At 34.6% G+C, this 144,179-nt stretch overlaps 7 protein-coding genes across 12 annotated transcripts; 3 read left to right on the forward strand and 4 right to left on the reverse strand.

Annotated features, from left to right (window-relative positions):
- Positions 1-993: 993 nt before the first annotated feature.
- LOC129003829 (trimethylguanosine synthase-like) lies at positions 994-28,140 on the forward strand. Of its 2 annotated transcripts, none has more exons than XM_054432149.1 (11): positions 994-1,423; positions 4,663-4,813; positions 13,797-13,939; positions 14,513-15,210; positions 17,311-17,488; positions 18,111-18,488; positions 19,551-19,788; positions 20,289-20,649; positions 21,970-22,101; positions 23,921-24,216; positions 26,446-28,140. In XM_054432149.1, the coding sequence occupies exons 1-11, from the start codon at positions 1,308-1,310 to the stop codon at positions 26,557-26,559; spliced, it is 2,805 nt and encodes a 934-aa protein (XP_054288124.1). In that variant the 5' UTR covers positions 994-1,307; the 3' UTR covers positions 26,560-28,140. The 2 variants fall into 2 exon arrangements, with proteins under 2 accessions (XP_054288124.1, XP_054288125.1); XM_054432150.1 differs by having other exon boundaries at positions 13,800-13,939.
- A 4,024-nt stretch (positions 28,141-32,164) lies between these two features.
- Positions 32,165-45,875, reverse strand: LOC129003032 (39S ribosomal protein L52, mitochondrial-like). Of its 2 annotated transcripts, XM_054431235.1 has the most exons (4): positions 45,520-45,875; positions 34,300-34,384; positions 33,733-33,871; positions 32,165-32,453 (listed from the first exon to the last, which is right to left on the reverse strand). In XM_054431235.1, exons 1-4 carry the CDS (start codon positions 45,560-45,562, stop codon positions 32,298-32,300), a joined length of 423 nt encoding a protein of 140 aa, XP_054287210.1. In that variant the 5' UTR covers positions 45,563-45,875; the 3' UTR covers positions 32,165-32,297. The 2 variants fall into 2 exon arrangements, with proteins under 2 accessions (XP_054287210.1, XP_054287209.1); XM_054431234.1 differs by lacking the exons at positions 32,165-32,453; positions 33,733-33,871; positions 34,300-34,384 and adding an exon at positions 42,446-43,211.
- Positions 45,876-49,960: 4,085 nt separating this feature from the next.
- Positions 49,961-84,316, forward strand: LOC129004509 (uncharacterized). Of its 2 annotated transcripts, none has more exons than XM_054433121.1 (13): positions 49,961-50,190; positions 60,472-60,765; positions 61,983-62,108; positions 62,535-62,646; positions 63,086-63,199; positions 64,758-65,012; positions 65,737-65,909; positions 67,903-68,013; positions 68,484-68,545; positions 76,259-76,318; positions 81,478-81,720; positions 82,095-82,191; positions 83,014-84,316. In XM_054433121.1, coding segments are annotated over exons 1-13 (2,175 nt in total). In that variant the 5' UTR covers positions 49,961-50,188; the 3' UTR covers positions 83,540-84,316. The 2 variants fall into 2 exon arrangements, with proteins under 2 accessions (XP_054289096.1, XP_054289095.1); XM_054433120.1 differs by lacking the exon at positions 49,961-50,190 and adding an exon at positions 50,628-50,662.
- Positions 84,317-86,864: 2,548 nt separating this feature from the next.
- On the forward strand, positions 86,865-105,708 carry LOC129002390 (putative inositol monophosphatase 3). Of its 2 annotated transcripts, XM_054430144.1 has the most exons (6): positions 86,865-86,977; positions 92,122-92,381; positions 96,111-96,282; positions 98,097-98,251; positions 99,844-99,955; positions 100,148-105,708. In XM_054430144.1, exons 2-6 carry the CDS (start codon positions 92,130-92,132, stop codon positions 100,405-100,407), a joined length of 951 nt encoding a protein of 316 aa, XP_054286119.1. In that variant the 5' UTR covers positions 86,865-86,977; positions 92,122-92,129; the 3' UTR covers positions 100,408-105,708. The 2 variants fall into 2 exon arrangements, with proteins under 2 accessions (XP_054286119.1, XP_054286118.1); XM_054430143.1 differs by lacking the exon at positions 86,865-86,977 and having other exon boundaries at positions 91,702-92,381.
- On the reverse strand, positions 87,399-90,396 carry LOC129002392 (mpv17-like protein 2). The gene has a single exon (XM_054430145.1). The coding sequence runs from the start codon at positions 90,089-90,091 to the stop codon at positions 89,456-89,458; it is 636 nt and encodes a 211-aa protein (XP_054286120.1). The 5' UTR covers positions 90,092-90,396; the 3' UTR covers positions 87,399-89,455.
- A 6,444-nt stretch (positions 105,709-112,152) lies between the features above and the next one.
- On the reverse strand, positions 112,153-117,632 carry LOC129004367 (disks large-associated protein 5-like). Its single transcript, XM_054432935.1, has 5 exons — positions 117,390-117,632; positions 115,734-115,870; positions 113,193-113,246; positions 112,725-112,812; positions 112,153-112,252 (listed from the first exon to the last, which is right to left on the reverse strand). Exons 1-4 carry the CDS (start codon positions 117,538-117,540, stop codon positions 112,738-112,740), a joined length of 417 nt encoding a protein of 138 aa, XP_054288910.1. The 5' UTR covers positions 117,541-117,632; the 3' UTR covers positions 112,153-112,252; positions 112,725-112,737.
- A 3,970-nt stretch (positions 117,633-121,602) lies between these two features.
- On the reverse strand, positions 121,603-132,201 carry LOC129002492 (inositol hexakisphosphate kinase 1-like). Of its 2 annotated transcripts, none has more exons than XM_054430337.1 (8): positions 131,944-132,201; positions 128,736-128,983; positions 127,616-127,782; positions 125,731-125,906; positions 124,701-124,945; positions 123,549-123,704; positions 122,988-123,075; positions 121,603-122,087 (listed from the first exon to the last, which is right to left on the reverse strand). In XM_054430337.1, the coding sequence occupies exons 1-8, from the start codon at positions 131,980-131,982 to the stop codon at positions 121,992-121,994; spliced, it is 1,215 nt and encodes a 404-aa protein (XP_054286312.1). In that variant the 5' UTR covers positions 131,983-132,201; the 3' UTR covers positions 121,603-121,991. The 2 variants fall into 2 exon arrangements, with proteins under 2 accessions (XP_054286312.1, XP_054286311.1); XM_054430336.1 differs by having other exon boundaries at positions 121,608-122,087; positions 122,988-123,081; positions 131,944-132,197.
- Positions 132,202-144,179: the final 11,978 nt, after the last annotated feature.

Raw genomic sequence — 144,179 nt, forward strand, 5'->3', positions numbered from 1 at the left:
TGTAACAGCTGTTTTGTTTGGAAGCAGCTAATAGTATTTGTGTAGTATTTACGAAAGATTGGTTACTGGACTATGACAATATTGATTCCTCTTAAAATGTACAGATATAGATTTTTAATTATTATTGTTTCGATTTTCAATTCTGTATGTTTTATTTTCAATATTTTAATAAATTTATGTTCACAAATTTAAATTGAAATCTATTAAGTACGAATTAACGAGCTTGTGTCACCTGTCTGTCATGTTATCTTATGGGACGTCTGTCACTGTCACTAAACAACACCACTTGTGACGTTGCCAATTCTACCAGGGCACGGCCTGTAGTTAAAGGTTGCCGTGAATTATCACAGCTAAAACATGTTTTATCTATGGCTCCTTTCCTTCTACCATGGGCTCCACTAGTATTCTTCCAAATACTATTTACTATGTGGTGGTCTAGCGTAAGGGAAAAATTAATTGCAAAAGACTCAGGGGAAGTCTTTAATTACGTGGCACCGGCTCAGAGGACTACTATCCAGCTGATGGTACTCCTCAGCCTGTGAACCTATAAGAACAATAGTTTCATGTCTTGTAAAGGATACAACATTGCATTTAGGAACATTGAGATACATTAAATTCTCCTTGTACCAAGACTCGATGCTAGAGTAAGGGTCCTCTGCAGAGATTCACCATGACTCAAATTACTAATAGTTATAAATAATTTTACATCATTGGCAAATTAAAGGTATTCAGACTAGATTACTTCCCGTGTATAAGAAATGTTATATAGGCAAGGCCATTTAACAGTTCATCATTTTCGCCTATTTGGTGTGTCGGCCATCTGGGAGCCCATGGTGGGTAAATGTTAGAACCATGTTTTTTGTCGTGGTCTTTGATCTTGGTTGCGCTGCGCCTGGACTGCGGCTGTTGGTTTTGGTTGGCTGCGGGCCTGCGGCTGCGGCTACGTTCCGGCTGTCTTGGATTGGATATTTTGATATTATATTGTTTGTATTGTAGGTTTGTCTGCTAAGTACTGTTAGATGAATTTACCTTACAAATTCCGAAATAAAAATACAGTATCAAAATTTCGATCAGTTCATTGATTTGAATGATTTATATTGTGGTTAAGTTTGAGTTCAGAGCATCAATTGTAAATTATATTTCCTCAAGAGAAAATTTAACTGCAGAGCCTAACTTAGGCACCTTGGACTAACTTATTGAACACGGTGTTTGTGTTAGCCTAAGTTTAAAGTTTATTTTTACTTTTTAGTTAGCATTAGCCTATTTAAAGTGGAAAAAGCTTCTTCACTCACTGTATTATATTGACAATGTTTGAAGATAATGCTTATGAACCTATTGCAGAAATTTATTTAACGCTGAGTAGCCAACCAAGCTATGATGACATTTACTGTTTGTGCAGTCGAGTTTTCGTGGAGGGTGTGAAGTAAGTAGCCTAGGCTAATTTAGTATAACGTGATTTAGTCTCAGTAGGTACAGGTCAAGTTCAGGGCCTCAATAGTAGCTCAAGAAGGTAAGCCCATTGCCCAGGGGCGCCAGTTGTTTTAGGTTTTTTGGGTACCTAAGGGAGAGAAGAATTCCCTCACAAGTACGGTAGTGATGGGAACTATCCGATAGAAACAGTCAGTTTATCTGGTTGTTCCACGCCAACTGGTTCAACCGATGTGTGCTTTAATTTTCATCTGGATGAACAATCCATTCTATTAAATATGTGAGCAGCTGAATTATCTCTATCCATCTATATGCAAAACCAACCTTTCCTCGTTTTCATTCAATTGTTAAACTAACTTATCCGTTCTCCATTTTCATTTCTTTGAACTACAAATTAGTTACCGTATTGGACTAACATAAAACTGCCCTTTATTGAATGGTGAAATTAATATACAGTAGGAACCCCTCATAAACTTAGGTAATTACCTATCCGATCATGACGGGATCGGGCCATGGTCGGAACGGCTAAAAGGTTGGATGGTACTTTTGTATTATACGGAGGCCACCCTTAAGTTACCGGTATAGGCTACAGCATGCTACGGCGGTCAAGTTAGGTTAGGTTGGGTTAAGTATCTTAAATCTTTTATGACTAATCTGGTATCATCCAATTCATAATGAAACAAGGAAAGTCCTACAAACATATTTATGATAACCCAACCTAACTGCCGCAGCGCGCTGTAAAATAAGTGGCCTGAGCTGCATAATAAAAAAGTACAGGTTGGATATTGGGAGGAGGAGCTTAGCATGCAATCTCGGTGACGCCGGTAATCATCTCCGGCAACTGCGGCCACCCGTGTGTAAGTTTCAGTCCTTGCGGCTTCGGGACCTGGGGTTATCGTCTCCTGCGACCGTGGCAACACTCGTGAACATAACTTACAATATACGCGACTTCGGTAATCATCTCCCGCAACACCCGCGATTGGCCTTTTGGCCGATAATAGCCTAAATTCCGAGCTGATAATAATCCAGAGGAGTCGATTATTCCGAGTTTGGACATGAGGGGCTCTACTACATAGGCCTATCCGTGTACCCTAATAAGTTAGTATTTGGCCTTATTTAATTACATACACAAATGTTTTGGGTAATAAATAGGTTAAACTTATTTAACTTATCCATGTTGGTTGGCTGATTGGTTTTGTAAAGTGCTCGTCTGACAATCAAAAGGTCGCTGGTTCGATCCTGAGAAAAGTCAGTAGTTTTTTAATGTTTCGTAACTGGACCCAGCTTTCCCTGATCATTAGGCTTAAAATAAATGATCCTGACTAATGAAACAGCTGATCTTAGTCAGTAACAAAGCTACACAGATCGTCTCACAACATTCTACAGTCATCCTTCACTGATATTTAGGGGTTTCCGTGTAGCCTACATGTTTTGTCTATTCTAAATGGCACTAAGGTAGGCTAAAGGTATCTCGTTAGTCTTAGAAATAAAGGCGGTGGACAGTATGAATTTAGCAAGTAAAATCGCTGGACCTTGACTCAAACAGCCCTTTATCATAATTTCCAATTAGGCTAATGATATTTTTTATGCAGTCTTTCGGCATTCATTCGAGTTTCATTGGTTATGCCTTTTCATTTCTTGTATTTAGGATTACGAAGCTGTCAAGTTTAAGACCCACATGGTGTCAATCCAGACCCTTCCTTAAAGGATTTTAGGAAATTCATCAAGTGGACTCAGAATAGCGCATTTTTGCAGATGTCACTGTTATTACTGTTTAAAGTTCCGTATGTGGCCCGCGAGCTGTAGGTTAGAGACCCCTGCTGTGGAGTAACAAACGATAAATTACAATTTAGAGAAGATCTCAATATAGTGAAAATTAATCTCATGCAATGTTTGCATGAAACTAATTTAAAGAAAGTACTGTGCGGTAGTGACTCAATTGATATATACTGGAATAATAACAAGGTAGGTATCTACTAACAATCTAATCTTATGGTTTAACACATAAGCTGATGATTAACACATTCACTGTGCATGACGAGTAATCTCGTCACCGCTAGCGCTCTCCAGTGGCGTGCGAAGAGTATATTTGCCAAAGCGCAGTTTACAAACTATTGTTCCAATGCGAGAATAGCCACTGCTGTGAGAAGTTGTTTCGCTTGCCGCTTATTGTGCCAGTGTTATACTTCAATCCCTGTTATAATTAGTTTTTTGATCCGACTATTTTGTTGGCGGTAGGGACGGTTACAAATTTATTGTAGTGTGGGGTTTAGGCTTGGATCTAATGACATGCAATAGAATAACGTTAATGAATGTACTGTAGCATTGTGGAAGTAACCTAACCCTAAAATTGTGATTGACCACTTTTTTGCAGCATTTTTTGATGCTGTATCCGGGTAATTCACACCTGCTTTCTCCCTCCATTTGACAATACTTAGGGTTGGGTAGCAGTATTGTTTAATGCTGCTATCTGTTGGGTTCTTGTAAAACTACGTCCACAAAAACTGGGATGCACTTATGGCTCTCATTTGGATGAAACTAAATTTAAACGTTTTCGCGCACTCGCCCACGCAGCGCATTAGATATTTGTGACACTGCTGGCCATTGCGCAGCCACATTGAACGTCTTAATTAAATTAATAGTAACACATATGTATACACTACAACCTCGTTAAGTCAAACCAGTCCAGATCAATCAGACCTAACGAATTAATTTTCTTTATCATGGGAAAACCCCTTTAAAATATCTCTAGATTGCAATAAAACAAAATCAATGACTCACCACAAGGGCATGCAGCAGTATATTTAGTAATCTGATGTTCCGCTACCGCAAACCAACTCGGTTGTGTGAAATTGTTAAACACGATCACTGATCTATTACAACCTCTTACAAACCAATAGTGCTATTCAGTCCTAGTCCGGTTATTCAGAGGTTTGACTTAACGTTGTTGTACTGTATTTCTTTCAAGTGTTATTTTGAAAGAGGGTACCACACGGTTGTAGGCCCTCAGCCTGTCCAGTCCTACACTGATCCTTTTTTTTTCCAATGGTATTGTAATATTATTATTTGTCCCTTAACAAATTAAACCTTCACAGTAGGCATGTACATATCTATGTTATCCAACTGTAGCCTATTGTATCGTAATATAATTTTCAATTCTAACTAAACTAACTCCAACAGTACATGTTCACAAAGTACTCAATTGTATTTTAATATCAATCATACCTTCATCAGTGGTGTCGAGGAAGAAGCTCAAGATTGTCCTGGCGTAGAAGCAGCTACTCTGATAGAAACAAGCAAACCTGAACTGTTGGGAGAAAGTACGGTTAGGTTCTACAACTCCTCTGCTGAGTCCCATACTGTCCACACGCCCAGAAAAAGTCATGTAAGGAACTTTGAGTACCTATTGACGTATATTTTTTTCTTTTGCCCAGAAACTCCTTTTTACGTGTGCCACAGTGCATGAACATCATTACAACTATTATAAACTAAGATGGCATTATTCAAATGGTAGAAATAGTTCTCTCTTTGTTATGGCATTGTTGTAGACCTAAATTATTTAACTACTAGCTGTAACCCGCGGGCTTTGCCTCGTTTAACTTCTTAATTTTCAAGATTATCTCGTTCGCATGGCTCAATCACGTCCTGGTTGAAGTTTGTTCGCTACGCTCACTCACCTTTAGGTTGGAGCTCGTTCGCTGCGCTCACTTGCCTTCAGGTTAGCTCGTTCGCTACGCTAACTCGCCTCCAGGTTGAAGTTCGTTCGCTACGCTCACTCACCTTTTGGTTGCAAATTAGCTGTTGTCATAAATGTAAAAGAAATAATAGTGCTGCACCCTGTTGGCAAATCCTTGTAACTTTAATGCTATTGAACATCATAGAACAGAACCAACTTGTTTAATTGAAACAGCTGTTAAGATTCAATAATTCCATTTCTCATAAGGTTAACATGGGAAACTCCAGAGCCACTGGGGCGGAGCCCGAAAGGATTTTTGAAATAATAATATGCCTATATGTTAATCGGGAATGTGAGCTATCATCATGCCAAATTTCAGCCCAATCCGACCAGTATTTTTCGCGCTCACTTGTCACAAACATACATCCATACATCCATACATCCAAACTTTCTCATTTATAATATTAGTAGGATTTGTTCCCATTTTTTCTTAAGTTTAACATTTGGATTTGGTATGTTAACACTGCATGTATATTTCAATGCATGGTTACAAATGTTTATCTTGTTCCTTCAATTGTTTTAAATAATAAATTGTAGATAAATTGAAACAGTGTTGAGAATGATAGTTATTTTATAACAATTTGTGTAATGTTTATTTTTATTAAAGGATATAAAGTTTTAAACATTAAGAATGTAATATTTGGAGAATTTTATTGAAAACAGGTTTTAGTTTTAATCTATATTATTAAAGAAATTTTTTGTGCAGCAAATCGACCCCTAAATATTAATTTTCATAGGCATATTGGGTATCAATTTAAAGCTCTTATCCTCTAGATGTGCCTTTTGCGGGTTTGGATGATATCCCGTGAAAGCCCTTTGTCCTAATGTCAAAGTCAAAGCTTTATTTTCCAATAGACATTACAAATGCATGTGGAATGGTCAATGAAGGTATTATGTTGGTAAACATTTGTCAAGGAAGAGTACAATAGATGTAGAGTACAAGGTCAAATCAAAATATACAAAGATAATATAAAATACATGCAGATGAGGATAACTATAAGAGAAAAAAAAGTACAATCATTACTCAATATTTAATGGTTTAGGAAATTCTAAAAAATCGTTAAGTTTGTAGAATGGATTCTTTACTAGCCACATATGAATTTTAGCTTTAAAAACTTTGTAAGGAAGTGATAGCAATTTGTTGGGCAATTTATTTAGACATTTTAGGCCCAGAATTTTATGACTTTTCTTTGTTTTGCTCAGTCTAACATGGGGTATATCAAATTGATGTCTGTTTCTAGTTTGAAAATCATGAAAATCACTCCTTATGGCATGTGATTCCATTTCCTTAAAACTAGTTAACATGATATTAAATATATATAAATTAATAACGGTTAAAATATTAAATTCAATAAAAATGGGGCGACAATGTTCCTCAGGATCAACCCTAGCCATTATGCGCAGGACCTTTTTTTGTAATATTAAGACATCGGAGACATGAGAACTATGGGTCCGCGGAATTGGCTAACTCTGGAACTCGCTAACCCCATGTTAAATGCCCTATCTTAAAATTTGGTCGATGAGAGGAACTCGCTAACTTGTTCGGTTTCGGAATTGGCTAACTCCGGAACCCGCTAACCCGCTCTAGAGCCGGGTTAGTGACTTCCGTACTAGGACAGAATTCGCTAACTCGGTCCCTCGGCGGAACTCGCTAACTTCCAATCAGAAGCGTCGCGCGCCGGCCAATAGGAGCAAAGCACGAAGATTGTTGGCCAGTGTTGCCGAAAGTGTAGTACCTACGATCGTATCGGTACCATAATATCGTATCCAATGAATAATTCGCAGTAAGAGCAATGTGGTTGATGTTAAATAAAAGTATATTGAGAAGTAGGCTATGTTTATTATTATTGTTATGATTATTATTAGCGTGTAAAATGCGTTATTATATTCTAATTTAATTGTTGTTTATTCGTTTGTAAAAAGATAGTTCGTTCGGTTCTTTTGTTGATGAAATATTTATTTTCATAGGCCGTAATTTGCTCCTTTTTCAAATAAATTGCATTAAATATATGAAATGCTGTAAATAAAATTATCAAGTTCGTATTTGGTAGACCGGGTTTGTAGCCGTAAATGATTTTCCTTGATAGGCTATAATATGACTCTTTAAAGGTATAGTTTATGTCTGTCGTGCGGGTTATGATTTTTATTCATTTGAATAACTTATCATTTTGTTTCAATGTTCTTACATTCGTTCTCTCACTCCCCTCATGAAGCAGAACAAGACAGTCCGTCCTGTTTACACCCACAGTTGCACAATGGGTCATAAAAGAAGAATGGACCATTTTCAATAATCACTCTAGGGTTGGCAGTATAGGCCTATCAGATACTGTACGGTAGTACGAGGTTTTCACCAAGAAGGACATTATTCTCAGACGTTTGAACAAATATGTGAAAAAAAACTATTATAGGAAACATTAAACATGAATACTATAGTATGAAACAGTAAACATATCAAAACAGGCAATGCAAAAAGACTACAAAACAAAAAAGTCGTACCCCCATACATTTCTTATGGACGTTTCGTAGTTTGAACATGTTTGTAGACAATTTTTCTTATATCTCCAGTTTTTACAGCTTGCCGTTTGTTCTAGCCTTAAAATATTCTGTGATAAAAGGGTTTACATTTGAGCTATTGATCATTATAATGGTATGATTTAGAAACGAGCTACCAACCCTGCCACATTATTAAATTTAGCTTTTTAGATATAAGTTTTTATTAAAAGATGTATCTCGGGTTGTTAATATGTCACCAAGTTCATTCTGACTCATTCAAGATTCATGACTTATTTTGAATTTGCCAGATTTTATTAAGTGATACATAAAGTTAAAGCCAAACATCCACTGAGTAGTAATTTGAAACAAGAATGAACTTGGTGACATATTAGCAACCCGAGATATACATCTTTTAATAAAACCTTATTTCTAAAAAGTTAAATTTAATATTGTGTTAGGGTTTGTAGCTCGCCTATAACACGTCCGATTTTAATTATCAATAGCTCAAATGAAAAAACTGTTATCACTTCAATGGCTTATGAAGCAATTTTGCCCAGGTCAAATCATAATTTTACTAGACTATTAACAAACTTATCTTTGCCACCGTGCTGTATTTTTTATTTGAGGATTATTTTTACCAAGTGTCATTTTTGAGGCTTCTGATTGGCTATGGGACATCGGCATCGGTGGTCTAGTGGATAGCGTGTCGGGCTGATAATCTGAAGGTGCCGGGTTCGCATCCCGCTGGTAGTACTAATTTTTTGGCCTTGCAAACTAACAACACGTCTCCTCAATTTTCTGTCACCTGCCTCTTCTAATGCACATTATTCATTAAATTACCAAGATCATTTTATAAATTGTGTTTCTTTCTATAGTCTAATGTGTTGAAATGCATTGTATATTCATTTAAGGTAATTCTGAGCAATTACTTGGTCAACCCCAATTTTTTTCATATTTTACTACGGTCATCAGGAGGTTCTCAGAAAGCAAGAAACATATAATTCAAGCCCCGCAAGGTTAAGTTAGGTTAGGTTAGGTTAGGTTAAGTTAGGTTAAGTTAGGTTATTAATTAACCTAACCTAACCCAACCTAACGTAACGGTACTGTTACAATTGGCCTTAGAGATGTATTTGAGACAAAAAAAAAACATAATAAGTTAGGTTAGGTTAGGTTAGGTTAGGTTAAGTTAGGTTATTAATTACCTCAGTAATCGCCGGGTTCAACGTCCTCATCCGAGTCAGCGGCAACTGGACAACTGGCCTTCCGCGCGTCTCCCGCAAGCCACTGTTATCGCTTGGACTTTGAACCTTCTTACCGCTCGGCAACCTGTACGATGGCCTTGCGGGCTTTGAATTATATGTTTCTTGCTTTCTGAGAACCTCCTGATGACCGTAGTAAAATATGAAAAAAATTGGGGTTGACCAAGTAATTGCTCAGAATTACCTTATTTAATTTTACTAGGGTTTTACCATTATTTACATGCATTAGGTTCTCACATTATTGTTTTTGAAACGTCACAATTTATTTGACAAACATAAAATGGAAGCATAACAAAGAATCGGCTGATAGCTTCAAGGTCAATGAGTAAAACTTGCGCAGCCTCATAAAAAAAGGTCAATTGAATTTGATTTATATATAATTTACTCATTGACCTCATTCAAGGTCAATGAGTAAATTATACAGCAAACCTACACCCTATTATACCCCTCAAATTTTCGGTTCTGATGTTTACTTAGCGATTTCCATTTTGTCTGATTTTATTTCGAGTAAAATTGATGAATTTAAAGGATGTTGCCTCTTGTTATTATTTGTTATTAGTTGTTATTTTAAACGTTACAGTTTTTATTACTGAACTAAGATGTTAATGACAACCTAATATTATTGAGCAATAATACTGTAGTTGTAACTTACTTTGACTATGCGAAAAGCAAATTAATAATCACAATAATGTACATTTAGTACATTATACAGTACATTATTTATGTACATCATACAGTTAGTACTATTATGAGGTTTTATGATCTTTTATGGGCAAAATCCTTTCGTCAAGGGGGGGGGGGTGACCCCAAACCCCACCCCTTGCCACTGCAGCAGAATATTTAAGACGGTTGTAGAGATATTTGATCTTTAATAAATGTAATCAGATGATGTTGTGATAGTTGTACTAGATGATTGAGTACTAGCGTTGACTAGATAAAGTCTAACACCTGCTTTCCCTTTGTCGACCGACGGGACTAAGTCCCAGCATTGCTTTTTCAGAACAGCTGCTGCCAATTAGGCCATTCTAGGGTTGCTATTGGTTGTAGCTGTTGCCTAGCAACAGTTTCAGCATGTCCTTGTAGTTCAAACTTAGTCCACCAGGCTGCAGCACATACTGGACTCCATAGGGTACTAGCCCTTTGTCGACCGACGGGACTCTTTAAGTCCCCCAACGGGACCCTCAAGTCCCAAATAACATTTTTTTCTGTTACAAGTAACCATGGAGATATTTAATAACTTAATTTGATCCATAAAAACATCTTCCAGCAAATATTTTCTTATTTTTCCAATTTTTCAGTGGTTGGGCAATAAAGGGTTAACATAATAATAATAAATGCAAATAATTGCATTAATTAATGTTTGTTAACTTAAGCAAAGATTTAGTAGTTGAACATTTTTAGGGGAAAAACTAATTAGGCATTTACAAATGTATCATACAGTAATAACATTACTACATGTAATTGTAATTAATGAATCTATATTAAAATAATAGTCTCCTCTCCAACTCCAGAAAAACAATTCAACTACTTGATGTCATAACAGAATATAGTATCAAAAATATTTTTTCACCACACTATGATGTTTTTGGCTGTACTACATACGTTAATTCGTGGCTGAAAGTTACGTTTTGCTGGCCATGCCAGCTGTCATCGTAATCTGGGGACCGAGCAGGTTTTTACAGGCCGGGGCCGCAAAATCAGCTGTCCGCTTACTTACTTTAAACATGAATGCATCTTAAATACACAATCAAAATCCATAGCATTGCAATAGAATTGTGTTATTGTCACCGTTGCCTAGCAACTATTTATTTTTATTTTTGGTGATTCCTCAGATTATTTCTTCACATAACCTTAAATTTGTAGTTGTGTTGACTATCAGTGTGCATTATTATAGTGGTGAATAGTGGTAATAGGATATAGTGTGGTGAAAAATAGCGTTCGTACCACGGACCGAAATGGTTTTGCAGCTCTCGATCGATTTAAAAACTATCTCGAGCCGGCAAAACCTCATTTTCGGCTCTAGGTACGAAATATACTATAAGTATTGCGACCATTGCAACTGTCGGCTGTTATTTGACCGCTTGAAAACACATTGTGTCAATAAACAAATAGCTCAGAGGTGAGGTAAGAGGCTCACGACACGTAGATATCAGGTTCGAAACCCATTTGGAGAAGATTTGTTTTTCATCATTTGATTTCATATAAATAGATAGGCATACTTTTGTAAACAACTTGTAAAGTTAACATTTTTGCGACACTTAGAAACCCTCTGTAAACCACATTAAAAGTTACTCAAAATAATAACGACGGATACTATTTAAAAAAATACACAGTTGTTGACATCTACAAAACTGAAACCCTAAACTAAAATGACCTTGACTTAACCTTTCTTAAATCTATCCTTCTTCCAACACCAAATCATATAACAAAATTAATAATAAATTAAACAAATCTTAGGATTAGGCTAAAAAAAACTAGCTTTTTGCATGTAGGCCTAGGTTTACATTGCTTTAGTTGTCAATTGCCTAGGTTTAGCCTACAATTATTCTATTAACTGTTATGAAACGTATGTAATATTTTTACACATAAGTTTGACGAGTCAACAACGAACCTTTAATTTGAAGAATTACTTATAAAACACGGTTAAAGGCTTTATTAGACAAGGGTCAATTACATCACGATTAAATTTTGTATCCGTGTTTGAGAGCTCACTTACATTTACAATCTCTTCGTGGTTTTGTTGGTAGGTCTACTATTCTCACTAATTTTCATGTATCGCTATTTTCCTATAACACTGGCATTCATTTTAGATGTAAATCATATAACACAATTTCATTGGACGTGTAACAGCAAAATACAAAACCATATAACCTCTTAGAATTTATGTGGCATTCCCAGTTTCAAGAACAAAGGATTTATTATGTTGGTTTACCTTATGATTGCCATGTTCTTGGATAAAACTTTCAATAAAACTCTACAATCATCAAGAAACAATCACAAGGTGAACCAACATAATAAATAACTTCTTAATGATGTTATAATTGCATTTTAATTGCTTTGAGCTACGTAGCTATTATATTCCCCCTAATGGATTTGATAATAGAAATAAATACCGTAACAATTATCTTTATTGACACTGACGTTTTGAATTACGGCAAATTACGACTATTTCGTCGTGCAAGGTTGGCAACGCTCCGTGCAGTGGGCGCGGCCGGGTTAGCGACTTCCAGAGTTAGCGAATTCCGCCGCGGGACAAAATCGAGTTAGCGGGTTCCGGAGTTAGCCAATTCCTGACTGGGACGGTTAGCCAGTTCCAGAGTTAGCCAGTTCCGACACACGACCGAGTTAGCGAGTTCCAGAGTTAGCCAATTCCTACGTCTCAGAACTATTACCCCAAAAAATGATACCATAGTTCAAGGCAGACTGAAATAAAGCAAAGTAAACTGATCTTAAATAACTAATAGGAACTAAATCATTAAGCTTACGAAAAAGGCACATCATTCTACTTAACCTAGTACAGAGTTGCGTTATATGATCAGACCAAGTCAGTTGTTTGTCAATATAGACACCTAGAAACTTTACCACATTGGACAGTTCAGCTTCAAGTGGGCCTATATCATGTAGAGGTCTAAGGCAAAATATGACTGATTGTGTTTTGTCTTTATTCAAAAGAAAACTATTAGCTGAAAACCACTCAGCAGCAGTATTGACTGTGTTTCTGACAGTTGACTTAAGATGCAAAAGGTCACTGTGACAAGATAGCAAGGTAGTATCATCCGCATAGAGATAGGAATTGCAACTAAGATTCATAGGCAGATCATTTATAGCAATTAAAAACAGAAGGGGGCCCAAGACGGAGCCTTGAGGTATCCCACAGTTGCTGAGGGCGATGGAGGACCATTCACCATCAGCGTATACCGCCTGTCTACGATTTGCTAAATAAGACCACAAAAGATTTAGAGCACTGTTTCTGATTCCATAAAACTCCAACCAATGCTTTTAACATTTCATAGTTTGTGCAGAACTCTGTTGTCAATCATCTGAATTTTTTAAAGTTCACATTTAAAGTGCACATCAAAACAGATGGCCAAGATACAATTTGTTTACATCCAAGGCCGTCCCTAGGGTTGGCGGCGCTCAGGGGAAACGTGGTCGCAGCACCCCCTCCCCCCAGTAGTAGTCGCATTCGCATATGTTAATACTTAGGTTAATATAAATAGCCGCGGCACTGCTCCCCTTCAGCTGCGGCGTTCCCTCAGTAGCAGCACCATCTGTAGTTGGTGATGTTTGAATTGAAGTAAAATTTTGTTAGGTTATTTGTATAAAATGTAAACAAGAAAATGACTTAAGTTATTCATTGTGTTGTGAGAGGATTTTGTGTTTTCATAGTATGTTTTATTGATGTTTTAGGGATTTCAAGTAAAATATTGTAATGTTATTTGTGTAAAATGTAAAGAAATGACTTACGTTAGATTTTGTGTTTTCATTGTACGTTTTATTAGTAGCCTATTTGTAATTTTTCTAAGATGCCTCAAAATGATTGCTTACGCAATGAAAATAATAGGGCTGGCAATGCAAATAATAGGGGATGTGATAAGACATAATGGTTTTCACCCTTATCAAGTACATATCAAATATATAACGGATTTTGAAGTCACGAAGTGACACAGGCTTTTAGTTATTAAAATACTTGTTTCAAACAGTCTACCCTTCTTTCTCACTACCTGTGGTTTTAATAGGAAATGACCTACTGGAAAATTTTCTTTTTAGTTTTGTAATTCCCTTGGAGGCTTATTTAACCACACACCAACACAGCGGCCTTGTCTTAGAGGAGGCTATGAACGCTCCATAAGCCAATATAAGTACGCTATTGGTTACAGCAGGAGGAAGCAGTGAGCTGTTACTGCAGTGCTTCTCACTACTCAACAGACGAACACGACAGTCTGAGGGACAACAGTGGACTGCAACACAGCGACAGTGGAGCAGATCTGTCGGAGAGCTCCAGGGATCCGGACTGGGACAGGTAGACAACAAAATTGTATACCAGGTTTAAGATAATTTCCGCTTTCTATATACTCTTATTCCAAAATTTCTTCTATCTTTGTCCTAAAAAATTTTGCACAAATATGCTAGTTCTAATCCAACATTATTGAGAAACAACATTGGTTTTAGTATTCATTTTATATGTGTTCACAGTAGTTTACTGGTTAATACTTGCCTATAATCTAAGCCCCCAACAATTATTTGAATTAAAAAATTTGTCCAATATAGAATACTTTAAGTTGGGTTATGAATTTAATCATTGTATTAATGTATTTATTTTTCCAATTAAATGTTATCTTTGACTATTTCCATTTTTTTTTTCTCTTCTCCTTCTGTGATCCTTTTTTATTTTTCTATGAATACCATGGATTTACAACTGTTCTATACTTTAATACTTTTCAAACATAGTGTAGTATTGCACCTGATAATTGAGGGCTTCAAATGTATGATAACTAAATCTTTCTAACATTGCCGTTCTACAATTATGGTTCTATATTGTGTATTTAGAAAGTCATGATTATTTATTTCAAGTACAGTAAAATTTGTTTTCCAGGTATTGGACGCTTCACGGAGAACGTCTAATCTGGGAAAGTTGGATATCCAAGTACGGCTCGTTCATAGATCCTAGTTATTTACAGCAGAGTACTGTAGACACGACCCAGAGTCCAGCCGAAGGTGATGAAACTTCCTTCTGTGTTCAGAGTGAGAAAACTTGTGATCCCAATAGAAAAACTTCATTCAGTGGTTTATTACCGAATGTCAAAACTGCAAAATTCAGTGCAGAATATCAAAGTTCCATAGACGGGGAGAAAGTTGACGAGGCGCCGCTGATTTTAGTGGACATTGTTAAAACCGAAGACGATTTTCTGTCGCGTAGGCTTTCCGATATTTCCGAAACAGCAAAGTCGCTCTCCGGAAAGAGTGAAGACTCAAATTTAGACGATACAGATAGATTGCGTTTGAGTGTGGTGAGTAGATGTTCAGGCAGTAGTGCGCCATTGTCCGCTACGACAGACTCTATGACCAATGTGACTCGGATCACACTGTCATCGTCAGACTCTAGTTACGGCTTGGACGACTCGTCAGGCAAGAGCAGCTCTCTGCTGTCGTCCTCGGACTCGAACAACTCAGTGGATCAGCAGTGGCAGCACCTGTGGGCGGAACACTTTAACCAGCAATACTATTACCACTACAACAAGTTCACCCAGCGGTACAAGAAAAAGGACTGCGAAGAGGCAAAGACTGATTCAGGTACTCATAAACTAAGGTCGTGTTTTCTAGATAGTACAAGTCCTATTTCTAAAAAGTTTATTTATAAAGTTTTCTATTAGTAATTTCATTAGAAAAACACAAAACTTGCTCAACTATTTTTAGTACTGTATGTTCAATATGTATTTAAAGGTTACTTTTAAGGCTGTTCGGGCACGGTGGAGTTAAATCGTTCAATGCGCTTAATAGTTCTCCAAGTTACCGTGTCTGCCACTTTCAGCTCACAGTTATTAGTGAGGAGTAAAGCAGGCCAGCTTAGGCCTATTCAGCCATGGAAGGCAATTTCCAAAAATAAAGGTACAAATCTACTGGTCAAAGGAAACAAGATATAACTGGAAAAACATTGCAACAAGTAAATCGTTATTACTTTGTTAGAAAATAACGTACCTATTTTAAATGAGCTTAAGTCTAAAATGAATTGTGTCATAGTATTTTTTATTTAATTGGAAAGCGACAAGTATGTTATTGTTTTTTTTTTATTTCTGGATGAAATTACAATCTATCTTCTTGAGCTTGATTTATAAGTGATACCATAGTAAAAAAAGTCCCACACATTAGCCTATTAGTCAGAATCATTTAACGGCTATACAGGGTGTCCCAGAACTCTCTACCAATATTTTAGGGCATTGATCCTGGGTAAGAAACGTACCTAAATATCATATTTAAATTTTCCGGAAGTCCTTAATTACTCACACAGCCGCCATTTTGTTTTTTCAGTTATTAATCTTTTTCTAGAGAATGGTTAAACGTAAGAAATGGAAACATTGCACAAGCATTTATGACAACTAGACAAAGCTACGAAAAAATTATGAAGATTTTTCAAATTCATAAAACAAAATGGCGGCCATGAATTTGAAAAATCGTGATAATTTTTTGGTAGCTTTGTCTAGTTGTCATAAATGTTTGTGCAAAGTTTTTATTTCGTATGTTTAACCATTCTTTAGAAAAAAATTAATAACTGAAAAAACAAAATGGCGGCTGTGTGAGTAGCTAAGGACTTCCGGACAGTTTAAATATGATATTTAGTTATGTTTCTTACCCTGGAGCAATGCCCAAAAATATTGGTAGAGAGTTCCGGGACACCCTGTATATTTTAATTTCTTATTTAAATAATAAAAATTAAGTTCGTTTATGACATTTTATTTTCATTGGATTAGGTGTTAACACCAATATCCCGCTAATTGACAAATGACAAATGACAATTCTTTATTGCACATAACATCTGTTAAAGTTATTACAAATGTAATACACAGACAGGTACATTGTCAAGGTTTCTAATAAATAAGGAAATCTAAATAGGTATATAAAAAACCTAGGATTTAGCCAGTAAGTTACCCCTACAAAGCTACAGCATGGTGGAACTGTTTATGTTAGGAGAGGTTGATGAGAGATTGGGTGTCTGTTACCAGGAGTCGTTGAAAAATTCCTCAAGAGTGTAATATGCTTTTTCTACTAAAACTGTTTTGATTTTGTCTGTAAATTTTGCTAAGTTTAATTGCTTTAAGGAGTTTGGAATTTTATTGTAAATTTTTAACCCCATATAGAGAGGACTTGTTAGATAATGTGTATTTCTGCAAGTGATAACTGGTTGTGATACTGGCTTCTGCTTTAATATTGAACATTAAAATAATTTTAATCCTTTCATCTTTGGTAAACATTCTTAACTACCACAGGCTTAAAAAACAACATTACCCTCATAACAGAAATAATATCGTCCACACTTGTGATTGATGCATGGTGTATTCGGGACTAAGATGCCATTTGTTGAACCATCAATTTTTTTTTGTCCTAGGACGCTAGGCACGAGCCTGGGATTGTTTATCACATTACTTCAGGCTAGACCTAGGGGTTGCGGCATTATCACTTAGATAAAGTCCATTGGTGATTTGGCGGGGATCAAACCCGGGACCTCAAGGACTGAAGTCCCACGCTCTAACCACTACGCCAGCTCGCTCCCCCACTTTGAACCATCAATTAATGATACTATATAACAAAAGGTCGATGTTAGATCACCTACCAAAGCACACCATGTAAAAAACATTTAAAACAATTATTTACGATTATTTTCATTAATATTTTCAGGATTTATCGTAGAAGACAGCCGAGTATCTCAGCAAACTCACCACCAAGAGTCTATTGACGACGTTGTGAGCATAGAGACACAAGACAGCGTTAGTGAGGGTGAACATTCAAAACCTCCGTCTGTCAGCAGCAAGTCTAGCAGCAAAAGCGACCAGTCCAAAAGGAACAAAGAGAAAAGGTAAGCTGCAGGTCAGAAGAATATCTAGGCATATACATTACTAACACATCTGTTGTGTGACATCTTAATGTAAATGTGAACTAAAAGAGTTTATGTGACGTCAAGGATGAGACATAAAAATTGGTAGAAATTGATTAGAAAATAGTTTTGAGTGTAATACACTTGTTGTCACTATTCAAGGTAGCCTACCTGTAAACTGTACTAAATGAGTAAAGATTGAAATTGGAATTAAAACACAAGGTCTAGGTTTTGAGGGACGAGGCTTGTTAAGGTAGCAGGTTTACCTCAATGGAAAGAGTTCGCCATGGCTCAAGAAACCCAAAATCGTAACTCTACACAAAACTGTTAGAATATTTCAGCATTTTCAACCTTAATGTTTGAAGACATCTCTCTTCTCATGCCTTGTTTAACCTTAAACTCCTACGGAATTATTATTGAATATCTAGTCCCCATTGCTTGCTTGGTTTGTGTAATGGTTAACGTTTTATTTTGATGGTGTAGGATTGCCAATAGTATCTACTTAACCAAGTAATATTTTTGACAAAAAAATCTTTAGCTTGTTAAATCCAAACCAATAAAATTAATATTTTAGTTTTACAATTGACCTCACTGTACATTCTAGGTCTAGGTTGCTGCCTGTCCCAGTCGGCTACATACTACAGCAGTTGAAGGCAATGTCTGTAGAGCCGAGCGAAGGAATACAAGAGGAAGACGAGAGTGTGTCCCTGTCTAGACCTTCAACTTTGGAGAGTGTTGCGCATTTGGAACGTCAAGAAACGGAGTGTGTAAATGATGATAGCACTGCAGTAGAAGATAACGAGAATGAAGCTATTGTGAACTGTCAAAGTGTGAGTGTTGATAGAAAAACTGTGGAGACTCCCGAAGAAAACTGTAAACAAGACGGTTTGAGTGACAATGAGGCTTGTGAAAACGATCAAGACGAAGCTATGGAGAGGAATTGTGATAACGACTGTAACATCAGGCACGGAGTTAAAAGGAGGTGAGTTTAACATTTAGTCTTGCATTTGTATATCTGTAACAGTTTAATCTGTTAAATTATTATTGTTTTTTTATCCAATTTATTTAAAGAAACTCATTGGAAGAGTAACGTCAAGCTGTTCCCTGTTCTTGAAAGAGTAGTAGGTTGGCCGTCAAGTTTGGTTTACATTGATTAAGTACAGATGATAAACTTTAAGTTAAATCGGCCATGTACATTTTTGAACTTTTATCTGATATACAATTGGGACAGCCATATGTAGGAAACTACTTGAGTAAGTAGCAAGAAAAGTTACTAAATTGATTTTACGATGAAAATTAATCCTCAGACAAACAGTTAAGTTATTGATAGCTCATGCAAATTTGTCCTAAAGAGTAACACTCTAGTAAGATCTTAAAAAAAATCACAAGCAGCCTTACTTACTTGAGGTTATTACACGGACTGTCGTCCTTCTTTCCATTGTACTCCTGCTGCTACTGAACTTACGACATCATCATCGAATTTTCATGAAAAATCCAAAAATCCACACAGATTAGCATTAGAAGGTAAATAGATAAAAATTTAAGGTACTAAAAAAACTGGTGAAGGACACAATTATTTCCATTTTGGCTTATATCGTACTTTTGTTAAACATAAACAAACGGCGTTGAATCAACATAATTTTAAAATACAAAATGTCAAGGGGCGTTGAATCAACATAATTTTAAAATACAAATTGTCAAGGGAACCATTAAACGTTCCCACATAAAAGTGTTAAACTGTGATAACTATATTCCTACAAAAGCTCCTACGATGCTTGCTCTTGTCCATTTGGGGCCTAAATTCATTTTTGTCTGTTTGTTGAATATCTGCATCAAAACTTTATTTTTATATTTTACTCAAATAGTGTGATAATATTAATATACTAATTTGATGAAAAGATGAATTCTACAATACGAACATGAAATGTTCAAGAGTGGAAATTAATTCACTGTGCAACTACCTCATTGTGTTGTTAGCGTAATAATTATGTTAAATTTACTAAAACTTTTCTCGAATTTACCTACTACTTACTTTTCCATCTAGCCATGAAAATGAAGCCAACGGATCCTGTGCAGAAAAAGTCAAGAGCGCTTACCAGCTGATGGGTTTTATGTTTGACATGGAGAAAACGAAGAAGATAAGAAAAGCGTCTGTTTGGTACAAGAAACGTTTCAACCAGATAAGGTTCCAGAATCGCATATTACGGCTGCACAAACCTATGCCCAACAAGAAAATTTATTTTGATGACGAAGGAGAAGTGGTCAATGAAACTTTGCCAAAGGTAATTTTTCCATAAAATATATATTTAATTGTTGGTAAGTAAGTTTTGGTAGAGTAATTTTTAAATTACATTTATCAAAAATTAATTGTTGAATTCTGATTGTACTTTACTCTTTTTTGTAAAATTCTCATTGCAATAAATTCCTATGTTATTAATTAAATTTATCTGTCCTTGCCATTATTTTGTGAGTGAAACTGTAAAACTTAAATAAAGTTAACGTTTTTGCTAGAAAAGGTTCATTCTGTTACTTTTCTCCACCACCTATTGATAGGCCTATTTGTATTTTTAGTTATGTTGAATCAGTCTCCCTGTTACCAACGTAGTTTAAACTTGAAATTATAGTTGAAAAGGACACTAAAATTTTTGCTTTTCTTAGATTTGTTGACTAGCTTTCTAAGGTTTTTGATTTTTCACCTAAATAACATATACATTATATTCAAAGTTCATATTTATATATTGTTTACTAATGATGGGAATCTAAACAAGAGTGAAATTTCCAGCCAAGGACTACAGAAGATGTAGACAATCCAGAGTGTTTTGCCGATGCTTTGGATACTTCTGAACTTCATCCCGATCATGAGTCTCATGAATTGAAGAAAATGGAAGATTTCTCAGAAAAAGACGACTCTTCCGATGATGGTCAAGAAGTGTTCTTCTCTGCTGAAGAAGACTATGTAGACGGCGGACAGGAGAGACGGGAATACAAGTCAAAAAATGTACAAAAGAGGAAGAAAAAGAAGCAGTTTAAAAAGAAGTCTGCCATTCCAGATGTGGTGATTGCTAATCCAAAGATACAAAAGTTCTGGCGAAGAAGATACCATCTGTTCTCAAAGTATGATGAAGGAATAAAATTGGACGAAGGTATTATATTTTCATTGATTATATTTTTTAAGTGTACAACATTTTCAAATATTTAGTTGTAAGGGTTCCAGTTTTGTTTAACACTCTTTCTGAAAGTTAAAATGTTGTACAAATTTGTGCTTTAGTAGTGAATGTAGTGTTATTGGGTGTACAACGGATTTCTTATCCTTATTTGTAGATCTGCACTAAATTTGACTAAATTAGTAGTGGGCCACGGCCACCTTTAACTCCAGGCCGTGGCCTGTTAGAATTGGCAACGTCGCAAATAGGGTTGTTTAGTGTCAGACGTCCGATCAGATAACATGGCAGACAGGTGACATCAGCTCATTAATTCACACTTTATTGATTTAAATTTATGAACATAATGTATTAAAATATTGGAAATAAAACATACATAATCGAAAACCAAAACAATATGAATTGAAAATCTTTATCTGTACATTTAAAGCGGAGTCAATATTTTCATAGTCCAGTAACCAAGCTTTTGTAAATAAATACACAAATACCATTAGCTGCTTCCAAACAAAACAGCTGTTACAACCCTACTTGCGACAATGCCACTTCGAAGGCCCCGGCCTGGAGTTAAAGGGGGTTGTGAGTGAATGAATACTAAACAGCTGCAAAATGTAATTAGCCTCTGTCATATGCATTATTGCATTTGTCTATTTCATTTGGAAAATCACTTGAGAATTGCAACTACCGTATGACTTTACTCTGTGAACACCTAACAAATCCTCTTTATATTTCTACTAGCTTTCACAGTGTCGGTCCTGACGGTGTTAGTTAAAAGTCACAATGTATTTAAGGTCTCCTATTTTACTGTTAACTCACAAAGGTTATTTGTCTTGATGATTAAATCTCACTTCATGATGTGAATTATTTTGTGGTAATTTTAGGTGCTGTACTCACTTAAACATATTAGAATAAGAAATCATTAGTTATCTTATTTATTCTTTTATAGTTTTAATTGAGTATATTCACTCATTGTTGTGGTTTGCCCCTGAGCTGGTAACAAATACAAATATTAATAGTGGTTTATTTACCTTGTACTTTTCAATTAGATTCCATACAACTTTTTTGAGCTGGGGCGAAAATACAAGGTGAATAAACTACTATTAATATGAGTATATTCAGTTAAATTGGAAGTTAGACTAGTTATGAAATGAGTAAACAATTTGTATCCTTTTGAAAAATAAGATGAATTACTGGAAAATGATTTTTTTTTACTTCAGTACAGACTTGGCCTGGATAGTTCAATGAAACTTCAATGTGACTGTTACTGATTTTACTTTGATTCTCATCTTGCAAATGATTTGTCAGAGAGCTGGTATTCCGTGACGCCAGAGCCCATTGCTACTTTCATCGCTGAACGGTGCCGCTGCGACCTGGTTGTGGATGCATTCTGTGGAGCCGGTGGAAACGCGATACAGCTGGCCTTCACGTGTGAAAGAGGTTAGAAATTTTAGCTGGTTGTTGGTTCATGACACTAGTAATTATGAATCAAAACATAAAATTATTTAACACGATCAAGGCTGCATTTATCAAGACACTCATTGAGGCTCCTTCCTAGAAAAGAGGTGATGAAATCCGAGTTTGACGAGTTGGGTCAAATCTTTACTAGAGCCAAAAGGTGGCTATCTCATATTTCTCCTGAATCAAAAAACAATTCATGCAATGACAGCAGTCAACCTCACTCAATAATTTGGAAGTCAAAGCGCCATCAAGACCGGTCCGAGCGTTCATCGTCATGGTAATTTTTACACTCCTAAACCCATTTCTGTATGTTACCCTCATTCTGTTATATGCACGAACGCCCTTACTTAAAAAAACGCTCCTCGTTTTAATCATTCTCAAACTCCTCCCCCCCCCCAACCTTAAATTACAATGATTCCATTGAGGTATAACCAACATTCAATATCTGCGACTCTTATAATTAATAATGTGATTTAGGGTGTAGCATAGAGCACAAGGGCCTAGATTTTTTAGGATTTTTTGACAGGATAGCAGGCTTACCTGAATGGGAAAGAGTCCAAACTGGCACAGGATAGACAAAATAAAACTTTACACTATATACACAAAACATTAGAATATTTCATTGTCACTGACAGCATTTTCAACTAAGGAAGAGAGAGTTTTCTAGATGTCCAAAATGGTGGCCAGTGAGTTGTTGAGTCAGTGTTGCCAATAGTATGAATTCAAAAAACACAGTTTCAGTTTATCTTATATGCACTATATATATATGAGAATAAATATGTAAGCCTGCTAGTTGGGTTGGATGTTGAAGTGGAGTGGGTTAGATGAAAGGTATTATCTCAGGTTTAGGTTTGGGGGTTGTCTAGACTTAGTAAACCATTGATAAGACAATTCCCATCTTCTCAGTTGTGACTGGTTACATTGAGGAGGCAGTGATTTGACTATTTTGGTCGTAAAGCAGTCATTGAAACTAGGGTTGTTGTGGCTCTGGGCATGTTGTACAACTGGTTTGTCTTTGTATCCAGTAGATACATCTTGTCTCTGGCCATTCATCCTGGTTCTGAGGCTATTGGTGGATAGGCCTACATACTGTGCCTCACATTTGTTACATTGTAGTTGGTAGATAATGTTCTTCGTTTCACAAGTGTTGAAGCCTCGGATGTTGTAGTTTTCTTTGGTTGTGGAACTGGAAAATGTTTGGCTGGGTAGATTTATTTCACATGTTTTACATCTCTTGTTATCACAGGGATATGAACCCTGTGTGCGTTGTTTGGGTTGTTGTTGGCCGGGTCAGGAACTTTTGGGTGGACTAGTATTTTTCGGAGATTGGGTGGTTGTCTAAAAACAATGTTTGGTGGATCTTTCAAAAAATTGATGGTGTGGTTGAAAGATTTTTTGAAAGATCCGCATATAAGATAAACTGAAACTGTGTTTTTTGAATTCATACTATTGGCAACACTGACTCAACAACTCACTGGCCACCATTTTGGACATCTAGAAAACTCTCTCTTCCTTAGTTGAAAATGCTGTCAGTGACAGTGAAATATTCTAATGTTTTGTGTATATAGTGTAAAGTTTTGTTTTGTGTATCCTGTGCCAGTTTGGACTCTTTCCCATTCAGGTAAGCCTGCTATCCTCTCAAAAAATCCTAATAATGTGATTTGCTAGATTTCCCAAAAATCCTAACCCTTTCTGATTAAAAAATAAAATTCACCCTTGTTTTTATGTATCTCACACTGAAGGTACCAGCATATCTGTCTTTTGTTCTAACTTTGAAAACTCTTTTGTCTTTTTACAGTAATCGCGATTGACATAGACCCTCACAAAATTGAGCTGGCTCGCAACAACGCCCGAGTGTACGGCGTGGAGGATCGGATAGAGTTCATCACCGGTGACTTCCTACAGCTCGCTCCTCATCTCACTGCGGACGTGGTGTTCCTCTCGCCGCCGTGGGGAGGTCCTGACTATGTGAGGAGGTCTGTCTACCCATTCTCGTCTCTGTTGCCCGTGGGAGGCCGGGAGCTGTACCAGCTGGCCTCTGGGATCACTGAAAACATTGTGTTCTACCTGCCCAAGAATGTCAACACCCAGGAGGTAGGATGAGGTTATATATCTGTGTGTGTGTAAGACTCATGTAATGTTTTGCTAAGGATAGATTTACTTTTGAATTGAAATGTTCCCATTTCTTCCCTTTTACAAAAACAGAATCCTGTGTAACTTTTATTTTCACAATATCTACCGCCATTGACTTTCGGGTGACACTCTAGTATATATCCCATCCATATGAACCAGCTGTAGCCAATTTTTATTTAAAAAATGTAGATTCATGCATTTACGGAGTACGCTATTTCTGAATTTTTTTTATCTGTATCAAAATCAAAATATGCTTTGTTAAAAAAAATAATAACAGTAGAAAATATAAAAATACACTTCCAGTGAAACAAACATCTTACTTACTATTGCATAAAATAAAATAATAATACAAATACATATAGGCTAAACTTGATATTAATGATAAGAATAAGAAGGTTTCATAGAAAGCGATGTTAAATAAACATTTAGGAAATAAGCCTAATTTGTAAAGTACCGGCAATGATTCTGAAGCTAAATGAGTGAAATGGGCAATTAGAGGGAATGAGACAAGGCAGAGGGCATGGACATAAATGTAGTTAATTATGGTATGCTCAATGTTAGTAGGCCTAATTAAGTAATGATTACAGGGGAATAAAGTAGGGTCAAGTCTGCCTATTCTCTGCTTTGATAAGGTATTCTGATTTTTCTACACCCCATTCTATCAACCAGCCAGTGATGCATTTTTTGAAAATAGTAATTGATGGAGAATGAAACAATTGATAAGAATTACAATGGGTGATAATATTACTATATAAAACTTCTGAAATGTAAGAGGAATCGGTTATTGAGTACGACTTTGATAAATGGGAGGTAGTTATTCCAACATTCTGTGCATATCAGGTATAAGATTATAAGAATGTGATGTTTAAGTGTGATGATTAAAAATAGAATCTAAGTTCTTGAAAACATGAATTAAAAGCAATTTGATGAATAACTGTCTTACACTGAGTAAGGATAATTCATGAAAAATCTGTTTGTGGGGTATCGAATTGGCTTATTGAAACAAACTTTGACCAACAACTTCTGAAGGGCAAAGAGAGGTTCTAAAACAGTGGAAAAAGCTCCGGCCCATACGATAATGCCAAATGAAAGTAATGACTGGACATATGCGTAATATGCTAGCTTGATTTCCTGAGTTGTTAATATATCACAATTGTATGTAACGTAAAAAAATATAACTATGTACATGGTATAAAAATATATGACAGGCCTTTGAAAACACCTATTAAAAAAGACATTAATATCAACATTTAGATTTTTACATCAACAAAATACAATATTGCGCTATCAAGACATGTTCAACCCTGGTTCAGTTGAGGCTGTTTGGAATTAACGAAAATTAACATTGCTCTTATAGTGGGCAAAACCAAGATGACTGTTAGTGTTAACTTTCATGGACTCCCTTGGAGAACAATTCAAAACTGCAAAGAACATTTCTAATCTCACAGTTTACTAGATATTTAAATTACAGTAGAACCCCGAACCCTGGTTAACCGAAACGGTTCCATAAAGTAATACATGGGTAAATTTTAAGTAATATGATATGTAAAATGCTTCAGTAACTTCAGTAGTTTAGTTTAAAGCATTATCTAACCCATTTCAACATTTCTGTAGCGGAAATAAAACACTGTATTATATAGACATTGTTAATTTTTCCTACACACTGTGGTAGTAAATAGACTATTTTTAGCATATGACGGGTTAACCAAAAAATTGGTTATTTGAAACGGCTCTCCCCCCTTTATTTTGGTTAACCCGGGTTCTACTGTATAATCATTTTGGTGTTTGAAAAAATATTTTTGGATTATAAATAACCCAGCAGCTGTTTGAAACCATCCAAGATGGCCGCTAGCCTCCAAGGGTTCTTAACAAAACTTTTGCGTATCACTGTTCAGCAATAAATCATGTAAAGAACAAAACAAAGTCTAGTGCCAGTACTGCTATAGACAGGCAACCGGTAAATTATGCTGTTTAAGAATAGAGCCTACTGCATATCAATGGACCAAAATAGTTCAAGATACAATGCATTATTACAACTTTTTAAATGTTTATGTTATTTTTCTTGGATGATGAGGTTATGTAAGGTAATTTCAAAGATATTTAAGTGACCACGGTTGATTCGCCCCTATTAATCGAGCTTCTACTGTATTTCCTGTTGGTAAGTTATTGATGATTTGAACATGTTGCCAGGTCGTGGAGTGTGCAGGGCCTGGAGGCTCTGTAGAGTTGGCACAGAACTTCCATGACAGAGAACTGGTCGCTATCACAGCTTACTTCGGCGAACTCGTCAACGTCAATGAATAAACACATTCCACTTCGCTACCAGTACGCTCAACAAGCTTCCCTGTTAGTTTAAGTTTTGTTTTGTATGTTTTTACATTTTTTGACGTTAGAGTTTTAAATGTCAGTTGTATTCTCGTACCTTACCAAAGATAGGTATTGTACTTAGATTTTATTTCATAGAAACTTCTCAAGACTATTCTGTGATTAATAATAGTCTCATTCAGATTCCTGATTCGAGTAGGTCTTAAGTTACTTTTGAGCCAATGTTCAATATTATGTAAGGTTTTGTGTTGTCAATTTATGTATTTTTTATATAATTGAAATTTGTTACATAATGTATATGTACAATATGTGTTAGATTTGTTGTTTGTTTTTCATATTTAGTGCAATACGTTCTCTTAAATCCTGATTGCTAAATAGATCTTGCAACTTTGAAATCTATTGTAGTTTTTCAAAACTCAACAATTTTATTTATTTTTATTCGCACTATACAAAAAAGTGATCATATCTTCCCCTTACTTCCACTCCATTTTTTACATCCCTGATCCTCTGTGCACAGCAGTTAATTAAGGAGAGATTTTGCATCCAGTTTATTAGTTTTCTTTCTGTGCTATTATATTGTTTTCAACTATAGATGTAGTGATTAGAAAAATGTCTGCCTTTTCAAAGTCAATTAGTAGAACGGTCACTAGTAGAACAGTCTTAAAACGTGGTCACAAATATTAAGATCACACCTAATCAACCACACAGTAAACGTAAAAGTACCTTTCCATTGAAATCTCCTGAATTTATTATCTATTATTGTAATTATTTAGAAATTTCAAAATTTATTTGTTTTTGTATACTATGCATTTGCTAGAATCAGCAGTGTGAAAAAAACTTTTGAAATGAAGTTTCAATCCCAATATAAGACAAACAATTTTATTAAGATTTTTATCATGATAAACTATGGTAAAACTCTTAGGCAACAGTCACTTGTCCCATTGTTAAATTGTTATTGTGGAGACAAAAAAATATAAACTTCTATTAAATTTTAAGTTTGTGACCAAGTGAAAGCAATAATTTAGCTTTTACTGCACTAACTCCAGGGTAAGTACCGCCATAGATAAAACATACTTCCCTTAGTAGATTTGTCATCCTTATGGATCAGCTAAAGACAATTTTATTTTTAGTTCAGTCCGGTGCCGCTAGGATCGTGTTTTTGTTTACAATTTGTTTCTTGTTATTTAAAATCTTTTTAACCAAATAAAACAAGCTGATTATAAATAATGACTCGTCCCCTAGTTATATAACCAAAAAGTAAAGCACAAATCATTAAATTAACCCTAAAACAATAGAAACAAAATTTTTTCAATGTCACTAAACAGAACTAAACACAAAAAACCAGCTTTAAATTTTACAATGGGATGAGAAGTCTACTTGTGTTGGTTAGTCTAAGGTACCGCGTAAGGCAATTGAACAAATATAACTGTTAAAATAAAGTAAAGTTTGAATTTATGGTATGGATTTGTCCTGTCACTATGTGCTAAAAATTAAGTTTTTTTAGAGATAATCTTCAAACTTGTGTGTGCTGTTTGTAAATATATCAATGCTGTACAGTAAGTATATGTTTTTATTCCTTTTCTGCTCAAAATGTTAATTGTGTAGTTTTCAGAATCAAGATTTTCTTTTCTTTTTTTTGTGTTGATTTTGTATTTTATTATTATTTTATTTACAACTAGCTGTGTGCCCGTTCTACGCACGGGGATCTTATAGTAGTCAGTTGAAACCTTCTTATATTAAGATTAAGAACAGCAGTTAGTTTGCATATTTGCAGATATGCTGGCAAAACTATTATATATAAACCTTCGCAAATACAGTATCTGACAGTTCAAGCCAAAATAAATGCTTCGCAATTAAATGTCACCCGGATCGTTATGGTCCATATGTCCAATGATTAAACTAAAAAATGTTTTATAGATCCATGAAGCGAGGTAGCCCTAAAGTAGGCCTATAATTGAAAGTTACTTTCCACATCGGTTAACTTCAACGTATTTAAAGTACTACCTCAACCTCACCATTTAACACTTTATTCCGGTTGACATTTTCAGTATCAAAGGTGCTCTTGTCCATTCCGTGAAACACTGAGAAATAAGGACATTAATGCGTTACCAACAGACATACACACAACAATCCAAAAAAGGCCACGAACTATTGATACATAAACAATATAAAGGCGTAAACAATTCATGATGGTTTGCCCAACAAATGTTTTACTCAAATAGGTTATCATCATTTTCTTAGCATACCGGGTAAGCTAAGATTTGGAATCCAGACAGAAAAAGCAAAACTTATACAGAGTTAAGACATCACTTAAATTGAATACGGACGGCTCTAATAAATAAGGTGCAACACCAACGATAACTAATTTGTAAACTACAGTGATGTGTTGGTACCTACGTAAAAATGATTCTAGCAGCTACCAACGGTTCTAAGGAAAAGAACCAGTACCTACGTAAGAACCTACCTAAGAACTATAGTACATCCGACCAATTAAATACATTAATATCTAGTCCCGAAGTTATTGATCTCTTGCTTTTGGATTTTCTCGTAAAAAGTTATAGCGTAAACTTATCGGTGTCAGTTTGAAAAAAAAAACAACCTTACCCAAACAACTTTTTGTTATTTAATAGATTACGCATTCTCTAAACAATGATTAGTATATCTATTAACATTAGAAGGAAATGTGACGAAAATCACACAATGTTGGGGTTTTGGTCATTTGTAATATTTCTTAAGTAGGTAGGCCATGTATTCTATGGAAAAGTACCGGTATCAAGGATCGTCGTCAAAAAGGTTGTTATGAATAAATATGTAGGCTTACGTACCCAAGATATGAGCTATGGGCCTATTGGCTGTATGGTCCAGCGATTGCATCACACGGTGAGTAGAAACAGAAAGTGACACATTGGAAAAGCGAGTTTAGCACTTCCTCTGTTAAACCTCTGTTACAATCACCCACTGCAGTTGTGATTTTTTACTTCACACTTTACACAACCGCCATTGAAGCGCCGTCAATGAGTGGAAACCTTTTTTGTAAGCTATTGGCGACGATCATTTCAGTGTCCAGCCCTATACAACACTGATTCAAGGTCTTCTTTCTGGTTGTCAAAACTCAAGAAACATTTTATACTCAAAGAATTTCTGGTTCCGATTTGGACGATGTCTAGTTATTTAATTTCATTTACGGTTACACTATTAGACTATATTATTGCATTTGCGATTAATTAAATCTGTTATGTAAGAAAAACGTTTTTAATCTCACTTGGTTGGGATTTGCTGTGAAAAAGTGGGATAACCTCACTTCAGTCAGGGAACACGCTGCCGGCAGAACAGGTTATCCCACTTTTATAAAACCATGTTTTTTATCCCTAACCTTTGTATATTATTTATGTCAACTGTAATGTGTATTGTTTTAAATGTCAACATTTCTACCAAACCCATCGGGTGGATCTTATAATAAGCATTTGGTCTACCTAAACTTCCGACTGAAGATGGACCTACGGGTCTGAAATTAATATCGGACAACCACAATAAGGATTGCTAAGGTAAGAGTTTACGTTATCTACTTCACTTTTAGTTTGGCTAATGTCCGTATGAAATAATCACTTCATGATAAGGGTATTCAATTTTATGAAGTTAACATCTTAACCCATTGGGGAAGGAATTTTTGCGCTGCCTGCGGTGCCCTCTGTCGTCAATTAATTTTACCAAATTTGTATACTTTTACTCTAATTGTTATAGAAAGAAAACCTTAGGTAATAAATTAATAATTCTTTCTCCATTTTGTTCACGGTAAAATTGTCTACTAAAGAAGTGGTAATTGGATAGTCAAAGTGTGAAATAAAAAAATTAATTTAGAAAAATTAAAAACTTTAAAAACAATTTTTTTTAAGTAAACTTTATTTACAAATTCAAAGATTAATCCAGACACCAAATGACACTACTGTTATAAAGGTCAATATTGATTCCCTATGTAGAACAATCACAAGTTGTTTACTTTTATAAGTAACTAGCTGTACCCGCGGGCTTTGCCCCGTTTAACTTCATCGCATGGCTCAATCACGTCCTGGTTGAAGTTTGTTCGCTACGCTCACTCACTTTTAGGTTAGAGCTCGTTCGCTGCGCTCACTTGCCTTCAGGTTAGCTCGTTCGCTATGCTTACTCGCCTCCAGGTTTAAGTTCGTTCGCTACGCTCAATCACCTTTTGGTTGCAAATTAGCTGTTGTCATAAATGTAAAAGAAATACTAGTGCTGCACCCTGTTGGTAATCCTTGTAACTTTAATGCTATTGAACATCATAGAACAGAACCAACTTGTTTAGTTGAAACAGCTGTTAAGATTCATTAATTCCATTTAAATATGAGTACTCATAAGGTTAACATGGGAAACTCCAGAGCCACTGGGGCGGAGCCCAGAGGTCGGAGGGTAAAATCCTTTCTTAGTGAGCATCTACTACCCAAAAGGAATATGCCTGCCAAGTTTCAGGTTCCTAGGTCTTATGGTTTCTGAGATTTCGTGATGAGTGAGTGAGTCAGTGGTATTTAAGCTTTATATATATAAGCCTCGTTCACACGGTGCGAGTTTACAAGCCAGCGAGTGTGCTTGTATTCGTTCACACGGAGCTTAACCACTCGCCAACTCGCAGACGTGTAGAAAGACACCGGCGGGTCGGCCAGTGTGCTTGTAGTTGTTCACACGATGCTTTTTCCACTCGCTCAGTAGCTGGCTTGAACCAAATCCTCCAACATCTTTGAGTAACATGCGCACAAGCAACTGTGTTCACACTGGGCTACTTTACACGCCTACTCGCTCAAAAGCTGGTGAGTTGGCGTGTAAAGTAGCGGCAGCGTCAACTTTTTCCAGAGCTTTTTTACAAGCAGCTTTTGAGCGAGTACGTCGTTCACTTTGAGCTATTTTACTAGCTGCGTGTAAAAAATCCGGCTTGTAGCTTGTAAATTCGCCCCGTGTGAACGGGGCTATAGATAAGTTAATAGCTTAGAAACAAATTTTGTTTTACCTTACCGCAGCTGATTTTGGGTATATGGTTTCCATGGCAACATAACCTTGTTTGTTATTCGTAAAAATAGATTATTAAATATGCAAAACAAGAAGCAATATATTTATAAACATCATCAAAGTAAGAAGAAACATTAAGGGGGAAAATAATAATAATTAAACAACTAGTGGTGCTGCGTAGCGGTGACACAAGCGGCATTTGTAAGTCAGCCACCAGGCCTGCAGCGGACGTACGAGTAAGGCTCGTAAGTCGGCGCCAATGGGTTAACATATTCACTACTATATGACACAAGGCCCTCATAAAAAGAAGTATGACGGCTAGACAATTAATTTCAGTGTATTCAGTTGTAACATTGTTAATGTCAGGAAAAGTATTGTTTGTGTAGCGAAAGTAATGTTTTATGTCAGGAAAAGTCAGCTGATTAGCCTACTATTTGTTTTTGGTGTATGGAAATTGGCGATTTTCTAAGATCTCATCGGTATGGAAATGGGCTATTTTAGAATACAGATTGATGAAAAATAATTTGTCATATTGAATATTGTAATAGGCTAGCAGAATAAATACTCCTTTTGGTTTGGCAAAACAACTTTAATTCTTGTAACTTTATACATATATATACAAAAAAAATATCAAACTCACTAAATCCTAAATTGTTATAGCCTTGACTGGACTATCTGAAACAAAAGCATAAACACACCTGCTACTTAACACTATCTTGCTTGACTCGGATTGAGTCTCCTTTAGGTTTCAACTTCCGGTCCAATATAGATTGAACTTTATCTTCATGTTCTTTCTCTTTCATCTTCTCTAACTGAAGAGCCAGGTCGATTTCTTGGTTGTATTGAATAATTGTTGCCTGTAAAATGTTTGAAAAATGTAGTACTACTACAGTACACTCCCGATTAACGCCTTTCCCGAGGATGTTGGGACACAGGCTATCTCGATTACCAAGAATCTTGGATAACACGGAGGTTATACCGATTTGGAGATTAAGGGTTACGGTACCACATTAGGAAGCCAAATACATTAAGCTAAATCAACACATTACAGTATTTGAAACAAAACAACGAGGTGGATCTTTCTAGTTTAAAAAGCATAAAATTACATTTTGTTATAGTTTGACCACAGCTTTCACTTGACGACACAATCATGTATACAAAACATCGTAATGACACTGCCTGTATACGTTCTGCAGATAGCTTGTAGGAGTTTTTTACACCGTTGGAATTAGCCATTCTGGGCACATTTGGTAGAGCTTGGATGCATTCATCAATGATCATGGGTATCGACAAGATCGGGCGTGTCATTAAAAATAGTCAAATAGCTATCACAGGGTGTCTACCAGTTGATTAAACTTAATTTCAGTGACTTTAGTGGGGGACGACAAGGTAACTTAATCAGGCATACAATATTTTGTGCCGTAACGATTTTGAGCTGGTTGTTCAATATGATAATAATATTTAATTTATTAAAAATTATTTATGCCGTAAGTAAGTTTATAGGGTTGTTAATTAATCAATTATTTAAAATGGGACGCCACTATGTGTGTTTTGAGCAGGCTGCTCCCAAAATATGTTTGCTATCTGATTCTGCACTACAAATTTAATCATTGTCTGCAGCAAGATGCAACACTCTTGCAACACATCCATTAGTGACTTGGCGGGGATCGAACCCGGGACCTCAGAGACTGAAGTCCCACGCTCTAACCACTACGCCAGCTCGTTCCCCTGTTTATGAGATACAGCAGGGCTACGTAAGATTTAACAAGCCAAATAAAATAATAAAAATAATATTTTATTCAATAAAGTAATGATTAGACTGATTCATTTTAACGCTCAACAGTCAATAAGTACATCATAAGTTTAGTTTTCCTATCTTATATTAAATTTAATTGGAAATATACTTGTGACAAGCAAGGAAGAGCCCGAGCGGCGAGCACTGTGCATAAATTCCTATTGTACAGGACACAGGGTCTTTCTCCAGCGTGAGCGTTGTAGTACACGAGGGTGAGGAGGCGGTGTTGGACTTTGCCCTAGATACCAGCGACTAGTGCTGGACACACAAGTGTACCATTTAATGCTTCATCTATACTTTACTTTTCTATGGAAAGTTACAATATAAAAGTTAATTCTTACCGTATGTTCTCGGTTCTGGCAAATGCGTTTGTACTGGCTAGCCATGTAAGGTGTCGGTCTTCCATCCATAAATTTGTAGTCAGGACCATCCCTCAACATTCTGTTGGCGTTTGGGTTGTCAAAAATTACTGAATTTCTCCTGTAAAAAGTGGTTGAGCGTTCAGTAAGGTAATGACAGGATCCAAATTTATGATTTGAACTAAGAGATAAATAGATTTACCTTAATTTTCAACAAATAATTATACACAGTTTTTATTCAAATTTGTCTTTCTTGTTTATTTTGAGACATGGTACCATATTGGAATAGTTGCATTATAGTATAATGTTATTGTATGAGAGGATTGAAACCTGAGAATCCACTAAACTTGACTGTTTTAAACACAAAGTATTATTTCAATGAACTAAGAAGACTTAGAGAAGAATGAAGACCTAAAGTTTGGCTTAAAGAAACCACTGTGAACAAGTAATATAGGCAGAATTATTTTCTTACAAATCTTCCACACGTTCCCAAAATATTAATTCATCCTTATAAAAAATATGTAATCACACTAGTTCACAAAAACATACCTCCTTGGTTCCATCATATAACGTTGGTTCCGAGCTTTTCTCCATTTGTTTAAATATGCTCTTGAAATTTGGAATATCTCTCGGTCTGAAAAATATGAAATTCTTGACATGAAAAATGTATACACACATTAAAAGAAAGCACAATGCCAGAATTCAGTAACACTGACCTTTCTGTCTATCCTGCTAACGAGTTGTAAGACTCACACAACCTTAGTTAAAAAACATGAAAAATGTTTTACAACATACGTATCTTATATCAAGTGTTATAAAGACTAGACTGATTTACTCTTTTCGTTTTAGACAAAATGAAGCAAATGATATAATTGTTCCAACAAGCTAAATGACTCTTGACATAAGCTATGACATAAAACAAAACTAAGTAGTCCAACCTAGACGCTGCAAACATACTATTTGATAACAAACTCTATACAGGCCTGTGACTGTACACATACCAAAGCCTATTTTCTTGAATGAGTACTGAATCAAGGCCCCACTAGGTAATTCGGCGACAAAGGTTGTAAAATGGGGGGTATCTGATGATCACTCAGCGTCAGATCACAGTTACATTGAATTCACTATAGGTTCGATCTGTACAAAAGAGACCTATAGGAACGTGAGAAGGACAGACTGGAACCAGTAGTGATGCGCGATTGCGAGATGTTTGAACAATCGAAATGTTCCTTCTCGAGATGTTCCGCTTATCGATTGTTTTGATTGCTTAGCGAGAGGTTTGTACAATCGAGATGTTTCTCTCGATTGTTGCATTCGTTAAGCCTAAACGTCTGTTCGCAACTGTCTATACATTTCATGAGAGGTGTTACGAGGATATTACTCCTAGTTCTTTTTCTAGATTCTTAGCTTCTTATAGAATAGCAGACTATAATGCACAACATATATATACTGCTGACATCATATGAATATAAGCACTTACGTCACTCTGTCATGGCAACAGAAATAGAAAATTGTTTTAAAGTAATGGGTAATGGTAAATAATACCGTTAACAAACCATTTATGAGAACCTTCTGTCTCGTTATAAACATTTCAATTTAAATACAAAACATTTTGTTTGTAAAATACCTCGTCTTGTCAATCAATAGTTTTTATTGAGTGGTATTAAGTCACTATTCCGTAGATAAAGTAAGTAATATATCCATAAACCTTCCTTGGTTTTGAAGTAAGATATACCTCTTATTGGGGGTAAATCCCCGGCAGATAGGCCTACAATAGAAATTAGATGATAATAAATGAAGATGCCGCACACTTAACAAAACAATCGCCTAATCGCCATGAACATCTCGTTAAAAAGACTCTCGGTTCGGTAAGAACTTCTAGTCTCTCGGTTCTCTAGACGAATGCGAGTACGAGAGAAGAGAAGCCGTGCTAAAACGAAACAATCGTCACAAACATCTCGTTAAAACCTCTCGCCTCTCGGTTCTCTAGACGAGACGAATGCGAGAAGCGAGAGGGAGAGCGAGATGTGGCAAGATACGAGAGAAGAGAAGCCGTGCTGAAACGAAACAATCGTCACAAACATCTCGTTAAAACCTCTCGCCTCTCGGTTCTCTAGACGAGACGAATGCGAGAAGCGAGAGGGAGAGCGAGATGTGGCGAGATACGAGAGAAGAGAAGCCGTGCTGAAACGAAACAATCGTCACGAACGTCTCGATAAAACCTCTCGGTAAGCAAAAATACAATCGAAACGTCTCGAGAGGTTCAAACAATTGAAACGTTTTGATTGTAACATCTCGCAATCGCGCATCACTAGGAACCAGTATCGAGAGGTGCTAGGGGACAGACTAAGACAATTAAAAGACACAGAAGGGCATGGGGTGGAGAGTATGGCGAATTCTCTAAATGCGGCCATACTAAGCTCATACCAAGAAGCGTGCCCGGAGACTGTAAAGAACATGTGCAGGCAAGCCTGCTGGTGGAATAGTGGGTTAGAAGCTCTGAGGAGGAAGGTTCGCAGACTGTATAATGTAGCAAATCGTACAGGAAATTGGAACAACTACTCAAAGATGCTCACTGTTTACAATAGGACAATTAGAAGAGCTAAAGCTGGGTTTTCCTAGGCGTGTAGTCGGCGAGGGGAGAGAGGAATGCGGAGAGCGGAATTGAAATTAACATGGCACTCCGCTCCGCTTCTAGGAAAACAGTAACATTAAATTGCCTAAGACAAGTGGAGTCCGCTCTCCGCGTTCCTCTCTCCGCCCGCCGACTCCGCACCTAGGAAAACCCGGCTTAAGAAAGAGTCATGGAGAGAATTCTGTCAGAACATGGAGAGTGTTTCTGAATGTGCAAAGCTTCATAGAGTACTATCTCGAGGTCAGGCTAATCCTTTAGGAACAATGCTTAAGGAGGATGACACATATACAGACGGCCCAGAAGAAGTGCTGGAGAGCCTTTTGAGCGCTCACTTACCAGGATCCTTGCAACTGCAGAGCACAGTCCAGGAGGAGATAGAAAGAGAGACTAGGGTGCGGACGGCAAGGGAAGATTGGGCTTGCGCTAGGGCTGTGATTACCTTTAACGGTATTAAATGGGCTCTTAGAGCATTTCAACCATTTAAAGCTCCTGGTACCGATGGCATCTATCCTGAGTTTTTGCAGGAAGGTGGGGACCAGTTGATTCTCCCCTTGGTGTGTCTTTTCAGGACCAGCTTAGCCAGTGGAGTTATACCAACAGCATGGAGGACCTCAAGGGTGGTATTCATACCGAAGCCTGGAAGGGACACATATGCTGTGCCCAAGGCTTTCAGACCAATCAGCCTTACATCGTTTCTCCTGAAGACCATGGAGAAATTACTATCTCCATAAGAAGAAGATAAGGAGAAAGTGCTATCTCGAATAAGGAAATAGCGGTGGCTGCATTTCTTGATATAGAAGGAGCTTTTGACAACACTAGTACTCGCTCTATTGTATCAAAGCTGGTGTCAAGAAATGTGGAAAGCACTGTAGTGAGGTGGATAGGCAACATGCTCGAAAGTAGGAGAGAGCAAGCTTCTCTGTGTGGGACGGTGAGAGAGGTCAAGGCCCAAAGAGGGTGTCCACAGGGTGGCGTCTTGTCACCAAATCTGTGGAACCTGGTAGTCGACGATCTCCTGTCCGAGCTCAATGCACAGGGCATGTACGCTCAAGGATATGCTGACGATATTGTTGTACTAATAAGAGGAAAATTTATGAACTTTTGCCTGGAACTCATGCAGAGGGCATTGTCCATAGTGGAGAGGTGGTGTAACCAGGAAGGTCTGAGGGTCAATCCAATGAAGACTGTAATGGTACCATTTACAAGGAAGAGAAATGTTGATATCGCTATCAACTCTCTTCGGTAATCAGATCCAGGTTAAGAGGGAGTTCAAGTACGTAGGAATAAGGCTGGACGACAAGCTCACCTGGAACAGCCATTTGGCACATATAACGCAACGCTCTCGACCACACTTATGATGATGAGACGGGCTGTTGGGAAGGCTGTAAAGAGACTACAAAAGATCCAGCGAGTGGCATGCCTTAGCATCACAGGAGCCATGAGAGGCACTCCAACTGCAGCCCTGGAAGTAGTGCTAAACCTGCCACCTCTCGACATCATTGTGAAAGGAGAGGCAAGGATGGCAGCCTACAGAATGGCTTGCAGTGGCAACTGGAAGTATAATGCCTCCAGTGAGCACGCAAGAATTGTAGACAAGGTGCAGATGAACACATTGGAAATGCTACCAGACAGGATGGTGAAGATCACAGATCTAGAAAAACCATACAATGTCAAAATTGTTGACAGGGATGCCTGGGACAAGGGTGAACCTGAATACATGAAAAGGGGGATCACTTGGTATACGGATGGCTCGAAAAAGCCAACGGGCACAGGGCTGGAATATATGGAGTCAGACCCAAGGCGCAGTTCTGCGTAAGCCTGGGAAAAATGGCCACTGTATTCCAGGCAGAAGTTGTTGCCCTGTCTGAGTGTGCGAGAGTGTGTTTGAAGGGCGGTCTTATAGGCCACACTGTATACATGAACTCAGACAGCAAAGCAGCACTAATGGCACTTGACAGTTTTGACTTTACCTCCAAGGCTGTATGGGACTGTCATCAAGCCATGAAAGCCCTGGGAAAGAACAAAAGGACCATCCTTAGTTGGGTTCCAGGGCACAAAGGTATTGCTGGCAATGAGGGAGCTGACAAGTGGGCAAACAAAGAAGCTGAAAGCCCGCCCATGGGTCCAGAGCCGACGTATGGCATTGCTTACAGCACAGCACGGTGAGCTGTTCGCCAGTGGATAGGCATAGAACATTGAAGGAACTGGGAAAGAACATAAGGAAATGTACAGTCAAAGAGAATGCTGAAGGCACCTACAGGTGTGATAGCGGCAGTTGACCTTGGGCTGAGTAGGAAGACCCTGCGGAAGGTGGTTGGCTTTATTAGCGGCCATTGGGTATTCCGTAGACATTTACACAAGATGGGAACTCAAGTTGAAAGCCTCTTATGTAGGAAATGTGGAGAGGAGGAGGAGACAGCATTCCACTTGATATTTATGTGCCCAGCCCTACAAGGTCTGCACATGAGATCCCTTGGCCTATCGACTGGAGATCAAAGGGAAGAACGGGTCACCATAGTCAAAAGGATCTCACGGTTCGCAAAGGACCTGGGATTTGACAAAGAATGAGGACCTGTGAATGAGGGTGCACAATAAGCTGTTCTAGCTGCGCTGCAATCCCATGGTTACTTAATTAAAGCCTGGCCCTCTATTAAAAAAAAGCCCCACTAGAAAAACTATATAACACAACAAGTGTCACACCAGCTAGTAGAATCATCTAAATGACACTGTTAGTAATTTATAGAGTTGTCATAGGTGGTGTTTAGACAATTGAAGACATCATATTAATTAACATGGCATATTTAGAGACAATTGTTATATTTACCTAAACTGGTATATTCAAAACAAATAAAATTTAGGTTCATTAATTTTCATGTTAAAATATAATTTGTCCCAACAGTTTCTTCATTGCACTGACATTAATAAAAAATGTCACCCTTCTAGTGTTTTATCCCTTTTGAAGGGACTCAGGAGAGAAATTTGTGGGTTTTCTAGTGGGGCCTTGACTGAATCCACCATAGAATACAAACTTAATTTATTGCACCTTAGCACTGCATCGACAATAGATGCCTTAAACATTTGTAAGAAGGATTTGTCGTCAACAATACAAATTAATATTTATAAACTTTCCGGCCAACTACTGTAAATGTATCCAATTATTTACTTTGTACACATGAAGTGAACAGTAATTATCTCATGCAATATGCAGTAATATTATTACTGTATATTGTATACAGGATACAAGTACGGGGTGTTTCAAAAATCAGTTTACCGATTAAGTGTATTTGTTTGAAGCAATTAAAAAATCAATTTGATTTACATTGTAATTTTATTGAAACTGAATTTACACTACACACAAGTTGTAATTCATGATAATCGCATGTTATTCTCCATAAGAATAACGTGGAAATTTAAAGTTTTTAAAATTATCTGCGTAACCGTTATCTAATAGTCAATGCCGTTAGGCATATACGCTTCAATATACAATATTATTTCTTTTAATGTTCTAAAAATGGGGAAAATATGTTTACCCCCATAAAACCCCGTTCCCATAGTCCGATCATGCTGGTTCGCAAACTCGTTTGAATAAACGTAGGTTTCTGCCAAATTTGATCAAAACCGTATAATTTTTGCTCAAGTTATCACGCTAACGGACACACACACACACACACATATATATATACATGAATTTGAATGGAGGTTGTTTTTGGCCTCTGGGGACCTCAAAACGGAAAAGTAAATCGGTCCCGGGTCCAGGTATTATCATGAGTACTACGGTAATAGCTTATTCACTTTATGAAAAATTCGCTAAAACGCTGTGAAAAATGCATTGAAGTTGGTGGAAAGCATTTTGAACAATTATTTTAAGTTTACAACCTATGTGTAAAGTAAATTCAGTTTCAATAAAATGTTTATATAAATACAATTGATTTATTATTTGCTTCAAACAAAAATTCACTTACTCGGTAAACTGATTTTTTGAAACACCCGGTATATCCTTGAGGTTTGAGATGTACCTCAAAGGCATCTAATAAAATCTCTACACACCTCCCAGCTGTTTTGAATATCATTAAATTTCAGGTTAAAATTGTATCTCATTGATAGTAAAATGAGATTTTACTGAATACTATTAAATTTTAAGAAAGAAGGGGGAATAAAAAAAACATCAAACATTTTTTGTAGAAAAAGGGGGGTTAAATGCTTTTACGCACGCAGTTAGCCAGGCTGTAGTGCGAGACTCCTGAATCGATCAGACTACTCACTTAAATCTGCCTCTACTGCTCAACTATTTTTGACACATTCTCGTGCCGTTTTCTGTCATTCAATTCTTTTATGACCTGGACCTTACCTGGTCAGGGTTGAGCTTCTTTGCGCAGAGAACGCTGCTGAGAATCCAAAAGTTAGAATTTAGTAAGTTTTAAGAATATGTTTAACTTTTACTTCTTGTTTGTAGTTGTAGCTCTGTTATACATAGTGAAATAGCCTTAATACAAGGGCTGCTTGTAAATTAAGGTTCCAACAAGTAAAGAGGTAAAAATGTGTGAATTAGGGAGCTCATAGAAGGCCATACATTTCCACAAAGAGGCCAGCTGCAGATGTCAATCATTTTTTTGTAAAGACAGTCACAAAAGTTGAAGAAACATGCTTGCGGAAACACTTTTCTCCATCGACACATGTCATCTGCAACGGATTTCAATAGGGTCCAGGGTAGGGGGTTAACCCTAACATTGAATCAGAGAACGAAAGTCATACTTGGCGAGAGCGTTGATATTCCCTGTCATTGTCAACGACTACCATGATTGCTGCATAGTGGTAGGGACTAGTTATAATTGTTATGAAGGAAGTATACAACACAGAGCTAGTGTTAGATTTGAACTAGCTTGCTCTGTCACAACGGGAGCTTTTCAAGAGAGCTCAATTAACAGGAAACTCTCGTACAAAGTACTAAGTGAATATCTTTCATACATTTAAAGCCTAAGATCTTATTTGGAACAAGAAAGGTGATTTGTCAACCCACCACCTGCTAAAGGATATGAATCCAAGGTAGGTGTATAATGTAATGACTCATGTTCCTTTGTTACTGACTCATAGTCCTCAGTTAGGTCATTAATGTAATACTCAGTAGCTGAGTACATTTTTGAACCCTAAAATGAAGGTCATTAGGTTTCTCTGATTTCAACTGGCGGCCTGGAGAATAAAAACATTTTTTTAAGCCCCTCAAAGCCAATAACACTATTTACACTAATTTCCTGGTTGTTGGTAAAAAAACTCACCTAAAAAGGTTTGGATTTGTTTGAAATCTTACAATTCTTTGATTTGTTAAAGAGTGTTTCTGAGTCAGACTGATCCGTCTATTACAATGGTCTTTTGTATTATATCAAATTAGTTTTTTTTTTTTGTTTGACCAAGTTAAAATTGTACAAACTATTTTAAAACACGTGATATTCTGTGGCTTAAAAGTTAATTTGAGGATATTATTACTTTTGTACCAATTTGTCATCATGTCAAAATCATAATGTTGCAAACAAATCTTTCACGTTATCATAGACAAATAGAATGAATATAGACCAGCAGCAGTGCTGCGGTTAGCATATGTTCCGGCGCCCATCGCTAGGAGTGGCGTGTAATTATGGCACACACCGCTGCAGACAAGGAGCGAAGGACACTGCCATGCTGTATGCCTGGCATCCGGCTCCTGCGCTCCTTGTCTGCAGCGGTGTGTGCCGTAATTACACGCCACTCCTAGCGATGGGCGCCGGAAGCTTCCTTTGACAGTCTATATTTATTCTATTTGACTATTGATGTTATTAAAAAAAAATCAGGTTTGATAGGCTAACTTTTACTACACTTCATGATGTGCATATTGATAAAGAAATTAGTTGGAAGTAGCCTAATATTTAGATTTGTACAATTAAAACTTCTCAATTCTAACACAGTCAACATCCCTGACAAAAGTTGATTCCAGATTAGTCTTTTAATGATGAACCTTCGAATAATTTTAATATACAAATTTAAAATTTTTATTATAAAAGGTTTTTTATCAAGAAAAACACTCAAATATTACAATGTTTTATTATATTCATTATTCAATATTTAAAAACATGCCATACACTGGATTTTAAAACTTATTTAGGCTAACAAGTAATAAAACTGTTTTAAAAATATGAAAAAATCCGTACAGCTGTTCATAGTGTTAAGAACAAAACAATTCACTTACTGAAACAAATCATTTTACCTTGACCTTCGATACAAAGTTGAGAGCAGATTCACTTGTCTTCTGGTAGCCATTATAAACAATTTGTAGAAAAATTTAATTATTATTTTCTCTTGACAACTGTCCAACCATCATCTTCAGCTGGTGCTTCTTCATCCGATGACGATGATGACTCCATTGGCACCGAGTGGGTAACCGAGTTGAGGAGAACTGTGTTAATTGGTGTTCTGCACGGCAGCGAGGACAATGCCGCCTGAAGACTCGGATGATCTCCAGTCTGATACATCTGGTAAAGTTGGCACAAATGATTGGCTACTTCATCGTTGGAGTCGTCTTCTAAAATTGTGGAAAATTCTGTATCCATTGCATCTGCCAAGAGGTCAGAGACATCATACCAGTCTACATTGTTAGAAGTGATCGTCTGTGCAACTGAATCAATAATGCCCATCAATTTGTGCTGAGTTACAGCAGGGGGGCCGCCCATTCCGTGCTCCACAGCCAACTTGATGGCCGTCCAATTATTAAATACGATGCCAATCACGTCAGCAAAGCTGGAGTACAATGGCTGGTCTTGTGAACTGTCCATTGCTTTCTTGATTCACATCCGCCAACCTGGAGTAAATTTTGAGGATAAGAATCGTTTGGTAAAAAAGTACTCATTAATCTTTTGTGTGTCAAAAATGGTAAATGAATAACTGACCAACTAGAAACATATTTAAAATCATGTAGTTGTTAGTGGAAATTTGGGTGTAACATAATTCTGGCATGGAGGCAGAAAAGCGATTAAAACTGTAGGTGACATTCAAGTTGAAAATTTGTAGCGTAATCCTATTAAAGAAGCTCGACCTGAATATTTCTAGACGATTTATTCCATTGTTTTGCCAGGCAGTTGTGAAACTGTCAATGTGGAATGCTATATACCCTAAGAGGTAGTCCTTAGCTATTCCACTCTAATGATGTGTAAAACCTATTGCTAGTTATTTGCTTGAGAAACACCAATTACACTGGTGTGTAAGGGGCAAATTTTATAAAATATTACCATTGACTATTGGATACTGAAGTAGACATCCCATCTGTATGGACCAGCTGTTGCCAATTTTTTATTAAAAAAACATAGTTAAGGTAACACAGTACCGGTACTCAAATATAAATTTTTTTAAATTTTTTTTTATTATTTAGTTTTGTAGAACAGACTTTTCTGAACACGTAGATAATAAAAATTAAGGAAGAAAAAAATTATTTTTAAAATTTTCAGCTACTTTTATAAACTATTGCAGCCTAATTTAGCATGTCCAAGGTCCTACTACTAATCAAGACGCAGAGGGTACGCCGTCAAATATTAAATTTATGTAAACATTTTTTATTATTTAGTTTTGTAGAATACACTTTCCTGAACATGTACATACCAAATATTATGGAAGAAAAAATTATTTTAAGCTATACAGCGACTTTTATACTCTCTTACTTTAGCATGCCCAAGGGTCCTACTACTACCCGTGACAGGGGGTACTTTTGTCGTTTTCCGAAAGTCAAGTGGTTTTTAGTCAGGTACTACACTTTTCTTCCTCAATTATAATCCAATTTCAATAAAATTTTTTTTTAAGTTATTTGCAATGTTTAAAAACTAAAAACTTGGTTCAATGGCAACATAAAATTTAACTTTTATTATCGAACCTAACTTAAAACCATTTAATACATCCCTGAATTTGCATAAGACCGACCTACCACCCTGACATAGGCTACCTAAAAATAAGAATTACATGTAATTAGTCCAACAGTCATAGAGATGCTAGTTAGCATTGTTTCTCAGCAACGCAACGCCAACGTTTTTTGCTCACCATTACAAATGTTGGCTTTAAAGCCTCGTTCCCACAACACGCGGTAGGGCCATACCATGGATGTCCTTGATCAGTGAATATGCGAACATTTGCGGACCGGACCTACTGTTCCCACAACGCGTGTTGCATCATACATTTCAAGATCCGCCGATGGGCTGGGAACAGTGCAGAGAGCACCTCGACCCCCCTCTGCACCGAATACGAGCCACAGTCCTTTGATGTTTCATAAGTTTACTTACTTCGGGCGGGAATGAGCCGGACTCAAACAAACCAGCCTCGGACCGCTACACGGACCATGGACTCAGGACGCGTAGGTTACTGATACAAGCCCTTGCTCAAATCCATCCGTGGAATCGCCCTGCCTCACGTCATGGGCCTTTACACTTCTTCAGTTGATAAACCAGACTTAACTTACTTTCCTTTCATAATAACACAATTTTCGCTGTCTGGTTAATAAACCAATACTATTTTGACGTGCCTACATTTCTCTCCTATTACACGGTTTCTGACCGTAAACTGAGATAAATGTGTTTAAATTGCCAAAATAAACATAGCCTAACCAGTGTCCAATTGACAAGCCCGATTGTAAACAATTAACTGTGCAACAGCTGATCTATGTGCACTGAATGGTAGGCTCCCGTTAGACAGAAAACCATGCAGTGAGAAAGCTTAACTACATGCATCAACGATGCACAGCCACAGGGCAACAACTGCAGTTTACGGTTCGATGGCAGTGGACTGCTTTTTTAACATGGCTGTACCCGTGGAGTGTGAAAGCTCTCATGCTTTTCTTAGCACTACTAAATAGATTACCAATATTTCTTTTACCATACGGTGAAAACCGTACAGTGTGAAACTAGCGTTTGGAATTTAATGTTAGAACTAGACATTGAGTCTAGGCCTATATCTATTGTACTTTAAAACTTAATAGTACCGGTAGTTCTAGCATAACTTAAATCATGCACTTAACTTAGGCCTAGGCCTACTTCGGTTTGGCTAAGTTTCTTAATTTAACTTAGACCAAGTTAACATCAGAGACACCTAAGAGCAATAGAAATTCCAAAATAGCCTAGGCTACTCACTGGGTAGAAGTGTTTTACTCTTGAGAAGGAATACCAATGACATCTCAGTTTCTTCGATGAAATTAAATAAATGTTATGCTTAATCAACAATTTCAACCTAATTTTAATGGCAACGACAAAGCGGTAGCTAAACAATAACCATAGTGATTAGTAAAGTGCTAAAGTGACGGTGACGGTCTTCACTTCAACTTTAACCAAGCTAAAAGCTAAACCAAAGTTCCAAAGTATCAAACTCTCAACCTAACCAACGACTCAATAAAATAAGTACAAGAAGTTATTATTATCCAAAAATAACCTTAACGCTTAACATAACCTAGATAAAAATTTTGAAGTGGTCGTCGTTGGCAGAGGTGGAAGCAGCGAAGCAGGACTGCGAAGTCCTACACTCATTCGAATGAAAATATCGATTATTTGATCAGTTCATTCGATATATCGTTTGGTTAGTTAGGTTAGGTTAACCTAACTACCAAACGATATATCGAATGAAACAATCGATATATCGATCGATATTTTCATTTGAATGAGTGTAGGACCATGAATGAGTGTAAAGTGCAGCCAGAAACAGAGCTGACAAGAACAAGAACAAGTTTTCTCTACAGGTTGCGGGAAAACGTTATTAAAAACCAAAGATTAAATATGTAAATGGTAGTAGACACATCTTACATTGTATTAGAAAATGTTAATAATTCTAAAAATGAAATTTAAACAACAACCTGGAGGCGAGTTAGCGTAGCGAACGAGCTCCAACCGTCCAACCTAAAGGTGAGTGAGCGTAGCCAACTAACTTCGACCAGGACATGATTAAGCCATGCGAAAGAGCTCAAAAATCTTGAAAATGGACGAGCATTTGACATAAAACCACATTAGAACAGGAAGACGTCTGTCGGGCCAGCTAGTACTGTATACTTACTTACTTACTTGATACTTGTAGGTATCCCATTAGTAGCACGGGTGTGCCATGGTCGTCAAAGTTTTGGCCTATTCTTGATTTAAGAACTCTTCTACTGAGTAGTAAGGCCTAGTCGTTAAATATTCTTTAAACTTGGATTTGAACTTCTCTGCATCTTCAATTTCCCTTATGGCAGCTGGAATTTTATTGTAAATTCTTATGCATGTAGGTCTTGGTCCATCTCTCACTAAACTGGATGAAACTTGTGGTACATGTAACATTTCCTTCTGCCTCGTTGAATAGTTATGGATTTGTTGATTTTTTTGAAAATGTTCTGGCTTCCTTTTAACTGTCACTGCAGACTCAAGAATGAACAGAGCAGGCAGTGTGAGTATATTCAGTTGTATAAAGATTGGTTTACAATGTGATAAGTAGGGTTCTCTCGCAATTGTTCTTACTATGCGTTTTTGAAGCAAAAATATACGCTCCGCCAAGGGACTATTCCCCCAAAATATCACACCATAATTCATAATTCTATGGAAGCATCCAAAATAAACTTTCAACAGTACAGCTTGATCAACTATCAATTGCAGCCTACGTACCATGTGACACACAGCTTTCAGTCTTGCTGCTGTGGCGTTTACTTGGTTCTGCCATTTTAAGTCACTGGTTATTGTCAGACCAAGATAATATCAATAATATCTACCGTAATTTGTTATCTACCGCGATTCCAAACTAAATTGCTCATTACCCTTATCTTTCTCTCTCTACTACTCCACCCGGGTCGCCGGAATTTTACCCCCTGGGCAAAGCTGACGTCACTATGACGTAGTAACCTGAGTGGCCAAAAGTTTGTTCGCGGCCGGAATTTTACCCCCGCGGATTTGGAAGTTTAATGAAAATAGCCAGAGCGCGGTTAATTAGATAGCGATAAAAACCGGAATTTTACCCCCTGTCCATATAACTAGCGTTAAGACTACTGAAGATGTACGGGCTGGATTTTTACCCCCTGAATTTTACCCCCGGATTTTTACCCCCTGGAATTTTACCCCCGGATATTTACCCCGGATTTTTACCCCCCGGAATTTTACCACCTGGCCGATTTTAGAAATTGAATGATTGATTTTCTTATTTTTGTTTTTAATTAATTGTAAACATTTCATTATTTAGTAGCGTATCTTTATTTATTTATTTTGTAATCTCAACTAAGTAAACAGAATTCCCTGTTTAATTTTGATGTTCGGGATTTGCATTTGGGGCCAACTGTTGGTTAAATAAACTGGAGTAGCGCATTTAAATAATAATTGGGTGAACTATCTTCTTAAAGAAACAATAAGGCATATGTTGTTATTGTTACAATACAAACGAAAAACATTGTTTTACCACGGTTGTATAATAAATCGTTAAAGAAATCTTCGAATCAATTATCCAAATTATTTGTATTCAAATTATTTGAAAAACTAATCCTAAAGAAGATTGAACCCAATTATAGAAGACTTAAATTTGATTCCTGAGCATCAGTTTGGCTTTCCGAAAGGACACTCTACAGTTGAACAAACCCACAGACTAGTAGACATAATTAAAAATTCATTTGAAACCAAAAAGTACTGTTCCGCTGCATTTCTGGATGTACAACAGGCATTTGATAAAGTGTGGCACACTGGACTTCTGTATAAACTTAAATCATTGCTCCTCCATTCTTTTTACAGTTTGTTAAAATCTTACTTAAATTAACGATTCTTCCAGATTAAATTTCAAGAAATTTTAACCGACTTGAAGCCTATTCATTCTGGAGCACCCCAAGGCAGTGTTCTTGGACTTGTTTTATATTTACTATATACCTCCGACATCCCCGTGGGCCAAAATAGTACGGTTGCTACGTTTGCGGATGATACTGCATTTCTCTCCAATCATTAAACTCCTCAAGATGCTTCAATTCAATTGCAAGTTACATTAAATGATTTTGAACTGTGGCTAAAAAAATGGAGAACTAAAGTTAATGAAACAAAATCTTTACTTACATTCACGCTGAGACAAGAAAACTGCCCTCCAGTTACTTTGAACAACATAGCGTTGACAGAAGCGGACAGCGTTAAGTATTTAGGATTCCACATGTAAAAATTAACCTGGAAAACACATATTTGGTGTAAAAGACAACAAATGGACTTGAAGGTTCGTAAACTCAACTGGCTTCTAGGCAAAAAATCAACGCTTTCGTTGACTAATAAACTCACACTTTACAAAGTTATGATCAAACCTATTTGGACGTACGGGATACAGCTTTGGGGAATGGCAAGTAAATCCAACTTAGCAATTATTCAAAGATTTCAGTCAAAGGCACTGCGAAGAATAGTTGATGCCCCGTGGTTTGTTTCGAATCGAACAATCCATGAAGATTTCAGAATACCTACAGTAATTGAAGAAATAACAAGAATTAGCAAGAACTATAAAGAAAAACTTGAAACCCACCCGAACAATATAGCCGTTAATTTGCTGGACAATAGTGATTTTCCCAACAGACTGAAAAGTTAAAAAAGTTACTGAAGTAAAAAAAAATCAATTATAATTCTGATGTTTGTTTATACGTCATATTTATTTATTTATTTTATTTTATTTTATTTCCCAACGGCATAGCCACTTTACAATGTTTTTCATTGTATAATTCTGATGTTTGTTTATACGTCATATTTATTTATTTATTTTATTTTATTTTATTTCCCAACGGCATAGCCACTTTACAATGAAAAACATTGTAAAGTGGCTATGCCGTTGGGAAATAAAATAAAATAAAATAAATAAATAAATATGACGTATAAACAAACATCAGAATTATAATTCTGAGAATTATAATTTTAATTCATATTAATCAACAGTTGGCTTCAAAGATCGAATCCTGATACTCGAATCTCAAAATTAAAATCAAAAACCTGTTCGATTAGTTGATATTACAAATAAATTAAGATAGGCTACTTAATAATAAAATGTTTAATATTAAATTAAAACAGAATGAAGATAATTAGTCATTATCACTAATTTCTCTGACTAGGGGGTAAAATTCCGGGGGTAAAAATCCGGGGGTAAAATTCCGGGGGTATAATTCCGGGGGGTAAAAATCCGGGGGCAAAATTCCGGGGGTAAAAATCCGGGCCATACACTCTAGGTTTTTATAATTTGATGTGTTCTGATTAAATTCACAACCGTGAAAATATATGTTTAATTCCGCGTTTAATCCATCGAGCTGATGTCGCGAAACTCAAAAGTTTGCGGCCGGAATTTTACCTCCTGGGGCCCATTTCATAATAAACTACAAGTTACAAGTTACAACTTGTAACTTGTAATTTCCATTAGATTTGCATTGGGCGATCAGCTGATTTACTAATAATATTAGTTTGTACTTTATTATGAAATGGGCCCCTGGTTTGTGACGTCAAGTTTGCCCAGGGGGATACAAATCCGCTACCCCCACCAACCCACCCGAAGTCCACTCCACCCACAGTCCACTCCACTCCACTCCACAGTGACGCCATTTTCTTTTATCGGTTCGGTATTTTATTTTGGACATTTTGGTTGTTCAGTTGAATGTTTATGACAGAAGAACGATTTTCACCGTAAAAGTTGACTGATAGGCCCAAGTTTATGAGTTTTATTAACAATATTTGAATTCAACAAAGTAAAATAAATCTGCATATTATAGTTTATCATATTTTTACTTTAATTCTTGCTGTACGACCGGACTGTTGCATTTGGCTGTTGACCCAGCAAAGTTAATTGAAGCGGACTATGTAAGTTCAATCAATTACTTTATACATTTTTACTGATTTGGATTGTTTAAGACCCTGCTTAACTGTAAGGATGTATTTGTAACTTGCCCATAAAAGTAATTTTAGGAATAAATAAACACTTAATGACTAGCCAGAGCTTACATTCATTTGATTAGCTAATAATGAACTGCGAAGAAAAACATCTCAGTCTAAGAAGTTGGCGTTTTCATTTTGAATGTGTTCTTGTAGTTAGCTGTATTGTTTGACAATATTAAGCTAGGCATATAACACTATTTTTTATCTCGTAGATCTTAATGCCCCATGTGATTAATTTGGTCTATTTTAAGTTACATGAGAAATGGTTCTTAGGGATTTGAACACTGATATAGGCTAACAAATAGGCCTAATTGTTAAGTTATTTTCTTTTAAAATTTTATTTCAGTTAACTTAAGTTAATTAGTTGTCTGTTATAAATGGATTATAGTTTTGAAAGGTAAGACTAGTTAGTAGACCTAACTTAGGTGAGACTTAAGTCAAATGATTTAACTTGGGTAGACTTCCGTATCTGTTAGCACAAACAACCGAATGAAAATATTAATTATTCGATTGTTTCATTCGATATAAGTTGGTTAGTTTTAACCCTAGGAGTGGCAGATCGACAGAAAATGTCGATTTCAAAATGTGCCGCTGGAGTGGCGGGCGACAGAATATGTCGATTTATGTAAAGTTGGTTAATATGCATTTTAGGGTTTGCACGCGATTTTTGAAATTTCTTTTTTCATTCAACTAGAAATTTAACGCTGATTCCGAAAATGACGTTCTTTTTCCGCGGAAAACGACCATAACGCGGAAAAACGACCAAAACGACCAAAATAATTTTTTTACCAAAACACGTCATGTGGGTACTCAAATTAACCGGAATATTAAGCAGATCACGACTATGCAAGAATTTTTTGGATCCGAGGTCAAATAAGCGAGATTTTCACGTAAATAATGCGATAATATTTTGGATTTTTGCTCCAACTTTTGTCTGTGTTAAAATACCAGCTGATCAGGATCAGCTGGTCATTATTTTATTATAATTGTTTATGTTTTAATTTAACAGGTAAAAGGGCGGTGGGGCACACGGGAGGGACTAAGGCTAACATATCTTGTAGTTTCAGCGTTCGCCGCTAGAACTGCTAAGTTGAAATAATTTAAATTATTTTTTTTTTGTTATAAAATTAACTTTTTAATTATAAAATATTGTTTTAAAATTATAAAATAAATTTTTAATTTTTAAAATTAAACTGTCATAACATAACCTAACCAACCAGACTTGCTGATAATACAAAAACTATATAAGATAAAAATCTAATTAATAATTACTTATAATTTTTAATTAATTATAAAATTAATTTTAAAATGTAGTATTATACAATTAAACTGTCATAACCTAACCTAACCAACCAAACTTGCTGATATGAAAAATTTGTTGACAAAAAGTCAGTGCTACCAGCGGGATTCGAACCCGGGACCTCCTGTACACCAATCCGAGACGCTACCAACTATGCCACGAACGCCGCTGAAATCACATCGTTTCGTAACGGTAATCGTGTCGCCTCAAGAGAAGACATTACCCACTAGAGATATGACGTCACTACACCTTTAGCCTTAGTCCCTTCCGTGTGCCCATTCCGGTAAAAGGGATGATACTAAGCATAACCTAACTCCTAACCTACCCTAACCTAAAATAACCTAACCAATCTAACCTAACTAACCAACCTAGATTTTCACGAAAACGTGATACTATCAGCAATAACTCCAACTCACTAGGGGACAGGTGGGAATTCGGGGTTTTTAGGTTAGGTTAGGTTAGGTTGGTTAGGTTAGGTTAGGTTAGGTTGGTTAGGTTAGGTTAGGTTAGGATGGTTAGGTTGTTTAGGTTAGTTTGGTTAGGTTAGGTTGGTTGGTTAAGGTTGGTTAGGTTAGGTTAGGGTAGGGTAGGGTAGGTTAGGTTGGTTAGGTTAGGTTGGGTTGGTTAGGTTGGGTTGGTTAGGTTAGGTTGGGTTGGTTAGGTTAGTTTGGTTACGTTAGGTTGGTTAGGTTAGGTTAGGTTGGTTAGGTTAGGTTGGTTAGGTTAGGTTGGTTAGGTTGTTTATGTTAGTTTGGTTAGGTTAGGTTGGTTAGGTTAGGTTAGGTTGGTTAGGTTAGGATGGTTAGGTTGTTTAGGTTAGTTTGGTTAGGTTGGTTAGGTTAGGTAAGGTTGGTTGGTTAAGGTTGGTTGGTTAAGGTTGGTTAGGTTAGGGTAGGGTAGGTTAGGTTAGGTTGGTTAGGTTATGTTGGGTTGGTCAGGTTGGGTTGGTTAGGTTAGGTTAGGTTGGTTAGGTTAGGTTGGTTAGGTTAGGTTGGTCAGTTTAGGTTGGTCAGTTTAGGTTGGTTAGGTTGTTTATGTTAGTTTGGTTAGGTTGGTTAGGTTAGGTTAGGTTGGTTGGGTAAGGTTGGTTAGGTTAGGGTAGGGTAGGTTAGGGTAGGTTGGGTAGGTTAGAATAGGTTGGGTTGGTTAGGTTGGTTAGGTTAGGTTGGCTAGGTTAGTTTGGTTAGTTTGGTTTGGTTAGGTTAGGTTGGTTAGGTTAGGTTAGGTTGGTTAGGTTAGGCTGGTTAGGTTAGGTTGGTTAGTTAGGTTAGATTGGTTAGGTTATTTTAGGTTAGGTTAAGATAGGTTATGCTTAGTATCATCCCTTTTACCTGTTAAATTAAAACATAAACAATCATAATAAAATAATGACCAGCTGATCCTGATCAGCTGGTATTTTAACACAGACAAAAGTTGGAGCAAAAATCCAAAATATTATCGCATATTTACGTGTAAATCTCGCTTATTTGACCTCGGATCCAAAAAATTCTTGCATAGTCGTGATCTGCTTAATATTACGGTTAATTTGAGTACCCACATGACGTGTTTTGGTAAAAAAAGTTTTTTTTGTCGTTTTGGTCGTTTTTCCGCGTTATGGTCGTTTTCCGCGGAAAAAGAACATCATTTTCGGAATCAGCGTTAAATTTCGAGTAGAATGAAAAAAAAAATTTCAAAAATCGCGTGCAAACCCTAAAATGCATATTTACCGTAAAGTTTTTTTCAGTTGCATGTTAAGCACATTTAAAGTCGGTGAAATGACATAGGTAACTCTTAACTTATACCAGTGGAAAGATTCCGAAGTTTCATTTTATTATAAGAATGAACCTTATAACATAAATATATCGATCTTATAATGAGTTATGTACACTTAAACGAAAAATGCGCGCAGACCATTCATTATCTTCTGTGTGTTTGATTTTTTTATTGATTAATTGGAATATATTGTTCTTAGTTCTGTAACTTACCCTTATATCCAAATTTTTTAATGTATTTCTTACTGCTTTAGTCATATATTTGTTATAAGGTAGGCTATACATATATATTTCTTTTTCTCTTCATTTTCCGTTGTTTTATTTTGCTTTTGTATTTTGTATTTCCTACAAATTACTTACATGAAGGCTAATATTTATCATATTATAGTAAAGTACAAAAATTAGATCTAACTTAGAATAAACTTAATTATCTTAATTTTTGTTAAAATTTGTTTTTGAAGTCATAAAGTCATAAAAAAGTTATAACTTTATACAATAGGCAAATATTTACTGGGAGAGTGGGCACATTTGAACGGTTTAAATTTGCCGTAATTTTTATACTCGCAGGCCATTGGACCAGCTGTAAAATGTAGCCCTCCAATAGGACAACAGGTTGCATTCATCTCCCTCCATTTCTGTTTAGTTCTTAGTTTGTTGTTGTGAAAAGAAGTTTTAGAGCGCCACAAGAAAACTTTTTTAGCAGTAGGCATTTGTAGATTTTCCATAGAAAAACTACATTAGCCTACTGATAAGTTTGATCCATTTACCTTATGGCTTATACATATTTAGATACAATTAATTATGCACTTCACATTGATAAATTACAATTCAAGAAAACATCATTTAACTTTTTGCAAAATGGTAGCCTACCTAGTGGGGTAGATTTTGAACAGAGTCTGAGGGGTACATTTGAACACCATGTTTTGCTCTGGTAAGCATGTTGTTCAAATGTACCCCAACTGATTATATTTGTTTCCTATACAAGACAGTAATGAATAATAATAATTTAAGACTAGGCCTATAAGCTTCCTCAACCAACAATGAGTGCGAGAACTGCACATGCAGCGAACAAATATAATTTCGCTATTAACTTTGCAACATTTAGCTACAAATAATGTGAATCTAAAACACTAAATGAAGAATTAGTTCCAATAGAAATAAGAACTGTTTTTATCAACTCACATGCATAACAATTTCTGTAAAATAAAAATTTTCATTTTACTTAATTAGGTAAATTGCCAAATACCGTGACTCACCCAAATACCGTGATTTTTGTATTTTCCCGCCAATAACAATAATATTGCTGGTCAAAGACGTTTAATCTTTATATAAGAAGTAAATTCAACTTTTGGAGTTTATTTTAAATGTCTTTTATGGCTGCTGGTGCCATGTCATCTGGCTCATTTTGTCAGTTTGAATGTTGACGTTTCTTGAAACAGGTGTTTTCCTTAAGGTTCTTAGTGATTCAAACAAGGAATGAGGTGAGTGGAATAAGCTTTAGTTTAGTATATTTTTATGTTACATAGACAATAGACGTATATTTTGAACTAATATGTGTTACTGTTTTGTTATAAACCTATTTTAAGCTGGTTATTGAAATTATATTTTAGAAAACTGCATCACGGTGATTAGCAATGTAAGATTGCTATTTTCTAAATACCGTGACAGGATCACGGTGTTTAGAGTGCACATGATATTTTTAAGTTAGTGAAAAATAATCATATTTTATAAAATAAGACTATTAAATATGGTAATAAAGTACTTTTGAGTGTGCTGAATTCACTGCTAAAGTCCGTTTTTAGTTTGGGTTGTCCAATAAATATGTACAACCAAAATAAATCAATATGTATTTTCTTGTTAAATACTTTAAAATTATTCATCCAATTTAGCCTAGTTTGGTCTTGTCTGTGATTTGTTTAGTAGGTAACTAACTTATTGTAGACATCTCAATAAATTCGTTTTTACACTTGCTTCTTGTGTTTTGTTATATTATTTAGTTAACCTAATCCTTCTTTTATATTTATAGTTAAAAAATGGGAGAGTAATTTATTGAATAAAATTGGAGCAACAACAAAATATGTTTAAGTTATTGGAGTTTAGCCTCTATGGACGTGATGCATAATCCTTCTTCTTACTCTTTACAAACATCTTGATTTCATCTGTCATCGTCATCTGCTGGTACAATTAAGGGTTTGAGGTTATATTTTCCTATTTTTTTCATGAAATTATGCAGTTTCTGGTCATTTTAGGAACTTTTAGCTGCAAAATTGCTGTATCACGGACTTTGGCTGAAAAATCACGGATTTTTTTCTGTGAATCACGGAATTAGGAAATAGTAGGAAAATTGAGTGTTGATATAAAACGGACGTAAAAAATACATTTTTTGGTCATAATACAACCTGAAACCATCATTTTGTTAAGAAAATTGTACACATTATATTGGTAAGAAATATTTTGTTCCAAATGTCGTAATTTTATTTGTTATAAAGCAATTTCAAGAGAACCGTCCTTAAGGTCACGGTATTTGGGCAGTTTACCTTATTGTGTTCAATTGTACCCCACTCCTTGTTCAAAAGTACCCCACCAGTGGGGTACTTTTGAACAATTTGCATACCTTTGTGAAAACAGACATTGCACATTAACATGTTCACTTGGAGGGCTTAACACGTTGACTGCGCGCGCCGACTTTACAGGCGCTCCCCAGTGGCGGGCGAAGCCCCGGCGCGCAACCGAATCAGCGAACGTAATTGGCATTCAAATATTTCAGTCTGACGAATCACAAAAGAGCAGTGGTGACTGTGCTGCGTTACCCCGAGAGTGGATGTAGTTCACTGAAACACCCAAAGGTAGCAGCACTGCACGGATCCGTATCCAGTGTCTTGTAATATGGGTTGAAGAGAAAAAATCCCCGAAACCGGGACAAAAGCATTGCCAGACAGGACTTTACGGGAAATTTTAGTACCAACCTACACCAAAGTAAAGCTCACATTCTAAGCTGGCAGGCTAGCAACAATTATAACGTCTCCGTCTGAGGCTAAGCTCACACTGACTCAATATATTTCTGTTGGTCTGGTGCCGACTTTAGTCGGCGCGCGCCACCTGGGAGCGCTGGCGACGCCGACTAAAGTCGGCACGCGCGGTCAACTTTAAAAAAAAATAACTAAGCTAACATTATGTTACAACTAAATGTAATGATGTTTTTATTAAAAACACATGAATTCACCTATAAAAAAATTAAGGTTTAAAAAGTGTTAAAATGTGCCCCAATTTCCCCTACTTACACTGAGATATGAGTAATTTTTATATGTCTACTTACAGTATTTTTAACGCTGAATCCAAAAATGCAATTAGTTTTTGTCGGAGAGATTCCTAAGTGGCCGTAAAACGAAGGTTAGGATTACGAACCTAAGGATAATTGAGCGGTACTGAAGGTAATGGTAATATGGCGTGGTCTGGACGGGTCCGTACTGAGTGAAGAGTGAGGACTGAGTGAGAAGAGCAAACAACTGTTTGTACTTGATCTAATGCGGAATGAAATCAAATCAATTCGCTTTTGAAACCAAATAATCAGTTCTTATTTAGGCATGTGAGGAAGGTAGGTCGGGTTTTATGCGGATTCGTGACTGTATTAAGTCTTTTGAAGTGAGGTTAGATTAGGAAGGTAAAGGTTAGGTTATAATGAACCGACTCATTAATTTATGCAACTTCCAGACTCTTTTTGCACAATTAAATAGTGGGTGAAACACAATGAAATAACGATATCAAAAATGCGCAAGCTAAGCTCCAATGTAAGTTAAGGTTCATTCTTATAACAAAATGAAACTTGAGAATCTCATCTTTCCATAATATGTATAAGAGTTATACCATTTCATTGACTATATCTTGCCTAAAATCCAAAGAGAAAATAATTGTTCACGCTAATTGACAAATTTTGTTGGTTGCCACTTCAGCAACACTATTTTGAGAACAACATGTTTTGTTGATTCGCCACTTGTAGGGTTAAATATTGTGATAGTTTTCATTTTTTTGATAGACTATTTGCGATTAAGTTAGGCCAAGGCCTTTTTATAACTTACATTGAAACCTTTATTATCCGCCAGATGGGGTGGGGGTTTATACCCCAATAAGTGGTAAAAATTAGCTAGCCTATAAGTTTTAAGCTCTATTTTTGTATGTTGTTGATCTTATTTTATAGTCTTTTGTTACCTTCTGGTCATGTGTTACCGGTAACATAAGTGTTAACTTTTTCTTTAAAAGAGTGACAGTGACTTGCGTTAAAATAGTTTCATATTATTTTGTTTGTTGTCTGAAAATATAAATCAAATACAATAGACATTATGCTAAATAGGCCAACAGTTTTTTTGTTGTTTTCAAACATCTGTTCATATTTAGGCTACCTAAATTAAATGACACTTAAGTTATTAACTTAAAATTGAATTGGTAACTTAAGTTAAATATTGAACAATTCTCATCTCGCTCATTAATTCACAATCATTACACCAGACTAAGGAATAATTTAGAGTTACCATCATTAAGACTGGCCTCAACACATAGCGCAGCTATAAATATTTACAACTCAAACTTTTCAATGCCCTCCTGAAAATGTACGCAACTTGCCTATTAAGTCACTGAAAAATGTATTGACCGATTTTTTGAACAGAAAGGTTATCTACTCTATCAAGGAATTTTTATCTCTCAAACATGATGATTTTTTGTAAAATTCTAATTCTTAAGTAGGATATTGTTTCTAAAGTATGTAACAAAGGTGTCATGAACTGTGATATAATAGTCTTTCATAATAATGTTATTCAAATCAAATCAAATCAAAACATACTTTATTTCCAAAAAATATGCAGATATAAATATAACATAACTTCCAGTGAACAGACACCCTACTATGCTATTGCATAGATAAAAATAATTAAATATAAAAATACATAAAAACTTAATAATAACAACAAGGATGTAAGGTCTCAGAGAAGCCATGTTAAACATGATACATTATAGAAATAAGCCTACATGGGCTGGAAGCCTGTGCGTAGGCTCAGTCGCTAACAGTGACTTACGTATTTGTTGGAAAAATACTATTCATAATATTCAGAGAATTTTAAAACAAATAATTTAATATAATTGTAAAACTATTCTGAGGCTAAATAAGTGAAATGAGCAATTTGAGGAATGAGGCAAGGCGGAGGGCACATACATAAATATAGTTAGAATGTTCGATGTTAGTAATTCAGTTATTCAGTAAAGATTACGAGAGAATAAAGTAGGGTCAAGTCTGTCTGTACTCTGCTTTGATTAGGAGTTCTGATTCATCTACACCCCACTCTATCAGACAGCCAGTGATGCATTTTTTGAAAATAGAAATCGATGGAGAATGAAACAAATGATAAGAATTACAACGGGAGATAACATTACGATATAAAACTTCAGAAATGTAAGAGGAATTTGTTAATGAGTAAGACTTGGCTAAATGGGAGGTAGTTATTCCGACATTCTGTGCATATCGGGTATTATAAGAATGTGATGTTTGGTTAAAAATAGAATCAAAGTTTTTGAAAACATGAATTGAAAGAAATTTGATAAATAACTGTCTTACACTGAGTAAGGATAATTCACGAAATAATGTGTTAGTGGGGTATCGAATAGGCTTATTGAAACAAACTTTGAGTAATAACTTCTGAAGGACAAAGTTCTAAAACATTGGGAAAAGCTCCGCCCCATACGATGATGCCAAATGAAAGTAACGACTGGACATAGGCGTAATATGCTAGCTTCATTTCCTGTGTTGTTAATATGTCACGCAGTTTCCTAAATGCAAAGATATATTTACGTAATTTAGAGGTTAAAAAATGTATGTGGTCAGACCACTTCATACGATTGTCAAAACTAACCTAAATATTTAACACAATATCTACATAACATAATATCTAACACCTAAATATTTATAGGAACTTACTTTCTCAATTTGCTCACAAGAGCAAAATCTATTTAAAAAGTTGCCACAAGAGTGAATTGAAATATTTTCCAAGTTATAATCAGTAGTATCTCTTAGTGAAATTGGTAAGAATTTGGTTTTTGAAACATTTAAGGATAGAACATTTTGGTCAAACCATTTTTTTATTAAAAGAAGATCATGATTAGCATCATCACGGACGTTTTCCCAACTTGTCCCGTTTTCAAGAATGACGGTATCATCGGCAAATAAAAACAGTTTGCCTTTAATTGAAAGTTTTGTGATATTATTTATATAAATTAAAAACAGGACAGGCCCAAGAGTGCTTCCTTGAATTACCCCGTAGTTTATGGGTTTTATGTCACTGGAAATTCCGTTAATCACCACACTTTGCTTTCTGTCTGATAAATAGCTTTGAAACCACTGATGAGCGGTGCCAGGTGCCACGAATGCCAATGTTTTCTAGTTTAACTAATAGCTTTGTTCGATCAACAGAATCAAATGCCTTTTTTAGATCTAGGAATACCAGCATACTCCGTCTGTTGTGAGAGATATTATCATTTATGTTTTTACTTACTTCGAATAGAGCGTCAGATGTATTTTTTTCTTTTACAAAACCGTACTGTTCTTTGCTTAAAATTTCGTTTGTTTCAAGGTAATTAACAAGCTGATCTTTCAAAATGCGTTCTAAAATTTTTGAGAAAACACTCAGCATAGATATGGGGCGGAAGTTATTGACGTCTGAAAAATTACTGTCAACTTTATTTAAAAATTTATTGTTATTTAGTTTTAAGCTGTATCTCACTGCCAATTTTAGCCCTAATTATTTTAATATAGGCACTTACCCAACTTGTTCGCTTAACTATAAACAGTATTATTACCATCATTATCAATACATCTCAAATACTTTTGTATAAAAAACCAGTATTATTAGTTTATTAGTATAGCATGTTCATCTATTTACACGTGACTCTGTACATTGTACTTTGAATTGTATATTATCTCCATTGACCTGGCCTATTGTATGACATGTATACTTAATGGCAATAAACTATTTGAATTTGAATACCCTTAAGCAAATCTGTAGGTATCTTAAAAATGCTAGTTTCTCTTTTGTCTTCTGCAAGCCTTTTTCATAAATATTCCACAAGTTAAATAACTTGCATCTATACTTAAAATATCTCTTTCTTTTGCAGGTACCGTGACGGTGGTCGTGGGGGTAGAGGTGGAGGAAGGGGAGGAGGACGAGGTGGTAGCCGAGGTGGCCGAGGGGGGGCTGGGGGAGGAAGGGACAGATGGGGTGGCAGCAGCGAGGGGGGACGAGACAGTTGGGGTGGAAGGGGCGGAGGGAGAGGAGGAGGTGCTGGTAGAGGTCGCTTGACCAAGTCGGACCAGCCTGGTCAGAACCTTCGTAAACCTCGGTGGGATATGAGCACATTGGAGTCTTTCAGGAAGGACTTTTATGTCCCTCATCCTACTGTTGCCAACAGGTACTCAAATAATACTCTGAACGACCAACTATTTTTATTGATGAATTCATTTTAGCGAATTTCCCATATAGGGAATAAGCTATTACCGTAGTACCATAGATAAAACATACTCCCTTAGTTGATTCCCTATCCTTATGGAACAGCTGAAGTCAATTTTATCGTTAGTTCTGTCCGGTCCACTGTGGATGCCGTGTTTTGTTTACAATTTGTTTCTTGCTATTTCAGTAATTTAAAACCCCGTCAAATACGATAAAATCATATTATATAATATGATCATATCATATCAACTATAACTCATCCTCTAGTTATGTACGGTAACCAAACAGTAAAGCACAAATCATGAAATTGGCTCTAAAATAATAGAAACAAAATTTTGTCAACACTAGCCACCAGTGTCACCGGACATGAACTAGACACGAAAAATGAGCTTCAAAATTTACAATGGGATGGGAAGTCTACTTGTGTTGGTTAGTCTATGGTAGTACTCATGGTAAGACCTGGATCCGGGACAGAAAATATGGTAAATTTAAAATTCCCATGTTATTCTTATGGAGAATAAGTAAATTGTTGTAGTTTGCTTGTTTATGTACATATTTTGATTTAAAATTAGGAAAATGCATTTATTCCATACTAAACTATTCACATAAGAAAACCACTTTTACCCTCCCTGTTGCAGCAAACCTAAGTACGTTACTTGTTAAACTAATGCTATTTAAATAGGGAATAAAATGTGATAGTTTTAAGGAGATATTATAGTGTAAATCCAAAAAGATAAATGGAAATTCGCTTAGTCTGCAGGTTTGCTGCGGCAGGGGTATTTTAAACATAGATCCAAGATCAGTTAGACATTGGTAAAACATTGAATCTAGTTCAGAACCTTTCAAATATAGGCTATTGCTATTGATGTCTTAGGCCTATTATTTTTTTGTCAATATTCTAGTTATCTATGCTTATTACCGGTAGGCCTACTACTTTCGCTTTCATAATTAATTACGTCTAGGGTAAAAAATGTCTAAAAGAATGAGACCTAAATATAAGAATTCCATAAAATTTTTCTTTTTTTCATTCTTGTTATATTGACTTTTATAAGTTAAATCCTACACAGTATATCTTTAAAAAATGTCACTGTTGTTCAGCTTTAAAGTTATTAGCTACTTAAAATACTGTATGTTTACCTCAATTATCTTTAACTTATACAATACCATGTAAAATTTCAGACCCCTGGCAGAAGTTACTAGGTATCGTCAATCCATGGAAATCACCACTAATGGAGATGGTATACCAAATCCTATCTGTTTCTTTGAGGAAGTCAACTTCCCTCCCTATGTAATGGAAGAAATTAGGTAAATGATTACTCATATTTTTATAAATAATCATATGCGTTTAATTCTAACCAAAAGAATTATATTTCAAGCAACAATTGTGTGAATTAAGGAAACTGATGAATTTATTCTAGTAGTTTTTAGAATATTTAAAGATAACCATGACATTTTAGAAAATTTTCTATTGCCTATAGGGTATTTAAGCTATTACCATTTGTTTCATGGTAAATACCTAGATCAAGCTGCGATGGGGGTATTGTCAGTTAATTTATAGGGATAGAAACTAACATTGTTGTAAATATACTGTCCTTTTTACTTGACTCTTGAGTTTTTACTTTGATCTTTGTTAACCAACTACTTAACTTATACAGTTTTGAATACAACCTATTTTTATGTTATATTTCACAAACTTATCAATATGTTTACATATTTCTCTGTATATTACAGAAAGCAAGGTTTCGACCAACCAACAGCGATTCAAGCGCAAGGTTGGCCGATTGCTCTGAGTGGCCGAGATATGGTTGGCATCGCCCAAACTGGATCTGGCAAGACTTTGGCGGTAACTAAGACTTTTCTCTCATTTAGCTTTAGCTATTATTTGTTAGCCTATTTATTCTTCACTCATTTACTTCAGTTAATCATACTGGAATGTAAAGATATCATTTTACTTACCAACCTGGTATGCTATTTAATGTCATCTCTTCCTCAATGGCATTTAAACTTTGAGCCTGAGATGAGTTGGATAGGGGTGATACCTTGAGTGGCATACTTACCATACAATATGTAAAAGATTGTCATTACTATTTTATCCATCTTAATTTCCCTACAAAACTGACTTGTCTAAAAAAGTTAAATTTATTGATATAGGCATAAAATTTCATTTCAACATTTGAAAGCTTTTACATTCAATTGATTTTTTGTGGCACTGTTCATAGTTTGTTTGGTGGTTTTCCTAGGATATTACATATGGTTTATAACATTTTTTTTCTCCATTGCAGTACATTCTACCAGCCATAGTCCACATCAACAATCAGCCAAGGCTGTTGAGGGGAGACGGACCCATCGCCCTAGTGTTGGCCCCCACCAGAGAACTGGCTCAACAGATACAGCAGGTTAGTAGACAACAACTATCAGTGTCGGCAGTAGTTATTCCAGCAAAGCAATACATTTTTAAAAACAATCCTCAAAACTGATAGCAAATGTCCCTTTAGCGAAGTAATTTACCATACGTGGCTTGGTAAGACCTAGACCCACGGACAGATTTACTTTTTCATTTTCATGTTCCCAGAGGCCAAAAACACTAGCCTATTCGTTAAAATGTGTGTATGTGGTCCGTGTAGCCTTTTGTAGAACCAAGTAGCCTACGTGATAACTTGAGTAATTTTGTAAGTAGCCTACATGATAACTTGAGTAATTTTGTAAGTAGCCTACATGATAACTTGAGTAATTTTGTCCAATTTTGATTGAGTTTGGCATGAACGTGTTGTCGAATTAGTATGTGAACCAGCAAGATTGGGTCATGGGAACAGGGGTTTATGGGGGGTTAACAGGGTTTTCCCATTTTTCATCTTGTAAACAAAAAATTTTGCAATTTCTTTCCAAACCACTTTGTAGAGCTAAAAAAAGCAAATAATGTAGTATATTGAAGCATTGTTGTATGTGTAACGGTTACGGAAAAAATTCCCAAAAAGTGTAAATTTAAAATTACCATGTTATTCTTATGAACTGTTGAAGCTGTTGAAACTGTTGTAGCTTGCTTGTTTATGAACATATTTTAGTAAAATTTAGAAATTTAGAAATTATGTTCACTTCATACTAAACTATCAATATTTCAATTTTAAAAATCCTATTTTCTTCCCTGTAGCAGCAAACCTAAGTAGCCTACTCATCAAAATTTATGATATTTAAATAGGAAATAAATCTGTCAATAATTTTAAGGGAATAATTTAGTGGAATTGAAGCCAGGTAGATGGAAATTCGCTTAGTCTGCAGGTTTGCTGCGGCGGGGTTATTTTATTTTAACTCTGTAAACAGAAAAATGCCCGACTTTCATTACAACTATCGTGTAGGTAATTTTGTATATGAAAGGGTTGTTGTAGGACGGAGGAAATTTAAAATTCTGTAAATTTCAGCTAAAATTCCCATTTTATGCTTAAGGAGAAAAAGTAAACTGTTGTGTAGTTTGTTTGTTTATGGATGTATTAACTAGAAAGCAAATCTGATAAGTTTATGGAAATATTTGAGTCAAAATCCATTCAGACAATTGGAAATTTGCTTAGCTTATAGGTTTGCTGCGACGGGGTTTATTGAATTAAAATAAGCATTCTCTCTCATACCTATGACAATTAGAATAACAAAATAAATAGTTTGTCTATAAGATCAGTGTTCACCCTGAACGTGGCAAATATTTCAGGACGGATCTTTTTGCATGTTGGTGTGTTTGTCATCATGTGTAGTTTTTACGAATCCTAGATATAACCATTGTAGTTGTTGCTTGAAATGAACTATAATTGCAACTTTGTCATGGGTGGGAACTCAGACAATTGATTTCATAAATTTGTTCTCTATCAAAATCACTTAAATGGGTCGGTATGGTTAGCTGCTGCTACTACTACCTCATATAACCTCTGTCTCCGATAAATGACTTTGTATACATGTTTGTTGTGACAGGTTGCTACAGACTTTGGATCTTCAACATATGTCCGCAACACATGTCTGTATGGAGGAGCGCCTAAGGGGCCGCAGGCTCGTGACATAGAGCGAGGGGTGGAGATAGTGATAGCGACACCCGGCCGACTTATAGACTTCTTGGAGCGAGGACAGACCAACCTGCGACGCTGCACTTACCTGGTGTTGGACGAGGCCGACCGCATGTTGGACATGGGCTTTGAGCCCCAGATCAGGAAAATAATTGAACAGATCAGAGTAAGTACCAGGTTCATAGATCAAGATTAAAACTACTTTGAATTCTTTATTAGTGGATAAAAGAGTAAGAGGAATTTAAGTAGAATTAAGTTGTTGAAAATCATATCAAACTGGTGAACAGATAGGCATCATGAGTAAGGATTCTCTATTGTAATTACTAATTAGCTATCGATTTGCTATACCGAAACCTACCAATTTTTTCGTACTACACCAACCCCTGTCTATATGTTCTTACACAAAGTTATTATGGGGTAATATACGTTGTTTTTAAGTAGGGAAAAAATTAGAGCGGCAACGAAAAATTCTGACTAGCTAATTTTAATCTGAACTTCTAAACTGGAAACATAATCTTTGTCTTCCGATATGGCAGGACAATATTGAACATCTCCTGCAGTACGGAAACATCACCATTGTCTACCGCGATAGCAACGAAATCCTGCTTATCTCCCGTAGCCTTGTGGACTCATTGTCATCTGCTGCGGCCATGGAAATATTTTTGTCTTCAACCGCAATCTTGGAAAATCCTGCAAACTTCTCAGACTGGGTATCACTTTGGTATTGATCCTTGATACCGATGCCAATGTACCAGAATCAGTGGTTTTGAGAATAGACACATCCCTAAATTGTAATATAAAATTCTATAATACAACTAAAACTTGATTTGGAATGGAACCACAACATAAGAGTTTATAATTGAGTGTAAAAATGATTTTTGGTGTTACAGCCTGACAGACAGGTACTGATGTGGTCTGCTACCTGGCCCAAGGAGGTTAGGAACCTGGCAGAGGAATTTCTCAACAACTACTTGCAGATCAACATTGGCTCTCTCACATTGGCTGCCAATCACAACATCCATCAGATAGTTGAGGTCTGCGATGACCCAGAAAAACCTGACATGTGAGTTGATCCAGCTTGCTTGATATTTACTTTATACCTGATGCACAATAAGCTACGGTTTACGTTTATGGACAATGAGTCCCAGCTCCTTCCCATCAGTCAACTCTTATTCCAACATGATTTGCTGGTCTAGTTTGTAGGAGTCCAAAACCACAATCTACCAAATCTCAAGAGAAAATTCAAATCTGAGATTTGGGAATTATTGGCATGATTAGATATTCAAATCTCTAATACCATGTTTAGTTACAATAACCCAAGTGTTTTGTAAGAGGATTATTCAGTAAAAGTACTGGGATCGGAATTTCCTTTTCATGTCTGAGAAAATATTTAATTATATATAACTTTATGAATTGAAAAATAAGGAGGATAGCAGCTAGCAGTGTAGGCAGGCGGAACATACAGAAAAGACACTGAACAAACAATATTTTGTCCCTTGGGGACTTTGTCAAGTGTAGAGTTAGCTCTCTATTACTTTACACTACGCTTGACAAAATCCCCCTGTGGACGAAATATTGTGTATTCAGTGTCTATTCTGTATGTTCTATGGCCTACCTACACTTCTTGTTGTACAATTCAAAATTCTGGCCTAGAGCATTTCCTTGAACAAAACTACTTATAAATTATGTAATGGTTTTAGACATTTTCAGGAATTTATTTTGATCATGGAAATTTTGTTACATTTTTGTGATTGCGGGAGATGATCATGATGTTACCAAGATTTTGGGAACATGATCATTAACATTAACATTTAATGATGTCCTTTAAATGTTATTGTTCTTAAATTTGAGACTCATAACTTGATTTTTAAAACTTGGATTGACAGGGGACAGTGATGAAGCGAGTAGGGTGTTGTAATTTTTAAAAAGCGATTTTGCTTGACACTTGATCTTGAGGTCGCAATTGGTATGTAATCCATAGTTCATGAGGTTTTAAGTACTCAATACAAGGATGGTTTTTTACTGAAGAGGGAACCATAGAACAATAAAAAATCCCTTTCTTGTAATGCTAGAAGTATTTATGATTTTACACTTCATATTATCTGAGATTAGAACTAATATTGAAATGTTGGGTCCTGATGTTTGTGGCTGAAAAAGAAAGAATGGTCAAAAGACATTATTTTTTTTGTCCACTTTCAACTCGATTATCCCTCCACGTTTCTTACACATAGAAACATTTAAATCAATTCATAAGTAATCGTTATTTGTCGCAGCAAAATCCTAACTATCTTCCACGGTCTTGGAAACATCATTATTGTCTCCCACGATAGTGGCTAAATCCTGTATATCTTCGGCAATCTTGTGGACATCCCCTCCTGCAATTGCAACAAAACCCTGAAATCTACTAACGGTCAGAGGAACATCATCTGGTCATCATGGTCTTTCGCAACTGTGCAAAATATTTAACATCTCCCAAAGTCTCGGGAACATCATCATCGACTTCTGCAATCGAGGCAAGATAAGAATATATTCCGCAGTCATGTGCACTTTATCATCTTCCGCTTTAACAGCAAAATTCTGATCATCTCCCGCGGTTTTGTAAACAATATCACCGTCTCCTTCAGGAAAGAAAATGTTATCAATGTCCTCCATGATGACAATGAGAGCATGCATTTTTTTATTGTGTGCTCTGTGATCACGACAACTGACGGTTATCGGCTTCTACCCCTTGACAATACAATATCAAAGAATCAGTGGTACCAAGAATCGACACATAACTAATTTTACTAATAATCACAACAAGAATAGGTCATCCATGAATGTTTTCTTGTGTAAATAAGATTTGCATTTTCTCGAATCCATGGTGTAACAACCTTGGATACATTACATTTCACAAGTTAAGTCCAATTGCATGTGATGTTGCATTATTCATTGAAAATCTATTGTCCATTTGCGGGTGCAAAACTTAACTTAACATTCAATACTTGTAAGAAAATCCTGTCATGCTATATTATATATCCTGTGAGAACATGTGTTTGAGCGATACTTCTTTTCAGGTTGCTTAAACTTCTGAATGACATTTCTCAAGAGCCTGATAATAAAGCCATCATCTTCGTCGAGACGAAACGAGGAGTGGATGAGATAACTAGGACTGTACAGCGTGCAGGGTAAGTGTGTTTAGTCGGTGTATCATTTACTTCATTAAACTGTACTGTGTAGTAATAAACTATGTCCTTTAACCCCATTGATTTGGTAACTAATAGTTATAGTTCATGGACCGTAAAATATCGGACAGTACTTATGAAAAAAATAGCCTAAAATTTGCAGACATTATAAATGTTTTTTTTATTCTATGGACTCCACTTGTCAATAGATGTGACTATAAAATGAAAAAAGGTGTTTAAATCATCGCTGTACGAATGAAATAATTGTAAAGTACGGTAGAAACCCAAAAAGTTTATAATTAAAACTATAGGTACTCAGCAACTACACCTGGTAATTTTTCTTTCACAGTCATATAATGATTGCTCCAAATTTACAAATATTAAGTGAACCAGTTGAATTTAAGTTTATCAATTAAATTTTGTACAAAGTATTTATTTGTGTCTGCTCTAGCATTATTATTTTATTATTTCAGGTACAATGCAATGGCAATACATGGAGACAAGTCACAGCAGGATAGAGATTATGTTCTGGCTGGTATGTTACTATAGTATAGTAAAAAAGTTATTTTCTAATATTCCATTTTACAGTAGAACCCCTCATCTTGGTTTTACCGGCCCTCTGTTTATCCGGCCCCTTCCAGGAAGCCAATATCAAAATTTTTTCTCTCAGCTTACAGACGTTTTAGATGCAAACACTAGTCTTTGTGACTGCTCAAGTCATAAAATAAATTGTTCTCATTATTTATCTGTTTGTTTATACATTTATTTGCTGAGTCACTATACCCAGTTAAGCTAGTAGGCCTAACCTCTTATCAGTTGGTTGATTATTTCCAAAGTGGGGTTAGTACAGTACAGTAAGAGTACATTAATTTTTGTATTTCACAAAATGGTTAAGAATGTTGAGTAGAAATGCATGTACCATTGAAGTCCGAATGATCTTTAAGTACAATTTATTGTCACTTTTACCTCCATTTAATAGGTTTTGTTACCTGGAATCATAATATTTGTACATTTATTACTTAATGACTTTAACCTACAAATATTTTTTTTTCTTTTTACAAACATGTTTATTTTTTTTTTAAATGATCCCAGAACAGAATTAAATGATACTTTTGATTGCATATATTGATTACCTATTAAGGCCGGTCTACACGCAAGGATTTACCGTACGTTTTACCTGCGCAAGTAAATTGTTGCAGTTAAATCGTTGCGTGTGTACCGCAAAACTGTGCATTTTTGAGAACTGCGCGGAGACGGAAGACGGAGCGATAAAACTATTGCTGAGAGCATAGTTTTGACAACGTTTTCAGTAGGGGTGTGCGAATAGTGATTTTCAACCTCGAGCCGAGCCGAGCCGAGCTTTTTAAAACATTTTCGAGCTCAAGCTTTTTCGAGCCGAGCTTTTCCTAGCGTCACCTTATAATAATAATAATAATAATAAATCTTTATTGTCGTTTGGTAATATAAACATTACAATAGACAAGGTCAACATGTTTTGTTACATATGTTAAATAAAATATTAAATATTCTACAGAAAATGTTAAAATAAAGTTAAAAGAATCTTAAAAGGATAAAGCATCAGTAATAATAAAAACTTTAAAATTAACAGGGAAAAGACCATAACAAGAACAAAGAATCATCAAGACTGCTTGGCCTCACATTGAAGCGTTAAAAAAATCTTCATTCTGCAAAAACTCATCAACTGAATAAAAAGCACGACTTGTAAGCCAATCTGACAATTTTGACCTATACAAATTAATACTTTCCTGATTTCTAAAATGTATTGGAAGTTTATTAAATAGTTTTATTTGCAAATATTTATAACTTTTGATAAATTTTGATAGCCTGGCTTGAGGAATATATAAATCTTTTGATTGTCTGGTGATATACCCATGGATTGAGTTGCAAGGAACAAATTTATTCAGATTATCTTTAACGGAAACTAAATTGTAAAAAATGAAAATATTAGAGAGGGCCATGATTTTATTTTCAGCAAAAAATGTTTTGCAACTAACCCTATCTGGAATTTCAAACATAATTCTGAATTCTGAACATTATCAAAAAAATAAATTATTAAACATTTTTCTTCAAAAAGTGCATAATAATAATAATGTTCAGTCAATTTTTAAATAAACACATATTATTTTAATATGTCTAAAAACATTGAGAATTGTCAAGACATCAAATAGTAGATAATCACGATAAGAACTGAACTGAACTAAATTAAGATGCAAGAAATAAAAGGATATGATTGAAGGCCTGACGAGATATGCAGTGCAGACTGAGCCAATCAGATTGTCTTTCATAACAGAACAGCGCTATCTCGAATGACAACAAAACAACTAGCAAGTCGATTAAATGATTAAATATGTATATTGTAACTACTATGAATACTTTATTCCATTTTGTATAAATAAATAAATATAAAAACACGTGATTATTCTTGTTGTTTTCCATGCACAAAATATTTTTGTTTTATGAATCGTATTAATCAAAAAAGAACATGATTGGTTTGGATCCAAAAAGATGAAGAGACAAAGTAAAATTATATATTAAAAAATATATAATTGACATATAGAGGAAATATACCAAAACACTAAAATTAATAGAATAACACACAAAGTCCTAAAACAAGAAATGAAATAATGAACACGATGATTTAACACTGTCACTAAATTCTGTTATCTAGAAGGGTCGGTGAACTAATCAATAAATAGCCAAAACCAGTTTCCTCCCCCATTTCTCTCTCAGTCTCACCACCACCCCTCCCCCCCTGAGCCGGGAGGCCCAGCACTTTGTCCTTGAAACACCCTAGCCTCTGAAACAATAAACCCTTACACCTGCGTTGCTGTTTTGACAACAGGTTTATGAATGCATTCACTATTTTTCTTTTTCCAGGATTAACTATCAATTATTATTATTTGCAAGTTACAAATAGGAAACTACATCACATTATGGTATTCAATGACCCATGTACAGTATTATCAAAAATTAATAATCCATTACTTATTTTGATAATAAAAAGCATTCATTACAGCACGCACCACTTATTGATATTTAAATAATCATCAAAGTAACTGTTACTTTATACAAAATAAAATAGGTACAAAATTGTGTGGCCAGTCAAACTTTATAAACAAACATTTTATTCTATAAAATACAGATGGTAAATAGGGGTTGGTTTAAAGGAAATAAAATACAAAACAGATAATTAATTATTTTGATAAACATTAGAAAGGTTATGGGATTGATTGAACTAAAATAACCGCAGGGAAACTTATAAGTAGAAAAGTCGTCACTGTTCAATCAGTACATTGTTAGAGAGAGAGAGAGAGAAAGAGAGATAGCAGATAGGGGCGTTTGATAAGGAATCTGAAAAAGTAAACAAACAAGGAACAACGACACGACACACGACGATTGATACTTGTTTACAGCCTTATTGTGTCACCCACTACATTTGCACATGTGACCACTTTTTGTTTCTTCCTTATCTTTCATCCGTCCCAAAATAGAATTCCTGAAATTGTTTGTTGGTATAATCTCCCCTCCCACACAAGGCGCAGTGCTCAGTGCGCACTGTAGGTTGCCACCAGTGTTTCCACAAGACCAAAAAAATAATCCCGCTTACTGAGTCGAGAAATCCCGTTTTATCCAGCATGATTTTTTTTGTACAATTCCTTGTATTAAACTTTACGTATCATTTTTATAAGTTGTTTAAACATCACTATTGTATTTTGCTACAGTATTTAAACAATTTGAGTTAGTTTTTCGCTCAAATTGAGAAGAAAAAAATAAAAATAGTCGTCACAGCCGAAAATCCCGTTTTATCCCGCATCCCGTTTTAATCCCGCTCGAGGTCTAAAAATCCCGTTTTCGGGATAATAATCCCGCGAATGGAAACACTGGTTGCCACGGCAACCGTGTGTCGTCATAGCGACGAGCCAATCACGCACTCGCACTGCGTTGTATATTACGATACGAATAGCTGTGTTAGAAAGACATCGCGATAGGTGGTAGTTTGTCTCTTTACTATCTCCTCAAAATTACGATCGATAATCATTGCGTCTTGACTGAGCTGAGGTTCGTGCTTATCAAACCTTGAATGCTTGAACAACGTAGAATTGTGATAACATTGTTTCCAATTACGACCCAAATTAAGTGTTTTTTTTTAGTTTTGACTTAGTATTAAAAGCTCGGCTCGAACTTCGAGCTTTTTCAAAATGCCTCGAGCCGAGCCGAATAATGAAAAGCTCGACCAAAAAGCTCGAAGGTTCGAGTACTCGCACACCCCTAGTTTTCAGACAAGTCGTTGCGTGTAGACACTGTCATCCGTTTCAACTCCGTCTTCACGCTCAAAACCCCAGTATGCAGAGTTGTCTTCACGTGGTGTCAGATGCATAAGTGTGTTTTTTAATTACGATCGCAGATCTTCGCCAATGTTATTTTATTGTTAAATTCATCGAACTGTCCAGAAGTGTCCTTAATTTATGGAGGGTCAAGAGTAAGGAATATAGTGACTGTGATAAGAAAAAAGGCTTAGATTCTTTTGAAAAATACAAAGCAGTAGATTCAAACGTGAACAGAGAAACTATTATGAAGTTTGTTGTCTTTTTAGTAACCAACGTCTTGACCATAGTGGGTGCCGTCGTCTCTCAGACTTATTTCTTTGCTTTCTTGTAACACTGGCTGCAGAAATTGCCAACAGAAACACATCTTCCATGATATTACATGCACATACACTGAAAGTTATCACAAAACTGCACTAAAAGTTGGTGCTGAAACCTGCACCGTGTGGACGCATTTCTTTGCAACGACTTGACTGCAACGTTTTACCTGCGCAGGTAAAATGTACGCGAAATCCTTGCGTGTAGACCCCCCTTTATTATTAGGTATGAATTGTCATTTTCATAGTAGGTTGGTTTATCCGGCCAAATCGTTATCCGGTCAGGGACTTGGTCCCGTGGTGGCCGGATATGAGGGGTTCTACTGTAGGTGCTAATACTGCCCAAAATCGTACTATTTTAACAACAAAAAATAATAAAAGAAATTCTCTACATGGTTACTGTCGGGGGATAAAGTTTGGACACTTAAGTTTGGAGCTTTGCAGGAAAGTAACTTAACATGAAGTTTATTAACATTTGCTTTGTTTATTATGTGTGGTATTATAAAAATATTGAGTCAGTTGTTAAAGACACACAAGATGCGAGTCACCTTTCTGCACTGAATTCCTGCACAAGCGATAGCGTTTGCACTACTTACATGCGCTATATTCAAGGAATTTTGAACATTCCGGCTATCAAAAATACGAGCTCAAAAAATGTTTATTTAATAAGAATAAGGCAGAATAAAGCACACACAACAGCAACACAAATTACTAAACAGCTGTTTATTATTATTGGCAGAATTGAACATAAACTGGAAGTCGTCTTGGAGAGAGGTTATCTTTACATGAAAAGCATTTTCCTTTTCTAGCATAGTTTAATAATAATTAATGATGCATTATGATGAAAAATATAGTTCATCACACGGGTAAAAAGTGTCTTGTCAACTCTTGCTCATTTTCCGACCTTGGCTTCGCCTCGATTGTGAAAATTGAGCTCAGGTCGAAAAGAGTCTCTTACCGCCCTAGTGATAAAATATACTATTTTTTTTATCATTGTTGATACTATCATCAGGTGAAACAGTACAAAATCAAACCAAGATTAAACACAATCCAGCTGTAGCCAAAATGTTGGGTGAATTACAATAATTGGGTGTATGCACACAAAAATTGTACAATGGTCAAAACATCTAGACACATTTTTTTAATAACTTTATCACAAAGTTTTATAGCAGTGATGTAGATCAATAATCAGAATGAACAAACAGCTATAAATATACTAAATTAACCCTGTATCTATGTTAACAGTTTTTCAGACTTAACAAATACAATTTAGTAGTGATTATTCCACTAATTTCACTAGTTGAACAATTTTTTACAATGAGGCTTTTAACATTTTGAAATAAACAATGATATCGATGGTTATATGCACAAACATTGTATGTCCAATTTTTTTCACTTTTGACATTTTTATATATTTGGAAAGCTGTAGTCTTCATCTTTCAGATCACACATATTGTATGTCCATATTACAATAGGAAAAATTAATATAAATTCTCAAAAAAAAGTGTTCACTTTGGTATGATGTAATTTTATCCTGCACACTTGTAGCATGTCCAATGATTGCAGTACCAGCTGAACAGAGAAAAACTCCTTTAGAGCACAGATATAGTATCTTTGGACTTGCAATGATTGTGCATGAAAATACAAGGCCTACTATATCTGGTATTTGTTTTTTATCTTGTAGTATGTCCAACAATCTGATGATCTCAAGTGCACTCTTATAGTATGTCCACATTTTATATTACAATTAGGTTAGTCTTGGGACATACAGCATCTGTGCACAACAGAACATAACACCAAAAAAGAATCCGTGAATTGGCTAAAGGTAAAGTGGTTCGAGTTTCAAAAAGCAAACCCCTTTGAAATTCTATACAAATACAAACTTAACAAGGAAATAGAGTTTTTGACTCTTGATGTACGAATGGATTCCGAGACGCCATTTATCTGGGAACAACAACTTCTCAGTCTGAAGTACACCGAGCCTATTCCGGTTTCCAGCGCCAAGAAAAAGGATTTGATGTACCTACTTAAAGCGGGTGTAATCCCAGAAGCATTCACACATTTTGTCACTGAAATCCCTAGTTCGGGATTGGCAAGAGATATTGTCCTTTACGTCATTGAGGAAGAAGGAGGAAACGAGCCTCTCACTGAAGTTACCAAAAAGGAAGAAGGAAGACGCAGTAGAAGAGATGTTATACGGCAAGAAACCAGAAAAAGAAGTAATTGAAAGAGACCAAGAAAACCAAGGAGGCTAAAAAAAACCCACAAAAAATAAAAGAAATTAAAACTTCATAAGAAAATAAAGTAATATGTCTAAAGGACAGAACTGTTGAATAAACCCCATAAAGACTGACTCAACAAAATACAGTTTGTACTGTATAGGTACCATTTTACAAAAGGCACTACCTGATTTATTTCGTGCTTTGTTTAATGTTTCGTTTAGGCCTATTTGTGTTTAAGTTTCTAATAGCTAATAGGCCAAGTAATTTTATTTTTAAAATGTTAAAAATAAAAGTAGTCACCAATGTAAGACAATAACAGCCATGGGCGCCCGCAGGATTTGGAACAGGGGGGTGCAATATATACGTCTAACGAACCTCCAGGGGTTCGGGGCCTTCCCCGGGAAAAAAAACTAAAAATATAGTGTTTTAAAACATATTTTTACGCTATTTTGTAACACATAAAACTAACCAAAACAAAATAGTACATTGTGCATCAAGGACGGTCACCTGAGGGAGACATCGTTTTTTATGCCAACATTAAAAATTAACCAAACAATTATAAAGAAAAAAAAATTATAGTTAGTTGAATAAAGCCAAGATAACAGCCAAGAAAGTTGATGTTTTGTATTCTGAATAGTTTTGTTAAAGTATTAAAGTATACAAAGTATAAAAGATTTTTACATCTGTGAGTCAACTACTTATTTGATTTAAACATCAATTTAAAACATTTTTTAGTCATGACCATTTTGAACATAGGCTACTTTTATAAATTCCTTAAAACCCAAGTGATCACAGAACATTATGTGTATTAAATTTATTTCTAATGTTTTTAGCCAGAGGGCGCCCATGATAACAGTTTTTTAAATTTTTCATTCCTTACTAAAACCATCTAGGGGCAGTTTTTGTATTGCACACTCGTAGCATGTCCATAAATCTGCGTGTTCAGAAGTGCACACATATAGTATGTCCAACATGGTTTGATTTACAAATTATTTGTAAAAATGTGGCTTGAATAAAGATAAAACTATTTATGTAGATGCATTTATTATAAATGTGGCCAATAAAATGTATTCATTTCAAACATTTAACAGTTTTAGTTTAAGTTTCCCCCATAATACAAACTTTGTTTTTGCGGTTTCCGAAAGTTTACCAAAATGGACATACAACTATTGTGCTTATAACCATCGATATAGCCTATTGTAGTTTTTTTTTTTTTTAACTGAACTGTTTATTTCGTTTACTTCATATGCATGATTAAATTCTTCTCTAAATGATAATCGTTTCCCATATTTCACTTTTTAAGTTTCTACTTTTCTCCACTTCCAACACTGTACTTGTAGTAACGTGTGGTTGCCTGTTTTAGATTTTCGGTCAGGAAGATGCAATATTCTGGTAGCGACGGACGTTGCCGCGAGAGGCTTAGGTGAGTAGACGTCGTAATATCGTAAGAGTCCGGACAGACTGCCGGGTGTCACGGTAACTGGAAGAGAGCCTCCATCAAGGTGAACTGTGCAAGGTACTCGCTCACTAGCCTCACTTACTCTTAATGCTGTTAGTATTTGCCATAAATATGTATCTAGTTGCTTTTTTTTAAGTGTGTGTGTTGGTTAAGAATTAGATGTAAGCAACAAATTGTTATAACACGTTTGCTGCAATGTGGGGTTAATAATTTATTTTTTGTGTGAATTGTTTTTATTGTGGATTTAAAATTAAAAACTATAATATATTCACTCTAATGTTGTATTCATACACAAAATTTTGTAAAAATTTAAAACTAAAATAATTAACCCGATGTTAAACATTTCTGTATTGCACAAATAATTTCATTATTTCCACTGACTCAGCCTATTTGTATATTCTAAAGCCAAATTTACATTTATTTATTTGCACCTGCAATTGTTGATGGCACTGTTAAAACAAATTAGCCTCCTAATCTCAGTATATTTTCCACAACATTTACAAATAACTATATTCAACTATTGGCAATTGTTTTTCACCCAGTTTTAAATCTAACAGTCCTGCAGTTGTATTCACTGACATACTTCCACCCAATGACTATTGCAGTAAACATGTTAATCCTCTGATAATACTAGTTGTAAGATCCTCATTTTGTAGCCAATAGAACTTGTGACCAGATAAATGGTTCACAGTTGGTAATACTAATACAGCTTAATTAGCTTGACCAATTAAAAACAGACTTATATCGGCCAAAACTGTTTAGCAAAAAGGCTTTGGCTGTAACTGAATAAGATTGTGGCAAATACAATAGGCAGCATTTTGTGTAGGCCAGTGGTTCCCAAACGTCTAGGGCATTCATTGATTTATCGCCCATGAAATTAATCTGGGATGAATCGAGGTGGACACAACTCTTGGGTTTTCATTATGCTAAATGACTTAAACATTTAGAAAAGCCTTGTAAAGTCTTTTGAATTTTGTCACAAATTTGGGAACTGCTGGTGCGGGCTGTTATCAGTGAATGGGAACTGAGACAAGAAATAGTCAATGGACCTGGGACTCGCATCCCAATGGGGATTTTGTATTTGCTTTTGAAATGTGTCGATGGGTGCTTAAACTCTGCACCTGTCACTATATTAACTATCAGCATGATGTAGTCATTATGCGGAGTATCTGGTATTTGCCACCAGAAGCTGTAAAGTAAGTGATAGGTGGAGTAAACAGATACAGATAGTATCGCCCAGGTCCACTCTGGTTTGTTACTGCACAGTTCATAAGAGGAGGAAATGTTAGAGAAGGATCAAACATATGATAGATATTTAATAGGGCTTACTCGTCATAGAACATCACTAACCACATAAATCTGTGGGGATGGAATGTTTGTTATCTGTACACTGGGATGACTTATCAGTCTAAGAGTAGGCCTATACCATGGAACACATGCACAACCATAAGATTTGACTACAAAGGTTTGTGCACGACTAGAGGGTGTATAGGTTAACTATTATTTTGGTAGGTAATAATTACTTTACCCATTATTTTTTACCTTAGTGCTTCTCTTAAGAGTTATTCTCTCAAAAATTCAAAGGGAAGAATCCAACTTATTTTAGACAAGCACATCTCTGTCTCAGTCTAATATATCGTAATGATGTTTGGAGCAAATATTTTGTTTGGGTTGTCATTGTGGCAATATTTAGTATTACCGTTGTTATTAAAAAGAGTGGGAAAGGCAGTGATAATGATAAATTATGAATAGTAATTTCAAAGAATCATTGGTAACAAGAATTGACTAACCTCTGCTTTTGATTACAAGGATAACTAATTAGGGATGATATCTTAGTACGAATCCACTAAAGTCTTTTAACAATTTTTGATATATTGACAATTATGTTGTTAACATCCACAAGACAGTTATTAATTATAAAAGATGTGTTACACTGGCTTTGGCGATTGATTCCAACCAGTCACGTTGGTCATCATCAGGTCCAATGGGAGACCTGGGAATTTTTCTTTCCGTGGTCCCTGCACTGGAGTAGGTAAGAATGTTCACGAGTTTTTACTGTCCTAGATAAGTGCATTTCTAGACACCCCTCTTCCAAAGGGTAATTTGGCTACTGTGCCTACTATAGGAAAGTTAGTCAAAAAATATAATTTGATTTTGACATTTTTTGTTTGATGGGGACTTAAAAGGACTCTTAGGTTTTATCAAGCCATTAAGGAAGGATTTGTGCTAAATGTTGTTGATTGAAAAGGGGTCCAACTAGTTATTCTTTAGTCATAGACATTTAGAAGAACTCTATTTTTTATATACTTAGCCATTACAACTACTGATTGTTTGGATACAGTTGCTGTTTTTGCTAGGAGAATCCCCACAACTACATATTAGTAAGGAATATTTCCTAGTCTGACTCTGATCAAAATTAAGGATGTTTTTGAGGGTTGGCTGTGTCTTGTCAGGCATCTATATTTTATCAATCCCATTATCTGTTATAATTCAATATTTCAGGTGTTTTTCAGGTTTTTCAGGTTCTTATATATCAGTTCTTATATATCAGAATATATTATACATCAGTTCAGGTTTTTATATATATAAAGATAGAGTAAAGAAGTCTCGAATCACTTAACTCTCACAAAAACTAGGAATTTTATGAGCATTTTTAAATTTAAATGGAACCCCTGATTTTATTGCCATTTTGTTGTTATATGGATTGGATTCAAGACAAATTTAGAAGGGTTTAACACCCAGCGACGTACAGACTTTGTGTGTATCGCTCATGAAACTGTTAGCGTTTAAATCAGCTGGATGTTGAAACACTGAACTTTGTCTGCGGTCATGACAAAATCGTAAAATTTCTCTGCAGTCACAGCAAAATCGAGAATACCTGTCACGGTCAATCGTAAGATTAAGATCTACAAATATATGTTGTTAATGGAGTTCTGTGGCCACCCTGAAAGACTTTGTTTTCATCATATCTCTACTTTTAGGAACAATCCTTAGACCTCAACAAAGACAAAAGTTGCTGTGCGACATTTGGCACACCACAATTTTGCTTTGAGAGATACAACATTTTGTTGAACAATTTCTGAAGATGTGCTTTGTTGTCTATTGCCGAGTATCAACTAAGTGGCAGGTCCAACTAGTCCTAGTAACAATATTATAATTTATTAGGCTAAAGGTGAGTAGCCATAAAGAAACACAATTCCACCGTTATGTATGATGGATTGGTTACAACTTTCTTAGGAAGAAATAGACTGTGTTAAAATTACAGTTACCTGTTTAGACAGATAACATTAGTAAGGAGTCATGACAATCTACAGTTGTGTATTGTCAAAGATCCAATAAAACTAATCAACGACGCATATTTATGTTTCGAGTAAGCCCTGGTATTATCTATTATTAGGTAAATATCGTCTGAATATACTCTCTTTCAGTTTAGATAAGGACAATTCTGTGTTACATACGTAGACACCTAATTACTATTATATATTAAAATTAATGCAAAATAAGAGTCATTGTGCTTATATCAACAAGACTTCCCTTTGTTTTCAGGATTTTTAAAATGACATAACCACATGGTAATCTGTATCTATAAACATACTGCATAGTTTAAACTGATAGGTTACAACCATTTTGTGTCTATAACTAAACAATTTTTTATCAGGTGAATAGATAAAAATGTTATTCAGGAGATGTATCAATGTGACAGAAAATATTTTAATCACTTAAGTGGGAAATACCAAGGAAAAGTAGTAACTCGTAATTGTTGTAGATAACACTTAGTGGTTATCATGACAGACTAGTGTTGCATTATTGTGAGTTGGAATTGGCTGCCACACAGCCCTAATCATTCTCACACACAGGGTCCAATGATCTAGGGACATGCAAGACAAAATAATCCTGCTGACTTCTTATTACAATTTAATTATATATCATATACTAATACTCCATCCGTGAGTAGTTAGTTGGGTTGAGTGAAACAAAGTTTCTCTTTCCCTGTTCTTTTATTTGTTCTTCTTTTTATTTTAATTCTTTTAACTTCCAGCTTGGATGTTGAGGTCTTGAAAAAATTAACAACATAATTTAATAAGACTTCAAAGCCTTAAAGTGTTACTCTTTAGTCCTACTAATGAGTAAGTATCCTTGACAAGCTATTGTTTGTCAAAGTGTGAGTAGTTGGGATTTGTGACAAAATAAATTTGTGATGAAAACCACACTTATCATTTTATTGATTTAGTGTTATATAAACTTAAATTCCCTACTGGTTACGGGATCAAAGATTTTGCTATCCAAATCACCTAAATTTTTTTCAAATAATTTGGACCATCTGTTGACAAATAGATCCAGACCGCCTAATTTTTTTTATCTCTCTTGCCATTAAAATGAGTAGACCCTAGTAACTTATATGAGTTATTTGTCATAAAATAAAACTTAAGTCTGTTGTATAATATCTTAGTTTAGCCATTATCCTTTATTAATAGAATACTAAATTAACAAAAAAATGGCCTTTGTAGTAAACTTGCAGACTAAACAAATTTCCTGTTGCTTTAGAGGGATGAAACAATTATTGATTGATTGGGTAGTCAAGCTTGAACTCACACACACTCACGTGTAAAAATAAAATACTGTCCATTAGAAACTCAATCAAACTTCTATTGATGGGATGGTTTTAACTAATAAAGGATGAATCCTAGTGTTTATAAATGCATTTATTTATAATTTGTACATCAACTCAGTTTGCCCCAATACAACTTTCAACATGTTTATAAAACAATTTGAATGTGGCATCTCGTGAACAATAAGTAAAGTGGTCCTGGATCTTTGTATTGCAATACAATAAGAAAGACTTAATACAGTACCTAGTTATTAACATGTAGAAACACTGCTGAAAAAGTTAATTTCCTGTGACAAATATTTTGTATATAATGCCACCTTGTCCTATTGAAGACGCTACCTTCCTAGCTTGGGGTAAAAGGTTTGCATGTTTTTTCCCCAGAACATACTACAACTGTATGGTTGTGTAACAGTTTAACATAATAAAAATTCAAATTTTATACATTTCATCAAATAAAACATATTTTATTTTAACTGTGCTAAAGTGGTAATATAATATGTATCATGTTGTGTAGATGTGGACGATGTAAAGTTTGTGATCAACTATGACTACCCTCAGTCGTCGGAAGACTACGTTCATCGTATCGGCCGCACAGGTCGATCGTCCAAGACTGGGACGTCTTACACATTCTTCACCCCCAGCAATGCTAAGCAGGCTCAGGATCTCATCTCCGTGCTGCAGGAGGCAGGGCAGGAGGTCAGCCCCATGTTGTACCAGCTGGGAGAGATGGCTAGGAGCGGGGCGTTTGCCAAAGGCGGTAAGTCAAAGTTGATATTCAACCCTCTTTTAAGATTGACTCATTGTTTATGTAAATGTATGGCCTTTCGGGGGGTATAGCTACCCCTGGCTACTTCAAACTATTGATTCTTTGCAGCACTCCGTCCCATCAACCTTAGGCGCTTAGCTAATCGTAACTGTCATTTCTCCATTTCCATTTCTTCATTTCCTTAAGTCTCAAAATTGTCTTTCCCAGGAATATAAATCCCTGTTGGCTAGAGCTGCACAGTCTAGCCAGTGAAGTGAAGAATATTTCACCTCTGTTGCACCAAACCTTCATTGGCCTGTTTGACAAACTGTGTGTTAAAGAGCAGTGCTGTTGAACATTTTTTAACAAAGTTTGTACTTTTGCAGGTAAGAGGTTCCGCATGGATCGCTCCTACGATGGTGGCAGAGACAGAGGATTCCGAGGTTCCAGAGGTGGATCTCGCGGAGGTCGAGGGGGCAGCAGGTCAGTTGCTATAAATTCTGTGTATTGCGTAGATAAGGCATTATTATACGAGGTAAATTGTTGCTAAATAGGTATATTTCAGTTGAGAAGGGGACATATTAACATATTAAGGAATATGCACTCAACTCCTGATTAACCGTAATAGGATTGGGTGTGTTGCGGCTTGACCGGAAAATGTTCAAGGAAAATAAGTCAAATGAAATGCAGACGGAGAAGGTTCTAATTCCCAACACATATCAATGTTTTTGTATCAAACTGTAAGTCAATGTTTTTTAAAGTGTAAGGTATTTTGTCAGTGCAGTAGGATGTAAACAAACCATTTATCACTCTCCTCCAGCTAGGCCCACTCAAGGTCATAGACCCTCCCTATATAAATTTGCAATAAAATGCTCCAATTACAGTCAAAACTTTGTTATAAAACATGAGAGAAGAATCGAAAGAGACGTTTCTCTGTTCACAATTGAAAACTGTTCCAGATTATTTTTTAAATAAAATAAAGTATACACATTAGTATGTGTCTGGTAAATATTTTATTTAAGGACTGTATACATATTCTTTGTATTATGTGTGTCATTTTGTTCAAATATGTGTAATATTCATTGTGATTTCTGTCAAATACAACATTCAGGTAACATTAATATATTATATAGACATTGTTTTAAATTCATTTTTCCAACTCACCATGGTAATACATAGGCTATTTAGCATTTGACAGGTTAACCGAAAAATTGGTACCCTGAAACAGCTCTTTACTACAGGCTCTTTACGGCAGTTTACAGTTAACTGGGGTTCTACTGTACTAATGTAAATGTTTTTTTGTAGATTTGACAGCGGAGGAAGTCGAGGTGGTGGACGATTTGGAAGTGATGATAGAAGAGGAGGTTTTGGTGGTGGAAGAGAAGAAGGTGGACGGTTTGGTGGTAGAAATGATGATAGGTTAGGAGGTGGGAGAGGTAGAGGAGGTAGGGGGAGGTTCGACAGTGGGGGAGGAAGGGACTACTCTGGGGAAGAGAACAATGGAAGCTTCATGGGCGGAGGTAGAGGAGGTGGTTATAACAACGAGAGAGGCATGAGGGGCCGAGGTGGGAGCCGAGGAGGGTCGGGAGAGAGGGGAGGCAGAGGGGCAAGGCAGAAGCGAGAGAGCCGTTGGGGAGAGGAGAGCGATGATCAGAAGGCAAAGAGAAGGATCATGGATGACGGAGGTGCTAGGCCTGCGCCTGTGGTGGACATGAGAGCCCCTCCTCCAGGTTACAACCCCCAGGGAATGCCGATGAACTTCCCACAACAGTTCCAACAGCCCATGAACGGATTCAGTTTCCAAAACCAAATCGCTATGAACAGAAACTAACTCTAGACGGTTTGTTCAGTTATTTATTCCTCAGAAACCCATTAGTGTTAGGAATTTGGTAAAAATTACTAGCATAATTTGTATCTGTGATTTTAAACACTCTGGTTTCTATGAGAGTAAAAATATATTTTTTTTCTTTCTGATGTTTCAGAAACTCAAAGTATTAATGTTATGGTAGATAGATTTAATTTTTTATTGTGAGTAATGTTTCTGGAAGAGTCCTTGCTCATAGAAACTTCCTTTATGTGTTTCTTCCACTCTTCTTAGTTTTGCCAACAAGTAAAAACTCAGAATACCGCCATATAGCACATGGTAGTTACTAATCCGATATAGATTTGTTAATAGAAGTACAATTAAAAGAGCTAATAAGGTTTTATATTATTTTATCTTTTATTTTAGGGATGGTTTTTAAATGTTGAATAGTAACCAATTTTCCGATGACCCTAAGAGTTGTTATTTTAGAATGTGTACAACATGAAATAACCCCAGCTCACTAAAGATTTATCACCGCTCCATTTGAAATGTTTTCAAAAAGAATCAAATCGATATTAAATAATTAATAGTTTGCCAGAAAGCTAATCTTCTGTGGGCTCAGGTTAATTCAAATTTTAAAATACAATTTGGTTGTATATGCAAATGTTTTAGTGTTATTTGATCACAAGTAGTAAAAAAATAGTAACAAAACAATGCACTTTCAACATTTTTGTACTTTTTTTTAGAAGTTGATCTGTTTCAATGTTTCTTTGTAGTAAATAAAGATACAATTTTAAAAATGAACTCTGAGTGTTTAATTTTGTTGTTGTTGTTAGTATCCACTGCCATTTTCTGCCTTTTATGCCCAATAAAAAATGATTATACCGAATTCTTATAAAGAGCATAGTTACAATATTGGTACAACAATAACTCAATGTTACATTCTAAATCCCATTTTCCAGTCCATGGTAAAGTTTTTGTTTTTGATAAATTTAAGCAAGGCCCCACTAGAAAAACAGGCCATGCTGCAGCGCAACACTACGTCACAGTGGTGGATAGTTGAACTAAAATCTTACCATTTACAATCTGACAAACAGCCAGTTTATTTACCTAAAACATGCAAAATAGTGAATTTATCAATGAACCATTACACTCATCCTTCACTCATAATTGGGTTAAAATACGCACCTAGGTGGCGTACCCATCTCAATGATTGATAATTGATGACGTCACTAATGTGACGTCATGGATCCTGCAGCATGGCCTGTTTTTCTAGTGGGGCCTTGATTTAAGCTTGCTTAACAGGTAAAAATAAACGGTATCAACAATCTGACACATCATTCCTCCCTTTAACTTTTCAACAACCCTTATCATGGCACTTGGATTGTGAGAGAAACCTTGATAATTTATTGGGGAAAATCACAAAAATTGAAATTAAAACCATTATTTTTACAGCAATAGGTTTTGTACAATTTCATTTAGACTATTTTGAGTTAAATGGACTATAACAACATACACACAATTTGAATCAAAATTGGTCTTCGATATTTTGAAAATATGATTTTCTATGAATTGGGTTTTTACAAAAGTTTCAATATACTTTTGAACTGTAATTGTTGGAGCAATGGGGGTTGTACCATCTTGTTCAGAGTCAAAAGGAGTATAACACACTAAATTTTATTCAAAATATCGTTCAAGCCAATTTTTGATTAGACACAATTTTTTGTTTTTTGGTGCAAAAATAACCATTAAAAATAAAAAATAAACCCCTGGAGATACCATGGATTAGTACTGTAATGGAACCCATGACATGGCTGCCTTGGGTCCAAAGTTGGTAGCAATACCATTGACTATATAACCACAACCATTCAACCATAACATTCATGTTGTTGTGGTTATATAGTCAATGGCAATACTAACTGAGCCACTGTCTTACCGATTTGTGATTGTTGTACAGTATAGTCCCGCAAACTCGGCACTCGATAACCCGGCAGTCTGGATAACTCGGCCATCACCTGGCTCAGAAAATTAGTGATTTTTTGAGTCCGAGTTAAACATGGACTCAAGTCAGCTCAAGTCAAATCATTCTCAGCTCGTACAAATGATTTGTTGTACTATATCTGATGACTTAATACTAACTTGAAATATAAATATAAATACAAGAGGTAGTTAATTAGCTTAAAAATTGTAGTTCTTATTTTTAACCCTAGTTCCTGATAACCCGGCATTTCGCAAACTCTGCACCCTTCCAGTCCACATTACGCCGAGTTTGCGGGACTCTACTGTATTTATTAAATATTATCGAGGAAATATAAATTTATTTGAAATATGAAGGATCCTTATGAAAGCTAGAACCGACATAACTACCTAAATATAATAATAAAACTAAATAAAGCTACAAATTTCTGAGCATCCTAAATTGTAAATACCTCTATGGAGGGAGGGGGGTGTCAAAGAGCAGGGACGTGGACTGTAGTTAATTACATAACAGATTTTAAAAATAATTATGACCAATAAAATACAAAGATAAGATTTAAATCAATTAATTCCACCACTAACCAACAGCAAAACTTATTTTGGCATCAGGTGTCTGATTCGCTAGGTAAATTACAGCATTCTTCAAAATTAACATTTATTAAATCTTGAGAGCCAAATAACTAAACATAACATGGGTGAAATATTTAGGATTAAAAAATGTGTCTTATCCCATAGGGTAAGATAATTGAATTAGTTGACTTGTTTGTTGCAAATGCCAATTATTTCATACTAATTGGAAGAACAAAACTTATTTGTAGCCCTTGTTACTGGAGCAACTTAAGAAATAAGGATGCTTATTCAAACGTTACTCAAATGCAACTAAATTTTCATTTCCTTGTTAATGACTGAGGTTTAAAAAAGTAACAGCCTGGGAAATTCATGTAGTCAGCAGGGTTGCTACAATTGGTGAATTTATTTTCATACAAAATATTTAATTTCAAATTCTGGTAATCTAAATGTATGGTCGTAACAAAAACTTTGATGGAGTGATATCCTTGACCCTCGCATGATTTTCATGGCAAATTATCTTAGTTGACTTTTTGATTAAAACTGATATTGTTGAATAATCATTTCAGACTGAAAAGAATTTTGTTGTAAGTGGTACTCGAACTTGATTTGTTAGTTATCTAACGTTCTTGCGATTAGATTGAGCAACATTACATTCAATTTGTTTAATCTTAAAACCAGTTAATAAAAACTGAATTTTCCTAACAGTTTCTGTTTGGTTACTTACTAGCGTTTGAAAATTTTCATTAAATTGCAACTTCTGATTTATGCTTCTTTAGCATCAGATTTTTTTACAGTTCATGTCTTTTTTATTGCATTGCTAATGGTTTGTGTTTAAGACTGTGCAGTCAACTTTGGGCTAGTCTATATTTAATAAGCCCTAATAGAACTAACTGGGTAAAACTAAAGCTGCTGTCATATGTAAGTAGTGGGAGTGGGAGTAGCTATATTTCATGGGGAAAGTCAGAAAAGTTGCTATCACTTTGCAACCGTAACTTTTACAGCAATGGTAGTTCGTACCATATTGAGTTAAAAGAACTATAAGATACTAAATTTTGCTCAAAATCTTGCAAGACCTTTTTTTATGTCGGATTTTCCTGTTAATTACCATATTTGATAAGGAATTGAAAACTTCATTTAAAAATAAAAGTTGTAAAAAAACCTTACGCATACCAAATAAAAATTGCAACACAGGTGTAGTCTATAGCTCAGTACTTATCTACATACATACAAACACAAACATCACTACGAAAACAATTTTTTGGGGTTCAGGGGACCGACAGAAGGGTAGTTTCTCTATATTACTATGGTATAGCCAGGGGAGAAAGTAAAATAAACAAGCTGTCGAATAATTTATTTATTCATTCAAAAAGTATTTATTGATACCTGTACCAAAAATAAATGCAAATAATAACAATATTTCACTTTTAGATTCAATTAATAATAATTAACATTCTACCTTGTACTCTTGCTTGAAGCTATCATCGAGTTTTATTTCTAACAATAGGCCTACTTTAATGGTATACATTGTTTTAGGCCTATCATACTATCTGGTCTAATATGAGGTTAAAATATTAACCAAAAAATAAGTAATACAAACACAGCTCATGCAACAAATAAAATTTTTAGTAAGTTATATGATTCCATCGTACCAGATTAATACCATAACACAGAATGTAATCAATGTTCATACTTATTGCAACTAGGTAGCTTTTGATGGAAAAAGATATAGGTCTGGCCGTCTGGCCTATGTATCTGAAGATAAATTTTTCAAACAAGACACGTTTAGGCCTAAGGGTAAAAATAGCAGCAAATTAATTTGTAAATAAAATAACTAAATAGAAGGTATATGAATCAATATGATTTTAACCTAGCATCATTAGAACTGTAACGCTTAAATCAATCTTTCATGACTACAGAAAGGTTAATAAATGTAATTTGAGATTTAAGAGGGTTCTACCCGGCAGCCTTAAGTTCAATTCACGATGGCGGATTTTATGGATTGAGATATAGTTCGGGATTGAACATGCCTCAATTGTACAATCTCCCAACATTCTACAACTAATTTGTTTCCAATGATCGTGTGTTCTTTGTGCTCTTAACATATCAGAGCTTGCAATGGATGGGGAAAATTACTTTTAACCATTATTTTGAAGTTAAAATCATATGTGAAAAAGGATTTTCAAAACTATTTTATAAATACTTAAAGAAACAAATGCAAAGTTTCAGTTCATCCAGTGCATAGTTTGGATCTCTGTGAATATTTTACAGTTTATTTCAACTCGATAAACACTAAAATAATACCACGAGGGTTTTTTTGTCGGACCATGTTTATGCATTGCCAGACGCCGGGTGGGACCCTCTTAAATAGCCTAACATAATAGACCAGACCTCCAATGAAAAAATGTGGTGATTAATGGGCTGAATTTGAACAAAATTTAGACGAACACAATTGCCTAAATTAAGTATACACACGCCATTTTTAAAGTATTCTAATTAACTTGTGGCCTGAAATTGTATATTGCCCTATTTGGCATAAAATAAACTGCTGACTAAAACTTAAAATGTGGTTGACAATTCTCATAAAAAGTGGTGTCCTTATTAGTGGTTGACATTAATTTAACTACTATACTGAAAGTGTGGTGATCAATGTTATTTTTATTCCCTAATCTGCTTGTTAGGTATACCTACATACTTATTACATTAGGCACTCATAAGGCCTCAGGTACAATATGAGCATCGCGTGGTGAGCGGCATTTGAAAAAAAACGTAGGTAAGCCACAGTGGTGGTTACGATACAAGCAACAATTTTCTTAATGCTCAACAATTTCCTGTGTAGCAGGTGTAAGTAAAGTTCAAGATGGCAAACTATGCAGACCTTGAATTTTTTTATTAGGCCTATTGTTAAAGAAACACTTAGTTTTTTAATAAAGAGGCACAGGAGATAATGGAAGAGTACAACCGATTAATTGTTTACAATAGAACTGAAGAATGATTCATCTGAGCGGCAATTTGGCAAAATCTATCTGGACCTAACATTATAAGTGGCGCTGCTTACCGTCGCTCACCACTAAGACGTATCATGGCCATGGCCACCCTCAACAAATTTACATATAAGTAAATGAGACCCGATGTCAGATTGGCGCTGCTCACCACTCATATTGTAGCCGAGGCCTAAGAAGTTCAATGATTGGTCAAGACTAAACATTAGTTAACTGTGAAGCATTAAGTATGGTTTCAGTAAATAACATAAACTGATCAACCATTTTGATTTCCTATCATTGTTGTACAGCTTCATGTCCTTGTATGGAAAACACAAGATTAACACAATATGTATTAAAATGCCTACGGTATAGTATGATTGTTCATATTTAGCTGGATGTTATGAAAACAAACTGGTTAGGCCTTCAAAACACTTTTTGACGATTCTTCAGGGACATTTTCTTTGAGTTCTTCACTTTCACAGTCATGCTTTACATATGATGTATAAACATCATAGCCAAGTGAAATTGTGTTGTCGTATAACACCCTAAATCGAGTAGGTAAAATATAAAAATTTATAATTTGTGCTGGAGGCCATATTATCCATTCTGCTACATAGAGTCTGTGACCTTTACTAATTATTTCTCGTTTTACCTCTGTCCATGATGAATTTTCAAGGTATCCAAGTGTTAAAAAGAAGGCAGTTATACATATTGGAGAACAAATTATTTGATCTATAACAACCTTTTTGAGAACAATTTTCAAAGTCCGTCCAGGCAGTGCTTTGTCTAAAACTTTGTACCAATTATGACAAATAATTCCAACAGTCAAGCCAGAAATTGACATGTGGTGAGTCCTCAGTCCGTCCCATTTTTCTCGTTTGTCAGTAACAATTTCATAGTGCTGTTGTAGAATGTCACCTACACCTGATAGGGTTATTGATATGCCAACATTGGTTAATAACAAGTACTTGTTGAACATAGTTCCACTGATGGTCCGGCATTTTTGAACAATTTTAGAGTTAAAAAGGCGGATTAATGAAATGTGGGACATTTAAGAATGAAGTCCGATTGTTTTCACTCAAGGTAACTGAAGTTACCCTAATGTCCTCAAATCGCCACTTTGTTTTAAGTTACTTGGAGAAATCTTCTGTATTTCTTATCTCACAAACTAAACCTAAGGTAATAAGTTCAAATTACATTTATGGTTCTATGAGTTGCCTTATCATCTATATTGGCTGAAAAAACGATTTTCCGAACCATTAAAACTTAACTTACTCACAGTAGAAAGTAGAATAGGCCCACGTGAAAAATGTAAATGTATTCATTTACATAATCATAACCTTAAAATCCGTCTACTTCACCAACTCTAAATTCTGATGAGAAGGAGAAGGGAGAAGAGAAGAGATGAAGAGAAGACTACGGCCTACAGCAGGTAGCAGAAGCAGGAGTTGACAGCTGTTGTGAAACATCAGCTGATCTGAGAATGAGCAGATGAGGTGAGATGACTCGATTGATTGAGATGATTCGATGGTTGCCGAATGCCGATTTGAAAAAATATTAATATTTTCTACAGAATGACCAAACTAGCAACTCGAATCACAAAAATTGTTAATAAAACCTTATATTATGTATCCCCCATCTCGTATGAAATTAACTCACCTGTTTTTAGAGACTAACATAATGGTATGACTCGTTTGTAAATTGTTATCTTGCAAATAATGTCATGGCGACCAACAAACTCATCAGGCCCATGTTAAATTTCAAATTCATAGTTCAAATTCTCGTAGAGAAAAGCCCTTTAGTCCGATTTGTACCATTTCTGATTTATACCATAGACATGCGGCTGTATAAACATAGAGACTATTTATACCTTCACATATTTGGACTGTGCTAAATTTCATGCGGATCGCTTCGGCCGTACAGGAGGAGTATGTGGAAAACAAAAGCATGAGTAGTATAAGAGCTCCGCTCAATTATTTATTTCAAGCTTTCCCGTATAACGTCATGTAAAGCCTGTATATTATAATCTCAGTTAATATGTATTTTAAGACTCTTGTGTGAACATCTTACCATCAAATCAAATCAAAAATCATTTATTCCAAACCAAAAATATGTTACAAAAATTTACATATAAAAGGATGGTCCCCACATAGGCAAAGCCTGTGCGTGGGGAACGAGTTGTATCAGTCCATTTACTACAGAATCTTTTATGTCCATTCAACTTATAATCAATTTACAATACTTTATGCTACTCTACATACCAATACATAATTACAAAGGAAAAACACTTTCACCAGGGGGCTACAGCAGATAACTTAACTTAAAACCTCATGATGAAAAATTAAAAGTTAAAAAGGATAAATAAGGTAAAAATAAAAATCATCTGATAATAAATATATAATTAAGTTATCTGTTTGTAAATATGCTTCTTTCCGTGGAAATAAATAAATAAGTTGTAGTTTTATGTAGGAAATACTGTATTACTTGCGGAAGTTAACTTGGTTGTGGTGGACATACTGGGCGGGCAGTTTGTTTACTTCTCGTAATTTTAGTCTGCTTCTTGTCTGCTAAGGAAAAAAGCTTCACTGTCACTAACTTTGGGACTGGGAGTGGGACTGTGCTCTGCTCTGCTGCTCTGCTAGCTAAATGTAAATTTATAGGTAAAATAGGATAGTAACAACGGCTTGTCGAAGTTTACATAAAAGTGAATTTTATTATACTTCAGTATTAATAAACTATTTGTCTCGTCATTGTGTGATTTAAGTGGAAATGTGCCAAGTTATTAAACTGTTAGCTATAATTAGGACCTAACCTAACTATAATTTGGACTTAATTAATTACTAAAGTTTTACATGTTCAGTGCAAATAATTATTTTTTAAATGTGGCTCATAATATGGCATTTGGAATTTTGTATTTTTTTAACTAGGCCTATTATACATATTCTGTACTAGAACAATCTTGTTGAATTGTTTGGATTTAAACTTGTTGTCAGCAAACTCTTACAGTCATGAATTTAGGAGGTACTGTCCATCTAAACAGGATGGGCATTTGTGTTGTATTTTTTTGTTTTCTCATTGTAGCTTTATACATGACGAGAGATGTTCATGAAGAAGAACCAAAAAAACTACCATCGTACAATGTAAAACAATTGTTGATAGCTGCCATAGAACTTGCAGAGAAAGGTGGAGTTGAGGTATTCAATGTTAGAAAAAGTGCTGATTTGAAAATACAAAGTAAAGGTAAAACCTTAGAAGGAGCAAATAACCCAGTAACTGATGCTGATTATCATTCACATTGTGTAATGTATTTTGGATTGAAAAAGCTTTTTCCTTTAGTGAAGGTGAGTTTACATTTTTTGTTGTAGGCTAGTGCAATATAGGTTGCTCCTCATGAGCTTTGTATTGTTTTATCTTTTATGTACATTGTTTGTTAATCTAATTATTTTGTATGCTAAGCCTATGTCCAATGTAAGTTACTTTAATTGTTTTGTTGGAAAACTAATCAAAACATATGAATCCATGCACAATGTTGAATCTAGTTCTACTGCGGTTTGATTTGAATTAGATCAACCTGTGTGAGAAAGGAAATTTGACAAGGACAAATAGGTGTTGATATACAAAAACAAAGAATGGGTAAGTACAGTTTCATAACTGGGCTATGCTAATATTGATTGAAACTATCAATTCGATTAGTAGGCCTAAACCTTCATGCAATTTTTTCACCATCAGCAAGTTTGGTTGGTTAGGTTAGGTTATGATAGTTTAATTTTATATTGTCCTTTCCGTGAAATACTGAGAAATAAAGGACATTAATGCGTTACCAACAGACATACACACACAAATCCAGAACTTAATTAGGGAATTTGCTACGCTTTAAGCATAACAAAGTACATACCTATAAAATTAGTATTTGAAATCTTTGTTAATGTCATCAAATTTTATCATAACAATTTATATTTGCTTGGACCGAAGATGACCCGTAATGCTGTCGAAATGACGGCTTACTTTATGAAATGAAGTAGGCCTACTATAGACAATTTAGATTGGTAATTTATAATAAAAATTACCAAAATAGGCCACGAACTATTGATGCATAAACAACGTAAAGCGTTTAAACAATTCATGATGGTTTACTGAGTTTTACTAAAATGCGTTAGCCTATCGTTTTCTTAGCATAAACTAACATTTTGGAATCAAGATAGAAAAAGCAAAACTTATACAGTTAAATTGAATACGCCTGTAATAAATAAGGTGCAACACCAACGATAGCTAATTTGTAAATTATAATGATGTTGTAGTACGTTCTAAGGGAAACCAACGTTTACAGTTAAGAACTGTAGTACATCCGACCAACTGTATGCGTTAATCAAGTCCCGAGGATATTGATCTCTTGGTTTTGGATTTTCTCGTAAAAGGTTATTGGCAGTCAAAGTTATTTCTGGTTCCTGACCTGGATGATACCTAGTTATTAATTTCATTTACGGTTACACTATTACACTATATTATTGAACTTACGATTAATTTAATCCGTTATGTAAGAAAAACGTTTTTAATCTCACTTCGTTGAGATTCGCTTTCAAAATGTGATCGAAAATGGTTGCGGTATTTGTAAACAACATTTGTAAACATATCAGTGACAGCTAGAAAAAATAATCTTGATCCGAACAGCTGTTCGTTATTTCATAGATGATTATGTGATAAAAATTGGACGAAAACTTTAAAAAATCGCACAAAACTGCATTTTTGAACGTCCGTAATTTTATTTACAAAGTAGTGAGACCATATTTTAATGGCTAAAGACACTCTCACCAATCCAGTAAATACATTAAAACGACTTGGATCTTGATAGGTACTCTCGTTTTCCGTAAGTAAGTGGAGAAGATTGCGTAAAATGCCATCTTGAGTGTTGCAGACAGACAGACAGAAATTTAGATGACACTTGTTTCGGCTTCCTTAATGTATAAAACGTAAAAATAACCTAAAAATTTATGATTCTGAGCAATGTACAGACAAAACTCTAATTTTATTTATATAGATATATTTAAAAATGTCTATTATAAATCAATATTTTTAATTTGATAGTTTCAATTGATATTAGCATAGCCCAGTTAAGAAACTGTACCCCAAAGAATAATGCTGGATAATTGACATGAGGTCAGGGAGATTATGCAGTGATAGGAATCAGAGGTAGGTCGAGGTACAGTTCCGCAGAGAACCGGATATATATTTTACCGGATTAAATATGAATATTATATTGATTATAGTTTTGGTTGATATTAATATTGCATCGGATTAATGAATAAAGTTGTTTCTTTTAGCGAATTTCCTATATACCGTAGGGAATATTAGCGAATTTCCTATTTAGGGAATTTAAGCTATTACCTACCGTAGGTCTCATGGTAAGACCTGGACCCGGGACCGATTTACTTTTCGTTTTGAGGTCCCCAGAGGCCACAAACACCATCCGTTCAAATGTGTTAATATGTGTAATATATGTGTCCGTTAGCACGATAACTCGAGCAAAAATGATCCGATATTGATGAAATTTGGTATAAACATGTAAACCTACATTTATTTGAACGAGTTTGCGAACCAGCATGATCGGACTATGGGAACAGGGGTTTATGGGGAGTTTTATGGGGTAAAAATAGGTTAATCGATTACACTGAAAGTATTTGACTTTACCGTGTTTTGGGTTTATTTGTGACTTTTCTATTGTCAATACTTAAGAATAAAGGATATAACTGTAGTTTATTTTGTAAATAATGCACACACGACTTCAGAATAGGGATTATAAAATTAAAAATGAATAGATAGATAGATAACAGTGCTTTATTTTACAATATACTTTCCAACCTTATAAATTGTATTTTTTACGCACAAAAGACAATGGTCATTTCACCGTCTGTCTCGTTGGCAAAGTCCACTTCTACTACATAATTACAAACAACACTGCACTCGTTTAAAAGATACAAAACATAAAAGTTCAAACTCACTCAAAAGCTCAAATAAAATTCAAACAGATTTACTTTTATTACTATTTATTAACTACTTCAAAGAATTGTTAAAGCTATTATTGCCTACGCTTACCTATCATCACATACAAATATACTGTACATACATATTATACCTGTGCTATACTATCCATACATCCACACATACAAATATACATATATATACATACAGTTTTACAGATAACATACAGTTTTAAAATTAAACCAAGAATTTCTTTATATAGTACCTATAGTACTTAAACAGTAAATAATCATTCTTGGAAATAAAAAAAAATATGATGATCACTGTTTTAGGTATTCATTTCTTCCAAATGAATAGCACTTAATTTTATTAAGTTTTAATGGATTGCCCGTTTTAACCTACCTATTGATTTTTCCAACCTAGGTCCCGCTATGGTCGGTTAATGGTTCATGTTACAGTAGAACCCCGGTTAACCGAAATAAAGGGGGGAGAGCCATTTCGGATAAGCAATTTTTCGGTTAACCCATCATATGCTAAAAATAGCCAAGTGTGTGTAGGAATAATGAATTCAGTGTTTTATTTCAGCTAAAAAAATGTTACGATGGGATAGAAAATACTTTAAACCAGACAACTTGAGTTATTATATAAAGCATTTGACAGCCCTATATTAATTTATTAGAACCATTTCGGTTAACAGGGGTTCTACTGTACATAGTCTTAATAATGTATTTGTTAATGGTTCTAAGCTTTAGATAAAAAATAATAGCTACTGAATTCTTGAAGGCAAAATTAACTTACTTTGCTTTGTTTAGTTTTTAAATAAAAAATTCCAAAATGAGTAAGCCAGAAAAAAATATGCGATAAGACTTCCCTATCCTTACCTAAGTTTTTAACTTATGATATTCACACTTAAAAGCATAGTTTTGTAGTAGGCCCACCTATAAAGTGATGAGACATAATATTTTACATTAATATATTGATACCGTAACTTTATTATGTCAACAGTGTTTTTAGTCATATATGTATTATAACCTTAAACTTCTGAGAATTTTTATTGTTTGTGTAACTTTAATGAACCCAATAATCTGTTACAGATTATTTCAGAAGAAGAAGTTTTGGAATCAAAATGTGGCCAATTGTCTTCCCCGTCTCTTACAATGAAGGTGGAACCTAATGGTAACCTAGACAATTTAATAGATGAAGAACTTCCAATAAAAGATTTGACTATTTGGATCGATCCCTTAGATGCTACTCAAGAATTCACAGGTAACACACATAGCTAGAATGCGGCTAACTGAAAAGCTTAAAATCTCCAAAGAATATATTAGATTGTGTGGCGACAGGAACTGAATTTTTGAAATCGTTAATTTTTCAATCCTGTGACATTGTCTATTGGCTAGCAATGTAATGTTGACAAATGGCAATAATGATATTCTGAATTCATGTTCATGAAATGTCAGTTTGCAAGCCTTATAACTTGATATTGTTCTTTTCCAAATTCCAACAGTTTGTTGTCCAATAACTTTTCTTATCTGACATAAATAGTGTTTTTGCTTTAGATATTGTTGTAAAATTCCTATTTTGGGAATAAGCTATTACTGTATTTATGATGGTAAGACCTGGACACGGGACCTATTTACTTTTTTCTTTGATGACCCCAGTGGCCAAAAACACCACCAGTTCAAATTCATATACATACAGTGTGATTGAAAAGTGCCGGTGTAATATATTTGTTGTCATACTGCAGCAAAAACAGCCGTTTTTAATGCATGCGTTTCGGGTCTATAAAGTGAAATTTTTACTCTCTAGGGAGTAAAAATCGTGTTTAGCCCCTAGGGAGTTAAAATAAGCTGATGTCAACTCAGTTGTAAATTTTGATTGTAAACAATCGCATGTAACGAAAGTATGCTTTAATCGATTGTAGTTTATTGCAGCATGTACACATTCTGGAAAGTCAGGGATAGTAATGGAAAGTCATGGAAATCAGGTTATTGAAAGTCATGGAAATCCTTCCCATATACTATAAAATAAATGAATATAGGAAAGAAAAAAGAAAGTTTAGAGAGAACTTGGCCAGCTATTGTGACGAAGGTGGCTGGGTTTTCTTTTTTCTTTCCTTATTCTTTGAATACCATATTTTTGAAAAAATTACTACTCCATTGGTATCTGGTTAATACATATTTCAGCATTTTCTATGAAATAACTTGTCTAGGCAGTACTATTAGTGTATATGTTATATTATAATTTTCGAGTAATGTTCGTGACTCGTGGAAATCAATGGTAAATGTTCATGGAAATTAATGACAAATTTTCTGTAGACACCCTGTTATTGTTGCTTTATTGTAAACTAGCTGTACCCGCGGGCTTTGCCCCGTTCTACTTCTTAAGTGAGCTCGTTCGCATGGCTCAATCACGTCCTGGTTGAAGTTCGTTCGCTACGCTAACTCGCCTCCAGGTTGAAGATCGTTCGCTACGCTCACTTACCTTTAGGTTGGAGCTCGTTCGCCGCGCTCACTTGCCTTCAAGTTAGCTCGTTCGCTACGCTATCTCGCCTCCAGGTTGAAGTTCGTTCGCTACGCTCACTCACCTTTTGGTTGCAAATTAGCTGTGTTGTCATAAATTGGCAATCCTTGTAACTTTAATGCTATTGCACATCATAGAACAGAACCAACTTGTTTAATTGAAACAGCTGTTAAGATTCATTAACTCCATTGAAATATGAGTACTCATAAGGTTAACATGGGAACCTCCAGAGCCACTGGGGCGGAGGCAGAGAGTCCGATCAGAATAAAAACAACTTAGTTTTCCTATTTTATGCCTAAAGAATCAGTGTACCAAATTTCAGCCTCCTAGGTAAATGGGAAGTGGGAGAATTAGTGATGAGTGAGTGAGTGAGTGAGTCAGTCAGTCAGTCAGTGAGGGCTTTGCCTTTTATATATATAGATAGTTTGACAAATCGATGAATTTGGTTATTAATGTAGTATCTTTAAGGGCACGACAATGGCATTGTCTGTCATAGGCACAAAGTTGAAACTCTCCAAATGTTTGACCTCTTGTTTTATAATTGTTCTCTTGTGTAGAAAACCTACTGGAGTACGTGACGACACTGATTTGTGTGGCATACAAAGGTCGTCCATTGGTGGGAGTCGTGCATCGGCCTTTTGCCCAAGAGAAGACAACCTCGTGGGCGTGGGTCGGTCGTGGAATGTCATCTGACCTTGCATCTTATCAAAATGTTAGTAGACCTATATTTCATATTGATTATTTAGATTGCTACTTTATTAAGTGATGATTATGCTTGTTACAGCTAAGCAAATAGGTACTACTAAGTAATTTTTCAGGCGCTTAAAGTTGATAATTATTATCATTCACATTTTTCGCAGGCATACATTTTCATAGTAAATTTAAACTTTTTGTTATTGTCTACACCTGCGGCATTTTATGAGGACGTATAGAGGAGGTACACAAACACTTTTTGGGAAAGCGCGAAACCCATATGATTTGTAGGTGTGTCGGGAATTCAACACATCCGTCTCGCACCAAAGTTTGAGACTCTAACTACTAGGCTAGCAACACACACAAAAATATGGTTTATATTCACATTTTTGGAAGATTGAAAACTTAGTCAGTGTTTAAGAACTAGCTGACAGTCTGGATTAGATGCAGATGCTCATCTTGAGGGGGGGAAATGAGTAAAATAGTATCCAAGTCTATCTTAATGTTAGTTTACATAATCAACGTCTTCCTTTTGGTTGACATCTCCACACCCTTCCAATTAATGCATCCTTTTCTCTTCTCACATGACCAAGGCACCTAATTCTCCCACTTCTACCATTGCCACAATATCTGGTATTCTGTATGGGTTCCTGAGTTCTCTATTTTTTTGGATTCTCCAAACCCAGTCTTCTCATGTTGGTCCATACCTCTCAATATTTATTTTCAAAAGTTATTAAACTCTTCTTGATCTGTTTTAGCGAATTTCCCTAGAGGGAAGTAGCTATTATCGTAGGTGGCATGGTAAGAGCTAGACCCAGGACCGATATAATTTTTAATTTTGATGTCCCTAGAGAATATATATACGTCCGTGAACGCGATAACTTGAGTAATTTTTGTCCTATTTTGATTAAATTTTGGCTTGAAGGTATGGGGCCAGGTAAACTTGAATGTGTTCGCAAACCAGCATGATTAGACTATAGGAATGACGTTTTATGGGTTTTCCCCATTTTTGACCCTCAAAACTTAAAATTTTCTTCCAATTTCTCTTTAAATTTTTTAAAGAGCTTAAAAAACAATTAATTCATATTGAAGTGTTTTTTACAGCTATTGTTAAGGAGAAAATTCAATAAATTGTAAATTTAAAATTCCCATGTCATTCCTATGGAGAATATGAAAACTGTTGTAGTTTGCTTTTTTATGGATATATTTTGATTTTTATCAAACTTGACAAATTTATCTATTTTTCACTAAGGTTTAAAAAAAAAACACTATTACCGGGGCCGGTAGCAGAAACCTAGATACCTGATAAACCTAATCAATGTTATTTAAGTAGATTTAAATGAAAATCTAATCAGGTAGATGGAAATTCGCTAAATCTTGACAGGATTTTTACTCTTCAATATTTTTTATCGACTCCAGTGACATCTATTAGCAACATTAAACCTCATTTTGTATCTCCTTCTATTTTATTTTGGTTGTTTATGGTAACTCCCAAATACTTCAATTCTTTAAAGTAGGTTTTGACTGTTCTATTACTAAAATGCCAATGGTGTATGAAGACACAAAGTTAACCAGGTTCTATGTCTGGTTAAGTCTCTGATTATTTTCTAGGTGGAGAGTTCTCCTACAGTGGTGGTTTCCCGTTCACATTCTGGCTCCATAGAGGACATAGTGCACAAAGCTCTTGGCACCGACACTCCGATAGTCAAGGCAGGAGGAGCTGGTAAGTCAATATTCAACCTGATATTGTAATTGGAAATCCACTTTCAATTTTAGCAAATTATTTTTGGAAAGGTTAGCTAAATAATTGAATCAATTAATTATTCCTGGTGTCAAGATTTGATGTGAACACTAATTCCTTAGAAATAAAACCCTTAACTAACCAAAAACCTATTGTAAAACTGAATATTTTTAGGATACAAAGTGCTCCAAGTCGTCAGTGGCAACGCTAGCGCCTACGTCCACGCAACAGCCATTAAAAAGTGGGACATATGTGCGGGAAATGCAATACTGTCGGCAGTGGGCGGCGCTATGACCACGCTCACTAATGAGGAAATAGACTACTCTCCGCCCAAAGGACCTCTGAACAGGGACGGACTGCTGGCTACCCGACACGACCATTCTCAGTACGCCTTGCGCTTCCACCAGGCGTTGCAAAGAGACATGCACCTGTAAACTGCAGCGAGGCAATTTGATTGCTCTGGTTGATCAAAGTGTTCGAATGGATAGTTTATTGAATTTGGTATTTCCCTGTACCTGCTTAGCAGCTGAAATGTATTCTATCGATTGTGATAAACATTGTGAAGCTACAGGAACTGAACACTTTGAATTTGGAATGCATTAGTGAATTACAGGGGACTTCTAGGGATTTGGCGTATTTAAAATCTATGGAAATTTTCTTTTTTACAATACAAGTTCTTTTAGACTAGGATAGGAAAAAGAACAGAACAAATTAGAAATATATAACCCACAACTTGTTCACATTGTTTAAAAAGAAGCTAGTACCGGTGCAATATAGTTATTTTCCAAATTTTGCTAAGAATATTTTCTAATGCAGTGTAAAATATTTCAACTACTTTACAAAAAAAATATATATAAAACTCACCAAAACGTCCTGCAACACAATAATTAACATTTACTATCCTAGGAGATCCCTCAAAAGATTTACAAAATTAAATGCTTAAGAAATTTTTTATTTTGCAATTTCCAATGCACAGGATGGTCATCATAGTCTTAAGTCGACAAAATGTTTAGCAGTCAGAGTAAAATTGATAGCACAAACTTTAGGCTATCAACACTAAATTTAATTTTAATTAATTAATTGTTGAGTTTGTCGTTCTGGTTGTGAGGACAGTTTCTAAAACAATAAGTCTGGCTGAAATGCAATCTTTTAGGTTATATTTTAAAATTTCAATGCAAAGTTAATTTAAACAATTTCAGATGGTGTTTTAAAGTAACAACAATTAACTTTCTCTGATTATTACCATTAAATCCAATTAACTGTGGGTATAAACCGACTTGTAAAAATTTAAAATGACACAGTTCCAAGTAATCGGTTATCATGGGGGTTTTTACCATTCAAATATGCTGTTCACTTCATCTAGTATTCCACTCAAGTTTCACAATAGGCACTTACTTATCTGTATTATTTTTATCTAACTAACTCATAATGTTTAAGGTGGTAAACCTTAGAATTTTTCCCAGTTTAGAAGTCAATTACGCCTGCTGTAAATATTGTAAAAATTGAAGCATCAAGTAACAGTAACATAAAACTAAAATACAAATGTTTTTTTTTCAAATTTAAGTAGGCTATCCCTAGAAAACTAGTCTTCCACTTTTGATTTGAATTAGTTTTTTTTCTTCACAGAAAATAAGGATTGTTACTTGCAGTTGCAGACTCATAAACAAATAATATATGAACCTGGTATGCTATACCGAGTAGTTTTATACTTGTAAATAATTGTTACTACGATTAAGTTTAATGAGACATTTTACCAAGTAGGCTAAGTTGTAAATAACAATTGAAGTGTTACGTCTTTTAATGTTGTATGTAAACCGTTAAAATTGTCTTAAGCTATTCAATTTAAAAAGTTATAATTGCAAATAAAAATAAATGGGCTGCCATGCTCAGGGCTAATTTTAAACTTGTCTTAAAAAAGGTTTTGGGTTTTTGTTATGAAGTTTGTGTGATTTTGTTTTTTATAGTTTATTTCATAATTTAAGTTACGAGTAGTATTACTATGGTGCTTTATTAATTTAATTACATGAACAAAGACATAAATCCTTCAAATCAAGCTTTCTAGGGAAATAATCTTGAATAACCAAAGCATTTTCTCCTATTTCAAATTCAAGTAATATGATATTCAAGAAATATGTAAATTTGTGTTATTTTTTATTTGTGGACCCAATTTCAAGAACTATTTTAATCAAGTTTACCTTAATAGTTGTTTCAGTTCTTGAATGCAGATTGAGATCCATGCACATTTTGCTGTGCGGTGAATGATTTTTGATTTTCAGGGTCTTCTCGTTTTTATTGGTATAAGAAGTCAAAGTCAAATAAATCTTTATTCAAACATACAACAATGTGTACATGAATGCGTCTTAATCTTAAACTATAACTAATACTAAAACCATTTTCCTGATCCATTTTATTTTTTTTACATATTTACATTTTTATTTACATATTTGAACATAGTGCAGTAAATTCTTCAAAATTATAAAACTCTCCACTAATTAGAAAATTCTTAAGCCTTTTTTTGAACTTATTTCCGTTTTCCTCATTTCTGATGCTACAAGGGAGGGAATGAAAAAATTTAACCCCAATATAATCAGGGCTTTCTTTAAATTTTTCTTTTTTATGCTTTTTAATTATAAAATTTTGTTTGTGTCTAGTATTGTAAGTATGTACATCTTGCTGTCTTTGCAGTTGCGACTCCCGGCTTTTAACATATAATATAGTCTTATATATGTAGAGGCTGTAAACTGTAAAGAATTCTAATTCTTTGAAACGATTTTTACATGATTCATTTTCATTTAAATTAAGGATGCACCTTATGGCCTCTTTTTGTAAATGTAAAATTTCATTTAAGTTATATTTATTCGTTCCACCATAAATTTCAATGCCATAAGCAATATGGGAGTGTATATTTGAATAATAAACCACACGCAAAATTTCTTTACTGCAAAGGGGATATAGTCGTCTTAAAGTAAAAATACCGGAGCTAATTTTATTGCATATTTTATTGACATGTGAGGTCCACTTTAGTGTACTGTCCAAGGTTAGACCTAAAAATTTGGTTTCACATGCAAAATTTTCAAATATCTTTTCGCCAGACTTTTTACATTCAAATTTGATAAAGGTTGTTTTGTTTTCATTAAGTAAAAGGTTTTTTTCATTTAGGTAATCTCCAATTATTTTGAGCGAATCTTTCATTTTTATTTCAAGAAGTTCAATATTCTTTTCATGTATAGACATACTTATGTCATCTGCATACAAGCAGAGGGCATTGTTTTCTACCCGTTCAGATAAATGTTTTGGCATCCCTCCCAAGTAGCACAGGAACAGGAATGGACCCAACACAGATCCCTGAGGAACAGAATACTTAACTTCCCTAACATTAGATCTAACATTGTACATCTTATTTCCATCTAAATACCCAATGTTAACAAACTGTTGGCGGCCCTCTAAATAAGATTTTATCCAGTCCAGTTCTTTACCACAAATTCCATATGCTCTGAGTTTTTGCAGTAACTTTAAATGATTCACGCTATCAAAAGCCTTAGACATATCTAAAAAGGCGCCAACAACATAATTGTCCTCATCCAACTTATGTAATACATTTTCAATATAAGAAATTAGAGCTGTAGTAGTAGATTTATTTTTTCTATATCCATGCTGTTCTTGATCTAATAAGTGGTTATTTTCAAAATAATCTACTAGTTGAAAAAGTAAACTTTTTTCAAATAGCTTTGATAGAGCAGGTTGAATTGCCAATGGTCTATAGTTTTGCGGATCGTTTTTATCACCTTTTTTATATACTGGAATTATTTTTGATATTTTTAGTTGAGCGGGAAAAACGCCTGTTATTAGTGATGTATTAATCACATGTAAAAGTGGCTTTAACAAAACAGATTTTGATTCTTTAATAATTTTGATTGGAATTTCATCATAACCGGATGACCATTTAGGTTTTATTGAATCAATTATGGATGTCAAAATTGATTCATCGATGGTTTGACACCTAAATTTTATGTTTAAAATACTTTGATCAGAATGTTGTTGGGTTTTCTTTAATTTTGGTAAAACATTTTTGTCAACCATCTCAGCAAAATTATCATTTAAGATGTTTGCGACAGCATATGGTTCTTCTATTTTTTTGCCGTTATGTTTGAGTGAAATATTACTATGACTTCTTTCTTTTTTACTTTTTGTTTCAGTGTTCACAATTTTCCAAACAGTTTTGTTAACATTGGTAGAATTTCTAATTTTATTGTCAAAATGGGTTTTTTTCTTAAGTTCTATCATATTTTTGTATCTCTTCTTGTGTTCCTTAATATAATTCTTCAATGCTATGTTACTTCTATCATCTCTATATAAGTCATGTTCTGCAATTATTTCATGACGCTCATTGATAATTTCATCATCAATCCATCCATTATTTACATTACTGGAAACTATTTTTGTTTTAGGGAAATGTAAATTGAAGTAATATTTTAAAATGTTATAGAAATAAGTAAATTTGTCTTCCACATTACAGTTATAAAGTTTTGTCCAATCCTCTTTGGAAAGGTCATAAATGAAAAGGTTAATGCTCTCTTGTTTATACCTCCTTTCATACTTATGTATTTTAAGATTTAAATTGTTATTTGTACTTTTTGAACTGAGGATTTTAAAAAGTTGTCCATCATGATCTGACAATGCTGTAATTAAACATTCTACTTCAAAAAAATTGTTATCTAAATTAGTAATAAAATTATCAATGGCAGATAAACTCTTTTCAGCAACTCTAGTTGGAATTTTAATTGTATATTTAAAACCATGCATCTGCAAAACATTAACAAACTTCTTTTTCTTATTGTCTTCCCTCAAAACATCAATATTAAAATCACCCCCCAATAAAATTTTTTTGTCAGTTTTACTTAAAATTTTCAAAAGTTCACTTAGTTTTTCCAAATATATATCAACGTCTTGTGATGGTGTTCTATATACCCCAGCCACTAAAAATTTTTCTTTGCCTGCTTTAATTTCTGTTACACAAGATTCAAAGATTTTATCTTGATTAAGCGCCTGTAATGAACTTAGTATTATATTTTTGAATTCAATTTTTTCTGACACCAAAATTAATACCCCCCCTCCCCCGAAATCTGTTCTAGTGTACCAGGTCGAAACTTGATACCCTGGTATTTTGAGTTTTGTTATTTCATGTTGGTTTAATTTATGTTCAGTCAAAATTATAATATGTGGCTTTAATTCTTCAATTGTGATAATTAATGAGTCAATTCTAGTTGCTAGACATTGTATGTTTTGATGGAAGACAGATATACTACATGATTTCTTATCATTATTGATCCTAGAAGTTAATTCTAAAGATTTAGGTACTACACTCACTTTGCTACCAGGCATGGCCATGCCTGGGAGTTTAAAAAGTGACTTGGAAAGAAGACCTTGGAGATGCACTAAACCAACGGTGAAATGTACATGGATCTCAACTACAATCTAGAACTATGACAACCATTAAGGTATATTCAATTGTAAACAATGTAGGTTTCAGAATACTGTTCAAAAATGCAATCGGATTCTTCAAATTAAATATTTTTTATTATTAAAACTTGAGCGTTCACCTTGTGTGTTGTGATTGGGCTGATACTTAAAATTATAAAAATTTAGATGAATTATAAGTTAAAATTGTAAATTCCTTGCTATTGCAAATTGCTTTTGTTGATTTGTTCCTAATAAATTGTTTAAATATCATGTTATTTTATTTGTTATAAAATTCTCCTTTTGTACAATTGTATTGAAAGTTTCACTGTGTCGTTATTCAAAGTTTTTGTGATGTCCCTGACAATGCCAGCATAAAAATGCCTTATAAAATAAAAACTACTAAAATATTGTGAAATTGCTTATTTTAAAATGTAAGTATCTATAATCTATATAATTAATACGCTACATGAAACTTTGTCGGTTGAACTCCTCCGCCATTTCTTAACCGATTTTAACCATTGACGTCTCATTGGAAAGAGTGTGTCGCGTAGATTTGCAAACTGGCCTTACATTTTTGAAAAAGTCCCTTGGGCTCTGCCCCAGTGGCTTCGAAAGTTCCCATGTTATCCTTATGGAGAACATAATTGTTTACATTTTGATCAGCTGTATGATATTATTGCAGTACATTGAGTTTGTGTAAACATAACCCCCAAGACGGATCGTGTTAGTATGGCTGTATCTTAAATTTGTGCATTTATCGTGGTTTTGTGTAGCTATAATTTGTTTATTTGTTTCTTTCTTTTAAATTCCTCCGACGCGACGACAACGAAACATAGACAGGAGGCGTAGTCTAATCGTGATAACGACCGCAGCTACAGAACAGTGGCTTAACTCATCACAGTCAGCACCTGACCCTGGACAATCTCAACTATTAGGTTAACAATGCGCCCTAACACTACCCCAAAACGACTTTTCGTTCTCAATTGGCCCTCTCCCAATTTGGCACACTGATTCTTTGGGCATTAAATAGGAAAACTAAGTAGTTTTTATTCTGATCGGGCTTTCGGGCTCCGCCCCAGTCGCTCTGGAATTTCCCATGTTAACCTTATGATTTTTCATATTTAAAAGGAATTTCTTAACAGCTGTTTCAATTAAACAAGTTGGTTATGTTCTATGATGTTCAATAGCATTAAAGTTACAAGGATTACCAACAGGGTGCAGCACTATTATTTTTTTAATTTATGACAGCCAATTTGCAACCAAAAGGTGAGTGAGCGTAGCGAACGAACTTCAACCTGGATTTATCCATGTTTGCCTCCTGGATTGAATAATAATAATAATAATAGGTTAAATACCTTGTATACGTCCTCAATCCAAGTCGTCTTTTACAATGACTATAGTTTCGGGGCCAACAGCCCCATTGTCAAATTTTTGTTTAGGCCGGCCAAAAAGTATAATTTTTCAATGTTACGTGTAAATATAAATGTTTCGTGTGTCAGTGTATGTGTATTTGTGAACTTCAACGGTGACCAATGCTATAAACGGTAATTAACAAGACAGAAAATTTGACAATGGGGCTGTTGGCCCCGAAACTATAGTCATTGTATAAGACGACTTGGATTGAGGACGTATACAAGGTATTTAACCTATTATTATTATTCAACCTGGAAGCGAGTTAGCGTAGCGAACGAGCTAACCTGAAGGCAAGTGAGCGCAGCGAACGAGCTCCAACCTAAAGGTGAGTGAGCGTAGCGAACGAACTTCATCCAGGATGTGATTGAGCCATGCGAACGAGCTCACTTGTGAAGTTAAACGGGGCAAAGCCCGCGGGTTACAGCTAGTCTATACAGGGTGATTTGTACTCAGTGTGACAAAATTTTTTTGGTGTAAGTACAAAGTAAATGAAGTGTGATGATGCATATCAAATGTTCCAAGTCTCAAAATTAGCGTCCCAAAAAATTATTTTATGTTTATCAAAAATAACCATGCTTTTAAACTAATACAGCGATTTCTCAATTACCTGTATATGGATTTGAGTAGATAATGTCATTTTCGTGTTCTACATTAAATTTTGAACAAGAATAATGGAAAATTATGGAGGATCAGTTGTAAAAACTCCATTGTAAATAGATTCAAAGATAAAAATTAAGACATTTGATAAAAATTTAAAAAACAATGGTCTATTGCATTTTTCACACCCTGTATAAAAGAAAGTGTCGGAATATGTTAAAAACTGCGCCATTTTATAAGCTTTCCAACCATGTGCTACACTATTGAGGTTTAGATATTTTTTTGTTTGTAAGAGTGGTTTGAATACCAGAAAACAGGGAACTTTTTACTGTTTTTACTGTTCAACCTGAATCAAAAATACAACTTTTGCTTAATACATGCCGACTTTCTATGTTTTAAATGTTAAATACACCATGCTTTGCAGTCTTCAAACAATTAAAGCGTATATAAGCAGACATAAACCTCAATAGTGTAGCATATCGTTGGAAAGCTTATAAAATGGTGCAGTTTTTATCATATTCCGACACTTTCTTGTGTACAGGGTGTGAAAAATGCAATAGACCATTGTTTTTAAAATTTTTATCAAACATCTTAATTTTTATCTTTGAATCTATTTACAATGGAGTTTTTACGACTGATCCTCCGTCTTTTTCTACCATTCTTGTTCAAAATTTAATGTAGAACACGAAAATGACATTATCTACTCAAATCCATATACAGGTAATTGATAAATCGCTGTATTAAGTTTAAAAACATGGTTATTTTTGAAAAGCATAAAATAATTTTTTGGGATGCTAATTTTGAGACTTGGAACATTTGATATGCATCATCACACTTCATTTACTTTGTACTTACACCAAAAAAATTTTGTCACACTAAGTACAAATCACCCTGTATATAAAGCCAAAAGTACCCATGAACTTTTGAGAAAACTACAAGTCACACCCCCATAAACCATATACTTAAAATGTTCGTCATGACGAGAAACCTTGCGCAAAATTATCCATTATTTCATAAATTGCCCTATAAGGTCATAATTGCTTTCCAAAGGGAACTTTCCATTTACCTAATGTTTAAAATACCTCAGCTGTTATTATTTGTTTGTATTACCATTACTGTATGCACAATTTGTTTTTCAGGATTAATTTTGCCAACAGTGTCATTTAGAGGCTTCTGATTGACTATAACGAAGGTTTAGTAATTGAAAAATTATTTTTGTTCATAGAATAAAATTATAAATGCCTCAAATTCAATTTTATATTTTTTATTATGAAATTAAACCGTCATAACCTAACCAAACCAACCAAACGTGCTGACAATGAAAAAAATCTAATGAAGGTTTATTAATCGAAAAAATAGTTCTGTTCATAAAATACAATTATAAATGCCTCAAATCCTATTTTATAATTTTGTTATTATAAAATTAAACTATCATAACCTAACCAAACTAACCAACAATGAAAAATCAAATGAACGTTTAACCGAAAAAAATATTTCTGTTCATAAAATAAAACTATAAATGGGTCAAATTCAATTTCATAATGTTTTGATTAAAAAATTAAACCGTCATAACCTAACCAAACCAACCAAACTTGTTGATAATGAAAAAAATCCAATAAAAAAATATAGTGAAACGGGTGGGATTTGAACCCAGGTCCTTCGGATTATCAGCCTAGCACTCTATCCACTACTCCACCGAGGTCGTTGACATCAACTGTATCGTCGCGGTAATGATGTTCCCTCAGCCAATCAGAAGCCTCAAAATAATACTGAAGGCAACACTAATCCTGAAATAAAAATTCAGCTTACTGCATTCTGCTTTGTTTATTTCAGCTTAACTTAACCAATCAATAGTTTTATTAATACTTATGTAGTAAACGGGGTGGAGCCCGTGGGTAACAGCAACAGCTAGTTATTATAATGTATAGATATAGACTATATTTATCTTTAAATGTCAAATGTTGTAAAAAAAAACGGTATCAGCAATCTGACACATACATTTTCCAATTAGCTTGTCAACAACCCTCATGGCACATGGGTATGCGTGAGAGTTCAGTGATCCAGAGACAAAATGAATAATGAATAATGAATAATGAAGTTTATTTCCCACAAAAAACCACAATATAACAATACATGAGATGTAGAGAAATAGAACTGGCTACTTGATCCAGTAGTGTAACCAGTTTGCTTAAACTAACTTATCGGCTAACATGACGTTGTAATTTATGGTCTAGCATCTGTTATAAAACATTGAATTCCGCCTGAACTGTGCATCTGATGGACAAAAACAAGAACTGTTTTAATAAAGAATGAAAGTTATTACAACAGGATATTATTGATATAATTTATGTCCTGCTGAGAAGAAAGCCAAATTATCGTTGCTTTGCTAAAATGCTTTAAATTTAAACTATTCTTTATTTGAAGTGGTAGATAATTATAGTATTTTGGACCTAGATATTGAAAAGAGTGACGAAAAATAGCTTTATTTACTTTGGGTAGTTTCAGAGTATTATTGGTAATGCTTCTTGTTATGTATGTGTGTGTAATATTTGGTATGACGTTAACTCTGTTTCCACTTCGAACAAAAAACAGTCTAAGAACTTTGAAAATAAAAAGGTGCTGTATGGGCAAAATTTTTAACTGTTGGTAGAGTGGAAATGAACTTGTTCTTTTAGGTTGTTTCAAAATTATCCGCATAAAAAAGTTTTGTGTTGTTCTTAATCTATTTATCAAGGTTTTATAAGTTCCTCCCCAGCATGGCAAGGCATATTGCAATCTTGAGTTGATTAGTGCAAAGTATAATGTTCTCAAAAGTGATTCGTTACAAAAATTTCTTAAAAAATAAAATTTTCTTATTTGTGTTCGTATCTTAGCATGTAGATTTAATATATGAGGTTCGAAGGTGACTTTTTCATCGAGTAGAACTCCTAAATATTTTATAGATTTTACTTTTTCTAACGGCTGGCAATTACATAGTTGTGGACTGCAATTTGAGGAGTGAAAAATTAAAGGAGATGGCAATTCAAAACCGGTTGAGTGGAAATTAACAAATTTGGTTTTGTTTACATTTACCTGCATTCTATTGATCAAACACCAATTTCTTAAAAGTAAAAGATCATCGTTTATTAAATTTTCCATCAACATCAAATCGTTTTGTGTGTAAAAAAGAGCAATGTCATCAGCAAAAGCAAAGATATTTCCGTTAAAAGGTAGATTTAATAAATCGTTGATGAACACTAAAAATAAAATACCTGAGGTCGTTGACCCTTGGGGCACACCCGTTTGTACAATGAGAGGATTACTGTAGTCATTGTTTATTTTTACTTGTTGTCTCCTATTTGTGATGAAACTCTTAAACCACTCAAAAGCTGTACCTCTTATTCCTACGTTTTGCAATTTATTTAAAAGAATGTTGTGATTTACCATGTCAAAAGCTTTTTTAAAATCAATAAATAGACCTGTTGTTTTCAGTTTTGAGTTTAATCCTTGGAAGATGTGATCGGTTACTGCCAATAAAGCACTTTCTGTTGACCTGCCTTTAATAAAACCAAACTGCTTATTACTGAAAAAATGTGTTTTATTTAAAAAATTTTCAATTCTAATCATCATGAGCTTCTCGAGTATTTTAGAAAAAACTGAAAGTAAGCTAATGGGTCTGAGATTTTCTAAATTAAAAGAATTATTTTTTTTCAAAATGGGTACAACTAAACTTAATTTGAGTGTCTCTGGAAAAATACCTTTGTTGAAACTCATATTAAATATGTATTCTAAAACAATAGATATTTCGTCAATTACAAAACAACTCAAATGATGATTCATGGGGAAAATAACAAAAGTTGCAATAATTTTTACAGTAAAAGGGATTGTTATGTTAATGTTTAGAGTTAAAAAGACTAATGCACACAATTTTAACTAAAATTAGTCTAGTAGTTTTGCCGTTATTTAATAGGTTTTCATGGAGAAAATCATCAAAGTTTCAATATCTTTTGAACCATGATTTTTACAGTGATGGTGATGGGAGCTATACCATACTATTTAAAGTCAAAATGACCATAAAATACTAAATTTGAATTAAAATCTTTCGGGCCATTTTTGAGAAAGTAAGATTGTTTTGTTCTATTGGTTTTGATAGATTATCACCATCAAAAAAAAATTTTGAAACACCTGGAGATACCATATGGTTTACTACCGACATACCAAATTCCATCAAACAGACAAGTGTGGTCTGTAGCTCTGTTAACATTCACACACACGTAGACATAACTTCAAAGTGAAGTAGTCTTTGTTGTTGCTGTTTTAGTTGAAAATCAAAATAATAATTTATGAATATTACTATGCAACAGTAACAGGATACAATCAGAGAGTATTTTTCGTTTGCCAGTTGATAAGGATATTTATTGTCTACTCTGCCTCAAAAGTGCAGGTTAGTTATAAAACACAACCCTATATTGATTTATTATTCATTGTTACTACTGAAGTAAGATTTCTATTTGTCATTCAATAATAAACTAACTGTATACAGCATTACAATACAATGTGCAAAATCATGGTTGTTTATATGTTTGTAAAATATATTTTTGACAACAAGTTTTTCTTGTTTGAAAACACACTACTGTGCTTAGTAGTTGCACAAATAACTATTAAAAAATTTCAGATATAATGCTTAACTTATTCTCATTCAACCAATATTTTTAAAATTGTTAGTCAAGTTCAAATATTAAATTTATTTAATACTTTCATAGAACAACATTTGTTTACATTTACATCTTCAAAATTTTTAACTTTCTTCATGAATTATTGGTGATAAACCTGAAACAAAGTAATCAAAGAATTAAAATTACTGAAACTATCGTTTAACATCTCTTAAACTTGCTACTGCATCAACTATTATTTTTAAGAAGTAGAATATCTTATATGATTATAAAATAAACGGTTTCAGCAATCTCCCACATACTTTCTCCCAATAGCTTGTCTACAACCCTCGTCTTGGGCAAGCGGTGGGAGTAACTGAAGTATTTTATGGGTAATATCACAAAAGTTTAAATAACTTTTGAGTCGTTAATTCACAGAACTGCGGGTTGTACCATTTTGTATTGATTTAAAAGGACTACTGTATAACAAACTACATTTTAATATAATAGGGGATGCTTTTAACCCCTAACTCCTATATTTTCCTTATTTTTTGTGGCGCAAATACATTCCTCAAGCAAAGTCAAACCTGTCAAACCTTTCCTTTCTAACCTAAAAGCTACTACAAAGCTACAAAATATGTATTACCTACCTTGTTATTTTTACTAAGACTTCGGATGATATTTGACCGTCCTGCCAGGTCTGTTGGATAACATGTTCGTTGCTCTTGTAGACTTCGGCTGGAAAAATATACTTTGTCAAAACTCATTATATTTTACTATAGCTTAAATACAGTCAAACCACCATTGCTTGATTTATCCGTACCAACCATTTTATGAACACAATATTAAAGAGATGTTATATAACTATATAAAATATTAGATAAAATGTAAAATTTAAAAGTTTAAAATAAATGAGATTTAAGTATAGAAACTAACCACTCCAAAATCGTTTGTCTCTTTAGAATCAACACAAGTACTTTTTTGCCTTTTGATGGAGACAATTACACTGTGTTAAATGTAACGGCTGACTAAGAATGTTGTGCTGGTATCTGTTTGCAGTGTTAAACTAAAACTGCCTGTCTACACATGTTTATATTGGCACTGAAAAAATACTAAACCTTATTTTCAGCCAAATCTTTGAGTTCATCAAACTTTGCTGCCATTAAGTCCACCTATAAAAAAAACACAAGCTTAAGAAATACACCAGTATTACTTAAATAAATTTGAACAGTACTTAAACTATAATCATATTTCAGTTATATTAAAACAAAAAAATCATTGCTGTCTAATCATAACTACTGTCAACAACTTGCTCTTGAGTTTATTATTATTTATTAATTAATTGCTGGAAAAAAACTCATTTGACATTGAAAGAAAGCTACTCACCCAACCACATCATCATATAACTAATTAGGTAGTGGTTAAATGTGATAACTTGAATAGTTTTTGTCCAATTTTGGTTAAATTTGGCTTGAAGATGTATGGCGGGATAAACTTGAATGAGATCGCGAAACAGCATGATTGGACCATGGCAACATGGTTTTTTTATGGGGTAAAAATTGGATTTTCTAATTTCATTTTACCCCAAAAACTTAAATTTCCTATTTTTCCTTAGGCCATTTTTAAAGAGCTTAAAACAAATAATTAGCATATTGAAGTGATTTTTACGGTTATATGTTACGGAGAAAATTTAATAAATTTTAAAATTAAAATTCCCTTGTGTTATTCTTTTGGAGAAGAATTAAACTGTTGTAGTTTGCTTGTTTATTGATACCTATTCTGTTATCAAACCTTGAAAATGTAATTACAGGGTGATTGAAAAGTCTGGGTACGGCTTAATATTTTGAAAAATAAAGCAGATAGAGCTAAAATACTTGGTACAAAGTTACAGGGCATAAAACTCTATTTTAACACATATTTAGTGATTCAATAACTCTTCAGGGGGACGTCCCACAAGGAGTCAGAAGAAAATCTTAAATGGAAGCATAGGTCAATATGCACATCAAATTAAAGGTATTTTTTAGTAGAATACAATGCCGCAAACCGCACTTCAAAAGGTTGATCCTGCGCAAAATGGCAGATGTTCAAAGATTTCTTGAATCCGCCATTTTGAATCTTTGAACGGCTGCCATTTTTTACTCAGGCATTCTTTTGAGCTTGAATTTACGGCATCGTAATCTAAAAGTGAAGACCTTTAATTTGATGTGCATATCGACCTATTCTTACGTTAACAATTTTCTTCCGATTCCTAGGGCTGTGCCCCCTGAGGAGAAAGCGTATAATTAGCAGTGTAAATTAAATGAATCTTTGAACAACTGTCATTTTGCGCAGGATCAACCTTTTGAAGTGCGGTTTGCGGCATTGTATTCTACTAAAAAGACCTTTAATTTGATGTGCATATTGACCTATGCTTCCATTTAAGATTTTCTTCTGACTCCTGGCGGGCCGTCCCCCTGAGGAGGTAGCGGATCACTGGATATGTGTTAAGATAGATTTATATGCCTTATAACTTGATTCCAAGTTTTGTAGGTCTACGTTTATTATTTTTCAAAATATTAAGCCGTACCCAGACTTTTCAATCACCCTGTATATGAAGCTATTAATATTTTACTAAAAACACACGTTACCCTCCCGGCAGCAGCAAACCTAAGTAAATGTTAAATCTAATGTTATTTAAATAGATTTAATTTAAAATCCAATCAGGCAAATGTACATTCGCTAAGTCTGCAGGTTTGCTGCAGTGGGGATAATTTAACCTGCAACAGTTATTCGTCAATGAGCAACTACAACTACACTATCTGTTGTTATAAAATACCCCCGCCGCAGCAAACCTGCAGACTAAACAAAGTGCAATTTAGTCTGATTGGATTTTTTCCATAAACGAGTCGTATTTAAAAATTGTTTGTTTTTTAAGTACTACACGATGATGGCTGCAATGAAAATTGGCGTTCCCATGAATTAAGGGTAAAATTTAAAGAAACAAATTTTTGAACAGTTTTAAAATCCCATAATAATCAGTACCTATATTCAGTAGGTACCTTCAGACCTAGCTGGTTTGAAAACTCAATCAGTTTATCCAATTCATCACATTCTTGCCAAATTTAATCAAAATCGGAGCAAAATTGCTCGAGTTATTGTGTTCACGGATACACATAGCCTAGATAAAAATTTTGATGGATAGTGTTTTTGGCCTCTTGGGACATTAAAATGAAAAAGATAATCGGTACCCGGTCTAGGTTTATCCATTCCACCTATAGCAATATATTCTTCTCTGAAGGAAAATTTGCTATGATTTAAAATCCCTCTGAATTCCACCTTTGTTATTATAATTTTCCTGCTCAACTCCTAAGATGCAGGGGCTTTATTGCCACCACTTTTTCTCAGACTGACTTTTCTTTTCTCTGCATTTGATAAACTGAGATCTGAGGTGTCAAAAGTTCCGATACAGCTGTTTTAAACGTTATTTTAATTTCCATATTTGTAACAACTGTTGTTGAATGAAGTTTTTGATTTGAGTTATGTTGATGCATCAAGATCATTATAATTATTATTCTTGGTTGGCAAAATTGTATTTAATACTTCTGTTATGAATATACTTATAGTGCGGTATTTCATTCTACTATAGATATTTCAATAGAATAGGCCTAGTTTGACTTTACCTCGATCATAACCATCTCCCAGTAGCCGCGCAGGTCGGCCTCTGTGATTAGTCGGCTGTCTCCACTGTTCTGCTCTCTCTCCATCAACAGACCTTCAAACTTTTTCAGCTTCTTGTCCACCAATAGCTTTGTCTGCCCTGCAAGTCGTGTAAAATAATTATATTTCTTGTTGTTTATTGTTTGTTGTACCAGTGGCATTTTCAACTATAATTACAAACACTTTAAGGCTCGTTTCACATATATCCGGCATGCCGTTAACCCGATTTCTAGCCAGCACCTTCACGGGTGCACTATTCACATTATGCCAACACCGGCACTCCAGCTTGTGCAGCTTATAAGTAGGAATAGCAAAGCAATGAAACATTGTAAAGCAATTACAATGTTACTTTTGTATGGATGGTTAAAAATAAGAAGAGGAAAGAATCGACTGCACTAGCTCCCTTTAAACATGAAAGAAACTATGTTGGAACTTTTAATATTCTTTTTGATGACTTAAGAAATGACATAAAATGATTAGGCTATTTAAATATTTTATAATGACTATTGAAACTATAATTTTGTAAATAAGTTTAACTATAGAGTGTATATATTCTTGTACTAAATTCATAAGCGATTCAAGATCTATTTTTGACATAATTACAATTTTACGCACTACCGTACAGTACCATATAACCAGTAGTTAAATCACCTTGTTTGAGCGGACGACAGTTGGTGGTTGTATGTGAAAAGTCTCAATTGACCACTAGCCCTACTACTCCAGCCGGCTCGTTTACCTGATACCAGCAGCTGGACTTCGCCGAGGGGGCACCCGGCATCCCTCTCCCTCGACTAGTATACGGGAACCGGGTTAGTGATTAACGGACCACGACACATGCCGTGTAAGAACAGACCCATCACCCAATTGCCGGTTTAACGACTCCGGACAGCTGGGTATAAATGTGAAACAGGCCTTTAGGGAATAAAGTATAGTCCAAAACCATCTTTGTGGATGTCAAGGAATGAACACTGTGAACTCGTCCCTCTGTATCAATATGTAGTATAATAACAACCAGGCTAATATGCAATATATGCTCCTTAAAACAGATCACTGTCTAGTTGCTGATCTCAATATATTTGAAACACATTTCCGCTGGTATTGAGTTTTTACACATCATATCTAAAATCCTAAAAATTATATATATATATATATATCTAAATATCTAAAAGGCTAAAAATTCTCCCGTCCACTTCAAATTCGGTCTCAAAATTGATAGGAGATAGTAGAAAGTATATCCTTGGGAATTAATGATGCTATTTAAAAGGTCGATAGCAACACGACTGGTGTTTGGGTCAAACCCTTTCAAAACGCTAATGTCTTTGTCGTACAGATGGAAACTAAATATAAACAAAAATTGTACACTCAACAAAATCATTGCCAGAAATGCACCTAAGTTATTGTCTTCACTAAATTTATTTTTCTTAAATAAAGTTTGCACTGAGATTATGAAGTCTGAAGTGCGACTCGTTGACCAGGGGCCCCAACACTAGGTATCTGTGCATTTCCAAGCACAGACAATAGACTATTAATTAGTGCTGTTGGCTGTTTCTGTCTCATTCTGGAGTGTAAAATAATAAGTAAACCAAATAACAAAAAATAGTTGGCTAGTTAACACCTACCTATAACAGCCAGAATTGCACCCTTATTGTCTTCACTAAATTTATGCCTCCCAGCTTTTTCCAAAATATCTTGCCATTTTTCACAGAGTGTTAATAATTTGGTTCTTTCACAATCGTACTCGTCTCTGAGCTGTTTGATACAGGAATCCATTGTGGAAAAATTTATTAATATTACATAACAAAATTACTTTGTAAAAAAGATATTTTAAAACCCACACTTAAAAAATATAAATATTATCACTATAAAATACATCACCTGGTATTTTTGTAGAACACAATGTGTTAAATTCCATTAAATCATATGATATAACTGAAACTTCAGTTATGTTACAAAGGCTACATAAAAACAGGGAAGAGATCATACTTTCCAAGTCTAAAAATATATACCGTAAAAAGGTTGAGAGAAATAAATTACTAGTTTTATAAATATGTAATGGAAAAGAATCAACAGTAAACAAAAATAGACCATTCAAGTAATACACTAAGGTTTAGTCAAGGATAAATGATCGTTGCGATATCAATTTTTAGCAAACATATATTTTTATTATATTAAAAAATACATAACACAGATTTTTTCACTAAATGATCAATATAAAACTAGGGTAGCGGTAACAATAACTTAAAGCTAGTAAACCTAAACCTATATCCATCAATACACTGAATACCCAAAGTTCAGGGCTAAAGTTAAGTCTTTAAACCATGGGAAATCAAAATTACAGTCCAATAAAATCTGTTCTATGAAATAGGTTTCAACCCTTAAGAATAAAGTATACTAACATTCACTATTATTAAAAAGTATCAAAAGTCAAGGCTACTCACTATTTCATTTTGGATTCGTATTCCACTTTCTTTTTGTCTACAGAGAAGTAAGATACAGAGGAAACATGTTTATGGAACAACCGTGTACTTTTAGCTCTGAAATGGTGGGGCAGAAATATACTAGTACCAAGCAAGGAAAAACCTGAAAGGCTAATGTTTCCAAAAGAAATTGTAGCTCTCCCTACAGAGTGAGCGCTGAAGTACGTGATGGTGAGGGGGAAGGGGAGAGCGGAAGGGGACAACCAATCAAATTTGCACTAGACATGAGCAACGGGTGCTAGACACGACTTAAGTGTACCATTACCATTGAATGTTTCCTCTGTATCTTAATTCTCTGTGATAAGTCTGATGTGAAAGCCTGATGAAGGTCCATTTTAGCCATAAACTATCATGACCTGATAAAAATTTCTGATTTTTATACAATTGCCCAGTTCCCTGCTGTTTTTTGTTCCTGAATAGAGTAGCATGACAGCAAGTAAAATATAATATAATAAAAAAAAATGTAGAAAAGTTTCACTTAGCCCACAATTAATGTAAAGGACAAGTTTTACAGCTTCATAAATACAAAGACACAATCCAAAAAAACTTACCAATAAAAGTTTTGGTTTTTAGTGAATTTCCCTATAGGGAAGTAGCTATAACCAAAGGGCTCATGGTAAGACCTAGACCCGGGACCGATTTACTTTTTAATTTTGATGTACCCAGAGGCCAAAAGCACAATTCGTTGTGCACAATGTGTGTGTGTGTCCGTAAACACGATAACTTGAGTAATTTTGGTCCAATTTTGATGAAATTTGGCTTGAAGGTGTAAGGCGGGATAAACTTGAATGAGTTCGCGAACCAGCATGGTCGGACCATGTGAATGGGGTTTTACGGGAGGTTTTATGGGGTAAAAATTGGGTTTTCTCATTTTTGACCCTCTAAACACAAAATTTCCCAATTTCTCTCCAGACCATTTTTAAAGAGCTTAAAAACAATGTAAAATGTTGTAGTATTCTTGTTCATGGATATATTTTGATCAAACTTCGTAAATTTATTTATTATATACTAAGTTATTAACATTTTACTAAAAATAGCTCTTTTTTTTACCCTCCCTGTAGCAACAAGCCTGTGTACTCATAAAACCTAATGTTAATTAAATACATTTAATTGAAAATCAATTCAGGCAACTGGAAATTGTCTTAGTCGGCAGGTTTGCTGCGGAGGGAGTATTAGATATTTGAAATCATTTTAGCAAACCTTTAGGTAACATTGTAACGTAAAACAAAACAAAACAAAAATATGCTAAAACGATTATAAGTTTAGGAAGCCGACATTTAGGTTTCTAAATTCTTCTTAGTATAATACTCTTCATTGGATTGTAGGGTTAGATTAGGCTTAATTCTCAGAGAGCCCGTGTTTTATGTGATACATTCCACGCGAGACTAATGCCCATATATTATGAGTGAAGGATAAGTGTAGAATGGTGTGAGATGATCTCTGTAGCTTTGTTACTGACTAAGATCAGCTGTTTCATTAGCCAGGATCATTTATTTAAAGCCCAATCAGGAACAGCTGGGTCCAGTTTCGAACCATTAAAAAGCTACTGACTTTTCTAAGTATCGAACCGGCGACCTTTTGATTAGTAGGCCAGCACTATAACCACTCAGCTACCCAGCCAGTTATCTCAGTAGGTGTGAACAATAAATTTAAAATACACAGGCACTCTAACACAAGGCTGCGGCGAGACAAAAGCGACAACACCATATCCCTCCAAACCAAAACTTCTGTTGCACTAATTTATAATGGACAGTATAGGAAATGTTTGTGTTTACACTTTTATTATTTCTGTTCTTACCATGGCAATAGGCATGACGTTGTGACGTTGCCACACACCGACGCCACAGCCTTGTGTGAGCAAGCTATTTTAAATTACCAAAATAATTTAAACAAAACCACTAAAATTCAAATGCAGATTTTTTGCTGAACAATAATGGTAATTATGGACAAATCTGACTGGTGTGGATCTCATTCAAATATATGTTTTGGTTACACAATTTATCTATCAAATGTACAGAAAAATTAATATATACAACACAATAAAACTGGCAGTATTCCACTTATTTTTATTATAAATATTAATTACGTCCATTTTAATTGAAAATTTACCTCTTAAGGTCTATTCATAAGGTATATACATAATATATAAGGTACATATATAAGGTATATACATACATCTTGAAAAGTCTTGCAACCGATTACTATTTAGGAAAAAGTATTAAATTGGTGAGTGAGCTATTAACATTACTATCAGTACCATAGCCATTTTTACTGACTTATCGTAATACGGTAAAACCTCAATAACTCAACGATTTGTGGACCCAGAGATCGTCGAGTTTGGGGATCGTCGAGTAATCCAGAACATTGAAAGTTTTAATGGGTTTTAATAATTTAATACATAAAAGATTAATTTTTACAAATACATTTATTACTTACATGAGTATTTTCACATACTGAATAAATAATCTTAAAAAATGTCAAATATTGCAACAATTAAAACTAAATTTTCTGAAAATATTGCTTTTTTTGTTGCACCCTGTCAGCTGTTGGCTATTGAGATACACAGACTGTTGAGTTAGTGAGATTTTACTGTATTACCTACTGCTTACAGTAGGTAATGACTAAATTAGACTAGTGCCTATTAAGTCTGTTGAAAACAATAATATAATATTAAGAATACATTCATTAAGGTGATTATAAGATAATCAAGGGTGATTTAAGAATAAAATATGGATAATTGGTATGTGGTATATACGAGATTTTCAAAATGTAGCCTCACTTGGGAGACTCGGAAAATTAGGCTAGTCTGGTATGTGATAGAGATAAACATTTGCAGTAGATTTTCATTAATAAGACTCTTTAAATCTAACAAGACTTGTTTTTAGAATCAAAACATTATAAAAAAATACCTTTAAATTTGCATCAAAATCTGCGGATGATTTAAGACTTGTAGTTTATTTTAAATCCATGTGTGTAGCCCCTGAGCTGTTGGACATAATGTAAGACTAAATTACTTACGTAATTCCCGTCACAGCTCAATGAAATATGTCAATTCAGGACATGTTTCGGTGTTAAAACACCATCGTCAGCTTCAGGTACATAGTGCAGAGTTGATCAGTTGTTAACATCGTCAGAAGAATAAATAAACACAGTACGGACACGACTGTCCCTTGCTACCTGTGCGGTCGGTCACTTTGTTAGAACAGGCCTGTTTTTTAAATGTTTAATTGTTTTATGTATTTATTCGTGTCCGTACTGTGTTTATTTATTCTTCTGACGATGTTAACAACTGATCAACTCTGCACTATGTACCTGAAGCTGACGATGGTGTTTTAACACCGAAACATGTCCTGAATTGACATATTTCATTGAGCTGTGACGGGAATTACGTAAGTAATTTAGTCTTACATTATTGTAGTTTATCATGCCCTAACAAAATAGAGGACTAGAAAAGACTCTGATTTTTTAAATATTAAATTCTGCAATCACATATTAAAATTAACACAAGCGAGAGAAACTAAATTGCAAGAAGTATACGTCACTTTTCGATGTCAAATTGACCTTGGCGTCAACGAGGACATAAACATAATGACCCGTTAATATACATATTGTTAAATACCAACATAGAAAGATTTCTACACTATTGCGAGCTATTTATTAAATTCTGTATAAACAATCAGTCGTTTTTCTACCACTATTGACTGTAAACCCTTAAAGATTTTATGAGGAACTGTGTGGATCTAGCTAGTTACTGGGAGGGTCGGCTAGTATTGACTTGAGAAGCTGAATCATGTTGTTGAGTCCAAGCAGAAAACCGTTGTCCGGACCAGAATAAATCACCTGTAATGGAACAGCAAGGAAAATGTATTATTGACTGAGTTAAATCTATTTTACTTGATTTAAACTTAAACCATGACACCAACACACTATAGTGTGTTTAAGGTTATTCAGTCTACTTCTGGTAATTCAATTCGATAATTCAAAATAAAAGCTCAGTTTGTGAGAATCGCTATTTAAAAGTCCAAGCAGAGGGCAGACGGATTTGAAGCACGTAATTTGAAGTTTTGTCGGCAGAACTCTATGATTCGAATGGACGGAGGTGAATTTATTCCAGTCATAACAGAAAATAGTCATTCTGTTAGGCACAGTAGCTTTGGTGTTTAGTTAAACCAGTAGTTGAATCGTCTGGTTGGCAGTGTTAGCTCACTGGAAAAGCCGCAAAGCCAAGGTGTTTTGAAGGCATTTAGTCATTTCATGTAACTTATCGGTCCAACAAAAAAGGCTTGAATGACAACTGATTAATTGAACGAATTGCTAGTATCATTATATAAGGATTTGAGATGCCAAAAACATATGGCTAGTATCATTAAATAAGGATATGAGACGCCAAAAACATAAAATTATCTTGTTCCTTAACAGTTGTTTAGTCCACAATAAAACTCCTCATTTGTCAAAAACATGAAATTTTACTATATTTTTTCTGTCAAAGCTGCAGCCGCCTGACCAAGGGATCATACATAATTAAAAAAGGACCTTACATTTTGAAAAATTGACATAGTTTCAAACATAAAATATACTATATACTACTGTATTCAATTACGATTTACATACTAAGTCAGAACTATTCCCACAACTTAAAACATTATCAACTTGTAAACAAAATAACAATAAGAAGCCCAACACAAAAAAGAAAGCAAAAACGCCTTATTCATTAAAAACTGGTTTATAAATATACTTTACCTTGTCATCCATGGTGGCGTGCGTAGAGTGAGCGAAGTCTATAATTCTTACATCAGTCAATGGTTCTTCCCCCACAACTCCCACAGGTCTGAAACTGGTGCAATAATAATTACTCTACACCTAAGCTTGACATAAACACTAAAAACAAAGAAGATATAAAAAAAAACTTAAGCTTAAAAGTAAAAACCAATGCCTCATGGTGAACATGTATCTGAATCAGTCATTTTCTTCTAAAAAAAATAAAATATTTAATCAAACAAATACAGTGATGTCTTTTACATTAAAAATGAAACAACAATTTGATTTGGATTTCAAGTTTGCGACTGATTTTAAACATACATACACACATACCGTACATCAGTCTTGGATAGTTGGGGTTTGGATAGTGTTTTAGTTCGGATAATTAATTGGAGTTCTACTCTACTACACCTAATTAGTGGGATAGGTTAGTAAGTTAAAATAAGTCATTAAAAAAAATTAAAAACTGAACTACTTAAATATGATACAAAAATTTTGATCCAGGAAGTTAAAAACAAAATACAAATTGAAAATAGTTCTTACGGTTTGCGATCACGAGGGTTGCAGCTGACGCTGCGACACCTGAAGTCTGGTGAGGGGGGAGAGAGTAGTCTGTCCTCACTGCTGGCTCTTGTCGCTCGGGTCTCGGTCCCGCTCTGCTCCGTCGTCTGCTGGCCCGGCCCTGCCACCTCGTTACTGCTATTGTTAGTGTTGAAGCAGGTTAGACACATCTCAACAAGTAGCAATCTCAACAGTACAGTGTATGTGGAAAAGCACTTAATCACTTCACGATTGCAACAACAACTGGCGTTTAAGATTAATATAAATGTAGAATGAGTGTAGAAAGGAGTGGATGATTTGTGTAGCTTAGTTACTAAGATCAACGGTTTAGTCAGGATCGTAAAAGGCCAATGATCAAGAACAGCTGTGGCCAGTTTTTAACCAACAGAAAGTAACTCAAGTTTATCAGAATATAACTGGCGATGAACTTCTGATTACTAAGCGAGCACTAAACCACTCTGACACACAGCTTTTTAACAGCAGATTCAAGGAAAAGGACTACTTTGTTTCATGCACCCAACTAGCCAGTCCTTCTCAAGACACTAGTAATGGTTTCAGTACTGTAGGTAATCTAACAATTAATTAGGCTGGCTTGAGAGCTGTATATTAAATTTATAGTGTCATAAGCCAAATGAGGTTTGCAAATAGTAAACAACCACGTTTGATGCTTCTGGTTTCCAATTTATCTTTTTAGAACTGTGAAGCACTAAGTATTATTATTATTTAAGTATTCTAAAGTTTAAAAAGAATTGTAGGACAACATTTGGTGGACTTTTTCACAATTAATGATCGGGTGTCAATGTTTCTAATGATACCAAAATGCTAAAAAAATTACTTTTATAGTTTAAATTAAAGGTTAAATTATCGATTGAATGTTAAGAAAATATGTAAAGAAAACTGTCCGGAACTAGTAAATCACAATATGATGTAATAAGATACAATATGTACTTTTACAGCATATTTATAAATGTTGTAAGTGATATGGACTTCCATAAGATCTAAACAATGCTAATGCTGTTATGCTAAAGACACAAAAAAAACATAAATTTAGTCAAAATCGTTAAACAAATAAGTTAGCAAAAAATGTAAACTGTTCAAACATGACAGGACCCAACTGCTACAGTGTCGTCTTACTTGATACTGCGATGTCCCTCGTACAGCAGTAGCAGTGACGTAGTGTAGAGCCTCAACGAGTCTAGGCCGGTCAAAACATTGCGTAGCTCCTCTAGCCGTCGAATCAGCGGAGGTAGCGCGTCCGTGCGTAGCCGCGTGCCGTCGTGGAGGAAGTTGCGCACAGCATTTTGAAACCCGGCAGTGGTCAATGTCCGACCATACAGTTTGTTGCGACAAAGAAATCTGCCAGAAGATGCCTGATAAACCTGGATCAGAAACACAGCGTTTTGTTATTAAAATAACATTTTTGATATGTGAAAAAAACTTATCTGAATTTTTAAGATATTTAATTGAAATAAGCTACCTCAAGAAAGAAAAATGGAAAGGAGTTCTAGGCATACAAAAAGGGGAAATCACTAAGGTTGTCAACCAGTGAAGGACTACGGAGAATGCAACTAACAATCAAAAGGCTCAGAAACTGGCCATTGCAATTTACAATAAAGGTAGAATATGCCAAACTTTTGTGGCTGGATTGTCCAGCTGTAGCCAAGATCTTTGAAATTCCTAGAAAAGCTGACTGTCTGATTAAATGAAAGACCTAGATGCGAATGAAGAAGCAAGTTGTACATGTTGTACTCCTGAATAAAGATTATATGACTATGACTATGACTAAGTACTCAAATGAAACATACATTTTACATTTAAGAAAAACTGCATTGGTGTGTGGGAGCAGTAGGAACTGAAGGTGTAGTGGAGAAACCAACGGGGTTAGTTTATTTGATCAGGCTATAACCATTACAGGCGTATAATCTAACAGTACATAGATCGAGCTAGTATAATAAATACAAATAACTATATGAATTAAAAATTGAGAAATATACAAAGAATGAAAAAGGAAATGGATGTAGCTGTGTTACATGATCAGCCGATGGGCTGAGTTGAGGGGACTACAAAAAATTTGAAAAAACAAGGGGTACATTAATTGAAACATACTCTGGGTATCTTAACTAAGACATATCATATATGTGTTAATAAAACAGTCCATATTTACCTGCATTCCAGCTATCCTGACCCCTAGCTTTGCCGACGTCGTCGAAATTACTTTCACCATCTTACTTTGTCTTTTCTCTAGCGTGTCATTATCCCCATATTGTCTTGTACCCATTTTCAAGTCCAAGATACAAGGGAGCCTAAACCTCCATGTTAGATTCTCCAAAACAATAAATTCTGTATTTGTTTTTAGGAATAATCTTATGTTCAAATAAACAGTGGACACTATTCAATGATTAGTCAACATTTTCAATGCTTTCACAACTAGGTGGTTTTCAACTGTTGGTAAAATTACTTCATAAACTTAAATGTTGAGTCTAAGGGGTAAAACTCTTAAAAATTACACCTTCATAGAACAAAACAAAGATGTCCTCAACAAACTCATTAATATTCCTTAACTATTTGCTAACATACCGAGTGTCCCATAATAGTCCCCCCTGGTATATTTTTGAACGGTTGCATATATTCAAAGGAGCTTCGATACATCTTACTAAAGTAATGTAAAGTACTATTTGGTGGTATTTTGACATTCACCCCCCACTCCTAATAGGGGTAGCTGGGGAGAACTTGAATTTTGAAACAGCAACCCCTATCAAGTAGCACATAATTTAAAGGAGTTTTAAAAAAGGAAACTAATCCGAATTTGATATGACAAATCTTCAAAAAGTTATGGCATGAAATGTTAGACATTAATTTAACTGGAACTTTACACTCCATCACTTTTAATTTTTTTTCATGGCTGTAAATTTTTAAATAACCTTCCGTACACGTGACAAGGGTGATGTCACACACTTTTTAACATGATTTTGAATTTCATCATCCACCCCCAAATAGGGGATTGTACCTATTTAAATAAATCTAAACACCACCAGCAACCCCTATTTGGAGGTGGGCGATGAAATTCAAAATCAAGTTAAAAAGTGTGTGAATTCACCCTGGTCATGTATAGTAAAGGTTATTGGAAAATTTACAGCCATGAAAAAAAGTGATGGAATGTAAACCAGTTAAATTAACGTCCAACCTTGCCATAACTTTTTGAAAATCCATCGTATCAAAGTCGGATTTGCGGCATTAATTTCCTTTTTTAAAGCTCTTTAAAATTATGTGCTACTTGATATGGGTTGTTAATTTAAAATTTTAAGTTACCCCCAGCAACCCCTATTTTGGGAGTGGGGGTGAATTTCAAAATACCACCAAAAAGTAATTTACATTACCCTAACGTGTATCCAAGCTCGTTCAAATACATGCAGCCATTCAAAAATTAACCAGGGGGGATTATTAATGGGACACAAGGTATATTCAATATGGGGATCATACTAAAAACGATTACTTCAGCATGAATGTGTATTTTGGATTTATTTTGTCAGGTTACGTAAAAACAATTGAAATCTTTGGTTGCACAATATTTTGTACTAAGACTCTTATTCACTTGTGATACCGTAATTGTCAAAAAGGTTAGGGCAATGTTTCTTTGATATTTTTGTAGATAAACGTGAAAGCCATCCACATTCGTTGTACTACTCCATAAAGTACTTTAGAACATACAAAATTGCAGTAATATTTCAAAAGCAAAACCTTAATAGCAAGACTCCAGTGGGGACGATCATATATGTCTTGTTATCAAGGTAGACTTCTTATTGAGGTTTACAACAGCATGTGATTAGGGGTGATGATAGAAAATCAAGCGTACAGTACCTATTTTTAAAATTACACTTGTTATCAAGAGTGGCTTGCTATTGAGGGTCCTATTATTGAGAATCAACCAATCCTACAACAACCAATCCTCCATGGATGTTCTAACCAATCCTAAAACTGACCTTAATAAACAAAACCGTTTAAACTAAATTTAGGGTTTGAAATGTAAAAGTAAATAACTTAAAGGATACTAAGAGGTCCTTGCATGTCCTCCATGCGAGAAGTGAGATGTGTAATATACTCTTTGTGACATTTGAGCACCCACGGGTTGAGTGAAGCCGAAACATCAGAAGCATCGAACACCATTTCCTCTGACAAGCTGTCTACCTCTATACTGCCATTGCGTCGAACTCTGAGCCTGAAAAATTATTATTTAAATTAATATTTTTAGATATCTTTCTTACTTGTAGTTCACAGGGTACCCATATTATTTACAAGCAATTTTTTTGTACCTAATCCTTAACATAGGAATGAATACTGAGGTGTGTGCATATCCACTGTCCTCCCATTTATTCATATGATTAATATAAGTTTATTCGAGTAAGAGAATATAGGGGAAGGTCATAATTTTGCCACATCCTAGGACATAGTGTGCAACTAAACAGTTTGAAGTTAAAGACAATATGTTCCAAATTACTTGCTATTTTGAACGAGTGGTTAAGATATTTACCACGCAAATTAGGGAATCGTAGATTGGTTCATTGGTACATTGGTTTTTGAGCATGCAATTTAAATATGTCCAAAATAATACATTTTTAAATTGTACAATGATAGGCCTAGTACTTTGAGAACAGATATATAAATTATTGACTGTAATAAGCTCTGGTAAACCATATCAAAATTTTTACAGCAAACTTAATGGTGGTTATTACTTTTTTATCCATACCGATAACTTGTGTGTGGAACACAAAATTAATTGTCATACTTTTTTAGCTAAAGTTAACTTTATATGTTCCAACACTATATTTTAGGCAAAACTTGAATGAACTAGTTTTTCATGTCTAGTTGATGTTGGTGACACTGGGGGTTGACGGAATTTTGTTTCTATTATTTTGGGGTTAATTTGATGATTTGTGCTATAATGTTTGGTTACCGTATATAAATAGCAGGCTAATGTTTATGATTACCTAGATCGTTATATTTGGTTAAACGAGATTTTGAATTTAATGAACTAACAAGACACAAATTGTAAACAAAAACTCGATCCTAGTAACACCGGACAGAACTAACATTAAAAATGTCTTTGGCTGATCCATTAGGATCTCTACTACAAAGGGAGTACCGGTATGTTTGACCTATGGAACTACTTACTGTTTTAAATTTTCGGAGGGTTTAAGCTTGTAATTTGCAGGAGTTGTTGCAGAGAGGGTTATGTAATCTCCATCTTGAATCAGGCGGACTTTAACGATGCCATAATACACGGGCACAAATGACTTGAGACTTTCTGGTATAGTTTCGTAGAAAAGTTGTTCACGATCAATAACAGGTTTACAGATTGTCTCTTCATCAAGACAGAGGAGGGAGGAGTGACCACCGACTTGGTGAATGAATGGCTGCAACTGAAATGTCAAATGAACGTCACAGTATATAACTAAGAGTGTAAGAGGGGAGAGTGGAGAAGTAAGTGCTCCACTAAACTATTTCCTATTAGAATGAAAAAATGGATGGCTACAGTACTGTATGCCAGTCCTTTAGAGATGGGCTGTCTACCTTAGAGTTCAAATCCAAAGTTAATACTTACTACCAAAATATTTTCCTCCCCAAGAAGGTTAGCACTAAATGTCAATATGTCTTATTAACACAGTCCGACACAGTTGGGTAAGTATGTCTTATCCGATCGTCAGTTATCCAAAACTTAAGTGCAATCTGGCCCTTTTTGTGAATGGTTGTGTACTGTACTTTGAGCTCTTGCTATTTCATTTCCATGAGGCATGGCTGTACATCTTAGTACAGTATTCATTTTGACAAAGTTACAAAGATTTAATTAAGAAGGGTAAAACGAGACATCAAGCAATGAATAGAACTTAAAAACAAACTATATTAATTTTTCTACATGGTCCATTTTCCCACAACTGCTGTAAGACTGAGACACTTTCTCACATACACTTTAACTGCATGGGAATAGTTTTACACACTTTTTAGAACTAAAAATGTAAGACCTAGATTTTCTTTGATCCTAGATGCATAACCACCTAAAGCTTGATTATATAACTTATTATATTACTTATTAACTTATGACAGGTGTTTTTGGTTATAACTTATACTTTGGTAGTCCTCCTATAAACATAATGTCTGCCTTTTAATCAAAAAAGATTGCCGGTTCCTAAAAAGTCAATTTTTTTCTGGATTGTCCAAGATCATTACTTGTAATACTTGTCGTCTTCGTCGTTGACCAATGAAAATTGGATAGACTGCGTCAGAAGTGTGTTGAGGCTTTTTACTGCTCAAATAGAGACCCATCTTGTAACTCTTGAAGAGAGTAGAGCGGCCTTTTCACTAAGCAATCCTTCAGTCGTTTCTTAAAAGCCTTCGGGTTCAGGTTCTTCACCTCATCCGGTAGAGCATTAAAAATCTTCAGGGCTGACTGAGGATACGCTCGCTGTGTCATACCAAGACGACATCGGGGTATGTCCAAATCACCAGCTCTGCGGGTACCGTGGTCATGGTGACTCCCTCTTTTTCTAAAGTCTTCGAGGTTTACTCTTAGCATAGTTAAGATGCTGTAGATGTACTGACTGAAGACGGTGAGGATCTTCAAGTCAATAAATAACGGCCTACAGTGGTCCAAATGGCCAGAATTGGACACAATCCTAACTGCCCTCTTCTGAAGAAGTAGTAGGTCCTGAGTACCTATCTGTAGAATGTCCCCAGACCACAATCCTATACACAAGGTGGCTGTGAAAGAGCGCGTGGTAGACAGTTACCAAATGTGACTTCGTCAACACAGATTTGAGCTCTCTGAGAAGATGACACACTCTAGACAACTTGACACATACCTGAGATATATGGTGATTCCAGGTTAACTTCGGGTAAATCCAAAAACCCAATAGCTTTTAATAAATTATCCTGGTCTAATAACCAGCTGATCTTAGTCAGTAACAAAGCAGCTGTCATACTGTTAATTCACCATTGGTAACTTATCTTCACCTTAAAATACGCACGCAAAGTGTCGGCATGGTAAATATCTATGAAAAGTTTCAAGGAAGGTACATACACATCATTGGGCGCCTGGGTAGGCCTACTGTTCTGTTAAAGGTAGCATTCATTAATCTATGATTTATTTTCGATATAGGTATCGATATTTTATTTTTTATTCGATATATTGATACCTATATTAACAAATTGAAACTTATCAACTAACAACTATGATAAATAAATATTGTTCAGTATCAACAAACAATAAAAAATTATATTGAAACTACTTCCCAAATGCCTTTTCTGTTATCAAACGGAATTTTGAAATGGTATCTTAGCCTACAGCACGATTGGTTAGTTATGTTAGGTTAGTTTACAATAGTTTAATTTCTTAATCCAATATATGGCTATTATTTTTGCCTAAACAAGATTAGTTCTTAATCCTATTCTCTAATACGAGCTAACTTATAATTTATCCATGTTTGCCTCCTGGATTGAATAATAATAATAATAATAGGTTAAATACCTTGTATACGTCCTCAATCCAAAAAGTTGTCAGTCCAAAAATTGTTTAGGCCGGCCAAAAAGTATAATTTTTCAATGTTACGTGTAAATATGAATGTTTCGTGTGTCAGTGTATGTGTATATATGTACTTCAACGGTGACCAATGCTATAAACAGTAATTAACAAGACAGAAAATTTGACAATGGGGCTGTTAGCCCCGAAACTATAGTCATTTTAAAAGACGACTTGGATTGAGGACGTATACAAGGTATTTAACCTATTATTATTACTAACTTATAACTCAATAACTCGGTTATTGAACCAAGTAGGCTATAACTTGGACAAATTTGCAATGTCTGTTTGTCTATCTGTCTGTAATTTAAATGCGTTTATTAAAACAGATGGAATATGGATCGTAAAAGAAAATAAAAATATTGCTATATCCAAAAGAAATCATTGATAATAATGAATGTTCCCCTTAACAGGAAAGTACCGGTGTTTGCACTTGAATATAACTTACTTTCTCTTTGTTTTGCTTGCTGGATCCCCTAATACATTTCATTTAAAATACATAGTTCATTATGATAAAACCACTAAGCCTATAGGCCTAAAATGTAGTTACTTCTTTAGTTACTGATAAAAAGTATATGTTATGCCTAAGCATGGCCACACTAAAAAAACTGTTTTTTAGCGTGGCCTTGGCCTAAGCCAATGTTTTATTTTATAATATTAACTTATGACAGGTGTTAGGCTTGATAACCATTTTGTGTAAATAATTGTTGAATGATGAATACACTATGGAAACTAAAGGGTAAATTTAGTATTTTATTACTTTTAGCTCAGGTTTTACATTTAGCTAAAACTAAAACTGATACCTACTGAAATATAATTCGTTCCATTTGCTGAGTTTTCTTCCATTAGAAGAATGAATTGGATTCATTTGTAAAACCAATCATGTATCCAAGTTTTTAATAGAAGAGTAACTAAGTTACAACTAACAATAGGGATATGTTATTCACTTATACAAAATCTGATTGTAAAATTAATTGAGATGAATTCTTATAAATATATGAAGAAAGAATCTTTAAAAATATCAGGACAAATGTACTACAATTTTTGGGAAATGGTAAACACTCATAAGAATTTAGTTGATAATAGACATAATCAAAACAAATAATCTACTATTTCTTGTCGTCTGCTAGTGCTAGCTAATAATATCGTGTCTGCTAGATATTCTTTCAGGTCTGGCCATCAAAGCCATACTGCACTACTGCTCAGTAGTCATTGATTATTGATTGTGTAATGTGACAGGCTGCACTATATAAAATGTTAAAATACTGGGTCCCATAACTCATAATTATATAACGTATTGATATTAATGTATCGAAATTCAATTTTAGATACACAAGAATCGGTAAACTTCGAAAGACTTCTTATCACAAAAATCCCTGTGCTAACTCTTATGGATATGAACGACTGCTGCCGTGTATGAACACTATTACGGTCATGAATGTTGAGCGGCCTTAAGACCACGGCCGGCGGCCGCCTCTATCGAAGTGGCAGAGTTGCAAGTAGGGTTGTAACGTTGTAACAGCTGTTTTGTTTGGAAGCAGCTAATGTTATTTATTGAGCGGAGCGAGCGAAGCGAGCGAAGCGAGCGAAGCTCTTTGGGATCAACTTCAATGCAAACAATATAACACCATCACTCAATAACGGCTGAACACATTTCAGCCAAACTTAACAAGACTACTTAGACTAATAATGAGATGGTTTGTAAACAAACAAATTTCAATTAGATAATGCTAATGCAATTTAAAACGAACTTAAAATTTAAAATTTTTAACATTGGGCTTATGGGACTAAAGTAGCTATGACAGTTTTTTTTGTTTACAATAAAAATGTAAACAAGAGAATCATAAGGTATTTCTGAACTTTCTATACTTTTCTTTTAAACGATTTTAAACCATTCCTATGATTTTAATAAACAAGAAAATGCCGTTAAAACATTTTTTTAAGGCACGGAATTCACTGAAAATCGAGAAAATATACTGAACTACTTTCTCAATGCGCGGAGCATAAACAAGGAGCGGAGGGATACGGACCGGTGACTACTTTCTTGGGAACCTATTTGTGTTGCCAGCTGATTAGAAACAGCCAATGTTAGAAATCAGGATTTAATAAGCGATATATCGAACCGCATCGAAATCGGTATTTAATCCGATAATACCTCATAGGTTATATTATGTTGAATTACATCGACGGTACAGTAAGTTATTACACTTATTGATAAAACGCAGATTGAACACTGATTTAGGCATGTGGGGAGGTAGGTCGGGGTTTATGAGTATTCGTGACTACATTAAGTGTTTTGAAGTAAGGTTAGATTAGGAAGGTATAGTGTAGGTTATAGGTAGGCGATCGGGTTGTTTATTTGTGTTGCACCATATAATTTTATAACTTTTGGAATGGAATAGTTGGTTAAGGTTAAACGGGGAAACGATTTCAAAATTGCTTGCATATGGTCTTAACTTAACAAGGGAGTATTTCAAAAGTTCCAAAATCGGAAGATCCAAAGAATATATTGCCGATCGGAAGTTCCAAAATCGTAAGATCCAACGTTTATATTGCCGATCGGATCTTCCAAAATCGGAATTTCCAAAGGTTATTTAGCGGGTCGGAAGATCCAAAATCAAAAGATCCTAAGAAAATATTGCCGATCGGAAGTTCCAAAATCGTAAGATCCAAAAGTACAGTCATAACTAGAAGTACAAATTTATTTCTTAAAGTAAACTTATGAAATAGACTGTCCTTTTCACTTTGGAACTTGTGATCATATGCCGGGTCGGAATTTCCAAAACGCTACTAGTCAGATCGGAACATCCAAAATGCTAGAACTGTTGCGTCTCTCAGATTGAAGGCGTAAACACACGTCGTCACCAGCAACGTTAATGGTTATTTGTTTTGTTAATTGATATTTTAATTAATATTTTTGTATTAGTATTTTCAAGTACACACACTTAAATACACACGCATTCATACATACATGTATATATGGGATTTTGAAGGCATGCAGGGCTAGTGTTGGTATTGTTTACTATTTATTTTCAAAAGTAAAATAACGTGTTTATTATTATTTTTAAAAGATGGTTTAAGTATTAACCTTGACAATAACAATACTAAATTATCTGGCAAACGTCTTAAACAAATAATAACTTATTTTTATAGCTTATGACAATTTTTGTTTACTCCGTAAGAGAATCCAGAATAAATCATTTGAAAAATGAAAAGATAATGAATTTGTCGTGGTTTATTTGAGCTGAACTATTAAGTTGTAATAGTGTACTAGTAACCAACGCTAAATATTTGAAGTTGTTTCCGGTTGTTGTAACAAACAGGTAGTTTCAAATTAATTTGAAATTAAATTGAAATTGTAACGTTAAATTATATTTAGTTTTCCCCACAACTAGCGAATGTCTGCTGTAACCTAATTCAAGTGAAATTTAATTTTTTCCTTACAAAGAATGTGTTTTATCAAAAAATGTAAAATGTTCAACTGTATATCAAACATTTGCGTCTAATCAAGTTTTGTTGGAGATTCAATTTGTGTACCTAAGTAAAAGGTTTTGTTGTAACAATTTTAAGTCATGTTATTTGAAAATACTTATTGTTCTGCAAACTATCGCTTCATCGTTGAAGATATGAGAATTGACTTATACGACATAGTTTTTGGTCTTTATATGTGTAAATAGCTGTTCTGAATTAAACTGTTTAAAAAATTGACTACTCGATTCCCGTGCGTTCGACTGACCAACATTTGTACATTAACTCCCTTTACTATTCAAATACTGTTTGCGTAACTGTGATGTATATGGGTTGCGTTCTGAATCACAAGGCACTGTAATTATAGATAGGGCTCAGATTATTAATTGACGAATATTGTGTAAATAAAGCAATTGTTTTAAATCCGCTTATTAAAAGTATGCTATCGTAAACGAATCAATTTAGCATTTAATTTGTTTAAATAATAGTGATATATTGTTATCAAATGCACAACAATTATTTTCAATAAATGTGTTTCCAGTTGGTGTCGTTTGAGTGCACAGGCGTCAACTCAATGTTTTACCCGTATTTAATGGTAGATTGTACAAATTGTAAACACTATTTTTTATAGTTGAAACAAAATATGGACAGGTCTAATTAGTTACATAATTATTTAAATTAATTATTTCATTATAATAATCTTTCCAGTAAAAGATTTATGCTCCAATAGGACTTACCAGTTTTCGGCTTCAACTAATCAACGAAAAGTCTAGTGTGGTACCGGTACCGAGAGATAAATTATGCCCCTTACCTATAAAAATAATCGTATTTTGCATGATAAATGTTTAAAAAAAACTGGAGTAGGATCTTAAATATTCCTTTTTTAATTGCATACCTTATTCAAGTTGTTATTAGTTCTGCGATGAAATTTCTATGGTATTTAATAGAATTATATTTGTATTGTAATAAAACATGTCTGTGTAGTATATTTCTTTAAAAATTAAATGTAATTAACCAAACTCAGCAAGGATTAGTCACCCGTTACTATCTTTTAGTTTAATATTCATTTATCTTTGTTTAAGGTATATTATTTTCTACAATTTAAAAACATTTATTAGAAGTCTAATTGTCTAAATGCAAATTTACTTGCTCTTATTGTCCTGCCATGTAGGTATAAAATAAAAAAATGAAAGTATTGTAGAAGAGGGTTCGTGTAAAGGTAAATTTAATGAAGAATACGCAGCCCAGTAATTTGTTGATATTGTAAAGAGTGTGATATTTCGTTATAAGTCTCTTTGAACTGTGAAGGATCCAAACAGTAAACAGAAAAATAAGTGTTACACAGGAATTAGTACTGGAAGGTGCTGAAGACTGTACAGTATGTAGAATCATTTGTGTTCGATAACTAAAGTGAACCTTCACAAAACTACAGTAACGGTAGGCCTACAGTGGTAGACTGTGGAAGTATAGTAAAGCTGTAGTTAATTTTTCACAACAAATAAACTTACAAATGTTACCTACAATTAATGTGGATCTTTGGTTTCTAATGACTCAATTTTTTACTTTTATGCCCATAACATTTATTGTACTCCCATTGTTGGGATCAACTTCAATGCAAACAATATAACACCATCACTCAATAACGGCTGAACACATTTCAGCCAAACTTAACAAGACTACTTAGACTAATAATGAGATGGTTTGTAAACAAACAAATTTCAATTAGATAATGCTAATGCAATTTAAAACGAACTTAAAATTTAAAATTTTTAACATTGGGCTTATGGGACTAAAGTAGCTATGACAGTTTTTTTTGTTTACAATAAAAATGTAAACAAGAGAATCATAAGGTATTTCTGAACTTTCTATACTTTTCTTTTAAACGATTTTAAACCATTCCTATGATTTTAATAAACAAGAAAATGCCGTTAAAACATTTTTTTAAGGCACGGAATTCACTGAAAATCGAGAAAATATACTGAACTACTTTCTCAATGCGCGGAGCATAAACAAGGAGCGGAGGGATACGGACCGGTGACTACTTTCTTGGGAACCTATTTGTGTTGCCAGCTGATTAGAAACAGCCAATGTTAGAAATCAGGATTTAATAAGCGATATATCGAACCGCATCGAAATCGGTATTTAATCCGATAATACCTCATAGGTTATATTATGTTGAATTACATCGACGGTACAGTAAGTTATTACACTTATTGATAAAACGCAGATTGAACACTGATTTAGGCATGTGGGGAGGTAGGTCGGGGTTTATGAGTATTCGTGACTACATTAAGTGTTTTGAAGTAAGGTTAGATTAGGAAGGTATAGTGTAGGTTATAGGTAGGCGATCGGGTTGTTTATTTGTGTTGCACCATATAATTTTATAACTTTTGGAATGGAATAGTTGGTTAAGGTTAAACGGGGAAACGATTTCAAAATTGCTTGCATATGGTCTTAACTTAACAAGGGAGTATTTCAAAAGTTCCAAAATCGGAAGATCCAAAGAATATATTGCCGATCGGAAGTTCCAAAATCGTAAGATCCAACGTTTATATTGCCGATCGGATCTTCCAAAATCGGAATTTCCAAAGGTTATTTAGCGGGTCGGAAGATCCAAAATCAAAAGATCCTAAGAAAATATTGCCGATCGGAAGTTCCAAAATCGTAAGATCCAAAAGTACAGTCATAACTAGAAGTACAAATTTATTTCTTAAAGTAAACTTATGAAATAGACTGTCCTTTTCACTTTGGAACTTGTGATCATATGCCGGGTCGGAATTTCCAAAACGCTACTAGTCAGATCGGAACATCCAAAATGCTAGAACTGTTGCGTCTCTCAGATTGAAGGCGTAAACACACGTCGTCACCAGCAACGTTAATGGTTATTTGTTTTGTTAATTGATATTTTAATTAATATTTTTGTATTAGTATTTTCAAGTACACACACTTAAATACACACGCATTCATACATACATGTATATATGGGATTTTGAAGGCATGCAGGGCTAGTGTTGGTATTGTTTACTATTTATTTTCAAAAGTAAAATAACGTGTTTATTATTATTTTTAAAAGATGGTTTAAGTATTAACCTTGACAATAACAATACTAAATTATCTGGCAAACGTCTTAAACAAATAATAACTTATTTTTATAGCTTATGACAATTTTTGTTTACTCCGTAAGAGAATCCAGAATAAATCATTTGAAAAATGAAAAGATAATGAATTTGTCGTGGTTTATTTGAGCTGAACTATTAAGTTGTAATAGTGTACTAGTAACCAACGCTAAATATTTGAAGTTGTTTCCGGTTGTTGTAACAAACAGGTAGTTTCAAATTAATTTGAAATTAAATTGAAATTGTAACGTTAAATTATATTTAGTTTTCCCCACAACTAGCGAATGTCTGCTGTAACCTAATTCAAGTGAAATTTAATTTTTTCCTTACAAAGAATGTGTTTTATCAAAAAATGTAAAATGTTCAACTGTATATCAAACATTTGCGTCTAATCAAGTTTTGTTGGAGATTCAATTTGTGTACCTAAGTAAAAGGTTTTGTTGTAACAATTTTAAGTCATGTTATTTGAAAATACTTATTGTTCTGCAAACTATCGCTTCATCGTTGAAGATATGAGAATTGACTTATACGACATAGTTTTTGGTCTTTATATGTGTAAATAGCTGTTCTGAATTAAACTGTTTAAAAAATTGACTACTCGATTCCCGTGCGTTCGACTGACCAACATTTGTACATTAACTCCCTTTACTATTCAAATACTGTTTGCGTAACTGTGATGTATATGGGTTGCGTTCTGAATCACAAGGCACTGTAATTATAGATAGGGCTCAGATTATTAATTGACGAATATTGTGTAAATAAAGCAATTGTTTTAAATCCGCTTATTAAAAGTATGCTATCGTAAACGAATCAATTTAGCATTTAATTTGTTTAAATAATAGTGATATATTGTTATCAAATGCACAACAATTATTTTCAATAAATGTGTTTCCAGTTGGTGTCGTTTGAGTGCACAGGCGTCAACTCAATGTTTTACCCGTATTTAATGGTAGATTGTACAAATTGTAAACACTATTTTTTATAGTTGAAACAAAATATGGACAGGTCTAATTAGTTACATAATTATTTAAATTAATTATTTCATTATAATAATCTTTCCAGTAAAAGATTTATGCTCCAATAGGACTTACCAGTTTTCGGCTTCAACTAATCAACGAAAAGTCTAGTGTGGTACCGGTACCGAGAGATAAATTATGCCCCTTACCTATAAAAATAATCGTATTTTGCATGATAAATGTTTAAAAAAAACTGGAGTAGGATCTTAAATATTCCTTTTTTAATTGCATACCTTATTCAAGTTGTTATTAGTTCTGCGATGAAATTTCTATGGTATTTAATAGAATTATATTTGTATTGTAATAAAACATGTCTGTGTAGTATATTTCTTTAAAAATTAAATGTAATTAACCAAACTCAGCAAGGATTAGTCACCCGTTACTATCTTTTAGTTTAATATTCATTTATCTTTGTTTAAGGTATATTATTTTCTACAATTTAAAAACATTTATTAGAAGTCTAATTGTCTAAATGCAAATTTACTTGCTCTTATTGTCCTGCCATGTAGGTATAAAATAAAAAAATGAAAGTATTGTAGAAGAGGGTTCGTGTAAAGGTAAATTTAATGAAGAATACGCAGCCCAGTAATTTGTTGATATTGTAAAGAGTGTGATATTTCGTTATAAGTCTCTTTGAACTGTGAAGGATCCAAACAGTAAACAGAAAAATAAGTGTTACACAGGAATTAGTACTGGAAGGTGCTGAAGACTGTACAGTATGTAGAATCATTTGTGTTCGATAACTAAAGTGAACCTTCACAAAACTACAGTAACGGTAGGCCTACAGTGGTAGACTGTGGAAGTATAGTAAAGCTGTAGTTAATTTTTCACAACAAATAAACTTACAAATGTTACCTACAATTAATGTGGATCTTTGGTTTCTAATGACTCAATTTTTTACTTTTATGCCCATAACATTTATTGTACTCCCATTGTTGGGATCAACTTCAATGCAAACAATATAACACCATCACTCAATAACGGCTGAACACATTTCAGCCAAACTTAACAAGACTACTTAGACTAATAATGAGATGGTTTGTAAACAAACAAATTTCAATTAGATAATGCTAATGCAATTTAAAACGAACTTAAAATTTAAAATTTTTAACATTGGGCTTATGGGACTAAAGTAGCTATGACAGTTTTTTTTGTTTACAATAAAAATGTAAACAAGAGAATCATAAGGTATTTCTGAACTTTCTATACTTTTCTTTTAAACGATTTTAAACCATTCCTATGATTTTAATAAACAAGAAAATGCCGTTAAAACATTTTTTTAAGGCACGGAATTCACTGAAAATCGAGAAAATATACTGAACTACTTTCTCAATGCGCGGAGCATAAACAAGGAGCGGAGGGATACGGACCGGTGACTACTTTCTTGGGAACCTATTTGTGTTGCCAGCTGATTAGAAACAGCCAATGTTAGAAATCAGGATTTAATAAGCGATATATCGAACCGCATCGAAATCGGTATTTAATCCGATAATACCTCATAGGTTATATTATGTTGAATTACATCGACGGTACAGTAAGTTATTACACTTATTGATAAAACGCAGATTGAACACTGATTTAGGCATGTGGGGAGGTAGGTCGGGGTTTATGAGTATTCGTGACTACATTAAGTGTTTTGAAGTAAGGTTAGATTAGGAAGGTATAGTGTAGGTTATAGGTAGGCGATCGGGTTGTTTATTTGTGTTGCACCATATAATTTTATAACTTTTGGAATGGAATAGTTGGTTAAGGTTAAACGGGGAAACGATTTCAAAATTGCTTGCATATGGTCTTAACTTAACAAGGGAGTATTTCAAAAGTTCCAAAATCGGAAGATCCAAAGAATATATTGCCGATCGGAAGTTCCAAAATCGTAAGATCCAACGTTTATATTGCCGATCGGATCTTCCAAAATCGGAATTTCCAAAGGTTATTTAGCGGGTCGGAAGATCCAAAATCAAAAGATCCTAAGAAAATATTGCCGATCGGAAGTTCCAAAATCGTAAGATCCAAAAGTACAGTCATAACTAGAAGTACAAATTTATTTCTTAAAGTAAACTTATGAAATAGACTGTCCTTTTCACTTTGGAACTTGTGATCATATGCCGGGTCGGAATTTCCAAAACGCTACTAGTCAGATCGGAACATCCAAAATGCTAGAACTGTTGCGTCTCTCAGATTGAAGGCGTAAACACACGTCGTCACCAGCAACGTTAATGGTTATTTGTTTTGTTAATTGATATTTTAATTAATATTTTTGTATTAGTATTTTCAAGTACACACACTTAAATACACACGCATTCATACATACATGTATATATGGGATTTTGAAGGCATGCAGGGCTAGTGTTGGTATTGTTTACTATTTATTTTCAAAAGTAAAATAACGTGTTTATTATTATTTTTAAAAGATGGTTTAAGTATTAACCTTGACAATAACAATACTAAATTATCTGGCAAACGTCTTAAACAAATAATAACTTATTTTTATAGCTTATGACAATTTTTGTTTACTCCGTAAGAGAATCCAGAATAAATCATTTGAAAAATGAAAAGATAATGAATTTGTCGTGGTTTATTTGAGCTGAACTATTAAGTTGTAATAGTGTACTAGTAACCAACGCTAAATATTTGAAGTTGTTTCCGGTTGTTGTAACAAACAGGTAGTTTCAAATTAATTTGAAATTAAATTGAAATTGTAACGTTAAATTATATTTAGTTTTCCCCACAACTAGCGAATGTCTGCTGTAACCTAATTCAAGTGAAATTTAATTTTTTCCTTACAAAGAATGTGTTTTATCAAAAAATGTAAAATGTTCAACTGTATATCAAACATTTGCGTCTAATCAAGTTTTGTTGGAGATTCAATTTGTGTACCTAAGTAAAAGGTTTTGTTGTAACAATTTTAAGTCATGTTATTTGAAAATACTTATTGTTCTGCAAACTATCGCTTCATCGTTGAAGATATGAGAATTGACTTATACGACATAGTTTTTGGTCTTTATATGTGTAAATAGCTGTTCTGAATTAAACTGTTTAAAAAATTGACTACTCGATTCCCGTGCGTTCGACTGACCAACATTTGTACATTAACTCCCTTTACTATTCAAATACTGTTTGCGTAACTGTGATGTATATGGGTTGCGTTCTGAATCACAAGGCACTGTAATTATAGATAGGGCTCAGATTATTAATTGACGAATATTGTGTAAATAAAGCAATTGTTTTAAATCCGCTTATTAAAAGTATGCTATCGTAAACGAATCAATTTAGCATTTAATTTGTTTAAATAATAGTGATATATTGTTATCAAATGCACAACAATTATTTTCAATAAATGTGTTTCCAGTTGGTGTCGTTTGAGTGCACAGGCGTCAACTCAATGTTTTACCCGTATTTAATGGTAGATTGTACAAATTGTAAACACTATTTTTTATAGTTGAAACAAAATATGGACAGGTCTAATTAGTTACATAATTATTTAAATTAATTATTTCATTATAATAATCTTTCCAGTAAAAGATTTATGCTCCAATAGGACTTACCAGTTTTCGGCTTCAACTAATCAACGAAAAGTCTAGTGTGGTACCGGTACCGAGAGATAAATTATGCCCCTTACCTATAAAAATAATCGTATTTTGCATGATAAATGTTTAAAAAAAACTGGAGTAGGATCTTAAATATTCCTTTTTTAATTGCATACCTTATTCAAGTTGTTATTAGTTCTGCGATGAAATTTCTATGGTATTTAATAGAATTATATTTGTATTGTAATAAAACATGTCTGTGTAGTATATTTCTTTAAAAATTAAATGTAATTAACCAAACTCAGCAAGGATTAGTCACCCGTTACTATCTTTTAGTTTAATATTCATTTATCTTTGTTTAAGGTATATTATTTTCTACAATTTAAAAACATTTATTAGAAGTCTAATTGTCTAAATGCAAATTTACTTGCTCTTATTGTCCTGCCATGTAGGTATAAAATAAAAAAATGAAAGTATTGTAGAAGAGGGTTCGTGTAAAGGTAAATTTAATGAAGAATACGCAGCCCAGTAATTTGTTGATATTGTAAAGAGTGTGATATTTCGTTATAAGTCTCTTTGAACTGTGAAGGATCCAAACAGTAAACAGAAAAATAAGTGTTACACAGGAATTAGTACTGGAAGGTGCTGAAGACTGTACAGTATGTAGAATCATTTGTGTTCGATAACTAAAGTGAACCTTCACAAAACTACAGTAACGGTAGGCCTACAGTGGTAGACTGTGGAAGTATAGTAAAGCTGTAGTTAATTTTTCACAACAAATAAACTTACAAATGTTACCTACAATTAATGTGGATCTTTGGTTTCTAATGACTCAATTTTTTACTTTTATGCCCATAACATTTATTGTACTCCCATTGTTGGGATCAACTTCAATGCAAACAATATAACACCATCACTCAATAACGGCTGAACACATTTCAGCCAAACTTAACAAGACTACTTAGACTAATAATGAGATGGTTTGTAAACAAACAAATTTCAATTAGATAATGCTAATGCAATTTAAAACGAACTTAAAATTTAAAATTTTTAACATTGGGCTTATGGGACTAAAGTAGCTATGACAGTTTTTTTTGTTTACAATAAAAATGTAAACAAGAGAATCATAAGGTATTTCTGAACTTTCTATACTTTTCTTTTAAACGATTTTAAACCATTCCTATGATTTTAATAAACAAGAAAATGCCGTTAAAACATTTTTTTAAGGCACGGAATTCACTGAAAATCGAGAAAATATACTGAACTACTTTCTCAATGCGCGGAGCATAAACAAGGAGCGGAGGGATACGGACCGGTGACTACTTTCTTGGGAACCTATTTGTGTTGCCAGCTGATTAGAAACAGCCAATGTTAGAAATCAGGATTTAATAAGCGATATATCGAACCGCATCGAAATCGGTATTTAATCCGATAATACCTCATAGGTTATATTATGTTGAATTACATCGACGGTACAGTAAGTTATTACACTTATTGATAAAACGCAGATTGAACACTGATTTAGGCATGTGGGGAGGTAGGTCGGGGTTTATGAGTATTCGTGACTACATTAAGTGTTTTGAAGTAAGGTTAGATTAGGAAGGTATAGTGTAGGTTATAGGTAGGCGATCGGGTTGTTTATTTGTGTTGCACCATATAATTTTATAACTTTTGGAATGGAATAGTTGGTTAAGGTTAAACGGGGAAACGATTTCAAAATTGCTTGCATATGGTCTTAACTTAACAAGGGAGTATTTCAAAAGTTCCAAAATCGGAAGATCCAAAGAATATATTGCCGATCGGAAGTTCCAAAATCGTAAGATCCAACGTTTATATTGCCGATCGGATCTTCCAAAATCGGAATTTCCAAAGGTTATTTAGCGGGTCGGAAGATCCAAAATCAAAAGATCCTAAGA

This window comes from Macrosteles quadrilineatus, unplaced genomic scaffold, assembly GCF_028750875.1.
Source record: "Macrosteles quadrilineatus isolate MER2022 unplaced genomic scaffold, UCM_ALF_1.0 Scaffold_9__3_contigs__length_116548681, whole genome shotgun sequence".
NCBI classification, from domain to species: Eukaryota; Metazoa; Arthropoda; class Insecta; order Hemiptera; family Cicadellidae; genus Macrosteles; species Macrosteles quadrilineatus.

What these genes read in the sequence shown, in the direction of transcription:
- LOC129003829 (XM_054432149.1), top strand. Translation starts at nt 1,308, where the DNA reads ATGTTTGAAGATAATGCTTATGAACCTATTGCAGAAATTTATTTAACG. An exon ending in GTTTTCGTGGAGGGTGTGAA is followed by an intron (nt 1,424 to 4,662) that starts GTAAGTAGCCTA and finishes TACCTTCATCAG; the next exon opens with TGGTGTCGAGGAAGAAGCTC. An exon ending in AGGCACGGAGTTAAAAGGAG is followed by an intron (nt 18,489 to 19,550) that starts GTGAGTTTAACA and finishes TTTTCCATCTAG; the next exon opens with CCATGAAAATGAAGCCAACG.
- LOC129003032 (XM_054431234.1), bottom strand. Translation starts at nt 43,185, where the DNA reads ATGGACAGTTCACAAGACCAGCCATTGTACTCCAGCTTTGCTGACGTG.
- LOC129004509 (XM_054433120.1), top strand. Translation starts at nt 50,643, where the DNA reads ATGGATTATAGTTTTGAAAG. An exon ending in TAGAGATTATGTTCTGGCTG is followed by an intron (nt 68,546 to 76,258) that starts GTATGTTACTAT and finishes TGCCTGTTTTAG; the next exon opens with ATTTTCGGTCAGGAAGATGC. An exon ending in CGGGGCGTTTGCCAAAGGCG is followed by an intron (nt 81,721 to 82,094) that starts GTAAGTCAAAGT and finishes GTACTTTTGCAG; the next exon opens with GTAAGAGGTTCCGCATGGAT.
- LOC129002392 (XM_054430145.1), bottom strand. Translation starts at nt 90,091, where the DNA reads ATGTCCCACATTTCATTAATCCGCCTTTTTAACTCTAAAATTGTTCAA.
- LOC129002390 (XM_054430143.1), top strand. Translation starts at nt 92,049, where the DNA reads ATGAATTTAGGAGGTACTGTCCATCTAAACAGGATGGGCATTTGTGTT. An exon ending in AGCTTTTTCCTTTAGTGAAG is followed by an intron (nt 92,382 to 96,110) that starts GTGAGTTTACAT and finishes AATCTGTTACAG; the next exon opens with ATTATTTCAGAAGAAGAAGT. An exon ending in TGCTACTCAAGAATTCACAG is followed by an intron (nt 96,283 to 98,096) that starts GTAACACACATA and finishes TCTCTTGTGTAG; the next exon opens with AAAACCTACTGGAGTACGTG.
- LOC129004367 (XM_054432935.1), bottom strand. Translation starts at nt 117,540, where the DNA reads ATGGATTCCTGTATCAAACAGCTCAGAGACGAGTACGATTGTGAAAGA. An exon ending in TGCAATTCTGGCTGTTATAG is followed by an intron (nt 115,871 to 117,389) that starts GTAGGTGTTAAC and finishes CACGACTTGCAG; the next exon opens with GGCAGACAAAGCTATTGGTG. An exon ending in GGGAGATGGTTATGATCGAG is followed by an intron (nt 113,247 to 115,733) that starts GTAAAGTCAAAC and finishes TTTTTTTTATAG; the next exon opens with GTGGACTTAATGGCAGCAAA.
- LOC129002492 (XM_054430336.1), bottom strand. Translation starts at nt 131,982, where the DNA reads ATGGAAGAAAACTCAGCAAATGGAACGAATTATATTTCA. An exon ending in TCAGGATAGCTGGAATGCAG is followed by an intron (nt 124,946 to 125,730) that starts GTAAATATGGAC and finishes TTTCTGATCCAG; the next exon opens with GTTTATCAGGCATCTTCTGG. An exon ending in GAGGGACATCGCAGTATCAA is followed by an intron (nt 123,705 to 124,700) that starts GTAAGACGACAC and finishes CACTAACAATAG; the next exon opens with CAGTAACGAGGTGGCAGGGC.